Source organism: Pyrus communis, chromosome 1 (assembly GCF_963583255.1).
Source record: "Pyrus communis chromosome 1, drPyrComm1.1, whole genome shotgun sequence".
In the NCBI taxonomy this organism is placed as follows: Eukaryota; Viridiplantae; Streptophyta; class Magnoliopsida; order Rosales; family Rosaceae; genus Pyrus; species Pyrus communis.
In genome coordinates this window covers 17,466,270-17,608,506 of record NC_084803.1, presented here as the reverse complement: position 1 = coordinate 17,608,506, position 142,237 = coordinate 17,466,270, and the positions used below count along the sequence as shown (strand labels likewise).

Here is a 142,237-nt window from a genome sequence, read left to right as displayed (position 1 = left end):
CCTATACATTCTATAAACATCGGACATTTTATGTTGAAGAGATGCATTCAATTTTTCTCCATGCCATATCCAATTATCGTACGTAGGGTCAAATCCATATTCAATTAAATGATTATACACTACTATGGAAAGTTGGAAGCGCATGTTAAGACAATCCTTGCAATGACATATTATTTTTTTTGGATTACCCTCCTTAGTCAGAACATCCTTCAAAAAACTACATAACCCATTTTGATACACTGTTGAATTTCTACAAGGGAAAAGTACAAATTCAATGTGTGTGGAATATAAATAAGAAATCTTAACATTTACACACAGAGTTTAGAATATAACCTTGGAAAGTATGCCCATTCTTTATCCATTGTACACCAATTAAACTCTACATTCTACATTGTTGAGTTCTCTAGTTCTAGTAGTCAACATAGTAGCTACTAAAACATATACAGAAAACAAAATCAAGTTTAAAAACACTGTAATACAAAAACTTAGCATATTCAAAGGCAAGACACAAAATAAGCCATCAATTACAATAATGAAAATAAATGACTGCTCATTTACATAATTTGTTATACATGAATTTTTGGGCATGCATTGACAGTGATGAAACCTTGATAAGCCAAATAAGCAACGATGTAGACATATTATCAAACCTGCAATTCCTACAAAGGTAATTTGAAGTTGATGCATTCAAATTCTTCTTCTTTAGTTTTCCTTGGTTATCACAAATCACAATATCAACATTCAAATGGATTACATAAATAAATCATCAATCATATATGTTATCGGTCGTTTTATACTTTTTTGGAAATAGACACACTTGTAAATGAACAACCCAATAGTAATCAAATACTTTATAATGATCCCACGTAGAAAACAAGTTTGAAAACTAACAAAATTACTAATACTGTTGCATTAAAAATAAAAAAGATTCATAACTTGTAATTGCATGGAATTGTCGTGCCAATAAACTACTTTTCTCCCGAATTCTAATCATCTTCTGGCTGCAACAAAGACAATAAAACAATTTCCTTGCAAAAAAGACAATAAAACAACCAATAAAAAAGTGGTCAAGAGGACCACTAAAGGAAAACAAAATGCATGAGGGAAACAAAACCCTCCTAAAATCTAAAAAATTAGCAGGCCTACAACATTATAGACTCCTCGCCAAGTTATCTCATAACTCCTCAGCCCCTACTCCACCATACCTTCAAAAACCCTTTATTTCTTTTCGTCTAGACCACACAAATTATAGCAAGAACCAAACACCCCCATATAACTCTGGCCTTCTTGCCCCTACTAAAACTCAATAAAAGGCAGCAAGTATAGAAATTTCACCATTTCACCTTATGTTGTGATGCTACATATGACCAATGCTGCATCTGGTATATCTACTGATGTTGCATATGGAGTCTACTACCAAGGTGACCCTTAGGGTAAATCTCTAGGGTAAGGCTTATTGTAATCTTTAGGGTAAGGGTATGTAAATCACCTTTCCCTTCTTGTTGGGTACTGGCAATGTCCTTCTTAAGTTGAAAGACACGTGCATAGTTGTTTTGATTTCCATACATATCCTGCAAGGCTTTCCAAAGCTCACATGAAGAATTGTAGTAGCTAAAAATCTCAGCAACATGTTTCTCCATGGTGTTGAGCACCAAGGACATGACAAGTTGATCCTTGTAAAGCCATGCACCATATGTAGAGGAAAAGATGTCTGGAGCTTCCACACTTCCATTTACAAACCTTAATTTCCCTTCGCCTCCGAGAGTAAGAAACACAGCTCGAGACCAAGGGAGATAATTAAACTCGTTCAAGAGAACTGAACACAAATGTTGATTGGTGATAACCTCGACGTCTAAGAAATTTGAAGGAAAGGTATGCGAGATGTCACCCTCTATGTTTACTGAATCTTCTTCACCCATGGCTTAAGATTGAATGAAAGATGTAGCGGAAAAAAATAGCCAAAGGCAGGTTACAAAACCTACTCAGATACCATGTAGATTTTCTGGTTTTTTAAGTTTCAATGTATATTTCATGTATTTTTGTACAAGACAGAATCAGGGTATATATGAGAAAAGATAGGGAAAAGAGATGGGAAGGATGGCTGCAGCAAGCAACTGACAAGAAAGAGGAAGGCATGTTGCCTACCTAATCTAAACCTTACACAAAGACATTACCCCAATCAGTCTCCTCCTTTAAATCAAGGGAAAGGTGATTTACATACCTTTACCCTAAAGATTACAATGAGTCTTACCCCAGAGATTTACCCTAGGGGTCACCTTGGTAGTAGACTCCATATGCAGCATCACAATACCTTCATTCAAGCCATATTCCTTCAAATACTCACAAATGCATAAATAGCACCAGACAAAAGATTGAAATCTACATCCTTTTTCATAATTACAACTCAACATTTATATCATTGAAAAGGGTAAAACCAAATGGTTAAAAATACAAAAGTTTCAAGAAAAATATTGAAATTGCATTTTCTAAAAAGAATAAACATGTGAAAAAAGAGAGATGTGTTGGATTAGGAAATCACCATGGCCGGGCGGAGAGCTTGATGAGTCGTAGAAGCTGGGGACTCTGGAGAAAGAAAAGAGAATCAAGCCAAAAAAACTCCTTTTTGAGCATTGAGAAACTGAAACAAGTCTAATGGTGTTGGGCACCTCAAAACACATGAATTAGTCTAATAAAAAATAATAAAATATGGGTTGGGAAAATTTCAGCGGGAACTAAAAAAAAAATTTTGGCACCAAATTGTCTATTGATTGACAAGAAAAATTTGGCTTGTTTATAACATAATAATTTTCCAAAGTTAGAGTCATTATTTACGACATGTAATTCCTATCATAAAAGATAGGGACACAAATATATGAAAAATTCACATTACAACATAACGTGAAGCCTTAAAAGAGAAGGAAAGTGTGTCGTATAAATTGTCAAATACGACACACAACACTTAAGCCGTAAATATTTGTGTTTAACGACTTGCACGAAAGTACTGTCGTGAATGTGAGATTATGCACAAGTATTATGACATGAACTTTATGAATGTCGTGAATGATATTATTTATGACATACCAGTACTATATGTCGTATTTGCCAAGTCGTAAAAGAACTAAAATGTTGTAGTGAGGGTAACATATTTGGACATGCATGCATGATATGTATATCCAATACATAACCACACCTATATACATATGCATGCGAAAATATCATTTTTATTATACGATTCCCTCGCTCTATTTCAATAATAAATCGGAGAGCTATTATTCTAACAAAACTTGAGTCTCATAGGACAATATATAGTAAAACCATGGCAACCACGCAAATGACCTAAATACTGTCTTTGAAGAACCTTCGGTTTTTGTACGTATATATAATTCGGCCTACGTAAGTACAATTACCAAAAGTCTCATGCATTTTCTTAGTTCGTGAAAAGCAAGCATATATATGATATGGCAATATTACAGTCACGATCTGATTATGACCATCACTTAAAGCAGTTCCATCGTGGGCAATAGCCCGATGGACTGGCTCTCAAATAGGGCCTGAAAGTCCAAGTAACTTGGTCTAGCATGTGCTGGTGATGGAGCCCGAGCGGGCCCGATGGAGAGGCCCGGTAGGAGTTGCCAGCCCGAGAGCCCAAAGGGCATGTGAAGCAAGGCTGACGTTTGGACGACGTCAGCCACGTGGTGGACGGATCTGGATTTCCCTTTCTCTCTCTTAACCTTCATGGTTCTTGAACGACGTCGTCGTCTCACGTTGGATGGGCGACGACGACGACGACTCTCCCCAATGCCTCCTCCTTCCTTCGTAAAACGATGCCCAGCCGGAGTCCTCCGCATCCGCGACACGTGTCCCACAAACTTGTTGGAGTTTGCTCCGAGGAGGTGACCAAAAACTAGGAAAGGTTTCAGGGAAATTGCAGGGGGTTAAACCTCTGGTTTCGAACTGGAAAAACACCACAAATATTGTCCCAAGCAACATTAAGACATAATGAAACAAGATTTTCATAGAGAACCTCACCTGGGTTCGAGTTTTAGATCTTGAAGCTCTCGGCTTCAATGGTGGTTTACACCGTGATGGTCCGATGACGCATGCAACAGTATAGCTAGGATCCTTTAGTCCTAGAGATTGAGGTTTCATGGTTTTGGAGTCTGATTTGTTTAATTTTCGAAGAGGAAAATGGGTGAGAGCCCTTGGAGCTCTGAGAGAGTGAGAGTGTCGAGAGCTCTGAGAGAGAGAGAGAGAGAGAGAGAGAGAGAGAGAGAAATGAACTTCAGAAAAATGGAGAGAAGTGAGAAAGATGAGTGGAAAGAGAAGGAGTGACGTGAGGGAGTGGAGAGTGCACGGGAAATTCCAAGCAAGTTGCAAAAAATACTATTATTTTATTTACCTATTGCCAGGGCTATTCAAGTGTAGGGGTGGAGATGCAAAAGGTAATTACTGTTCATTAAGGACAATTATTGTTTACTAGATGGATTAAATAGTGGATAGCCCTAATGGACCTTTCCCACGGTAAAACTGCTCTTATGACTAGACCCCATATTTATTCAAACTTTTTGACCCACAATTTGATCGAAACTTAGGAAAGTTCTCACTCAAGAAGTTGGTTTGGACATTAGCCAAATGCCATTATTCCCTTAATTTAAGTCTCTACTGCTCTCCTTCAGGATATCATCAGCAACTGAATCTATAGAGACACCCACCTGCCAAATTTTCAAGACACCGAAAAAATAGATGGCTGGCGCACCAATATTTGTAGCCAGAAAATTGGAAAACTAATGAAAAATAACTTGAAAACTTTGAGTTTTAGAGTAAAAATATGGTTTTTCATTAAAGTGAACAATACCGAGAGTGTTTCGTTAAAGTTCCCGAAAATTCATTAAACAAGACAATTGAAATCTGAAATGATTTGAGTGCGTTGGTACGATGATAGTGTTATGGTGAGTCGCCCATGAATGCATCAATTGTTGTAAATTGCTTAACGTGTGCGACTCACGAGTGTACTTACTGCGTGCAATATTTTAATGATTAATTAAACGTGTAATGCATTTAGGGTGAGGAAAAGTTTAACGCCCCTATGTTCTTATTGAGATATGATTTCTTAAATATAAGTTGGAGTATGATGATCCATCATAATTCATTCGTGATTTATCTACATTACATGATTAATATTGGACCTTTCCGGATGAGATATTATTTTGAATCCCTAAAGCAACCAAGTAATTGAGAACTAGGAAGACTTTTGGTGTAATAAAGTTAGTGGCACCACCATATATCGATATCTTCCGCATGCAGCCACACCAAACAATACGTTGTAGAGGATGGCTTTTCTCCTGATGGCTTTTACCATTGAAAGATGACGAAAACACATAATTAGATGGAAGTCCAATGAATTTTCTTACGTCCGCTATTCGAACATTATTATCGTCTTCCAAATCAGTAGATATAGGGTTTTTAAAAGTTTAGGGGAAGATTGATGACTCTAACTATCAGTACCAGAGTAATACTCATAATCTCGAGCCAGATGAATTTACTCATGGTACTTAACTGTGAGTTGTCACCGTTATGTATTTATGTAGGATTTACAAATTGCGCAACAACGATGACCGCTGGTAGCGAAACTCGAACTTTGATGGGGCGACATACAAGGCTGTGAACTTACCAACTGAGCCAATCCTTGTTGGCTTAAAATTATTAGATGTTTATTGTAAAGGGAAGTTATTTTCACATTTTTTTTACCTTATATTCTTTTGTTTTATAATGTTTCTTGATTCTCTTTTAATTTATTCAATCTAATGACTAAAAATTCACACAAAATATAATAAGAGATCAAAAAATGTACATAAATCACTCCACATAATAAAAATCTAAGTGTAGGCCAGAATCTGAACATATGTGGCCTAATTTAAGTTGAATGCACCAACGCGGAAATTTTGACATCTTTGGCCTATTGTTTCTATACGTGCTTCTCATCACAAGTGTAATTAATTAAGGAGTATGTGGATTGTACACTCCTTTTTACTTCTCACACATCCCTTGTTAATTTATATCATTTGATTTTCTTCAATTCATTCGATCTGATGGCCGAAAATTAGAAAGGTGTGTAAGAAGTAAAAAAAGTGTGTAGATATCACACCCCTTAATTAATAATTATTTTGGCACGACATGTGAAATGTGTTGAGAGTATATATACAACCTCAAATGTATACACTATATAGAATCAAAACATCATATATCCTCAATCTTTTTTTTTTAACAAACGATATTATTATTATCTACAATAAGAATGTAAAAATGTGAACTAAGCCTCACAATAAACTATTAATAATGCGGTTCAAATTTTGTCACATATATCCTCTATTATATTAGATTTATGTAACAAGAGAAGGGGTCCTTCTAAGATAAAGCATGATCATGACGATCAACAGTCCATTTCCTTTCCTATTTGCATTGTTTTATGTAATTAATTAAGTTGTGGAATTTTAAGCTCCAATTATACCAATACGTTCACGACAAATGTTTGATTCATTGAGCTTAAGAAAACCTAGCTAAGGCCTAATTAAATAAATGGTCCACGTGGTAATAAGGTATTCAGAACATAATTCGGATTTAAACCCCTGTAGTGAAATCTGTTAGGATTTATATCCAAAACTCAGACTTCCATTTTTCCCCATTAGTAGCTAGTACATAAGGGTCACATGTGAGGCTAAGATGATCAATTCATCGTTAGTAGTGTGCCCATAACTAAAACCCTCATTCCTGGCGTTCCCAATTCTGAAACACGGAGAAGAATGCATGGCAAGATGGTAGGAATGAGTCGCGGGGATGGAACCAGATGGGGGGACAGTATCACTCCACCAAAGGGTTGGGATAATGGTGTCAATCCTTGGGAAGGAGGCTGTCAGGATGTTGCCTCTATGACAGGTAGTAGATGGGCTGATCAGAAAATTAATTTGGGTCCTGTGAAAATTGGGAGTATGTTCCTAGTCAAAACAGCAGATCTCTAAAAGATAGAGAATGGAAAGATCATGGGGGAGATGAATGGGGTCGAAAACAGTGGTAGAGCCATAACAAATAGGACAATAATTTGGATCTTGCAGCACTAACATTTTCAAAATCCATTTTGATTCCTGAGGGTGATTGCGATTACGATTTCACCGTTTCACACTGATTTCTAATGATGATTGCGATTGCGATTTCGATCTCTAAGTTCGACACTGCAATTTTATCACCCAGCTGCAGAAGGGATGGAGAACAACTATAAAAGGCATGAAATGATCATTTTAACCTCACACGTGACTCTCGCGTGTAGACTATTAGCGGAGGAAAAACGAAAGTTTGAGTTTTGAGCATAAATCCTAACAGAATTTATCATAAAGGCATAAATCCTAACGGAAGGATGAAATGATCAACAGTCCATTTCCTTTCCTATTTGCATTGTTTTATGCACACAAACAAACCTACTTACCAAAACAAACCTTTATTTTAGACATCCCACACGTGCGGAACGAAGAATTCACACGTACCGCCAAGCAAAACCCTGGACGTGTCCTCCAAAACTGCAGTTTTTTCCAACACTATTTATTGGCTTCATGCCGACCGGTCATTTGATTCAGTTTCCAACTTCTACTTGTCCATCCACTTATCCATCCATCCCCAAAAAGACTCAAATTAAAAGACCCCTAAAATTCCCAAACCATAAAAATAAATGTTGGAAGCAAAAATTGTGAATGAATGATTCGATGTGAGCCAGAGCCACCAGACCCACCCGCCACCGCGTGAAGGGCCGTCTCCCGTCGTTTTCTCCGCCCCCTAGAACGACGAGACACGTCACTTCTACCGTCTGATCCGTCCCCAGCCCGGCAAAAAATAATGTCGGGTATCCAGGCCCTCACGTTCTGGCTCTCGGAGCACCCCACCATCGTCGGGTTCCGGTGGTCCCACACCCACTCCTGGGGCTCCACGTGGTCCTTCCTCTTCACCGCCATCGCCGTCTACATAACCCTCTCCCTCCTCCTCCACCTCTTCCTCCTCGCTGTAAACCGGTCGGGTCGACCCGTACCTCTTGGACCTATTCCCGCCGTCCACAGCCTAGCGATGGCCCTAATATCGTTCACAATATTCGCCGGAGTCACCCTATCCTCCGCCGCAGAAATCCGCGAGACACGGTGGTTCTGGCCGCGGTCCAAAACCCCATTCCAGTGGCTCCTCTGCTTCCCGCTGGGGACCCGGCCGTCGGGTCGGGTCTTCTTCTGGTCCTACGTGTACTACCTCTCCAGATTTCCCCACATGCTCCGCACATTCTTCACCATTCTCCGCCGCCGCAAGCTCGTCCCCTTCCAGCTCTTCAACCACTCGATCCTCACCGTCATCTCGTTCCTCTGGCTCGAGTTTTCGCAGTCGATTCAGGTCATGGCGATCCTCTGCACGACGCTCGTCTACTCCGTGGTTTACGGGTACCGGTTCTGGACCGCCGTGGGGCTGCCGGGCGCGTGTTTTCCGGTGGTGGTGAACTGCCAGATTGCGCTGCTGGTCTGCAACGTGGCCTGCCACGTCGGCGTCCTGATGGTGCATTTCATGAAAGGCGGGTGCAACGGGATTGGCGCATGGGTTTTCAATTCCGTCCTCAACGGTGTGATTCTGTTGGCATTTTTGAATTTTTACGTCAGAATTCATCTGGGGTTTTTTAATAAGAAGGGAAAGGGAAGGGGTGTTAGCAGCGGAGTTGGCGGCGCCGACGCGGCGGCCAAGTCTGTTGGACTGAAGGACAAGGAGCTTTGATGGTGTAGGATGTAATTTTAGGGGCGGAAATTTAAGTTTTTGGGGGAGTGTACTTTTTTTTTGAATTTGTACAATGTCTACAAATTAATACAATTACGATCATGAAAATTCTATTATGTTCAGGTGTATCTTTGAAAGAATAGAGTGTGAACGTGCAGCTAAGATCATTCCTAAAAGAAATGTCAAATTATAAGAGTAAAATTACAATTGATGATTGATGTGATAATCTGAAATCTTCTGCCAAATTTCATACTTTTCTAACCGAATGATCAAATGTTATTTTATTATTTAAATAGAATATTAAATGGTTGTAATTATTAGAAAAATATTGAAACAAAATATTTATTGGTTGATATGTTAGTGGAACAAGAAATCCATCATTAAAATGAATTAAAAATAAATTTAATGTTAATATCAAATTTGATTCCAAATCGTAAAATCTTTAAATTCAATCAATAAATAACGTTTTAATAAAAAAGATTTTTAATATTAAATATACATAATGACATTCTACCTAAGATCTTGATATCTCATTTAGAAATATTCTGACAATCCAACAATCAAGAATCCAACTATTACAGATGTTGATATCTAGTATCGGTAGTATCCACTCGTGGTAGCATCAAACCGCATCACATTGTGACAGAATACTCTACTTCACACCATCCCTTTTAACTATTAGATGTGACGGGTTCATCTTATCCCTCTTCAACTCTATATTGATACTTATCACCAAATATGCAATTTATGCTTCTTAAAAAATCCAACTAACACAAACATTAACGTTCGGTAATTGTATTGTTTAGTACATTAGCGAAATGATCTTTAATTTACTGCTCTAACTAACACTATTACAATATTAGCTTTAGATGGCGAATGATGGTGGCAGATATTAGAAAAATTATGTCGGATAAATTATATCTGATACATCATTTAATTAGTGACGGATATTAGAAAAATCATGTCTGTTATATCTGACATAAAGTCCTGACGGATATCTAAAAAGTCATGTCTGTATTTTTGAATCTTTTTTTTTTCTTTTAATATTTTTGAAGATTCTGACAGTTTTTAAGTTAATGACGGTAGTTATAACCGACAGAAATTGACTATTTTATTATTTTACTTTCTACCGGTTATTATTTTAGCATTCTGACAGTTATAACCAACATAAAAGAAAATTTATTATTTTAATATGTTATATTGATTATAAATAAATAAATAAACACATATTTTAACTTTTTTTTTTTATTCACCCATGACCCTAAAGTCTAATGCACCAAATTGCCATGAGCCATAAATTTTCTGAGAGAATAATAACAACATACTACAATTTGAAGCTCTATCATTTTTGTAATAAGCATTACGCTCCCTCACAAGCAAGCAACAAGATACAAAGAAATTCAAACAATTTTTTTCAATGCGCCACAAAAGCACATTGTCTGGCACATAAGCACACATGAACATCTGGTGTACTCTATCATGTCTGATTTTATTATTTTAAAATATTATATTGATTATAAATAAATAAATAAACACATGTTTTAAATATATATATTTTTTCACTCATGGCCCTGTCAGATATAATCGACACGAACAAAGAAAAATTTTGGACAACCGCCAAGATAATCTCTGAATGTTTTTTTTTTTTTTTGCGATTTTTTACACATGTTATCTCGGAGTATATACAAACATATCTGACGGTTGGATCATTGAAACTAGTTTCGTAGAATGCATATCCTATCAAATTGATAGTTTTAACAAACACTTGAGAGAAAATGTTATACGTCTATTAAGTATAAAATAAGATTTATCCACTAGTGTAAATATTTTAAATTGAAGATCGAATTCATTCATTGCATTCTCACAGGGTCGAGGAGTGTAGCTCTAAAAAATAATCAAAATCGGAGCTAAAACAACTGTTAAATTGTGATTTTTCGTTTATAACCGTTGAAAACTTTTGTTCTGTTACCTAATCTTTAAATGTTTGTTTTTTGTGATTTTTTAAGTATGCAATCTCGGAATGTGTACAAACAAGTTTGATGGTTAGATTATTGAAAAACATTTCGTAGAATGTGTATTGCGTCAAAATGGTAGATTAAATAAACACTTAAGAGTTAATGTTCTACTTCCATCAAGTATAAAATAAGATTATGTGGTATCCTCTAGTGTAAATATTTTAAATTGAAGATCAAATTTATTATTGCATTCTTATAGGGTCGAGGAGTATAGCTGTAAAAAATCATTAAAATCAAAGCTAAAATAACCATTAAATTGTGATTTTTCGTTTATAATCATCGAAAACTTTTATTTCGTTACGTAATCTCTGAATGTTTGTTTTTTACAATTTACGTATGCAATCTCAGAGTGTGTACAAATAAGTTTAACGGTTGGATTGTTGAAAAAAGTTTCGTAGAATGCATATCGTGTCAAAACGGTAGATTAAACAAACACTTAGAGTTAATATTATACTTCCATCAAGTATAAAGTAAGACTTGTGGTATCCACTAGTGTAAATATTTTAAATTGAAGATCGAATTCGTTCAATGCATTCTTATAGGGTCGAGGAGTGTAGCTGTAAAAAATCATCAATATCAGAGCTAAAATAACCGTTAAATTGTTATTTTTCGTTTATAATCATCGAAAACTTTTGTTCTGTTACCTAATCTCTGAATGTTTGTTTTTTGTGATTTTTTACGTATGCGATCTCGGAGTGTGTACAAACAAGTTTGATGATTAGATTATTCAAAAATGTTTCGTAGAATGTGTATCGTATCAAAACAGTAAATGAACACTTAAGAGTTAATGTTATACTTCCATTAAGAATAAAATAAGATTTTGTGATATCCATTAGTGTAAATATTTTAAATTGAAGATCAAATTTATTCATTGCATTCTTATAGGGTCGAGATGTGTATCTGTAAAAAATCATTAAAATTGGAGCTAAAATAATTGTTAAATTGTGATTTTTTGTTTCTAACCGTCGAAATTTTTTGTTCCGTTACATAATCTCTGAATGTTTGTTTTTTTACGATTCTTTACGTATGCGATCTTGTAGTATCTACAGACAAGTTTGACGGTTCGATCATTGAAACTAGTTTCGTAAAATGCATATCTCCGTTAAATTTGCCTAAATTTTTAAGTGGGAAAAATAATTTGTGCTAAATTTTTATTTTTGTTTTTCAAGTGTTGATTAGACAGTATTTAGTTTGTGTGATGACATTTTCATTGTACAATTATCTTTTTATTTCTTTATTGCATATTTTACATGGGCTATTATCTATTAAACCAAACAATTAATTATTTATTATTAAAAAATGTAATTTAAATACATATTATTTATTGATTTATTAAAACAAACAATTATTTATTTATTATTAAAAAATGTATTCTATTTAAATACATATTATTTATTGATTTATTAAACCAAACAATTATTATTTTATTTTTTAAAATCGTAACAATTTTTTTTTGGGGGGGGGGGGGGGGGGGTTGGGGGGGGGAATTAAAATTTTGGGAGGGAATGTTGGGGGATTTTTGCCGTCTTTTTTATTGATGTCGATTATAATCGACGGTAATGAAAATGTTTCTGTCACTTTTATATTTTAAAAAATGTTTCTGTCGGTTTTTGTGACATCCCACATCGCCCAGGGGAGTGATCCTTATATGTATATTCCCATTCCTACTTAGCACGAGGCCTTTTGGGAGCTCACTGGCTTCGGGTTCCGTAGGAACTTTGAAGTTAAGCGAGAAGGGGCTAGAGCAATCCCATGATGGGTGACCCACTGGGAAGTTGCTCGTGAGTTCCCAAAAACAAAACCGTGAGGGCGTGATTGGGGCCCAAAGCGGACAATATCGTGCTACGGTGGTGGAGCGGGCCCGGGAAGTGATCCGCCCCGGGCCGGGATGTGACAATTTGGTATCAGAGCCTAACCCTGGCCGTGGTGTGCCGACGAGGACGTCGGGCCCCTAAGGGGGGGTGGATTGTGACATCCCACATCGCCCAGGGGAGTGATCCTTATATGTATATTCGCATCCTTACTTACCACGAGGCCTTTTGGGAGCTTCCGTAGGAACTCCGAAGTTAAGCGAGAAGGGGCTAGAGCAATCCCATGATGGGTGACCCACTGGGAAGTTGTTTGTGAGTTCCCAAAAACAAAACCGTGAGGGAATGGTAAGCCCAAAGCGGACAATATCGTGCTACGGTGGTGGAGTCGGGCCCGGGAAGTGGTTCGCCCCGGGCCGGGATGTGACAATTTGGTATCAGAGATTGTGACATCCCACATCGCCCAGGGGAGTGATCCTTAAATGTTTATTCCCATCCTTACCTAGCACGAGGCATTTTGGGAGCTCACTGGCTTCGGGTTCCGTAGGAACTCCGAAGTTAAGCGAGAAGGGGGCTAGAGCAATCCCATGATGGGTGACCCACTGGGAAGTTGCTCGTGAGTTCCCAAAAAACAAAACCGTGAGGGCGTGGTCGGGGCCCAAAGCGGACAATATCGTGCTACGGTGGTGGAGCGGGCCCGGGAAGTGGTGCGCCCCGGGCCGGGATGTGACAATTTGGTATCATAGCCTATCCCTGGCCGGAAATGTGCCGACGAGGACGTCGGGCCCCTAAGGGGGGTGGATTGTGACATCCCACATCGCCCAGGGGAGTGATCCTTAAATGTTTATTCCCATCCTTACCTAGCACGAGGCCTTTTGGGAGCTCACTGGCTTCGGGTTCCGTAGGAACTCCGAAGTTAAGCGAGAAGGGGGCTAGAGCAATCCTATGATGGGTGACCCACTGGGAAGTTGCTCGTGAGTTCCCAAAAAACAAAACCGTGAGGGAATGGTAAGCCCAAAGCGGACAATATCGTGCTACGGTGGTGGAGCGGGCCCGGGAAGTAATCCGCCCCGGGCCGGGATGTGACAATTTCCGACTTATCTGCTAGCCAGGATTGATGAGATATGGATAAGTCGTACAGGTCACTAGAGGTGACTCCGACTTATAGCCAGGATTGATAAGATATGGATAAGTCGTACAGGTCACTAGAGGTGACTCCGACTTATATGCTAGCCATGATTGATGAGATACGGATAAGTTGTACATGTCATTTTAGATGACTCTGACTGATATATCACTTTATATTGATTTAGTTCATTTGGCCTACTTATTAATGTATGGTGGAGTTAATGGCAAACCGTGGTTTTGGTCATTTCTGAGTATGGTTTGGATATATGTATATATGTTGTACTGTCTTATGGAAAACGATACGGGTTTTACATTAGGGCATTACTTTTAGAGAGGTAATAACTTTGGGAAGCTTGGTTTTATTGCTTACTCACACCTTCTGTTTGGTGCCCTCCAGGTTTTAGCTGCTGAGTTCGTATTGACAACAATCTGTGGTGAATCTTAGTATTAATGAATATTTTTAAGGGTATGATTCTTACCCATACTACTGTACCTTACTTATGCTCTGACATCGCGTGTGAAATGGGTTCGTTCCCACTCGTAGCGCACTCTGGTACTTAGACACTTTTAGATTCAAATTTATTCACTTTTTGTACACTATCACATTTTATGGCTTCGTCACCTTCCAGGTGTCGGCCAGCACAGCTCGATTCAGGGTCCAAGTGGACTTTCTGGGTCGGGGTGTGTCAGTTTGGTATCAGAGCCTAACCCTGGCTGCGAGTGTGCCGACGAGGATGTCGGGCCCCTAAGGGGGGTGGATTGTGACATCCCACATCGCCAAGGGGAGTGATCCTTAAATGTATATTCCAATCCCTACCTAGCACGAGGCCTTTTGGGAGCTCACTGGCTTCGGGTTCCGTAGGAACTTCGAAGTTAAGCGAGAAGGGGGCTAGAGCAATCCTATGATGGGTGACCCACTAAGAAGTTGCTCGTGAGTTCCCAAAAACAAAACCGTGAGGGAATGGTAAGCCCAAAGCGGACAATATCGTGCTACGGTGGTGGAGCGGGCCCGAGAAGTGATCCGCCCCGGGCCGGGATGTGACAAATTGGTATCAGAGCCTAACCCTGGTCGTGGTGTGCCGACGAGGACGTCGGGCCCCTAAGGGGGGTGGATTGTGACATCCCACATCGCCCATGGGAGTGATCCTTAAATGTGTATTCCAATCCCTACTTAGCACGAGGCCTTTTGGGAACTCACTGGCTTCGGGTTCCGTAGGAACTCCGAAGTTAAGCGAGTAGCGCACGAGAGCATTCCCAGGATGGGTGACCCATCGGGAAGTTCTCGTGTGAGTTCCCAGAAACAAAACCGTGAGGGCGTGGTTGGGGCCCAAAACGGACAATATCGTGCTACGGTGGTGGAGCGGGCCCGGGAAGTGGTCCGCCCCGGGCCGGGATGTGACAGTTTTAACCTACAGTAATGAAATTTTTCTTAATAAAACCCCTCAATCTCTTCCTTGCGCCGGTGCCTTCTCCCTTCCCTTCCCCATTTTCTCCTCTCCTAATTTCCTTCTCCTTCTCTTCTCTCCTCATTTACTTCCAGTTTAACACTTGCAACCAAAGTTCAGAAACCCTAGCTTTAGCTATCTCGAATATGGCGAAGCGCTCTGATGACTCCAGTTCTTACCGTTGTCGGACAAGAAGAAGGTAACACTCTCGCTCTCTCTTTCTCTCTCTTTCTCTCTCTCTCTCTATCTCTCTCTCTCTCCCCCCCTCCCTCTATCTCTCTCTCTCTCTCTTTCTATGTCTCTTATATGGGGAACTGTGGTTCCGAATTTAAACTTGCTAAAATTTGTTAGTAGTTAGTAGTTACCCGACCTATAGGTGATACAAAAACTTGAATAATTTTGTGTTGTTTGTTTTAGTGGGTTAGATGTTATTGGTGGTGGTGTTACGAGCGGATGTCGTCGCTTAAAATGGTTAGCACAACATTATGGTGCTAATGCTGCTCGAGACACCTCAAATACGGCTAGGGAGGTCACAAAGTATAGGAGGAAGTGGAGGAAAATTGCTGATCAAGGTATATGCGTGTGCTAGACATGAGTTCAAGCACATTTATTTAAGATAACTGTAAGAAGCAAACAATAATGGATGCTGTTTAAGATAAATAGTCCATACAAATTCTTCCCTTGTCAAACATGTTGTCATCAAAGAGGAAGGATTTGAAACATGTTGAATATGGAAAATGCAGTGAATATGGAAAATGCAGAAAGTGCAGTGAATGCAGTGAATATGGAAGGATTTGAAACATGTTGTCAAACAGGTTGAAGATGCAGAAAGTGGTTTATATCCGACAATGCAAAAACAGGTTGAAAATGTAAAAAGTGCAGTGAATGCAGTGAATATGGAAAGATATGGAAAATGCAGAAAGTGATTTATATTTTTTTTATTATTAATATATTTTCTACCGATTTTACCCGACAATAATGCGCAATACTGATTGAATTGATTTGGCAAATTGGCATCATCGATTGAATATATCCTAGTTCATACTTCATAGTAAGATATGTGCTAAACTTAAGTAGGCTGGAGACAAATTATGGCGCGCATGAAACCCATCACAAACAAATTTTATCCACGCACACATACGTGGATTAGATTTTTTTGGCCAAATTAGTATTATTGTATCTTTATTCTAAGCTTGATATTCTTTTCTTGAAAATTAAAGTAATTTCGAATATCGTTATCACACAAAACAAATATAATTCATAGCCAAGATTAATAGATTAGCAAAAAAAATTAATAAAAAAATAGCGTTTATGTAAAGGGACCTGCACCTCTTCCTTGTTAGACAATCTGGTACAATGGTCTACTACTATTTGAGTGGGGGAAATCCGACTTAAATCACACAATGAACAAACAATAGTAGTGAAGTATTGAATTCATTATTCGTGTGAGTCGAAGTTGAAATCTCTTAACGAAAACAACTAAATCATAATGCTAATTACTAAATTATCAAAGTTTTGAGTACAACGCATTGTACAGATAACTTAGTTTTATTTTGTACTTGGGCTGGTGTGATGTAAGTCGAGTCATATATACTGGTTGTATAACTATATATTTTGATTAGGCCATTTCCAACCGAAGGGTCCAAAGGGCCAGAGGGTCGAAAATAACCTGAAAACCGTCTCCAACCAAGAGCTAGGCCAGAGGGTTGTGGAATCTCAGAGGGCCCCACGGAATCGGAGAAGGCTAGAGGTCTGGCCAGAAAAACTGGAAATCCTGTCAGTTATAACCGACAAGAATTTTTAAAAATAATTTTGCATCCAACGGCTAGCTGGTGCCAGTTACAATTGGATTCAATTTTTTTATTTTTTTTTGGGCCTTTTTTTTTTTTTTTTTTATCCTATAAATACCTAAACCATTCCTCACAAAATTTTCACCATTCCTACCATTTCAATTCTCATATTTTCTTTCCTCTTTCAAAAATCTATCCTTCAATTTTTTTAAAAATTTTGAAATGGTCTCTTCTGCAATGAAAGGTAGGGCTTGAACCCAAAAAGAAGATGAAGCTCTTTGCAAGGCTTATAGATGGGTGTCAGAAGATAGTGTGAGGGGGAATTGTCAAACAAATGAGTAAGGCCTATTTTGATAGGAAAAAAAAAAAGAAATTATGAGCCGACGACAGTTGTTTACCTCTGACTATTCTCCTATGATGGCGGATGATGAAGATGATGTTGATTATGGATATTAAATTTAAGTCGTTTTAGTTTTTAAATTTAAGTCAATGTTGTTTTCGAACTTAATTTGTAGTTTTTAAATTTAATTTGTCGTTTTTAAAATTTAGTTGTAATTTTTAAATATAAGTTGTAGTTTTTAAATTTAAGTTGTTGTTTTTAAATATAAGTTGTTGTAGTTTTTAAATTTGAATAATAAATTATGTTTGACCCTTTGGCCCTCGGTTGGAGACGGTTTTTTGTGGCAGGGCTAAAACAAGCCCTCTGGCCCTCGGTTGGAGACAGAGGCAAATATGGCATTGTACTGTTTATTAAAATATTAATATCTTGGAGAATCTTGGAGGGCCAGAGGGCTAAAACGAGCCCTCTGGCCAGCCCTCGGTTAGAGATGGCCTTAGGCCTACCCAAATTCATGATTGCGAGAGCTCCATTAGTTATGTCTTCGTTATTAGCTAGTAGTCATTTTAGACCATACTGCGTTGGAAAATGCATGTCCATATAATGGGACTTATTTTTCAGTTATGGTTAACGATTTTTAATTGTTCGAAGATTATAATCGGAACCATTTATTCTCTTTATCATCATCTAAAGATTATGTACACAAAAAAAATTTAATTTTGAAAATCGTTTAATCATTCATATGTGTTAAACCAATCAACAATTTTTGTGGCAAATAGTATTCTCATGATGAACCGTCCATTTGTTTTATGCATATAGATGACAAAAAGATCTTCAAATTGAACAATTTTTCGCATATTTGATCTAGATCTCCAAATTGAATAATTTTTTTTGCATATTTGATATTTAGATGATGATGATGAAAAGAATGAATAATTCTGTTATAGTATTCCGACTGTAAATATTTGTTATTCATTAGTGGAGAGACAAGTAAGTCTCCTCATGGAGGAATACGCAAGTATTATCCTAATAGTCAATCTCAAAGGGGGGAGTTTGTATATAGAATAATGAAATTTACGTGTCCCTCCACTCACAATAACGTTTAAATAACTAAAACAATCTCCACTTACAATTAAATCTCTCATTTTTTTTCTGTGCCATCTCCCATCTGAACCAATGATCGATACATGTTTGTCAACAAGGGAATATTCACAACGTAATAGCTCGCTTTCATGAAGGACTCACAAAGTACAGCATATAATATCCTTCACACCCTGATCAAGTCCAAACTCTAATTTAAAGAGACTTTGTACCACATTGATATAAAATTTAATACATGGATAATGCATTTATTCTTTCCATGGTAACCTACTTGTCCATCAACTTATGATTAACGTACTTTTATCCTACAAACATTATAATCGAAACTGTTCATTTTCCTTAACATCCTCCAAAGATCATGAATGCAAAATATTATCCTCATGTGCGTGACACGTAACTCATTTTGACATACATTCTGATGGAGTTGACGAAAATGACCATAGTTGCACGTTTTGATGAGTTAAGAGACCAATGGTCATAGATTTTTAGTTAAAGAACCTTTGCTCAAATTCAATTAAAGTTGAGGGACCATTGCTACAATTTCATCTTATCCATGTGTTAAATTCCAAATCAATTTGGTGCAAGGTCACTTTAAATTGGAGATTGGACTAGATGAGGATGAGGATGAGGATGTGAAGGATATCGTATGCAATACTTCATACTTGGACCACAAGTTTTTGAGTCCATGATAGCGAGCAATTTCGCTGCGAATGTTCCCATTATAGTAAACATGTATCGATCAGAGCTTCAGATGAGAGATGGCACAGAAACTGAGAGAAAAAGTTACATTTACATTTTGATTTGTTTGAGATGCTGAGGTTACCAAGCCCATGGAATTTCATAAATTGGTTAATTAAGAGCAAGCCCAGCGTTGCTGGTTGCTCAGGGGACGAGCGAGAGAAAAGGGGCCCAGGGCCCTGTGGATCAGCTCCAGCGTTGGAGAACCCGAGTGGAGGTGGAGGCTCGAGCTCCAGGCTCATGGAGAATTGTCAGCCCGAGAGCCTGAGGCCCTATGACGCCAGTGCTAAAGTTAGCCTGGCGTCAGGCCTTTTTTAATTTTTTTTCTGTCAGGTGCGTGCACCTCACTTGCGCGTGGGGGCGCGTCGTCGACACAAAATCAGAAGAAAAAAAAATTACTTTTTCAGTTACCGTTGGGAAGCCATGTGGCTTCCCACAGTCCGTTCGATCTCAACGGATCTTTAATTTGGACCATTCGATCTCAACGGTAAAAAAAAAAAGTCTTATTTAATATTCACCATTCGATCTGAGATCAACAGTGGATATTAATATGCTTTATAAATAAATAAAAATAAAGGAAAAAATAGTTTTAAAATTAAGAAAAGTTACCGTTGTGACACGTGGCACAATCTGGAGTGTTGGAATTCAATTTTTTTTATATCCAACGGCAGGGATTAATTAGTTGAATAAAAATTAAAAAAAAATTGTAAACAATTCAAAAAAAAAATCTGAATTTTTTTTAAAAAAAATTGTTTTTACTTTTCTATAAATACCTTCTCATTATCATCTACCTTACACAACAATTTCATATTTTCTCAACTACTTTCAATCACATTCCTTTCTTTGTCTCAAAGTTTCAATCCTTTTTTTTTTTTTCAACAAAATGACCACTGGTGCAGGTACGAATTGGTCGCTTCTTGAAGATGTTGCGTTGTGTACTAGCTGGGTTGAAGTTACTCATAATTCGCTTACGGGTAATGAGATGCAGTTGCGAGAAATGTGGAGTCTTATTCATACCAATTATCTTGAGAAAATTGGTGGGAAAAGAACCAAAGAATCGATGTACAGTCGTTGGAAATTACTTAGCCAATCATTTAGTACGTGGAGAGATGCCTTGGCACAAGCTAGTAGTAATATTCGAAGTGGGGAAAATTACTCGAATCAGGTAACAATATATTATTTATTTGATACCCAAATTTACATTATAATTATTTGTTTGTATTATTTATTTGTTACATACTTACATTATAATTATTTGTTTGTATTATTTATTTGTTACCTACTTACATTATAATTATTTGTTTGTATTATTTATTTGTTACCTACTTACATTATAATTATATTGTTTGTATTATTTATTTGTTAATTATTTTCATTATAATTATTTCTTCTCCCGCATTGTGTAGGAACTTCAAGCACAAGCTTGGTACTCTGCCAAAACCAAAAGCAAAAATAAATCATTCAACCGGTGGGAATGTTGGAATATTGTCAAAGATTGTCCTAAATTTAGAGTTGTGCCAGTCGGTCCAGAAGTGCACATGAACAGCACCCATCTACACTCTACACCCGATCATGTCTCGCATGTTCATGAAGATGATGCAGAAGAAGTACCCGAAACACCCCTCCCTGAACAAGCGTCGGGTTTGACCCGTTATCCAATTAGATCTCAAGGTAAGAATGCTTCAAAGAGAAAAGGGAGTGCTTCCAAGAATGATTATGCAAAGTTCATGGAAGAACTTACTGGCGAAATATGAGGCTGATAAGGCTAGAGAAGACGCAAAAGCTGCAGCTATTGAGAGAGAATTTCAGGCTAATGAGAGAGAAAGAGAGCTACTTAGGCAAGAAAGGGAACATGTTAGAGAAGAAAGACGGGCTCAACGAGATCGTGAGATTATAAACACGCCTTTAGAAGGGAAGTCTCCAAATTCTAAATTTTTTTGGAAGCCAGAGAAAGCGGACGTGGTGCGAAGAAGGCGTGCAAGAGAAGCGAGAGCAAGCCAAGTTGGTCCTAGCACCACAAGAGAAGATCATCCTAGCACCACAAATTGGTTAAGTGATGATGAATAGAGTAGTTTTTGTAATCGGAGCCCATAATTTTCCAATCACTTTGGGTTGTAATTTATTATTTATTGTTTGTATTATTTATGTTGTTTCCAATTTATTGAATATTTATTCAAATTAATTTGGTAAGTTATTTATACTAAGAGAATATTTATTGAAATGACAAAAACACACCAAATAAAAGTACATAAGCATACCGAATAATAAAAAAACTCACTAAAAAAATTACATAACATGCTAAATAATAAAACACACCAAATAAAATTACATAAACATATCAAATAATAAAACACACCAAATAAAATAACATAAACATACCAAATTCAAAAAAAAACACACTAAATGAACTTAATTATCATCAGCTTGTTTCAATGCCCACTGATGCTCTATCAAGTCAATTTGCCGGGTATTGTGCATGTCTGGTATTTGAAATGCAGTATATCGTTGAATGAGCCTTTCATTGTAACGTCCAGCCCTTTCTAATTGCTCATGTTGCACAAGCTCATCGGTGGCATCATGAGCACAATATATACGTGTTCTTGAATTGTTCATCGTGTCTGGCTCATATTCATCAACGGCTTCATAATCGTACTCATCTTCCACAATCATGTTGTGAAGAATGATGCACGTCATCATGATGGATCGAAGCGACTCTACATCAAACAATCTGGCAGCACCCCTGACGATCGCCCAGCGAGCTTGGAGGATACCGAAACAATGCTCCATATCCTTCCTGCACCCCTCTTGACAGCTTGCAAAGTGTTTTTCCTTTGCACTTCGCGGACGTGGCACTGTTTTGACAAATGTTGACCATCGCAGGTAAATGCCGTCAGCTAGGTAAGTATGGCCTGTCATACATACGTCCGTTGACCTCATACGTGACTTTTGGTGCCTTTCCTTGCAGGACATCGTTGAACACTGGGGATTGGGTAAGGACGTTGATGTCATTTTGAGCTCTCGGGACACCGAAAAAGGCCTGCCAAATCCATGTATCAAAAGATGCCACCGCCTCCAAAGTGATACTTTTTGCTCATTTTCTATCCCCATAAGCGCCTTGCCATGCACTTGGACAGTTTTTCCACGTCCAGTGCATACAATCAATGCTTCCAATCATCCCAGGAAAACTACGCATCTCGGCCTTCTTCAACAACCGTTCCAAGTCCATGTTTGTAGGTTTGCAGAGGTACTCAGCGGTGTAGATAGATTCGATTGCTCCGCAAAACCTCATCAGGGACTCAAAAATGGTTGATTTCCCCATCCTCGTTATTTCATCCACTTGGTTTGCAAATGCTCCATATGCAAGCATCCGCAAGGTAGCAGTAATTTTTTGCTCATGCAGGAGACCCATAGCACCAAAAGCATCCTTCTTTTGCACAAAGTAAGAATCATGGTTGCAAACAGCAATCATGATTTTGTTGAACAAATGTCGTTCCATTCTAAAACGACGTCTAAAGTATGTATCAGGGAATGCACTATTAGGGACAAAATAATCATCCAAGAGTTCCATACCTCGTCGTTGCCTGCTTCTATCAAGGTTTCTGGAACGGCTGGGCCTGCAAATCTGAGCCACATCTTGGATGACTCGACGAGAATGTGAGACTCTGCCCATTCTTACTTCCTCATTTCTCCTTCTACGCTCCTCATCATCTTCCCTCTCATTTTTTGCCCCATGGTGATTGAACATTACTTCTGATTGGTTAAACAATTCTTCCTCTTCCTGATCGAGTTCCCACATCATCCTTGAGGAAGAAGAAGACATTGTAAGAAATAAGCAGAAACTATGAATAATGATACAGATTTTTGTGAAGAAGGAAGCAGAAACTATGAATAATGATAAATATCTTGAGAAAATTGGTGTGAGATTTGTGAGGATTGATGGTGGATTATATAGAGGATTCAGAAAGGATTAGGTTGTACATAATGCCACGTGGCATGCCGTCATTCGTTAAAAATCTGATGGAAATCTATCCTCAAAGATTGTAAACAGATTATGACACGTGGCGCGACGTGATTGGTTAATAATCTTATCAGAAATCCATCATCAATAATTGTATTTTCGGATAATGACACGTGGCATAACGAGGACGATTAAAAAATTTATCGGAAATTCATCCCCAATAAGTGTCTTTTCGGATTTTATAACAAGTGGCGCAACGACAACGATTAAAAATCTTATCCGAAATTACAAATAAAATTATTTTATATTATTTAATAATACTTCGGATAATGACACGTGACGCAACGAAAACGATTAAAAATCTTATCCGAAATGACAATTAAAATTATTTTGTATTATTTTATAAATAAATAAAATACTAATATTTTATTGCCTATTGCCAGGGCTATTGAAGTGTAACGGTGGAGATGCAAATGCTATTGCCAAGGCTATTACTGTTCATTAAGGGCAGTTACTGTTCATAAGGTGGATTGAATAGTGCATAGCCTGTGAGGAGGGCTCCAACGCTGGAGTTGCTCTAATTGAGTAGTTATTTCGTTGTATGCCTCTACAGTTTGTCTTGGTATTACTATTACTTAAACTTTCACTCTGAATTGACAAGTGACTTACTCGGTAATGAAAAGGTGTAGTTGAAAAAGTTGGACCAAAAATAAAATAATGACTGAGGCTCCGACCACATGAATGTATGAGAATTTTATGATCGTTCATCATACATTGTGAGGTCAGAAATTATTTTAAATTTTAAATTTTAAATTAAATATAAATAGTATCTAACGAAAAAGGATCCGGCGATGATCATTTTTCATTAAGATTAAACTTTTAAATTGGTCCCTGAATTTTTATAATTTTGGTCTCTAAATTTTATTTAACGTAGAGCATTTGAGTTTGACTTAATATATGAATGCATGCTTTTGCATAGCTGAGGTTACCAAGCCCATGGAATTTCATAAAAATATGAACGCATGCTTTTGCATAGCTGAGGAGAATATGGCATAAAATAAGAAGGCGAAAAGAAAGCTATTTGAATGGAGAAAGTTCATATCTGAATGAACAAATAGGGCTTAACCTTAGGATTGATTTTGGGCGTAAAATGAATGGGTTGGACATCGTATTTGTGTTTTGAATATATTGGGCTTAAATAAAGTCTCTCCAATTTGTATTTCTTGCCAACCTTTATCAAATCCAATCAAACCATATATCTAATTCCACATTATTCTGTATCAAATTTCGCAATTGTACTATAATCTAGTAATAATTCTCTCAATTGTAAGTGAGAAATTTTAAGTATGATTACTGCGACTTTAATACTAAATTATTGCTAACTCATTGTGCAGCTTAGCCCATCCCTCACCTTTATATCGTTGTATGAAAACCAAAAAAAAAAAAAAAAAAAAAAAAAACTTCACCATCTATAGATTTAGTTCCAAATTTTTAGGGCCCCTTTATTTCAATTATTTTTAAAATGGCTGAAAATTCCTCTTGATAATAAATTTAAAAAATGTTTCTAACAACATTCAACAAATTATTTTGAAAGCACTTGTCGAAGCACCTTCTGGTGAAGTACCCCATAATCAAGAAGCAAATTCAAGTGCTTTTCTAGTAAGTCCTTGCATCTTCAACAAAAATTTCAATATGTATATATGAAAAGCAATTTAAAAATAAAAATGCTTCAAAATAGAAGTGTTTTCTATAAAAACAGTCTCATCTGGTACGAGCCCTTAGCCTCCCTCAAGTTCATATAATAATAAATTCATACCATCTCACTAAAACTTGAAGAAAACAGAAATCTTTTGTCTAACGGAAGAATTGGAGCCATAACTTTCTGTTTACTATTTTTATCAATGTGACATGCGGGAGTCGAGTTTGAGAGCTCGTACAATGGAGAAACGACGGTCCAGACTACATGCTTCATTACTTTTGTTATGAACAAGTTCCAATCATTTATCTTACTTTAAATAGGTAAGTCAGTTAAACCCTACTTCTAGCATGGTAAGGGTAGAAAGCAGAGACAGCCGAATAACAAGGAAATTAAACAAAGGTTTCGTGTCTGTTTTAATGGCAGAGATCTCGGCCGGCACAATCCCTCTGATCCCTCTGAACTGCCAAACATGAACATGGTAAAGAAAGACATCAATTGCAAGTGCAGGGAACATTGTCAAATATATGTGGCCATTCCCAACTGATATGGCAAAAAGGTAATAGACCAAAAAATAGCCCGTTTTGACACAAAAATTGTCTCCAACTGAGGGTTAGGCAAAAGGACTCGTGAGCCCCAACCGGCCAAAGGGCCGGCAAAGAGCAGCCATCCAGCTAGCTCTATAGCCCAGCCCAAACACATGTTACCTCACATCGTGCTGATGTCAGGTTACTGTTGGATTTGACTTTTTTTTTTTAATACGAAATTAAAAAAAAAAAATCTAATTTTTTTTTTTTTATAAATACCTAAGCCATTTCTACCCTATTTCTCACATCTTTTTCCCCATTTCATACTATCATACCTCATTTTATTTCAATTCTTCACCAAATTTTCACATCCTTTTCATTATATAAAGATAAGAAATACAGAAGCTTATGAATTTAATGACAAGTGGCACTCAAAATACGTTCGAATACCTTATTTTAATATGATAGTTTAATTCAATTAAAATAATAAATTATTGAGGGGGTAAAAAATAGCCTCCTTCGGTTGGAGATGAGTTTTTTGTTCAAGGGTTATGTTTTGACCTATGGCCCCTTGGCCCACTCAGTTGGAAATGGTATAAAATATAGTTTAACACTGTTCATTAAAAATAATTTGTTGCAAGATTATAGGGCTAAACATGACCCTTTAACCTTCTTTCGATTGGAAACGGCCTGAAGGCCACATAAAGTTGACTAAAATATAAATGACACTTCAACATTAGCTGCATTGCCACAAAACCTTGTTGGCATATATTACCCTTACTATTGCATGTCATAGCACCATCACATAAACAATTTCACACTTCGTTGAACATAAATTTAACGTGTAGAATGTGAAGAAAAAGGAGGAGAAAACAAAGGGCTAAAAATCATGCATAGATTATCTACTAGTTCACCCATTTGTAAATAACGTAGTTTGATGTACAAATATCATAATCGAAATTTTTCGTTCTCTACCGTCATCTGAAAAATCATCTATGAAACGAAAAAACATTCGATTTGAATCTCGTTTAGTCATCTATATTGTCAAATAAATCGAGTTTGATAACAACATCCATTTTCATGATGGGTTCCATTTATTTTGTATGCATAATGAATGACTGAATGAGTTCAAAATTAAAAGTTACTTTATTTTTTAAAAATTATCTTTAAAATAGGATAAAGAGAATGAACAGTTTTGATTATGATGTTTGTATAGAAGAAATATGTTAATCATAAGTTGGGTGGATAGGTAGGGGCATCCATGCGGTGAACATGTACAAGTATTTTTCTTGATGAAAACCAGTTAAGAAGAAAAACACTTGGAAACAGTCATAACTTGTAATACACAATCTGAAAAGTGTGTTAAAACTTTTAATTTTTGTGTTTTCAGAAATTATGTATGTTTAGATCCGATTGTTATATCTAAATAAGGAAGAATGACTTCTTATCGGTAAAGAGGAAAACCATGTTTGTAGAGAAGAACATAAATCATAAAGTAGGGGTTAAAATTGAATTGAAAAAGAAGACCTAACTTACACCCACATGCCTATGTCATGACAACTGTGGATTGGACTATATTTCTCGAGAGCATCTTGGGAGGGAGTATCACATTTGTGAGGATAACCATGGACAGCCATTATGCAAATCCAAACAGAAGAATTGTATATTATTTTGAAGGAATAATTTCATATGGCAAGCAAAAATATTAAGTCGGTGGCAGGCACCATATTTAAATGGCTACAATGCCAAGAACTGGATAGGACTAAGGAGGTCGGTCTGCGGAACTTTGTCACCCACCATACTGGCAGTAAGCATAATAATACGAGTGCCCCAGGTCCTTGGATGTTTCTTGGTGCTCTACCACACTTACTGCATCGGACGCTGCCTAAACTTTTTAGGAAAGGGAAATCAGATTTGGATTCTCCTTGTGGGAAATGTAAATGAGTAATTTGGCTACTAAGTTGTAATTATTTTAATTTTTAATGGGAGGGTTTTGGAGTCTCTGGACCGCCAAGTTTGATGTTTCGTTTCAAACTATGGACTAGTTACGGATAAAAAATAAAAAACCGCGAGTCTGAGAGTAAAATTAATTTGAGAGCTCCAAGAAAAATATTTTTGGGGTGTAAGTTTTGATTCACGTTGGTTTCGTGGGGTGTGTTAAGAAATCAAAGTCTTAAATTTTAGGCCTAAATAGTCATTTTAGTATAATATTTTAATATTCAATATTAAAATTTTAAATGGGGTGTCGACAAAACAACTTTTTATTATTCTTATGTCAAATGGGAATGTTACTTGTCTTCCAATAACTTGCATATAGTCTACTCTACACATATCAATGAAATTTTTTAGTTGAAATTTTTTACATGGTATCAATCGTTTAGATTCTTTTCAAGGTTTAATTTTTCTCTCGGCCCCTTCCCCTTCTCACTACTCCAGGTTACACTTGTGATTGTACACAAACTTGTAGTTTTCAGATGCATAAGTTATTTTATTTTTTTTTTTTTTTTAACAATTATCTACGGGGTGGGGATGTAGGCCAAAACCTCACAATGAGGTAGTGATAATGTAGAACAAGTACATAAGTTTGCATACAAAAATGTTCAAAGTAATTTTTTTTTCTTTTATGTGATTAAGACATGGATTTAATGATGGTATACATTTGGCTTTTTTTTCTTTCTGGTCAAGTTTACAGCCACTAAAATTCTTCCTCGACTTTCTCCATTACTGGTGGTTGCTTGAAAATAATTTCACTTGAATGTCATCATATGTGCATATTTAAAAAAAAATGATATTATTTACACTAATGGGGAGAGTGGTGGGCTTAGCCTCATAATGAGTTAGCAATATATGGTTTAAATTCGCATTTGGCGAGAACTGAACCTAAAACCTGTTACTTACAAGTCAAAAGGAATACCAATACCACTAGACCGTAAGTGGCTATGTGCATATTTTTTTTTTTATCTTTATTTCTCTACTCACATAATTCATTATCATATGAGAGGAGAAATAGATAAAAGTACTATGTAAGATAACTAATAGTTTTTCTCCCCAATAACATAACATGACCCATGAACTTGGGACATTTGTCTTGGCTAGTGTGAATTTGGATCGAGCAATTTACATTATGAACGTTTTTGTCTAATAATATAATGTTATGTAAAAAAAAACTTACACAGTATTATTATTATTTATTATATTATAAAATTAGATCATGAAATAACGAGAACAGTAAACACATAACATATATCATGTATGTCATTATCAAATTTGGGACCCGAACGGTTCATCAGTCAATGCATTCATAGATATATAGTCCAAATGTGACATGATCAAATCCCATATCAAAAAAGCTAAAGACAATGAAGACATGGCCTGTCCAAATAAAACCTCCCCTGGCCAAAGGGCGATTCCCCAGTCACCAGGAAGGCACATATCAAATTGGTCAGAGGGTGATGCATGGCAATCGGTCATTTCAAAACCAACTCACCTTTATTTAACGGCTTGTAGGACGAAGAGTAACGTTTTAGTATAAAATGATTGATTTTGTTAGGGTTGCTGATGCGTGTGATTGATTTTTAATCAACGACGAAAACGTGAATTTCATTTAAATCATTCGTTAGAAGTTGTTCGACTCTGTAAACCTTACAAATTAGGGATTGAAGTTGAGAAAAGATTTTGGTATCTAGATCCTTAGAGGTTGGTCTAGAAATCGTCCCTTAGAATTTCTCTTTGAATTGGGTGTTTTTTCTGGAAAAATCTTAGTTGGCGAGCAGCCTGCAACTGTTGCTAACTGAGACTTTTTTTTGTTTGTTTCCGTTTTCTTTTTCCTTAAAAGCACATGCAGCCGATACATTTGAATGAACTCTCTCCTTTTGGAAATATTTTAGAGTGGAGTGGATGTCTATTCTTTTATTCATATGTTATTCAGTACAAGGATTTAGCCATAATTATACGGAGATGAATCGAACTTAAAATTTCGAACACAAACATAACCATTCAAATTATGAATTAGCTTCTTTAATCAAAATTGTAACTTTTAATAATTATAGGGAATTTAGCCAGTAAGATTGTCAAGGAGGAAATTTGAGATAACTTCAATGCTGTGTTTTTTTTTTTTTTTTTCTCGTACCAAAGTGATTTTTTCCACACATAAAAAAGAGCTTAAATGATCGTAGTAGACATTAAGCCTCATATATTATCGTAAAAGTTGGAAACAATTAATTTCCAACTTCATAGTGACTTAAACAATTAAGTATTTTGATATATATATATATATATATATAACCTCTTTCTAAAGAGGCTTAACTATAATAGCCTTTAGGCAGGCTTACGTAAGCTCACGTATAAAGTGCTTTTAGTTTCCAACTTCATAAAGGAATTATTATTGGCATTCTAAAAATTTCATTCTACACTCCATACTTTCTATATTTGGAAAGAAAAATACATTTGTGAGTAGTGCATAATAAAATTTTTAAAGTGCCAATAACACTTCTCTTTCGTAAACTTTTGCTGATTATGATAGAAATACAAACATTATCAAATTTTTTAATTTCCACTAAAAGTTACTTTTGTAATGAAGGGGTTTACTTGCGGTCAAATATTATCATAATTTTAATAGCTCTTATTTTTAAAGTATTTTGAATTTGTGGCTATTGTTAAAAGCAATTCATAATCGTGAATATCTTTAGTTGTAGGTAAGAAATTTTAGTTTCGATTCTTGTCAAATGCTAATTTGATCGACATTATTATTAGTCAATTGTGAGGTTAAATCTCCCCTTCGTTGTAGATAATATCAATTCTTCAAAATAAAGATTAGGGGGTGTATTCAATTGATAATTTGAGATATTTTAATGGATTTATAAATCCATAAATTTTTACAGAGTTTAACTGATTTGTGAAGATTCTATGTAAAATTTTAATTCAATTCTCTCGAAATCTCATGGGAAGAGGTGTGATATTTGTAAATGCTTAAAATATACTACAAAATCTCTCTAATTTCCTCTAATTCTTCAAACTTTCCAAATTCTTTAAATTCAAATTCTAATTGAATACACCTGAAATTTTATAAACTTCTTTAAAATTCTGATTGAATACATCCGGATTTCTAAGGATTTTAATAAACTATCTTAAAATCATGATTGAATACACATTGAATTTCAAAGAATCACTCAAAATCCCAATTGAATACACCCCCTAAAATTAAAAATTAAAACGCTTCTTTAACACTATCTATGTGTGGAAGTGCTTTTGGTGATTAAGTTTCAAAGTTTAGATACGTGGAGCTTTTCTTTTACTTTCCCATTTTAAATCTACCCAAGAAAAAAAAAAAAGCAAATTAAATAAAAGTATTACAACTTCAATTCACAGTTGTAACTTGTAAATCATGATTTCGGGTAAACTGATCAAGAACTACAGACCTAAACACTCTCCACATCATTGTTTACATAAAGCCGGTCACTAAATTGGTAAAGTTAAATTCTGTGGGGGAAGGGAAGGGGGGTGTTAGAACAAAATTGGGGTTTTCCAATCATTCATATTGTTATTTGTTTGTTCAGTTGCTTATGTATTTTTCATTTAACTATGTACTGAACCAAATTGCATCCTCTTTGGCCCATCAAAAGCAGTTGACAGGGTCATTTCTGATGAAGCCGACGAGTAGGGACAACATGCTTTACGAAGCTCGTCATACCTTCCGACATCGAAGTTCTCAAGCTTCATGAGGCGCTTCTGCTTAGCCTCAAATCGAATCTGGCGAAACCCTTCGAAAGAGGGCTCTTTCCGGGTCCTGAGAAAGAAGGCGTATCCGGCTATGAAGTACATTGAAGTAACGAAGAAGCAAATGGGTTCCATGACGTCCCATGAGAGTTCCCAGAATGTGAGCCTCATGAATCCGGCTGTGGAGACAACCAAATAGCCAAGACCGCACAAAAGCTCCTTTCGAACAAGGGACTCCGCCTTTCGGTCTATCTCAAACTTGTGACTCTCCATGTCTTCCAATTCCCTAATCCTGGGATCATTGGAGTTGGTTGTTGTTCCTGGAATAGGAATTAGTTCCTGGATTGCTTTGGCTATCTGCAGTAACCAAACAGTTTGAAAGAATTGGGTAAAGCATGCTCAGCCTATTACTAATTAATCCTAAACATCTATCATAGTAATAGAATTGGGTAAAGCATGCTCAGCCTATTACTAATTAATCCTAAACATCTATAAGAATTGGGTAAAGCATGCTCAACATAATAGAATTTTCGCTAATCTCCCATAGTAATGACATCCAATGAAAATTCCTAAATTTCTAGGTCCATCAAGAACAACCCACCCAACAAAAATGTAATTTTGTTTGTTTTCTTTTTTGTTAATTTAAATTTTTTTAATTCACTGTAGTCTCCCGAAACAGTGTAGGTATGAAATGGGATTTTAACAGCCCCAAGGGTGAAAAACAAAAATCTGCCACGGTGAAAGACTGACACCCTTTTCACGTTTTAGGTCTCTGCCTGTTGAAGAAAACAAAATAATCATAAAAAACTATATCAGTTTTCGGCATTTCCCATATCACAGTAAAATAAATTCACTTATCGTAAATTTAATTCTACCCTCTCGGCCAACCGACCAAGACCCATCACAACAATTATCTGAAAACACCACAAAATTTTAAACGTAACAACAGCAATAATTCATTTAAATTCGAATAAACTAATTAACGATATTTAATTTGGATTAATGAATTAAGATATTAATTTTACCTGTTCAGGCCTCAAGCAAACGGAATTTCCCAATACGATCACGGAACCGTTTTCGTCCAACGATTTCGCAAACCCAAGACCCATATCCGGATCCGCGCAACCTTCCCGGCAGATCCCAACAAACTCCGGATACGATACCCAGCCTTTCTGGACTTCTCGAAGCTTCGATTTCACGGCTTCCAGCTGGCCCACCCTCAGCAGTTTCTTAGTTTCCTCCGTCGTCAATCCCGATTTCTCCATCGGCGAGCTCTTCGACTCGGGTTCCGGCGGGGCCAAACCGTCCAGTCGGATCCGGTCCCGGCCAATGGCCACGACTTTGAGCTTCTCCATCAGGTTTGCCCCCATCGGCAAAGACCAGATCTCCTGCTTCTGGAAATTCCCCGCCGACGATCTTTTGTGGAGGAACCTCCGGAAAATGGCATTGTCCCCAGGGTCGGGGGCGATTCTAGTCTCGCGGGGCTTGGGAGCGGGTCGGGTGTGGACCGCGGACGACGAAATCCGGCAGTTTCTGAGGGTTTGGGTCGACGCCTTAGAGATGTTGAACAGGCGCTCGGCTAGGGGTTTCTTGAACGCCATTGTAATAATCTAGAGAGAAAATAGCGAGAATTATAGAGAGAGAGCTATTGAAGCTTTGTAATGGTTATTGAGCGCATCAACGATGAAGGCCTCTGGTTCTTTATATAGGTGTCCCAATTAACGGGACGACCACGATTTTTTTAAACCCTCACGAGTTTTTTACGAGTCACGAGATTACAAATCGGGAGAAATTCCGATTTGCACGGTCCCGATGAACTTATGCCTTACGTTCTGGGCATATTCTTTTTATGCGTACTCCCGAGTTTATCTCGCTCGTTCAAGTTTCTCGTATGCGGCGAAATGCAGCCGCGTTCACGGGTGATAAGATCAGGGGTTGGTGGATCAATCACCGTACACGTGGATGGTTCGCTTCCAGCGACGCGACCTTATCGACTTCTGACGGTCGGATTGGATGACATTAGTTAGCTGATGGATGTTGACCAGTGTTTGTGTGGACTCGCGAGGTGGAGTGGCGTAATGAACACGTGGAAGCTAGAGAGGCGTCGTTATCTTCGGAGCCCATGGATCAATACTAGGGTTGGCTGCACTGGATAATAGTTACCATTTTTTTGGGTGCCCCAAAAAGCTGGATGGCACAGCTAGGAATTTAGAAACGTTCACGCAAAACGTGGCGCCACATAGGCTTACGACCGAGGTTTTGTTCATATAAAAATAAATAAATAAATAAAATAAAATAAAATAGAGGAGAGAGCTGGCAAAATGGTAGTTTTATGGTCGAAAATATAAGTTGGGATTTTCCTTTTGACCAAAAAGGATGGTGTGATTATTTGTGATTAATGTGAAGATTTCCTCTTTTTCCTTGTTATTATCTACTAATCAATTTTGGTTGGTTTGTTACTTTGTTTAGTTTAAAAGTGCACAAATAATTTAGATCGTCGGTGATTAGTTGAAATCGCAAGTTGAATTTATTACATACTTATGTTTGTTAGAAGAAGTAGCTATGAAATCTTAGTAACATAAACAAATGCTAGTATATTAGTTGATAAGTCTATTTCATTCGAAATCAACTTGTGTGATGTTTGCCATATACGTGGTGAGATTGCGATCTCAACTAATCACTGACCTCAACTTATTGACTCTTACAAGTGAGTCAATAAGTCTATTACACCGGAAGTAAACTCGAGTGTTGCTTGGATATAGTACCAAGCAGTAAAGTAGTGAGATCCAAACATGAGAAATATCCGTATGCCAATGGTTAGCTGATAAGATTATTTCAACCGAAATCGAGTCTTGTGGTTCTCGGGGACATTACCAGGTAATTGTTGAATCATTCTAAAAACCAAAAAAAAAAAAAAATGTTTAAAGTATGAGGTAAATTGATAGGAGTAATTGGGGGTGGACATTTTCTCCATACAAGATATGTCAAATTCTATGTTTTTACCCGTCCTTCGGATCATTTGTTGTAAACTAGGTTTTGGTCAAATTTTTTATGTCTCCCACACGTCCTAATCTCCATCTTAATTAGTTTTTCGTAAATTTATTAATTAGTTCACGTAATAATTAATATGTGCTTATCCAAACACTTATAATACTACAAAATCACTCATATTGAAATACTTCTAATTTACGTCAACATTGGTGAGCGACATGTCAGATTCATACTCGAACACCTCGTTATTTGATTATGATTATCTAAATTATACTACAAATACATGTGCCTAATACTCCATGTATTAGGCAATTTTCTAGTCAATGCATTGCATATTATTAACCACGAGTTGCAAAATGGTGTTTAATTTACTCAAAACCTTCATTTACGTGTGCGACCAAATAAATCGTCACGTATCAAAACCCTTTATTGTTGCAACGAAAATAATGATTAGCTTAATCAAACTACGTAATCATGTTTGTCCACAAGCCTAACAGCTGTCAAAGAGTCATGAACCACACTATTCAATTTGCTTTTTATATTTTGGTACCTTGATTTCGACCAAATAACGTATATGAGTTCCAGAAGATACACACACATATAAATATGGTTGTACATTTGCAGCTTTTTTAATTCAATAATTTTAGAGTATTTGATTCTCTATGGTTTAGTTTGTTATCCTTTCTCCACTTGGTACACTAGCATCCCTCATTGGCCAAATTTTTTGCCCCGTGCTAAATCTACTTGCGTTTGTAGACTTTATTAGTTCTTCCCTTGATGGAATTGGATTCAAAATATTGGTAGCACCCAATGTTATGGTTTTGTACCAAGTTTAGTCTATGTTTGGTTGGAAAAGTTAAAAGCACTTTCTTACAATCAGAACTCTATGATATTACATTTGATATGAAATTCGAACATGAAAAATCACATACGTTATTAATAAAAATTTAACATTTCTCTAATACAAGCACTTATAATATAATAATTTATGAGTCGAAGTACTTACTATAAAGGCAATCTTAGATGTGCCCTTACTCTTTAATCTTGTTTGGTGTCTAAGACTAAACATAACATGACCAATTCAAAAGGATTAACTATCTTTTCCTGCTGGCGATGAGTTTAACGACGGGGGAACTAGATTGATCAAATTGGACATTGTTCAACATATTGGTTACAAAGTTCCCCTCTCAAAGATGAGCGGACTCAATCTCAATCTTGTTCAATCGCAACCACCAAATGGGACGTGATTAAGCTCATTTTGGTAATGCTACATGCTATCCATGTGTCCGTGTCTTCAACTCCGAAGGGCAATAACGAAGCTCCCTTAATACCAAAAACTCGATTGTTACAACAGAATCTAATTCCTTGTCAAATCCAAATCTCAATGAATATGCTTTGATCTAATAGCAAAATCAAGTATTAACTCACCAAAAATAATGAAATAAATCATGGGAATATATAGATCAGCATGGTTGACATTATTGCTTAATGAAAATGAGAGGCAAGAAAAAATATAACCCCATTATTTGTATAGAATAATATCCAAATTTTGATTGAGTACATGATGCTTTATTCCTTCCCTTATTTGCACTTAAACCATGTAACTTGTACATAAAATAAAAGTGACAGGAACAATACCATATGGAAGGAACCTCAGCCTCCTAACAATATTAGTACAAATAATTGTCTCATTGATAGAGAAACCAATTGGATTTTCTGATATCGGACAACATATATTCCTAAAAATCTACATTCAGGAGAAGATGAGAGGGTTGAAATTTGGAACGCAGTTAGTTGTTTTATTCATCATGGCAAGTGGCAACCAACCGCTTTCCCAGACAAAAATATGTTTATTCTCACAATTTTATTCCCGAAGTTTAAGCAATGCCAGCGAAACCAATGTTGCCGCAATATTGGTTGACCTGTGTTGACCAGGACACACTACCAATCATATTCGGTATACGAAGAACATAGGAGATGATTGAATGACAATAATGACCTTTGAAACATGACATTTTACAGCATGAGAATGTTAAAGCTGAACGTATTGAATTATCTAATCTTTTTAGCTTTTATTTTATGTTATTTTTTTTAACACAAACCATATTACATACCTAATTTTTATATTCAGTTCTATAAATTTCTTAATGTTGTGGTACTTAAAAGTTCTTGAACTTTGCCTTGCACATTTTTTTTAAAATTAAAAATGAACGGTTGAGATTTAGCTATATTTCTATTAGTAGGATTGAGATTTAACTAATCTCACTTGTAAAACAAAAATATGTGTGAGAGAAATAAGAAAATGCACGAAATCCAAATAATCCCTCTCGTTAATGTACATGGATAAAGCAAAATAACAGATAAAAGTATGTTTACAAGGCCTTAAACCTTAACCTACATACAAGTCTAAGTGCCCATCAAGACAACTCAAAAGTGCGTGAACTCTACATCACGTCCAAAAGACGATAAACCCCTGTTGCTTGGCAATCTGAGCTAACCAGCAGAACTTCTGCCTCGATGTAGCAACTGAACACCGAGTCTTGCCCCTCGCAAAAATTTGATTGCTTCCATCGTATAGCTTTCTTTCCATCGACAACTCTTGTAGCTATCATATACACGACCATCATGTTTACAGGAGAACTGCTTCCTTATCTACGACATTTTCTCTCAAGCAGCAAGGCAATTTTTTACATCGCATGATCAGTATGGGAGTCCCAGCATGCCGAATAGGATCAAGAGACAACATCCCCAGCAAACAGAAGGTCACAAATCTTTTGCTCAATGGGGACAGCATCCTGAAACTCACCATCAGCCTGCAGACTCTTCTTTTCCTTCCTATACATTTCAGCTTCACGAACTCTACCACATTTTTGGAGGCCTGCTAACAACACATTGTATGTGCCCAAGAAAGGACGGAATCCTTCCCCTCGCATTGCTTTGAAAATTTGAAGTCCTTTATCAGCACTCCCAGCAGAGAAGTAAGCCCCAATCAAGGCAGTGTAAGTTGCAGTGCACCTGTGATCATCGGGTAGTAATTTAAAGATTTTTGCAGCACAAGGTGTCCTTCTAGCACGCCCGAGCCTATGTATCAGAAGTGTACTAAAGTATATTCCGAGAGAATATCCAGCCCTAATCATCTCCGCAACAATCTCCACCACTTTTGGAAATGACTTTGACCTGATCAAAGCTCCTACCAAAGCAAGATATGCATTCCTCTCAAGGATTATACCCATTTTCACACTATATTCGAAACCCAATAAAGCACCATCAAGTCTGCAATGTCCACAATTTACCTCAATGATGGTTGAGGTGATAGCAGAATCCAATCGTATTTTCTTTTCTCCATTTCCAGCAAGTAAGATGTCTATGGCAACAAGATTTTCCTTTTTCAAAAGAATCAGTACAAGCCCTTCATCAATTGTCACAAGAGCATCAGCAGCAGGTGTTCTAAACTCACTTGCCTCCTGATTGCCATAGTCAATGAAAAAGTGCGGATGAACTTGCCTGAGGAGGGAATCACTCTCGCCAACAATTTTGAAAGTTCCGACTGCCTCTAGAAATACAGGGTAACGAAGGGCAAGGCGATTCTCTTTCATAAACAAAAGGATATGGTTCATTGTCCATGTGTCTCCCGCTTTGCACAATTTCTGAACTAAAATATTGCAAGCCGCTTTATCAGGTTGTACTCCAGCATCTTGCATTTTGCCGAAAATGTCAAGTGCCTCTTTGCATTTGCCTGAAACCCATCACAGATTGAGTAACTTTATCTATATTCCGGCGGGAAACATCACAAAGATGAGTCCGCGTGTATCCCACCAAGTGCATATGTGCATAAATATCATAGCATGATATGTCCATTTCTGAAACTATTAATATGAAAGTTACATAAACATAATATCTTTTCCTAATACGCCTAAGCAACGAAGCATTTACACATCATCTTGTTGTGTGGTTTTTTTTTTTGGGGGGGGGGTGGGTGGGTGGGTGGTGGTGGGGCGGGGCGGCGGGCTTTGGCAGCAACAACCGTAGCATAACTTATTGAAGAACAAAACCAATAACGAAAAATCTTATCTTCCTTTAGCAAACAACACACCATGCGTAAACAACTAGTATAACCATATACACAAAATGGTAACTTTCAGTGTACATCCGCCTTTCCTAGCAAACAAAACATGCCTGACAGCCCAACATCGAACAATCACCCATTCAGACATTATAACAAACATATAGAGCGCACTATGTATGCGACGGCAAAAGCTACTCACCAGTCCCAATCAGGTAGTCCATCAAAACAGTGTAAGTATGACAAGTTGGGGAACATCCAAACTGGATCATTTCCCTGTATACGTCAGTAGCCTCCTTCACTCGGTTATCACCAAACAAAATTTTCATATAAGCAGTGTAAGAAACAACAGTGGGAGCACATCCCTGAGCTCTCATCTCCTCCCAAGTCTGCACAGCCCCATCGACATCTCCGGCATTCGAGAGCCAATGCATCAGAGAAGTGTAAGTAACGGCATCAATCTTGATCCCCTTTTCCTGCATTTGCTTGAAAACATGGGTCATTGACGAAACCCTCCCGGCTTCTCCGAAAATGTCCAGCATTGTCGTGTAAGTGAACTGGTCGTGCTTAAACCCTTTAAACCCAGCAACCCAGTTGAAAAAAAGCCACGATTTTTCCATCGGAGGGTGGGTTTTGAGCACCTGGCTCACAGTGTAAGAGTCCCATCTTATGGGAAGGTTCTGCAGTTGTTCTTTAGCGGAATCCCATGTCGAATATTTGAGGATTTTGTATATGTTTGTGATTATTTCTCGCATGTAAGTCTTCGGTTCTAAAGGTTGTTGCTTTGAAGTGGATTTGGGATGGTTTTTTGTGTTCTTTCTGGGAATTCGATTGTTGGGTTTGTGGGGTTTGAGGAAATGGATGGATTTGGTGGAAAATTTTGGACATTGGTGATCGTGGACGGCGGTGAAAGCTGCAAGGCGCTTGAGAAATCCATGGAGGTTGTAGAAACTGCGCATGGGAGGAGCGATTCATTAACTATAACTGCGTTCGGTCGCCGCGCTCTTTTGCGTCGCTGGTAGCAGATGAGATAGTGCCGTTTTGATACTGGTTTTATATTTGGGCCCAATTTGAATTACGGTGTTTTTTACATTTTCTTTTATCTAGGATATTCTCTGCTAAATTATACATACTGACGAAGAAAAAGAAGTACACTACTCTAACCATCTAATCAACTTGACGAAACCCAATTTTGCTAGTTTGGTTTAGGGTTTAAACTTGCTTGATTAACGCATAATATTGCAAATGTGAGTTATGCCGGGGCAAAATGCACCCATTCTTTGGGCTCGAGTTCAAATCCTTATTCTATTAGAGCAGCCAGCTTAGAATAATGCAATCATCAACAAACAAATAGAAGTTTAATTTCCCTTGTGCACACCGTTGTTTGTTGATGCATCAACATAGAAAACGATCGTGCTTATCAGTAAATTTTTGAGTTTCAAGTTGCCTCTATATTCATAACGTGTTAACAATACCAGTACCATTCGACCACTATTGATCTAATCAGAACATCATATAAACTAAAAGTATTGTTTTCACGATTAACAGATTCATCAAACACTTTGTCAAGACCATACCACTTTTATGTATAGACCATCCATACGATGCTAACTACAATTTTTAAGTGACTAGTTATATCTCATGACCCACTCCGTTGAGAGCAAAGCCTTCGAAGAACCTTCGACAACCTGAAATCATCTACAAACACTTTGATGAATCGAGACATCCAACGTTCTTCATCTTTTACATTCGGCTGGTTAACTCGAATCTTGATCACAGTATCGCTAACTATTTCAAAGAGAATCTAGTGCAATGAACAGAAATGTCAAAGGCAGTTGGTGTAATAAGGATTGGTCCTCACAAACACATATCATCTCAACACGTTTCAAGGATGGCAACTGAAGAAATCCGTTCACTTATAAGTTCTTAAATCCATTAACCATGTAACTGTTCAGAACTATAGAATAATCTGTCCCCAAAATTTCACAGATGAAGTGATGTAATCAAATAAAGCAAAATCATGAAACAATTATCTTCGTTTCAACAGTGCACAATTTCTCAGCTTATTGACTAATAAAATCAAGTGTAACTTCAACTCCTTCATTATGCATCTACTATTCAGCCGTTGGACCCATTAGGCCGTCCAATATATATCAGACTGAAGATGGACGATCTTTATCTCTACCTATGTGATAGAGAATCAAGAAAAATACCTATACTTAAGCTCATCTCATTTTGCGTATCAAATTAAGCAGGTACTGATTTGAATATGGATAGAGTGACGAAAGAGAGCTCCAAATTCCAGATGGTTATAATGCTTGCAGAGGTTCCAGCAATGAAAGAATTTCTTTCACGTGCAAGGCACATGGCATCTTCCTTTCACTGTGGTGGGATCAACTGCACAACAGCGAAGAAAACCACTCTTGTGAGAGGGTGGCGCAGTGTTTGCACGCACAAACTATATGAATGTCTTAAAAGTGATCCCCTAGTAACCATCACATCCAAATGTTCGGCTTTTCACAGCTAAGTAAAGTCTATCAAGTTCTAGTGCATAGTGCAATAACAAAACAGATGAGGTAGTAAGTAATCCTTTTGATTTAATCTTTCTTTGAAATTTTAAACATAAAGTATAACCCTGCTTAACAATGTGACTCCTTCAATCCAAAAGATACAAACAAAAATAAAACTGTGAACTCTACCTTTTGCCTTTAAGAAATGCCATATAGAATTCATTTGACCCAAGGTGGTGCATCTGTTTCACTAATAGACCACCAGGAAGAAAACAGTGATCAGAAACACATACCAAAAGGGAACTTCATTGGTTGGGATGCCTAATTATTCTCTGTAAAATCACTGTCCTTGCCTTCCTTATATTCTGGCTACACTTATCAGCATGTTGGCTTAGATTATCAATGGTTTCCACGAACACATCAAGCTTTTTCTTGATCTCATCTATCACTAGCTTCACAGCTACGCCCTCTTCTCTAATAGCAAAATCAGCATTTTGCAACAGCGATTCAATCCCAATTTCAAATTTGTCAACAAGCACTCGGATGCTGTCCAGGTCCTTCAATGTGACGAACGTTCCAATCTGCATTGAGCTGATCATCTCCCTCTGCCCTTTCAGTCCCCTCTCGTAGTTATTCCAAAGCATATTACACCATTTTCCAACTGAACCTATGGGAACAGCCAACGCTCCTGCCAAGGCCGTTACAAGTGGTGGTGCAGCAATGGCAGCTGCCACTACAGAGAAAACCAATACAGAGATGAATGTGGCAACAAAAATAACATTTGACACCCTCCTCCAAGCTTTCACTGATTTCAACTTCTTATCAAGTTTTCTCTTACGAAGTTGCAGTTTCTCAAACATTGATGCCTGATTCTTATAAACTGCCTGAAACAGTATAAAGAACTCGTCCGTGAAAGGATCCCCAGCCGCCTTAAATGCCCTCAATTCTTTTAAGGTTCTCGCACACCCATTCCCATCTGCCCCAGCCCCTACTTCTTCCTCAAACTGCTTAACTGCAGCTTGAATTATCAGCTGGTTATTGAGCGCACGCTTCAGACACTGCTCAAGGGAAGTACAAAAGTCCAATGTTTGAAGACTGTTCTCAAAGTATTCCTCTACAAGAGAGAACATTTCTTTACTCTTCCATATATCCTTCTTGCATTCTAGAATCAACTTGACCACTTCCTGGTTCATGTCGAGCAAACAATCGGTAACCTCCTTGAGCGAGTCAAGGGATAGGGACCGAACTTCCAGCCCATCTGAAAACGAGTGAATGACACGGCTTGTCCGCTGCTGGAGATTGACATCAAACGATTGCAAGGCCGGATCGAGCTTACAGGCTGCCTCATAGGAGCTCAAATCGGCAGTGTCCTGGGAATTGGTATTGCTTTCACGGGTTTCAGGTGGTTGTGGGGGTGGTGGTGAGGGTGTTCCTGAGGCATCAACACCCTTGTTTTTACTGAATTTTCCTCCCATCATATGGGTGAAATTCCCAAAACCTAACTATGTTTGACTAGTAAATCTAAAATCTAGCAAAAGCATTGAAAATGCAGCAAACCAAGTGCTCGCCAAGCTAACAAAGTGCTCTAAAATGGAATCCAATCCAATCGATGATTCGGTCGAAGAACTGCAAAATTGACTAAAAAATTTGAGCTTTGGCTAGATACTAAGCAACCCCAGAGCTAAATTTTTAACTTGGCAAAGTAAAAGTAAAAACCCAGATGAAATTTCTGCACAAAGTATGAAACTTGATGGATTTTGCTTACCAGATATTCAGCTTAAAACGCAAAGAAAAATACGAACTTGGCAGATTAGATCTCTCACTTCAATCCTCCACACCCTCCAGAAAGTTAAAGATTTCCAAAATCCAACAGAAGGAGCCAAGCCACAGATAGAGGCTTTGCAAGCCCCACAAGTCAATGGTGCAGAATAATGCAAGAGAAAGATGAAATGGGAAAAGGAAGGTGAGATGAAATTGGGAAAGTGGCTTGTCATTCTAGAAGTGACATATTACTAATTTTAACTAGAATTTAATGCTGAATAAGATGACAGAGAGTCGATAGAAAATGAATTTTGACATACTCTCTTTACTCTTTCTCTTTAATGTGTGGATTATGTTTTTGTTTTGTGCTTTATAAAAAGAAAAAAGAACATTATTATTTGATGTCTATCAACCAAGTCGCTTTCCCTCACATATGGTCGCATGTGATGCAATGGGATTTAGCCTTTAGTTGAAAATTGGAACATTTGAGGTGGTCAAATTACCTGCTAACAATCTAATAACGCCATTTCACATAACAACTCTGGCCTTTCCTTCCAATCTGAGTTTAATTCATCGACTTCATTCCTAATGATGCAAAAAGAATTTTTGTGGAACGAATTTACTGTTACTATGACATTTTGTTTAATTTTATGTACAATATTTTGAATTGCTAAACTACTATAATGGTGAACTTATTTTATGTATGTACCTACTATATGAAAATTTTGGGTGTAAATAAATAAAGTCTTTGGTGCAGACGGGACGTAATGACCAAGACACAAAATGTAGGATCGCAAGGAGGGTGCATGAGGTCGTAATGCAAATGTGGTGAGCAAGGCCAACCAACTAACATGTTTCTTAATTTGGCGTCAAGACTCATGTTGGATTTAAGATTATATGAACAAAACCAACGTCATGTTATTTCTGTCATAACGATTATGAAGTGGTTTTTGAATAATTTTTAGAAAATTCATCTCGTGTCAAGAAATGTAAGAAACTCTAACATTAACAAAATCAGCATCATTAACATTATTTGTGAATTGATTCCTTAAGAATTAGTTCCAAATTCAAATGGTTTTGCTGAACATGATTTCAAATAAATTGGAAACATTTTGGAACGGTTGTGTGTATTAATGAGCAATTGTGACTAGAAATGTATATATACATCACCCAATAGGCAAGTTAAATTCCTTATAACCTCTCTAAACCAAAAAATAGTAGATAATCGTGACTTGCTACCGGTTATCCTCTTTTATGAAAAAAAAAATAATAATCACCCAATGGGAGGTTGCAATTAAATTATTAACTAGTGGTCGAACCCTCATTGGCGTTTCTCCATCCAGAAACTCTCGCCTGCAAATCACCCTAGTCGTCAGCCCCTTGCCATGGCTTGGGGCCGGTGGCAACCCATCCCTATCTCCTCCGCCTAGCTTCCCTTTCCATCCTTTCTTCCCTTAGGTTTTCCTTCTCCTCCCTTCTGTTCCACCGCCCTTTTCTTTCTCTTTGTGTTTCTTCACCTTTTTCCTTCCCCCATCCACGTTTTTTTTTTCCCTTTTCTTCAACCATGTGGGCACTACTCTCTCTTCCCTCCCTTGACGTTTTGTGCACTGCTTTCGGGCCACCATCCCAGATCCGTTTTGTGCCCTTATTAAGGCTTTCTCTTTGATTTGGGTCCTATTCGGGGTTTGTGTTGGTTTGGGGTTATTGGAGGGTCAGAGCCACTTCTGTCATTCTTTCCCAATGCTGAGATTTTCAATCAAATTTTTCCATTAACTTTTCTGGGGAACAGTCGCCTTCTGCACCCAGATCTAGTGCTGCGCCACTTGGGTCGTGCAAACTTTGAGGTTGGTCAGCCTTAGGCGTGATAATCTGGCGTTGCACCGTTTGGGTCGACTTGTTTTGGAGACCCTACCACTTGAGGTTTCCAAATCTGGACACTCCAATGTCTTTTCATCTACTGTGGGACTTGTTGATGGTGCTAGTCCTATTGGTGCTTGTCATTGCAGGTTGCCTTGTCTCAGAATCATCCTATTTCTTCATTGGAATATGCCGGCTTGTGGTTCCCTTCTCGGATTTTTTTTTCTTTTTTGTTTAGTTTCATATTAGTTTAGTTTAATTTAGTTTATCATAATTTAATCATGTGTGTCTCTTCTGGTGAACAACGTTGGCTAGATATAGTTTTCGCATTGAGCAATGTGTTATGTGATCTCGTTTACCGATGACTTTACGTGGTCTCGCTTCCGCATTAACTTTATGTGGCCTCACTCTTCAGCGATGACCTTTTGCAGTTGCTGATACAAATCTGTTATATCTATCGTTCCGTGACAATTTTGTATGGTGGCGTGTGAAGTTTTCACACGTGGTAGTCGTTTAGAGGTTTTATTATTGTTGTCTTGCTTAGCAAATTCACCTCCAAATCATTGTTTGGTGACTGGAGTATTGCCTCTAATTGGCATCTATGTACTATTTAAGATGATGAATGAAATACCAATTTATCGTTACTTGTCAAAAAAAAAAAATATATATATATATATATATATTAATTGGTGCATCTTTCTACTCATATAACTGATTGGGTATAGAAATACTGTAGGGTTACAATTGCTCATGAAACATCATCGAGTTATGTAAATACAACGTGAGTTCAACAATCAGATTATCTTTTCTTCTTCTTTGTTTCTTGTCTCTAAAATTCAGATTGTTCTTAAATTGTGCAAATTTTAAGAAATAATATCAAGTGAGTTTTGAGTCCATAATATCCTGGAGACAATTTGTTTTCCAATTCTTTTATGCACTAGGAAAGAGCGACAAATTGGTCTTAAAAGAAAGCGAATGCAATTCGTGCTTTGGCTCAACGATCTCATTTCTCTTCTTCAATTCCTATTGGTTTCACTTCACTGTTGGAAGCTATAAGCATATAGAATTAATTTGAGCTGGGACATTTGTAGGAAGATATCGTAAGGTTTGTTTGTTATGATTTGATTAACTTGTTTAACAACTGTGATTCACAACCTATTAATACCTTGACAATATTTTCATGTTTTACTTTCAAGCAGTGGCAGTGGCACTTCCCTCTCAAACTTTTCCTGGCCCTGGTTTTGCGTGGCGGCTTAATTTTTACGGCAACACGCTTGGATTTGTATACGAGTGTTTTTCGGAAAGATTGTTAACAATAATTTAGGAGAGAAGAAGTTTCGAACCCGGGATGCATGAATGGAAACCTAGCACTTTATTCAATAGAATATTATACCACATGTGCACATGCAATTTATTATTATTTCTTAATATTTGGTAGTGTTGTAATTTTCATCCCAAAATCCCAAACCGACGAAAAATCCAACAATAAATTGGTAGCCCAAAATGAAAAAAAAAAAAAATAATAATAATAATTATGTACCGGATCGGTTCCTCATTTTTTTTATATAGAAAAAGAATATATTAAAGCAAAAAATCCTGTACACAGCCAGTACCAAGTAGTTTAGATTAGAGATTAAAGCTTAAAAATTATGTAAAAAAAATATTTTTATTATATAATTTTCTGGCTTTAATCTCTAATCTAAACTACTTAGTAATAGAACTTTGTTAACCAAAACTCTAGAAAATTACTATTCTAACTTTCATGTCAAAACTAAACAAAAATAAAAAAGTGGACAATTTGATAATTACATGCAACACAAATTTTTCTTTTTTTACACAGACCCTAAACATAACACTAGGGATGGCAATTCTAACTGTTAAACCCAATAACCGTGAATAACCGTCCGAATTGATTGAATTTGGGTATGAAAAGTTGAGTATATTTTGGGTATGGAGAAAAACCATGATTATTATTCGGTTATGGTTTTGGATATGGTTATAGGGGTTCCCAATCCGTATCTATAACCAAATCCGAACTGAATAATATATATTATATATAATATTAAAGTATTAAAATTATATATATATATATATATATTTATTATTCACCGAATCCATTACCTTGAAGATACAAAAATTGCTTATGTAAGTTGCATTTTGTGGAAAAGTTCAAAAGTTTTAATATGAATCAAAATCTATGAGAATTCAAGGGGAAGATACCAAAGATCAAACCAACATTATCAACGATTAGCTTTAATTTTTATGCTTCACAAGATACATTCATTAAATCATTTTATACATCTAATATTTAATGACAAAATTAATATTTACTAAATTATCATGCGTCAATTGAATGAATATATTCTTTTTATTGATGAAGATGGATATAACCGTTAACTGATGGTGAATCCGTTACCCGATGGGTATGATTACAGATAATACCCAATGGTTAATTTGCGGTTATGGATATCGTTAGTTTTCGTGGTTATGGAGATGTATATAACATTTCCGTCCCTAATTTGGTTGTTCCCCGACCCCTTCCCCCCCCCCTTCCCCTTGTCCTTGCAACCCAAATCCAAAACCTCTCCTCCGCCACCTCTTCGACTCAGATCCTCCTCCCTATGTTCCTCTCCTTCCCTCCCTCCTTTCATCTCCTCCCCTCCCTCCGTTCATCTTCGTCCCTCCCTACAAACCCATCACCCCACCCCTTATCCCCATCAAATTTTTTTCCAGCTCGCGTCTTCCCCCACCTTCCCCAGCCACACTCATCCCACTCCCCCAATCTTCTCATCTCTACCCAGAAACAAACAAATTTTTTTTTTTTTTAAAAAAAAAAAAAAAAAAAACCTGCAAAATTCCTCAGCACACCTGCCGCTCTTGATCAAAATCTCGGCATCGGCGACATGCGGTCGAGGCGGGTCAGGAGAGGGAGAGTTTGGGGTTTGCTTTTTAGAGTTTATAGAAGAGAGAAATGAGAGAGAAAGTGTGGGATCGGGTCGGGTTCGAGCCTGTGAGAGGCAAGGAGGAGATGAACAGAGGAAGGGAAGGAGAGGAACGGATGGAGGGGGAGTCGAAGAGGTGGCGGAGGAAAGGTTTTGGATTTGGGTTGTAGGGAGAAAGGAAAGGGGGGAAATGGGGAAGGGGTAGGAAACAACCTGGTTTTTTTTTTAAGGGTAAATTATTATTTTATTAATTTTTTAATAAAAAAGGGCCCCGCCTCAAGCCATGTCAACATTTAACAGAGGAATTAACAGACAACTGACGGAAGGTATGACATTGCAACAAATTTGAAGATAAGGTATGGCATTGAAACTTTTTAAAGATGAGGTATGAAACTGTTAATGATCCAATAGTTAAGGTAGTTTTATGTAATTTACCCTTATTTTTGTGTTTAAAGCATCTACACAATTGACATCCTATATTTTGAACACACGATTCAAACTACTCTAAGTTACAACAGAAAACTAATAACAACTCATTTATGTTTTTTTTTCCTCTATACGTTTTTTTATTTATTTTGTTTGTCATTTTTCGTTTGATTTATTCAAACTAATAGACACCGTATTAATTACAAAATTCATCCTATTTATTACCCCTCTTTTACCAGTGGAATTGTGTATACATTTCCATTTTTCAAAACTAGAATTCTTTATGGACTATCTGCTACGTCACAGTTTAACGTCAGTTTTCATTTCAATATTATAAAAATTGTAGCAAAAACATACGGTAAAAAGTCCAACTTTTGTGAACAAACAATATTATCCACATTAAGGGGGAGAGAGATTAACTTAGCCTCACAATGAGCTAGTAATAATATGGTTCAAATTTGCCTTTGACAAGAATTGAACTTAAGACCTTTCACTTTCAAGTGAAGAGGAATACCAATAAACCGTAATACTAAGTGGCAAAAGTTATTAAAAGGATTCTCTAAGCATTAATCAAAAAAAAAAAAATTTATTTTGAATCTGTACAAAATTAAATGGCAACACCCATGAAACGGTCCATTTGCTGCTGAATAATCTCTTGTATTTGTAATTTTGTTAGAAGGAGGCGTTACATGTTACAGCGAGAAGAGCCGTTACATCCTCTTGGCGTTTTCCCAAATTCTATCCTGCATGCATCTTTTTTTTCTGGTTTGGAAATTGGGAGATTCATAACTTGGCCAAAGATGCCAAACATAACAAGGAGAGCCTACAACGAGGTAAGCAGACAACAAAGCAAAAGAAATACATCGAGTAGTAGAGGGAGTTACAAGAAAGACGCATTAGCCAAGCTAACGCATTGCCCCTTCCACTGCCTCCACAACATTAAGGAGGATAAGGTAAACCATCATTGTGAAGCACATGAACTAACAAAGATAAGGGTCTGTTGACCCTAGACCTGGCATTTTTCACCTGACCCGTTAAAATTAGTATTCGGGTGGGTGATAAACAGGTTAACCCGTTAATCACCCGTTCAATAACGGATCATTTTGGGTGAACCTGTGAAACCCGTTAACCACTCGTTAAGGCCCCGTTATTGAGGACTTTTGTGTAATTTCAACAATCCTAATAGAAAACCCTCAAGGCTCAGCCGCTCAGGCTCATCACGTCTCTCTATCTCACACTGTCGCACGGCTTTGCTCTCTAAGACTAAGAGATCGCTCATCGGCCATCGTTGTGCTCCTTCCTTTCCGACTCCATCACTCTATCTCTCTACTAAGCTCCGATTCCCTTCCACCTCTTCTTTCATGCGTAACAATATACATACTGAAATTTGTTCATGGGTTATGCTCCTTCCCTTCCACCTTTGGTTTTCTTTTTCTTTATTTTATTTTATTTTTTTAATTTTTTGGTTGTGTTTTGGATAATGGGTTTTACTTTTTGTTCATGGGTTTTGTGTAAAATTTGTTCATTTGTATATTCTCCGATTAAAATTTTCATTTTTGGGTAATTTGGAGCTGTCAATTTACCTATTTCTTCGCATCGATTAAAAGTAATGGATGACGAAAGAAGAAATGTTTTGCAATTCGTTAATGCTGAGGTGTGTAATTTGGATGATGAAAGAAGAAATGCTTTGCGATTCGTTAATGCCGAGGTGTGTAATTCGTTAAGGCTCATGTTTTGAGATTTTGAGGCTCATGAAGTTAAAAGTATTGAGTTTGCTTTGTTTTGGTTGGTTTTTGGATTGGAATTGGGTTGTTGTTGTTGTTTGGTTTTATTGAAATTAATACGAACAACATAAGTTACTGCTCAGTAAGTTTCTATATCCTCCCTGTGTAGGCATCCTACTCACTTATATATTTCCTTCTATTTTTCTCTTGGCCTTCGAAATGTTTCCCTTTTAGGTGCTTCTTATATTTATAGGTGCTTACTGCTTAGTAATTAATTTGATTGAGACTTGAGACTCTGTAGTGAATTACCCAGACTTGAGACTCTGGAGTTTGGGTTGGATGCTTATTGTTTTCCTCTATTGCATTGAGCTTTAGTAATTAATTTGAAGTCAATACTTTATATTTTGCATTGTTTCGTGATTGTGGATCGAGAACTGGCAGTGGCAATGGTATTTAAGCCATGAAGTTTTCTGCTCTCTTTGAGTATAGTAGTGTTTTCCTTTTTGCTCTCAAATTGCATCTCAGCTTGTTAGTAGTCATATGCTAATTTGAGAGAAGTAATTTTCATCATTTTTCTGTTGGTATTCACACAGTTTATTCGTTTATGGTTAATGCAGATAGATATTGATGAAGAGAACACTAAGGCTACAATCAATCTAAGTGATACGCAACATACAACAAGTGCACCAAGTCCTTCAAAGAGAAAGGCTAAAGGTCTATGAGTAGGTAAGATACGTCAAAAGAGATCCCGTGTTTGGACTTTGTTTGAAGAATTGCCTGTTGGTCCTGATCATAAACAACATGTGAAGTGTAAAAACTGTGGGATAGTTTACGTATGTGATAGTAATTGTGGGACGAAAAACCTATTGAATCATATGGATTCGTGTAGTAAAAAGCATCACATTGATATGCAGAAATCTCAAGTTGGATTGCGTTCTCCTCAATTTAACCATATTAATTTTTGTGAGCTATTGATTGAGGCTATAGTTAAGCATGATTTGCCTTTTAGGTTTGTTGAATATGAGGGCATTAGAACTTTGATTAAATACATATCTCCTGATATCAAACTGCCCTGAAGAAATACCGTTAAGAAACATGTGTTGAGGATGTTTGAAGATGAAAAGATAAGACTTCGAGATTGGTTAAATACAATTGAGGGAAGAATTTGTTTGACATCTGATCTATGGTCTTCTGCTGCAACTGATGGATATCTCACACTCACAGCTCACTTTGTTGACAAAGAATGGAACAAGTACAAAAGAATCTTAAATTTTTATAATATGCCTCCTCCACATACCGGGGTTGCTTTGTCCGAAAAAATTAACGCCTTATTAGTTGAGTGGGGGATTGAAAAGAAACTGTTTTCCATTACTTTGGATAATGCCTCTGCAAAGGATTGTTCTGTTGAGCTATTGAAGAAACAATTAAATTTTAGAGGTTTGCTATTAATGGATGGAAAGTTCTTCCATGTTCGTTGTTGTACTCACATCCTAAACTTGATAGTCCAAGATGGACTAAAGGAAATTGATGGATCAGTGACGAAAGTTCGTGAGTGCATCAAATATATAAAGTGTTTAGAAGGGAGAAAAAATACGTTTTTAACTTGCGTTGCACAAGTGGGGTTGGCAGGTAGTAAAAGAGGGTTGAGACAAGATGTGCCTACTAGATGGAATTCAACATATACAATGCTTGATAGTGCTATTTTGTATCGTCGTGCTTTTCTCAATTTGGCACTTGTTGATTCTAATTTTAGTTCATGTCCTTCCTTGGAAGAGTGGGATAAAATAGAGAAGATTTCCAATTTCTTGGGGTATTTTTATGAAGTTACTTGCTTATTTTCTGGAACAAATTACCCTACATCAAACTTGTTCTTCCCAAAAGTGTTCAAAGTCCATTATTGTATTCAAAATGCTATGGAAGATTGTGATGATTTCATGAGACAAATGGGGAGTTATATGAATTTGAAGTTTGAAAAGTATTGGTCAGAGTATAGTTTGATCCTTGCCATTGCAGTGATTCTTGATCCTCGCTATAAATTGCAATTTGTAGAGTGGGGTTATGACAAGCTTTATGGTAAGGAGTTGAGAAAGTTGAAGGATGTTAGTGGCACATTGTTTGCACTCTTTGCTCGGTACATGGATGAGTTCTCTCATATTCTTGTATCCAACCCAGTTAATCAAACTCCTACTCAAATAAAAGTTGGAGACAAACTTTTTGAGATAGTATTTATATTTGTTATTCCTCTTTTTATACTTTTTATATGCATCTTTATATTGTACATTGATGCCTTTGTTTCTATTTTATTTTTATATGTAGGAATTTGATAATATTTACCAAGATGGGTCAACTTTAGTTGAAAAAACTGAATTACATCTATATCTTGAAGAAAAGAGACTTGATAGAAAACAAGAGTTGGATATTCTTTCTTGGTGGAAACTGGAGCAATTTCGTTATCCTGTACTTTCTTGTATGACTTCTGATGTCTTAACAATTCCTATCTCAACTGTTGCCTCGGAATCAGTATTTAGTATTAGTGGCAGGGTGCTTGACCAATATCGAAGTTTTTTGTTGCCTGAAACCGTTCAAGCCTTGCTATGTACTAGAGATTGGCTTTTTGGCAAAGAAGGTAAATTTTATATTACTTTGTACTTTTTTCCTTATATAATAGGTTATAATTGTTTTCATTTTTTTCCTTTTATGTTTAGCTTTAGAAAAATAGGGTGCTGACTTGGAAGAACTCACTGAAGAAATTTTGACATGAGCCTTAACGAAAACTTGGGACAATGCTCCAATAGCATTAGTCTTGATTAAGTATGGTATGTATTTTAACTTGTTCTTTTAAAGATATTTTTGTGTGATGTTTAATGATTAGGATGGATTGTGCAAGATTAATGCTTACTTGTATTGTGACAAGCTTCTTACTAATGGAAATTTCATTTGTCAAGGAAATTTCACTTAAGGTGAATGTTGAAGGCAAAAAGGAAGCAGAGGATGCAATGCAAGAAGAAGGTTGGCAAAAAAGTAGCAGAGAATGCAATCATGCAATGCAAGAAGAAATAGAGCCACTGTAGACTCTGTAGTAAGACATTGATTGAGACTTGAGAAAGAAAATTACTATGTTTTACTTAAACAATTTCCCAATCTATTGTTAAGATTTGGAGACGCATGTAATCAACTTGATGTTCAAAATGTGTTTCTACATGGTTCTTTGAATGAGGAAGTTTATATGCGGCAACCCCCTGGTTTATTGATCAGCAACGCTCGTTGCAACCATGGGTCGTGGTTGTAGTTGTTTCATTTAGTTCTTGAGGCAAAGTAGACATGACAGACATAAACATGTTTTGTGACATTCCCAATCTTGTATTCTTGTGCATCGTAATAAAGCTCCAGGTGTTCATCAAATCACTCCATGACTTGCATATGCACACAAACCAAATGAAGGAAGGAGGTGGCTAGTACAAGCACTAGGATGCTAAGAACAAGTGTAATTGATTTGGATGAAAAACGGGTGAAACGGGTTGAAACTGGTGACCCATTAGCTTAACGGGTCGAATTCAACCCGACCCATACCCAATAAACCCGACTCGTTTACAAGTCTAGTTGACCCAGGTAACATCGCACATCTTCGAACTTCTTTGTGACGCCAACGAGTCCGTCGCCATGTTAGTTGATCTTGGAGTCCAATACCAGTGACAGTCTTGGAAAGACTCTGCTAGCCTTTTAACCTTCACTAAGGTAGGGTAGGCCTCCCATCTGTCATTTTCCAGCGAATCCGAAAGAGAGGAAATGGATTCATAGGAATTAGATTCAACGATAACCATTCAGAGCCCCAAAGCCATACCAAATTTGTACAGGGTCTGACCCCATGCCTCCCATGCTATTTTATTTAACAACCTTCGTATTTTTTTTAATATATATTTGATTACTACAATTTAGTGATATTCCTCTTACTTGTAAATGAGAAGTTTTAAGTTCGAATCTCATCAAAAGCAAAGTTAAACCACATTATTATGGCAAGTAAAACTTCCAACTAATTTCGACCTAAAAATTTCAAATATCGCTGTACCCATAACCGAATTTTGCATTCAAAATTCCAAAAATTCTGAAAAATTTTGAAATAGAATTGAAATGCATCCTAAAATTTGGAAATATATTGGTATTTGAAGCTTGAACTACCAGAAAATCATAATAAAAATGAATGGTGAATTTCTAAAACAATTTCGAAAGGGAAGTGTTATTGGCACTCCAAAAATCTCATTCTACACTCCTCATAAGTGTATTTTTCTTTCCTATTATAGAAAGTTTGGAGTGTAAAATGAGATTTTTGAATTGCTAATAACAACCCTTTCGAAATGGAATTAGAATCCCCTAGTTCCAACCGGACCCCCATCCAGAAGTCTGACATATTCCGACCAAAATGTTTCGTCTCATCCACCCTTGAATTTGATATCAAGGATTGAGATTGAAACGTTAAAAGCACATCATTTTAATCTCCACTCTTGATACAAATTCAAAATTGATCACGTGACCATACATTTCTTGGTCACTTTTTGTCGTAACATAGCATTAAAAACAAAGTTCGAAACCTTTTGGCACACAAACATAACACGAAAACTATTGAGCAGAAGAAATGGACCAAACAGAAAAAAAGAAGAAAATCGATGCAACTTTCAATCCAAGTAGAAGCGAATCCACACCAACTACATTGTGGATGCTGGTCCATGTTTTGCACTGGCAAACAAACGACCGTGAAAACAGCGTTTGGGATAACGCCGAGTTGTAGTTACAAGGTCAGTAAAACAGTAAAAACTGAAATTTACTACTGTCAAATGATTCCATACCTACCTTCTATGCAACTATCAGAAGTCCCTCAACAAATGTTAACAGGAAAAACGGAGGATCTGCGCCATGCAAAGTTGTCTCGTGCATTGTATTGGCAGTTTGTTTACTTATGGTACATGAAGACAATGCTGAAGATAAAAAACCCAACCATCTGCAGAATCGAAACCAAACGGTTGGTGCGGACTTATCGAGAAATAAGATCACAAGAGAGGGAGAGAGAAATAGAGAAAGAGAGAGTACTGTGGTAAATGAAGATCCATAATAGGGGAAAGCAGTGGGGATAAATCGTTCATATTCATTATGTCGGAAGGGCCGCACAGGAATCTGCAATTTAACATTTTTGACAAAGGTAATATATAAGAAGTGACTAATCGTGAGCTAACTTTTAGCAGCTTAAAAAATGAATGCACTACTCATAGAATAACAATAACATTCATGGTTTTATCGAAGAAATTTATCATTTTCCCGAAAAAAAAAAAAAAAAAAAAAAAAGAAAAAAAGAGAGAAATCTATCATAGAGACCGCAATATGATTAAACTTTTACTTCCAACTATCAACAAGTTTAAGGTTAAGACAGTGGTGGCACAGCCTTAGAATTTCAGACAACCACTGTTCAAATCTTATGATGTTTCCCTATATTAGCAGTTGAGCACCTTAACAACCCCCCACCGCAGCAAGCAATGACCAGTATCAAACTATCATGTTTGCATTTTCACATTGTATTTATCCTATTAGTTTCAGCTATGACATGGTCACTTAAATGCCTAACTATTTGATAGATTCCTCGTTTCATGGGAACTAAAAAAATTTATTCGTTCGTTCTTTATATAAGCAATCACAAAATGAAAACTACAGCTCTCAAACAATATGATTAAGTCAGTAGTGGAAACACAGATACTTCATAAAACTTATGAAGCCATGATAACAGTCAAAATTCTTTGTCGAGAAGGAAAGGAAAGTAGAAAGGTGTCTAAGCCAAAAGCTGACCTGTTTGGATAGGGATAAGCTAGTGTACCCAAGCCTGTGATAGTCAACCTTGAACTGGAAAACCCCATAAACGTCAGGCACCTTGAATGACGTATGGTACTGACCCTGAAAAACCAAATATACTTGTAAAAGAAAATTCTATATAGTTACAATACCAAGTCCAAACATGGCCTTGTGGCAAGAGTACCTTCTGATCAGTTTCTAGAGTTTTTAGCACAAAAGGGCTCATCATGAAGAACTGCACTTGAACATCATTCGCCACATACGGTTCCCAGCTCTTTCCGGACCACTCATATATCTCAATATAATAGTCCTGCAAATATAAATGACTAAACGATTTCAGATAATTCCGGCTACTTATAAATCATAACATCAGAAAATGTACACGACAGACCATTACACTAGACAGAGTGTAGAGGCATTACCAGGTCATCGTTAATCCTATAGATTGCAGGTTCATTATTTTCTCCAACTTTATTGTGTCTAACATTGACAGCCTGGAAATAAACACCATGAATTAACACAAGACATACCATTGCACAAGGAGATAATATCATAAGTACCTAAACATATCATATAGAAACTGAAAGTAATTGTAGTTGATAACTGGATCACAAACTCAAAGCTTCATTTAACTTTTTGAGCTCAAAAAAGATGGAAAACCATTTAAACCGTAATAATTCATGATTTATTACCTTTAGATGACCTCTTTCATGGAAGATCCATTTGCTAAGTTCAGTCACAAATTGTTCATTACCAGACTTCTCAAATCTGTGATCAAAAGTTTCAAGATAATGTGAATTTGTTGCCTTGACCAAGCCACCATTGAGTTAGTATCCAACCACTTTCAACACAAACAAAAGGGTAGGTGAAATATGAGTCCATGAGAATGAAAATGAGATTACAAAAGTATTCACAGCAAGCCTTCTTTGAATCTTCAGATCACATAAACTCCTTCTTTTCTTTAGAGAAAATCTAAATGAAATTAGGTTTCCCAGCTTTAAAGTGTGTTCAAATATACGTAGGTAATAGGTATGACGAAAGCAACCTATAACCAAAAGCCTAACAAATTAATTGGATCATAGGAAGAAAAAAGGTCGTTAGAAGTTTTTACTCACTTATTTGAGTTCCCAACCTTCTGCACAGCCGATCTGAACAATCTGAATTACATGCAGAAATCACAAGAAAATTTTATCAATAAAAATCAACTAATGCCACAGAAATCTTCAGTGAAAATGTATCCATATAATAATTATAATACATACTCGTTGCTAAACATATCTGTAGAGCCGGAAATCAGAACTCGAGCATTGTTTCTGGCCTGCATTTTAAGATTTCAAATCCACTCCATCAAGTGGAACAAATCGAATATTACTCACATATTCTAACTCGTTCTTGAATAAGTAAATAACCAATGTGGCATGTGACGGTGTGAAAAGGAACAAAAAGAAAATTGTCCAATGCTCATAAGTTCATAACAGACTTCCACATCATGGTTCAAGGGCGGAGGCAAGCATATCATGGATAAATGTTATTTCCAGTACAGAGAAAGAACTTACTTGCAGAACAGACACTAATGAAATAGCAGATCCGGTAAGTGATGGAGGGTGGGACAATCTGGCATTTGGGTTGGCAGAATATGCTGAAGGAGATGCTGAAAGAACTTTCAAAACCTAAAATATACCATTGACCATATAAAACAATAATCCATATTCTCAGAGGCATTAAAACCCATAGAATTGCATAAACTTTAAAGAAAAATTAGGGTTAAGCTGAATTAAGAAAAAAAGTTTAGAACTTAAAATGTATATTGGAGCTTACCAAGCTATTGGAAGCACTTAATGAGTGCGCAATCCCTTTGAAAAGTACAGGGGCCTGTTTCACAGAATATAAAAGAAATTGGTATTAACATTTAATAATAATCTAAAGCACAATGCAAATTGCTGAAATTTGAATGCAACAATTTTACAACTATAAATTTCATTTCCCATGTTAGAATTTAGCAATGTGGGCATATGCAGCTACAAATTATCTAGTAACAAACTACTTTTATGAAAATTTAACCAACCTCTAACTTCTTCTTTCCCAGAATCACATCCGATTGAATAAAATCGCCACTGGCAATCAAAGTATGGTCTCCTTGGGTCTCCAACACCGCGTAATTGGTGTGATCAATAACCACAGCCGACGAATCCTGCACCATATTAAAACAAATTCAGCAATGATTTTGTTTTCCAATTTACCTAAACGGACCAAGTTTCCAAATTTTACACAAACCTCATCGAAATTGACCCCGCATTGCTTGGCAATACTCCGAATCAAATCAGATGCAGAGGCATCAGCCGTCAAGATCAAGTCGTGCCCAGCGTCAACGAAATCGAGCACGGACTGCACATCCAGAGCTCCTCCAAAACCTTAAATCCCAACCAAATCAAATCACATTTCAACGCAAATCAAGAAATTAAGCAGAGTGTGGTGATTCTGATTTCTGAATTTCTGATCGATGAACTTACTGTGGGCGGAGGGGGAGAAGAGAACGAGGCCGTCGTACAAGTACTGGCCATAGCGCTGGAGCGAGAGCTTGGGGTCTTCAGCGAGCTTGAAGTCGAGATCGAAGCCGCGGGAGATGAGGGAGTGGAAGAAGATGGAGTGAGAGGACTGGAGAGAGTGGTCGTCGAGGAGCACCAGGAGGCGGCGGTGGGTTGGGGATTCCGGAGAGAATGAGAGGCAGACGAAGGGGAGAAGTGTGAGGACGGTGAGCAAGACGGAGAGGCTCGGCATTGTTGGTCTTCCTTCTTCTTCTTCTTCGATATCTGTGCGGTTAGGGTTTTGCAGAGATGGTAATTGACCGTTGAAAACCGGTTTTGGCGCAAGGACTTCGCACGTGCTAAACTGTATATTACTTTTTTATTTTTCATGAAATAATCCTAATTACAAAATCCACCAATTAAATATGAAAAAGAATATGTTATCTACGTATTCATTTTTATTTCTCAAAAATTTCTTTTAATTTTTGTCTTTTAATATTCTTTAATTCATTTGATCCAATGGTAAAATTAAAAGGTATGTGAAAAGTTAAAAAAAAAATATGTGAATATCACATTTCATATAAAAATTAGTATTTAATTTCAAATTTTGTAAATTAACGTAGTGAAGCTATCTCTTTTAATTTTGAATTTGTAGTTTCATTGTTCAAACATAAAACGCATTGTAGCAAAGATTTATGAGCATTTTTTCTTTCAGAACTTTTTATATTGTGATTCTACTGATTCATATGTTATAATATTAATAAACAATAAATTTATAATAATAATAATAATAAATAGCACGTGGCGTACTGTTATTTGTCAACCATTCTCAATTTATAACAGTTGGATACAAGAAAAATAAACTAACTATCTATTAATCAATAATGACACATTACATAATTTTCAAAATTAGCACTTGACATACTTTTTATATTAGTTAATTGTTAGTTAATATACTTATTTTATAAAATAATTTACAAATATGATCTGCAAAAATTATTTTACAATAACATTACGATCAAATCACGAGAGGTGGAGCGGTGGACTGGGTTCCAAACACGTTCCTTCTCCAAGAAAAAGAAGGAGCGTGGAAATAAATAAAGCGGGACACGAATAATACTCTGTCGCCTTTAGTAGCGTGGACCCCAGAGAGGCCAATCATCCAAACCTCCCCCCAGAACTGCTAGACGAAGTCGTTCATTTCCATTTCAGCTTCCCCCTCCCTCTCTCTCCTCACTTTCCCGCTGACCCACAAAGTCGTCTTCTCTGCAGGTTCTTCTCTAGCAGGTCAGCATCTACTCATCTCAACAATATACTTAATGTATATTATGTAGATGTATGTATATGTCTGCAAGTTTCTTTCTTTCTGTTACTTTGCTATCTTTTCCAGGAAATCCAATCAGTAGATACTTAAAGTATTGAGGTTTCTTCGTTTTTGGAATCTGATTGGTTGATGATTATGTCTGTAAATTTTTGGGGTTTATTGGGCTTTAGTTCTTGGTTGTTCCTTTTGAGCAAGGTTTTGAATTTTTGTTTACCTTTTACCAATTTATGATGCTTGTTTATTTGATTTTTGTAGAGAAGTGGTGTTAATTTGAAAAGGGTTTCATAGAAAGGAGTAAATTTAATGTTCGTTTGGTTATTTTCGAGGTTTCCACATGAAATTTCAGTGTATCGATCTGCTTGCTTTGGTCGACCAGCATGATTGTTGTTTCAGCACAAATATATAATCGCTTTAGGACTTTTAGGATAATTGTGTTCTTTTTCACTTTTTCAGGAGATATGATTAGGCTATTCAAAGTAAAGGAAAAGCAAAGAGAACTTGCTGAAAATGCCAATGGTGCGTCACCTGTGAAGAAGCAATCTGCTGGGGAATTACGTCTTCATAGAGGTTTGCATTCTCTCTAATGATCACATCCTTTGAGACGTTTGATTTATAATTATAACTTTTACATTTTAATTAATCGTCTAGTTTTCGCATGCCCTTGATTTCGGATTCCAGAAACAATTTGTTGGTTTTTAGACATTATGGATCAAAGCAGTCAGATGGTTGTGATGTTTAATCATTTGGTTGATGAGGAGTTGTATGTTGACTGGAATTAAATTTCTAATCGAGGGTGCTTATGAGTAGTATTGAACGGTGAGATAGGACATCGTTCTTGGTCCTTAGTGATGCTGTAAAATTTGATTAAAGGGTTCTCAGGTCGGCGGAAACAGTTTTTAGCAAATGACTAACCCCTAGAATGCTTAGGTTTGTATCTTTTTTCATGTCAGATAGATGTACGTAGTTGAGATAATTTCATTTTGACTACAAAAGTTTCAAAAAATGAGTCGCAATTGAATTTTCGAGCATTCTTGATTGCTATTTTATAAATTGGTGTTAGAATCAATCATTATTTAAATCTGTAATTTTGTTAAAGGAGAAAGGGTTTTAAACTAGTTCGATGTTGTGTTTACTGGCTTTTTGGAGTTGTGTTGTTTTCCTAAATGTGGCCACCATTTATTAAAAAAAAACACTTTTTGTGGCATCTGATGCAGATATGTCTGAGCTGAATCTAGCAAAAACTTGTAGCATTTCATTTCCTAATGGCAAGGATCAGCTGATGAACCTTTGAGGTTACAATTCGTCTGGATGAAGGATATTACTCGTAAGAAATTCTTCAACTTTTTGTGTGCAAAAGTTTTTTCACATAAAAGCTTTTGCCACGACTCCACATGCTAATTTTAGGCACCTCTACTTTGTCAAAGAAGCTGAGTTCTTTCGTTTTCCACTCACAAACATATGTACATACTTGCTCGCACAAAATTGTTTTCTAAATATAGATGTATTTGTGGATTTTCAACTGTGAGACACTGCATTGACTATGCAGTGAAGTCAACACAAAAACGTTCAATATTGTTGTTGCTCAGGAGAACAGTTATATATTGTTTCAACATTGTGAACGTCCTGCAGCCATTGTTTGCATTGACTATGCAGTGGAGTCAACACGAATACAAGCAGTGGTGTTGAAGGTTTCAATATTTTTTTCACTTTAAGATATATATATATATATATATATATATATTGTTGTTGTTCAGGAAAATAAATACATGCATAGTTTTAGAATAAGCATAACGATCAATTAACTACCTTCTCTTCCATATGTTGTTACAGAGGAGGTACATTTTCGTTTACATTCCAAGTTGCGCCTATATATCCACATGAGGCACCGAAAGTCAAGTGTCAGACCAAGGTAGACCTGCACATCATATATATTTCACCGAGTCTTGTTTAACCATATTCGTTTCATCTCTTCTAGTTGATTGTTTATATGCTACATTGTCTCGTACATGATACAAACCACTCACAGATGTACCATCCTAATATTGACTTGGAAGGAAATGTCTGCCTCAACATCCTACTAGAAGATTGGAAACCTGTCCTCAACATAAACACTGTGATTTATGGATTGTACCATCTTTTCACAGTACTAATGATTGTCTTGATAGTCCTCTGTGATCTGTTGCCATCTGCTATATGAATGCTTATTTTTCTGTTTGGTTTTGTTTCCAGGAACCAAACTATGAAGATCCACTAAATCATGACGCAGCGGCAGTGTTGAGAGACAACCCGAAGATGTTTGAGTCTAATGTAAGACGTGCTATGGCTGGTGGTTATGTGGGGCAAACGTTCTTCCCCCGGTGCATATAGCTTTTGTTTGGTAGCACCAAAGTGCCAATTGACGCAGTACCAGTGCTCGAAATGCAAGTGGGGTTGTAATTGCAGATTGCGCTTTCTTTGTTCATCCTTTAAAAGGAAAGAAAATTTATCAACGGAGCTGTAGCCTGGGGGGCAGTTAAATGTATGTCACTGTAACTGTTGGGATACTTTGTATGTTGACATAGTTAAGTAATTAGGGTCAATGGAATCAAACGAGTGACAACCCTCCCCCAAAGTCCGATCAGACGTCGGCGAAATACACTTTTTACATATTGACAACAGTAGATGAAGCTTCGTATTGACAAGTTTCACAAATTGCAGGATACTCTTGTAATGGAAAATTTTAACTCAGCTCTCTACTACTATATTCAGTTTCTCTTATACACTTGTGACTTTGCCATTCGAAGCCCTTTGGCAAATTGATCTTACAGTGTTATTCTGCAACTTTTTTGGTCAATCTGCCATGGCAATATGCAACCAACCGCCAAATGTGAGGACATTTTTGTATCTCCAAAACATTTGCAATCATCCCAAAATTGTAAGCGCTCTGTATATCCCGCGTACAAGTATCTTATTGTTGATACCAAAACTAAAGAGACAAAAGTTGAAATGGATCAACCTGTAAAATCGACGTTGTTTTCAGTACACAAGGAAAATTGTAGCACAATATATATATACACACACATATATATACATATATATATATATAGTTTCGGTTCCATTCAAAATTCCCAAACTATTAAATAGGTAATACCAAATCTTGTACCGAATGGTTTAGGATTGGTTCGGTATGACGTCCCGAAAATTTCAGAACTTTCGGTTTGGGATTTTTTTTGTTTGGAATCGAGATTTTTTGGGTTTGTTTCGGGATTTTCGGAAATTTATTCAAGTTGTATATGCCATGAATAATGACCCATATCCAAAACAATTCTTTAATTAAACTTTTCCATCCACAACGCAAGCGCATGTCAAACATTTCCTTATCCAGACTCTGTAAAGAGACAGCGTATAAATAAAGCAACACCAAAGCCAACGTATCTGAGTCCATAAATAAGTCAGGCATAAAGCCAGGGAGAGGAGACGATCGATCATCCATAGTTCCCCAAACCCCTAAACGACGGGTCGTTCCCTTCCAAATCTGCCCTTTCCCTCTCCCTCTCCTCACTTCTCACCCATCCTCAACTCTTCTTTTGCAGAGCTTCTCTTCTCAACCAGGTCAGCATATACCCATCGCAATATCTATATGTCTGCAAGTCTCTTTTCTTTCGCTTTGTTAAATTTTGCAGGCAACCCCATCTGGTGCTTAAGTATTCAACTTTTTCCCCCAATTTTTGATATTTTATTATTTGTGCCATTTGGGTTTTGGCATCTGATTGGTTGTTTATGGTTGTAAACTTTCGGGGTTTATTGGGTTTTAGTATTCCAGAAAGATTTGATTTTTGTTTCCCTTTAGGAATTTATGATACTTTTTTATATGAATTTTCTAGAGAACTGGACTTAATTCGAAAAGGGTATTATAAAAAGGAGTAATTTGTTAGTGTTTGATCACTTTTGGGTTATTATTTTCGAGGAGATTGTAATTTTGTTGGAGAATGTTATCATCTTTGATACAGGGTTTTGAGTATTGCCATTTAACCCTGAAGGGTCCAGAAAGAAAAAATAATACAACAAAAACAAAGGCAACAAGGAGGAATTAACGGACCAGTCGCCAGTGAATAACAATTCTTATAGTTTCTTGATTATGTTTTTCTTGCTTGCTGTGTACTCAATTTGATGTTCGTTTGGTTATTTTCGACATTATGTAGTGTATCGATCCGTTTGGCATTTATCTTGTATATTCTGTGCCATTGTTTTCCCCTGTCACAGATTTAGGCCCTTTGGGGGTAATTGTGTTTTTCTGTTTTCATTTTCAGGAGACATGATTAGGCTGTTCAAAGAAAAGGAAAAGCTGAGAGCACAAAATGCCATTGGAGCCTCGCCATTTACAAAGCAGTCTGCTGGGAAATTGCGTCTTAACAAAGGTTTTCCTTCTATTTAATGATTGCATCGGTTGATATGTTTTATTATTGTAATTGAAACTTTCTCATTTTCATTATTCTTTTCGAAAAAGCGTCTGTTGATTGTTAAGCAGTATGTATCAATTCCGTTAGATGGTTTCAGTACTGTTGATGGTTCACTTGTTCATTATTTTGGGTTAAGTTTGAGTGTATCCTGGACTGGACTGGAACTTAAAATTTTAAGCCACGGTGCTTATGAGTGGTCCTTGGTCCTTGGTTCCGCTATAATTAAAATTATTTAGAGGTGTTCAGGTTGGTGGAGTTTTAAGCCAATTTAGAACATAACAGTTTTTAGCAAATGGATTAACGTCTCTTCTTTTCTCACATTCGGTTGATATACGAAGTTGAGATAAATTTTTTTTCGTTCTTTTTTTTTTTTTTTTTTTCCGTCTGATTATAAAGTATCAGCAAATGGAATGGCAACTGAATCTTTTCTAGCATTCTTGATTGAATTTAACATGTAATTCTAAATTTGTTATAATTTGGTTAAGGATGCACGCTTTAAACTTATTTTCATGCTGAATTACTTTTACTGGGTTTTTTTGGACTATGTATGGAGTTGTATTGTTTCTCTAAATTTACCTATCCGTTTAATAAAAACAGAACTTACTTCTTGTGGCTTCTCATGCAGATATGTCTGAGCTGAATTTACCAAAATCTTGTAGCATTCATTATCCTGATGGCAAGGATGAGCTGATGAACTTTGAGGTTACAATTTGTCCGGATGAAGGATATTACAAGTAAGGAATTCTACATATTGTTTGCAAAAGTTTGACGAACGTCTGTTTTTTTAGACACCTTTTAATTGTAAGAGAAGCTGGTTTCTTCTTTTGCTTCCACATACACACTTTCTAACGCAAATATGTCTGTTAATATACGTGTGCGTGAATTTACAATTGTGAGACACTGGACATTGTGAGTGCCTGCAAACCATTGTTTTAGTTAACTTTGCAACGAAGTCAATATGGACACAACATGCAATGGTGTTGGAAGGTTTCATATTATATATGTATTGTTTCTGATGTCTTGTAAAATTAGCATAGTAATCAGTTTTTTACGTTATCTTTCCGTTTGTTATTGCAGAGGTGGTGTGTTTTTGTTTACGTTCCAAGTTGCCCCTATCTATCCACATGAAGCACCAAAAGTCAAGTGTAAGACCAAGGTAAAGCTGCCAATAAAAATTTCACCTAGTTTTGTTTAACTTTATTCGTCCTCTTTCTCCTATTTGATAGCTTATATGAAACATTTTCGTGTACTTGGTACTACAAACCACTCACAGGTCTACCATCCGAATATTGACTTGGAAGGAAATGTTTGCCTCAACATCCTACGAGAAGATTGGAAACCTGTCCTTAATATAAACACTATCATTTATGGACTATATCATCTCTTCACGGTACTAATGAGACTCTCTTTATAGTCCTCCACCCCTATGTGATTTGTTTCCATCTGGTATCTGAATGTTGCTTATTTTTCTCTTTACTATCGTTTGCAGGAACCAAATTATGAAGATCCACTAAATCATGATGCAGCTGCAGTGTTGAGAGACAACCCGAAGTTGTTTGAATCTAATGTAAGAAGGGCCATGGCCGGTGGGTATGTGGGGCAAACCTTGTTCCCCCGGTGCACATAGATTTCGTTTGGTAGCACCAAAGAGCGCCAATTGACATACTATCAACGCCCGAAATGCAGATGTGGTTGTAATATTCGTTGCAGATTGCGTTTTCTTTTTCAATCAATTGAGTTGGGGGCTTAAAATTGTACGTCATAGTAACTTTTCGGAATGCTTTGTAGTATCTTGCCTTGTCTAAATATTACCTTGTTGTCTTGAAGGCATCTCTCACTCACACACAAAACATTTTGACGGTAATTGATCACGTCATGTGACCATACATTGTACGCACATGTATGGTTTGCCGTATACATGCTAGGGTGGTAGCAGTGACTTGAGCATACAATACTGCATTTGGGAAAACGCCTGGGTGACAGGATTTCAATGGCGATATGCTATTTCAGATAGCAGTTTTGGAGCATATAAACAAGTTTTATTACTTGTTAATGAGCCTGTTTAAGATAATGACATGAGATAATCTCGACAAGTTTCGATGCGATGATGTATTACTTAGGCTAGGCATATACCCAAAAGGTTTCGTTATCTCCTAATCAGCATTACAAATGTGTCAATTCGTTGTCTCCTAATCAGCCTTACAAATGTGTCAATCTCAAAAAAAAATTACTTGGCTATCGAAAATCTTTGAGCGTCGGAAGTAAAAGAGTATCAGTTCACAAAGTGGTTTCTCGAGCTGGTCAGGACTGCCGCTGAAGGCTTGGGGAGGCTAATAAATGGTTGTCTCATGGTTGTCTCATGCGCTTGGTTGCTCCTTCAAACTATAGAATGAGTTCTCCCCTCATCTCTTCCTCTTTGACACTGGCGTTCCTGGCATTTTCGCGGTCCTTTCTGAAAAACAGATGCAAAGGCGTGTAAAACAAGCAACACAAACCAAACGGAACTGCCATCATCGAAAGAAGCCCTTGAGACAAGGCAAAGGCCTCCCGCGTAGACCCTTTAATTGGATCCACTGACTTTGCGTCGTAACCAAACATCTTCTCTGAAAGGATTCCGACCAAGGGTGCTGCAAAAGAAGAGAATGATCCTTCGAAAGCTCGATCAAAGGCGTAGATCATGGTTCGGTGTTTGACAGGGACAACCTCGGCAAACATAGGGCCATTTGCAGCTGTAGCGCACCAGCTGATAGTCAGGCCCATCAGCAAGAGGGTGACTGCAAAGGTGTAATAGCTGTCTACTGACTGTGGGATGACTTTGAGTAAGAACCACGAAAAGGGGATGCCCATGAAGGCGCTGAACTGCGCACACATGATACGGCCTGAGTGAGGGTAGATTCGTGACAATCGGTCTGCTATTAGTCCACCGAGAAGAGACCCCATAGCACAACCAACAGCAAAAAGACTAAGGAGTGCTGCTGTACTGTTGTGATCAAAACCTAACAAAACGAATTAGAAGACGTCATATGTCATGAAAGTAGAAGCTAAAAGTTCGTAGTTCAGCAAACAAATGAGAGGTAGAAGGTGAACCAAAACAGTTCCACCGATGTATAGAGTATACATTACGCTACAAAATAAAAAATATATATGCGTAGAAATTTACAATAAGTGAGAAATAGGAAAGAAATTTCAAACTAAAAACCTCATGGATCTAGGCCTTTGATTTCCATGCCAGAAAACTGTTGCACCCGAAATGCTCGAGTTGTTAGGAATGAGAAACAAAACAATGTATAACAAGCTAACTGTGGCATACTAATTCTACTTTTGAAGTATGGTGTGCAAAATCTAAACAGGAAAAGAATTTTCAGTAGCTCATACCGATTAATTCGAACCACATTGTGAAGAACACCATTGCAGTCCAGGGTAGTGAGCCAACAATGCCCTGCAAAACAATTATTTGAAACGTTCGCACTTTAACAACTGCCTTCATGGCTGTCCAAGACTCCAGCCAAACTGATGCTGCACTTGCAGGTCCCTTAATTTTCAAATCTTCCCTGCAACAGAAAGGAACCAAATCATCACACAAGATGGATACGATATAATCAATGAAATTACGTGCAGAAGTGATAAAATGATCATCTCATACCTATCAGAACTCAATTCAGAAACTATCGTCCGCGGGTCAATCACAAAAGCAAATACAAGGAACCCGATTAGAGAACTTAGTGATGCCATGAGAATGAAAGCACATCGCCATCCCGGTATATTCCAGTATTGATCGCCAGCCATAAGTGTGGCCAGAACACCACCTCCAATGCCGCCCAAGGAACCAACGAGGCTTACCATCCCAAACCCAGCCCCCCTCACTCCATCCTTATAACTATCAGCAATAAAAGACTGAAGTGCTGGTATAACAATTGCCAATCCGAAGCCATTCACTGCCCTCCAGAATGCAACTTGTGAGAAAATCCGGCTTGCACCCACTGCAGCAGTTGACAAGGCCCAGCAAAAAGTGCCCATTGCAAGAACCGAAGGGCGGTCATAGTTAATAACAAGTACACCTGCAAGGGGAGATGCCAATCCCTGTATAAAGTTCCTAATGAATGTCAGATAGCCGAGGTCAGATGGTCCGGCATTGAAAGCCTCACTGACTTCTTTGTAAACAGATGGGAGAAGATTTTCGTCAGCACGCTCCATTATAGCAGCCAAATTGATCAGAAAGAGAGACAGAGAAATCCCAAAAATCTTTCTCGTCCTGTGAAAAGAACACGTATTAACGCGATATAGTGTATACAATCAACGACTCAATGCAATGTGAAACTAAGCCCCAGAAATCAGCTGCATCAAGAGCATAATTCTTGAGTACATTTCCATCAAGAACGCATACAAGCATACTAGGACACACATTAGAACAAAGGCCACCGCAATCTTGTGTCATAAATACACAAATTGTATTCACTCCAAAATTCAAGGTGAATCATAAATACAAGGGATGATTTTTCTAAAACGTTCAAATTAGGATCGTTTGATAACCATTTTGTATTTAGTGTTTATTTTTCGTGTTTGTGCTAGATATATGAGGGAAAATACATGGGGAAAAGAGGGATGAAGAAGTGTGGAAGGTATGTGGTTGATGTATGAAACAAAAACTAGAAAGTGAAAGCGACTTAAAATTGCTTTCACGGTTTTAACTTTCGTTTTGTGTACCTTTCTATATATGTTTCTTTCACGCCCCTCTCACCATTATTCATCCACAATTATTCTTCTCTCTTTTCCCCCTATCTCTTCCATCTCTAACCCAAAAAAAAAAAAAAAAAAACTAAAACTAAAAGCGAGATTGTTATCAAAAGAGCTCTCGTCAATCATCTTTGAAAGCTATATATTGTGTTGAATACCACATCAAGGATTTACAATTGGCCAGTAGAACAATGCCAAGTCATGTACTTCAATAAATGTTATCCACAGTGGCTTGCCAGATCTGAAACATCGAACTAAAACCAAGAAACTTTTGACTGAAAACACACACACGCTTTATAACCCATGAATCCCAGAAAAAAGGAAACTACTTTCGAAAAATTCAAAGAACAGCAACAACGTGGGAAGAATTAAACTCACCTCATGGCTTGCAAACTTCTGAAAAAACCAGATTTCGACCGAGACGAAGTATAAGATGATGGGAAACTGATTAATGAGCGTTTAAGTCCCTTAAACATGATTAATTAAGAACCCACGAGGCCAAACTCCAAAGAAACCGGAAGGTCAAGCCCTGAATCTATGGCGGATCTGAGACGCACCCCAACTTGCCTTTAACAATCTGACCTCCCACGGACTCCAAAGAAACCGGATGGACAAGCCCTGAATCTATGGCGGATCTGAGACGCACCCCAACTTGCCCTTAACAATCTGAACTCCCACGGACTCATCACCAATTTTCCAAACGAATATTCAAAGACTATGTCAAACCTGGGAATCTAGCCATTTACGTTTTTGCAATATTTACGATCAGATTTATTGATTTGATTACATTTCTTTACGGTCCTTTTCAAAACGCGCGCATTTCTAATTGTTCGTTGATGAAATCGTTGAATACTGTTGATTAAAAAAAAAAAATTCGTTGCATACTATGTGGAGGAAGAATCTGTCCAAATCGGCTGTGTCTCATATTTTGACTATTAGGCCTTCCACATGTTTAGGTGAGGGTAACCTCTATATATAATAATCATGCATTAAAATTTTAACATGTATTATGAGAGATCTAAGACTCGAATCTCATAAATGATGAATTTGTTACCAAATTAAGTTGTTTGCGTGGCTTAGTTGAACTCCCTCTCCTTTTAGTATAAAAATATATCGATGTACCAAAAAATAAGGGGAACTTTATGAAAAGCTCCTGGTACTGTTCACTTTAATGAAAAACCACATTTTTACACTAAGAAGTCAATCATTATATTATTCACTTTACCCTTTATTTTGTCATTTTTGATAAAACTCAAAGTTTTCAAGCCATTTTCATTAATTTTCCTAAAAATAAAACATATATTATACTTTTGTAACTGTTACATTAGTGTGAGTTTTATATGACTAAGTTTTATATATTAAATGTGGAATTCATCCATTTTTTTTCTCTTGTCATTTATTATATTGGCATCACCTTCATTAGTTCAATATTTTGTATTAAAAAGAAGAATCACTCTCATTGCACTAAGATTTTCAGGCCCAAATGGAGTTTGATTCCTATATTATTGGCATCATACTCAATTTTCTGGTCTATTGTAGAAGGCGTTAGTGAGTAAATTACAAATTTGTCTCTTAATTTTTTGAGAGTTTTCAAGTTTCGTTTTTCAACTTTGTCATATCTCAGTTGGCAAGAGATTCCTCATACAACCAAATTTTAGTTTTAGTTGTGTTAATTTTCAATACATGTTTGTCACGTATTTAGAAAGTACACGACTCATATAATAAACAATTGGCATATGATAAATTTATGACATGAAAAAAGATTGTCACGTGTAATTTGGGTTAACATTAACCTTTATACATCTAGGGATGAAGTCTTTCTTTAATTCTAAGTAGAAAGCCCAGTACATCACCAGGATTGGAGCCCAAAGCAACAAACCCACAGAAAACCTAGCGGCCACCGACATCCTGTTCCGCCGGCAGAGCACCAGCCACCCAGCATGAACCCGCAACACTTGAATTCGCCGGAGATCAAGACACACAATGCCTAGACTCTCAAATATCCACAGTGAACCCAATGGGTACTTAAAACACCCCAATTTCCAATGTAAAATATGGAGTCAGTCAAACAGTTGCATCATTAATAGGTAATAGTTTTAAGTCCTTCAATAGCAGCACTTGCAGTCTTCCAGCAGAGAGAACAATATTGAAAAGCAACCTATGTAGCATGACAATTGACAAGCAGAAAAGAAAAATGAAACTCGGCAGAGTTGCAGTTCCATCAAGGGAACTCCAAAGCGTGTGAAATCAAAGATCGCTGCTTTGCCATCCGATTTAATCAGCATAACGTCCACGCTGATGCAGTTAACTTGGTTTACAAGCGCCTCTGAATACCTAGTCTGGCCCTTGCATTGTGTAGCTTTTTATCTAAGCATTCATTTCAGATTGATGCCTCTTTTAAGTTCCACTGAATTTCAACTGATTACGACCTGGTTTGGTACTGAGGTGATTCTGAAAAAAGCTGGTATCAAAAAAAGTTGGGAGCTGTTTTTGTATTTGGTAAACATTCAGCTTCAGCTTTTTTTCACAGTTTTGGGTGAAAAAAAGCCAAAAACAAGAAGCTGCAAAACCTAGCTTTGAAAAATCGGCTTTTTTTCACATCTGTTTTGCATAAAAGTTTACCAAATACTATAATACTGTTTTTTTTTTTTTTCAAAAGCACTTTTACAAAAAAGTTTACCAAACACTCTGCTACTTTATTTCACAGCCGCTTATTCTCACAGCACAGCAGAATCAGCTTTTTTTCAAAGCACAACAATACCAAACCAGCCCTACATGTTGCCAGTGCTATCACAGACGCTCAAGCCATCGTGTTGACGGGAGAAGGGCATTGTTTTGCAGCACATGATCAAAATGAAGAATAGCATCGAGACCATATCCCCAGGCCAGCAAACAGAAAGTCATTCTGCAGACTCTTCTTTTCCTTCCCGTGCATTTCAGCTTCACGAACTCCTTCCACAGTATTGGAGCAACAGTATGCGCCCAAGAAAGCACAAAAAACCCTTCCCCTTGAATTGTCCCGAAACATTTATCACATTTATTAGCACTTCCAGCACAGAATTAAACCCCACACTGCTAGAAAATTTTATTTTGTCGACAAATTCTAAGCTGACAAAGCCAAATTTTGTCGGCACAAGACTCCTCTCCCGACAAAATTTTTAATTTATCGATTGAACACTCATGCCGAACCAATTAATGGCGTCAGTTTTAGCCGACAAAAATTCTCATGTTACCCTACAATTTGTAGAAGAATTATTTTTGTCGTTAGAGCTTCTAAAATAAGGAGAAATTTTTTATTGTAACTGGAATACGAGTGGTATACTACCTGTTTTGATATAAGTTGTGAGAAATTTTATTTTTTTAATTTATTACCATTTGTATAATGACACGTTATGTATCATCTTGTGTTCCAGTCACTTTGAATAATCTTTCTAAATAAGAGCGGTCTTATTTAATACCAAAATAAAATATTCCAAAGTTCCTCTTATATTTGAACTTTGAAGTATGAGATACCGCGTTGTTCGGGCGATTACAGTCTGATCGTAATCTAAATGACCCTATCCTGTGCTATGATTGAGTAGGGGTAAAATGGTACTTTAACAAGCTCCATTCTCTTCTTAACTTCTTCCTTCGCTGGGTTCCCATCCCCATTTCACATGGAAGCCAAGCCGACTGTACCAATAGATTTGAGAACGACTTAATTCTCATGGTTTGGTAATTCCTATATTAATTGGTAATATCTCTCTTTTTTTTTTTATTAGCGTAATTAATTGGTTTATCACGGTTATTGGTTGTTGGAAACTTGTATATGAGATTGGTGTATTTTTTTTTTCTTTCTAATAATTCTGAGAATTCTGGGTGCTATATAGGTTTTGTTATGAAGAGTTTGGATAGGGAAAGAAATTCAGATTACAGCCTTTTGCGAATTAGTTTGATTACCCTCGTCTAAGTTCAAGCCTTTTTGTTTTCCAGTGCCGGTCTTGATGTTTTGGAGATTGGCATAATCATCACTTTGTTTTCATATATATGTGTGTGTGCAGTGTGTGTGTAAATTTTCTGGAGTTATAAGTGGAGTGAATTACCTGAAATGATTTACTTAGTTACATCTGCAGGATTATTATTTTGAGATATAAGAGTGATCGCGATTGCAAATGATGTTTAAGTGCACTTCTTTATGATGAGCCATCCATTACGAAGATTCATTTAGCAGTACTGCTATTATGGATGGTCGTTTAATAGTGTCTCCATTCTGTCATTTAATGGTTTGATATCATTTTACAATCAACACATCCTTCAGTTTCCAACCAGGATCGAATCAGGGACAGAAGTTATTGGTTTTGTATTCAAGTTTTTAATCCCCTTTCAGTCACTGTAGGTATTTATACACAAATGATCTAACCTAATTTAGTTCATTTCCTCCATTTTTACTCCCTTCCCTTCTCCCTAAATCACCTTTGGTTTCTCTTCCTATGGCGCAACCTGTAATCTATGTGCAACTTTCAGCGGTTGATCCATTTTCTAGGTTCTGATGCTGAGAAGTGGAAGTTGAAGTTTTGTGACAAAAAGCCCATTTGTTGTAGAATTCAACATTGACCCATTGGCGATGATATAAAGGGTATTCAGGGATAATCTTCACCATTCAGACCCAGTTGACCCCGACTGATTTTGGAGGCTAGGCATCTGATTACTGATTTCTTAATCAGAAGGTACTGATTTCTTAATCAGAAGGTACTGATTTCTTAATCAGAAGGCAGCCAAATCCAGTTGGGTCCAGATATCTTATCCGATGTGATGATAAAATCAGGCCGGAAAAAGGGTCAGTCCAATTGAATTCATGCCCTTGGGGACCAAATGAGCCAGCATCAAGCAAGACATGCCAATTGTTCTATTGAGCCAGGGCCAATGCCATCCATTGGTAAGAATAACCAGGCTCTCTTTCTCCCTAAATGTTGGGAGGTTGTGAAAGAGGATTTTATTACTTAGTTCTTCATTGTTTTGCTCATGGAAAGCTACCTCAAAGCATTTGTAACACTATCATGATATCTATTTGTTTTTATATATTATAGTTGTGTAAGTGTTATAAGTGGAGCGAATTGTTTGAAATCATTTGCTCACTTATATTTGCAGGATATAATTTTGAGATACATAAGTGGTCTGGAAAGAGCTGGGAATCATATTTGTTCTGATCGCGAATAATGGTCAAGTGCAGTTCATAATGAGCCATTATGGCCTGAAAACACTATCTTATCCGCCGTAACAGACAGTTTAGCTTTTTGCTTAGACAGCTGGGAACCATATCCGTATATAGACACTATGAAATGCAAGATAGTTGCCAAGACATGGCATCGAATAATCTCTGATGTTTGGTTACTGAGATTTTGGTCGCAGTCTCTTGTATAGGTCTTTACCACCGCACTCTGTGGCCGGCTAATGATGATACGTATCTTCAACTCCATTACATACGTTTGCACCATAATTATAACTACTGCACCAAATTCTAGAATGATGGCATTCTAAAACCCAGTAAAGTAGTTCTAAGTCAGTGTGTTCGTCGTGGGTTACAACTCGAACCCATGTTCACTGATGGGTATAAAAGTTCCAAGGTTTACTGGCATTTTGTATACTTGCGGGCGGCCGCGGGGGGGGGGAGGGGGGGGGGGGGGGGGGGTGGTGGGGAGGAAGGGGAGGGAGGATGGTGGTATATGGCCTTGCTAGTTCACAGAAAGTTTTGTGTATTGACCTCAATACCATTAAAGCTCGAGCCTTTGAACGCCCTCATGTTCTTGGGACGATGATAAGATAGGTGCAACAATGGGATGTCTTGGGGTGTCAAAGGATCTTGTTTGTTATGTAACATGTGATGGTTCAAATACTAATAATCGACGTGAATCTGGTGACCAATGGACTCTCAAATATAGTGTTGTTAGGAATAGTTTGGTATGGGGGGCGGATACAATGTTTATACCTGGTGCAGATATGGTGTTTAAACCCTATGCAATAAGTCTGAAAGCTCACGTCATCTTCTATGGCACTTTAGAATTGATCTTTAGCTGGGACTTTGAAAGCCAGAAATGTAAACTGTTCAACAAGTCAAAGGTGAAGATGGCCCAAAACCTGGTTATGACTTTCCTTTCTTCACCCAACGTGCTTGCTTGATACCTTTTTACAGTTTGGGCGAGAGGAATATTGCCGGCTCTACTCCATTGTAAGTAGATTCTCTCCTATGTTATATAAGTACATACACAGTGATGTTAGTACTTTTCAAGGTTGTTATCATTGTCATTAAGAAAGCGTTTTCGCAACTGAACCCATATACTTGGATACTTGAACATGTTAATACTATCGGTTTGCTTTTATATGAATTAATTTGTGATGCAAATACTTTTTCCGATATTATTATAGATAAGGGAAAATCTCGTTTGAATTCAACAAAAAATACTCCAAATTTAAAGGAAAAGTTGACGGACCTAAGAGGAGAGAAATTACACACATTTTAAGGGATTAGGAATAGGAGGGCTTGAAACTTGATAGAAAGTTCAGCGGACAAATCGAAAACAAATGATAAATACAGGGGGAATTGCTATTTGTGATGCAATTAACCTTGATTTTCTTTGTTGTTTCACATGAAGCTTAATTTGTTGGTACATATGCTCCTCACAAAATTTTATCTCATATTTTTCCTACTGAACAGATCAGGGAACCTTTTGAAGGGAGCAGAGATTTCGAGTGCGGAAGCATTACCATGTGAGTGTGATAATCTAAAAGATAGCTTTCAAGTTGTACGCGGTCGTTCATATTGGAATATGTTGTTCAAGAGGCGGTTTCTTTTTCCGAGTGAAATGCAGTTATGTGCAGGAATGGAGCTGCCGGATTAAAGATGATTTTCAGACTATCCGATCACCATGAATAAGATTTCTACTTTTCAGATTAGGTGGTTTCTTTAAATAAAAATTTGGATTGGATCAAATCAAAGTAATTTCGGAATTTCCAGAACATAATTCATTATTCATATAATTTACAAGTTTTTGAATTTTTTTCAACCTTTTTAAAGTATATAATGACAATTCTGAATTGATAAAATGTTAACAAATCAACAATATTACGGCGAGAATCAACCAGCTCACGAACACCAACCTTCATTATTAGCTGGATCTCCGAGTGTTAATTTAGGTTTAAGAGTCAATTAAAAGCTTACTTTGTTAATTGTTATCCTGATACATTTCGTAACTCCTTAATTTAATAATACATTGTTAAGTTTGTGAATCTCTTATGCTTCCAATTGTTGGGATAACTTGTATAAAAACGGGTTTATTGCTACGTGACTTCTTAATTTAATAATACATTGTTATAAGAAGAAAAAACTTACACTTGACAACGTAGTATTGAAAACATGACAGTTTGATACCGTCCAGTGTTATGGTGCTCAACTGCTAATATAGAATAACATCGTAAGTCGTAAAAGTTGTCTAAAGTTCTAAGAAAGTGCCACCACTTCTTATGTTTCTCCCTCTTGAAAGGTTATTATATGTACCACCTTACGTGGATCTCTCTTTATTTATCGTTAATAAATAATGTATATTTTCTAAAATTACAAGTAGAGTGAATTTGTCTGAAATCATTTGCTTATTTATATTTGCATTATAATTATATTGTGATATACGAGTGGTCTAGAAACTAGAAAGAGGTGAGAACCATATATGTCGCATGCGCAAATGATGTTCAACTGCAGTTGTTCATGACGAGCCCTTATGCCTTAAAAACACTAGAAACTGATCAGAAGGAACGCTTTCTGTTTACAAGTATATTTCCCCTTGGTTTTTTCAGGGTAAGTACCATACGTCATTGAAAGTGCTCGATGTTACTGGGTTTTCCAGTTCAAGGTTGAGTATCACACATCACAGGCTTCGGTATCCCTATCTAAACAGGTCAGCTTTTAGCTTAGGCACCTCTCTTCTTTTTTCCTGCTCAACAAAGAATTTCCACTAGTCGTAATCGATTACTTAGGGTTCTTTGTACATTTTTGTTTGATCGACATAAGTTGGATTATTCTCAGAGGCGGTTCAAAGTCATACAAACAAGTGATTTACTGCTGTCTAAATGTGAATTTTTAATTTGTTATGTAGCATTGCATCGACGTACGTGGATTGAATGCTTCTTTGAAAATGACCATAAGGAAAACCATTTTGTTTTTATATCTATCTTCTGCTTACTTTGTCGAACAAGTTCCTTCGGATAGTAACTAGGGTTCTTCCGCTCGTACGCTCATCATTTTAAGGGACTCATTTAATCTGCGCTTGCTGTGGTTTCCAGTTAAGGGCACTGTTATGTAATTCCAAACTGAATGTAGTCGTGAATTCTTATGTTGCATGTCACAAGGAATTGCCCACAAACGAAGAACAATATGGTATTATTTTGTTATGTTATATTTTCCCAAGTCACCAAAAGTTATTGGGTTTTTATATACGATCAACTTTCACTATACGATTTCCATTTACGGAAATGTTTATTAACTTCAGAACTGATGTTTTATTTTTCTTTTGTTGACAAATGATAGGATAACTTATACTAATCTCGTTTACGTTACCGTAATCAAAATAGGAAAAAATGGATTGAGAATGAATTGAATTGACGAGGAGTTAGAATAAGAAGTGAGAATCGGATTTTTGTTAAAGATGTTTACTTCAATGTTCTGGAATCAAAGTAGGAGTCAAATTGACCTAATTCATCTAAATTGGAATAAGAATCAATATGCGATTTAAGGATAATGTTAAGGAGATTAAATTTTTTAAACCAAATTGATGATTTGATTATTACTTAGGTATTCGTTAACATTCTTATTTTCTATTGGTGACACATCATTTGTTTGAAAGTTTGGTCTCTTTAGCATTATTATTTGTAAAATAAAAAATAAAAAAAATCTTTATTTTATTCATATATTTATTTTTAATTAGTTTTTTTTTTTTCCAAATTTTAATTAGTTGTTTTTGTTTTCCGACAAAAAAAAATAGTTGTTTTTATTAGTTTGGTTGATAACGGACATGGGTCCTCTCCGGATCCATGTATCCTAATTCACCAAATTCATGAATCCAAGCCGTTGAAATTTGATCCAACAGCTAAAGTTATTATAATTTTTAAAGTGGACCTCTGTTTGTAGCCGTTATATCAAATTTCAATGGCCCCAATACATGGCTTTGGTGGATTAGGATACATGGATCCGGAGAGGACCCAAGTCGGTTGATAATTTGATATGAAGAGTTAAAATGTCGTGACTATAAAAAAATTAGTCTTTTTTTTTTTAATTTGTTTGGTTAAAGAATAGTTTAAAAAAAAAAAAGAATTTTAACAAAAAGCTCTATGTACTGTTCACTTTAACGAAAAATCATATTTTTACACTAAAAAGTCATGGCACTATTCACTTTACTCTTCATTTTGTCCTTATCATTAAAACTCAAAGTTTTCAAGCTCTTTGCATTAGTTTTCTTTTAAAAAAAAAACTCGCCAAATTCATCCTCCTCAAAGATCAAACAAGATTATAACCCACCCATTCCACTCTACACCCCAGAAAGCCACTAAGCATGATTATACCCACCAAACACGATTATAGCCAAATTTATTGTGCATAGCACGATTTCGAAAGCAATCGTAGCCGTCAAGGACCAGACGAGGATCAACATTGCCAAAGTCACGAGCAATCTGGCTCTAGACCTCGTGTTTGTGGTCGTGAAAGCGACATCACACGAGGACTAGCCAGTGAGCGAGAAACACGTCCACCGTCTCCTAAGCAAGAATCACAAGGATGAGCAAGCAAGCAAGAGGGCATAAAAGATGGAAAATTGCATTTCGATTCCCTTACCCTCCCGGAACTCAAATACAACATTTATATAGGGAAGTCAATTCATTCAATTTCAACAGTTAGACTCCTTAATTTGTGTGGGCTCCACCTCTCTCTTGATTTCTCAATATTTGGTAAACAGGAGTATTCTGTAATCAAAATTATGTTTTTTTTTTTTTTTTTTAAATTTCGATTACCTTTATATAAACATGCCATACATTTATAATAGCTATTGACAGGATGAGGGTTTGAACAATAAAATTGAGAGGAAGACATTGTCCATCAAAACAATTCATGAGGTGGGATTATAAATTGGTAAATTACAATTTGCACCCTTAAGTTTTGGTGCAATTGCAACCTCATACAATATCTTTAAAACATTTCAATTTCATACAATTACTTATATTTTAATTCAACTTCATACGACCGTTAAATATTCTGTTAGATGTAATGTTAAATAATGACGTGGCAAATAGAAAACCAACATGTTTTGATGAAGTGGCATATAAAAACAATTAAATATTAAAAAATTAATTTTAAAACTAAACTAAATCAAAACAAAGTGGGTCTCACCCACTTTCTTTCTTCAGGGTTTAACGTTGAAAGGCAGCCTGCTTGTGCCCAACATCTTCATGTAGCTTTTCAATTCCGGTGATGCGCAACCTGCTCGTTCCCGGAAACCCAATTCCTTTAGGCCTTACTGGTGGATTCCCGAAAACCCACTTCCTCTGGGCCTCACTCGTGGAGATAGGCTCTCCAGGTAACGCGTCATGGCCTCCGGTACCTTCCTTCACCGCCACCAAATGCTTCACTCTCCAGCGAGTTCTCACCCTACCAGTAGCAGCAAGATGATGACCAAGAGTGGCAGGGGTGATACTGCCTTGGGCAGATCTGGGATTCAAAATTTTTGAATTTTGAATATTAGAAGCGAGGGCAACAATGGAAGGTACCCGATTAGAAGGGCTAAGATCTGAAACCAAAGTTGTAGAAGTTCTAGGAAATAATATTATGGGGGTCAATAAGAATAGCGCGCGCAACGCGCAAAATTTTTATTACAAGAAATATCATGCATGTAAAGGCAACACCCAAGGTATCTATGGACATTCACCGAGTCTTGGTAGGCTTGAAGTCGATTAGAGGGCACGTATGAAGCTAACTCTAATCTTCAAAAAGGCAGCACTCAAGGTATCCATGGACATTCAATGAAGTTCGGAGGGTCAGCACCCAAAGTATTTATGGACGTTCACCGAAGTTCGGGGGAAGGGGGGTTAGCTGACCCCCCTGCCCCTCAAGGATAAAGATCCCAGCTAAATCTCACCCAACCAAATCCTAAAGATCCGGAGATCCAGACCGTTGAAAGATCCAACAGCTACATCCAGGGTGCCCTTCTAAAAGTGATAATAATTGTAGCTGTTGGATCAAATTTCAACGGTCCGAATCTCTAGATCCCTAAGACTTGGTGGGAGAGATCCAGCTGGGATCTTTGTCCGCCCCTCAATGCATCCGCCATTGTTCTAGGGCAATTGGGAATTGAAAGGATTCAGTCCGACATGTTTGTGTGAAATTGAATGCTAAATTTTGCTACTTTTTTGGCTTATTATATCAATTTCATCACTAAACTTTCCAAATTCAAAGGCAAAACTAGTCACTTTTACAATAGCTACCATTACATTACAAAAATACAATCCCAAATCAAATGTCAGAAAACCCTAATTCAGAATTTTCAGGCAAAATTCAATGTCTTCTACCCAGTTGACAGAACCCCCGAAAGAACAAATTCAACAACCAGAACTTCAAAATTGGAGCACAAATCAAATTAAAAAAAAAACCCACCATCTGCAAGCTTCAAGCTTTAAAACCCAGCAACGAGAGGACCATGATTTCAGGCGAAAGTCAAGGAGGGCGATGTGGCCTTGGTAGTTGTCGATGTCGAGTAGAAGGTGGGAGCTAGAAGGATCCGTGGAGAGGATAACATGGTAGAGAGGGAGGGCTCAATAGAGAGGAAATCGTGGCAGAGAGGGAATGGAAAGGGACCTATTGTCGCTGCCGATGTTGCGTCTTCTCTAAAGAGGTAAGGTGGTTTGAAAAATTTGCCCTTGATTTTTTTTCATTTTTAAGTTTTAAATAAAATATTATTTGTTTAGCCATGTGTCAGAAGTTATCAACCACGTTAGCAAGAATATAGAACGCACTATTACCATGTCATCACTTAATGGTTAATTTAACAATTTTTTTAACGATTGTATGAAGTTGAAATGAAATAATAAGTAATGTATGAGATTGAAATGTTTTAAAGATAATGTATGATATTATAATTACACTCAAACTTGAGGTGGTAAAATGTAATTTATCTTTATAAATTTATTTGTTAATTCCAAGGGAATGGTTTGGGACTAATGGGCCCCCACGTGGTTTCTTGGACCAATGGTCAGGACTGAATATAAGATTAGGAGAGGCCCCTTTCTACATTATAGGAAGAAGAAGTCACGGACTTTGGGTCCCCGCATAAACGGCACGCACGGCTCTTTGTCCCCCCACACGTGTGCCAAGTTCTATTGCCTTCATGCCTCAACGACTTGACTCGGCCACTAGCCACAACAGCCAACTCACAAACACCAACCTTAATTAGCTGGATCCGCACGTGCTGATTGTTGATAAATTTAGATTTAAAAGTTAATTAAAGCCTCTTTGTTAATTGTTATTCTAATACATTTCGTGACATCCTCCAGTTGCACGTATTTCCAAATTAGTCAAGCGACGACAATTGGCCTTTGGTGCCCTTGCATTGAGGTACTGTTTGGTACTCAAACGGGACGAAACGGGATGGAATGGGACGAAACAAAGATTTCGTGTCATGTTTGGTACTGGCAAGATGGAATAGAACAAAATGAAATTAAATGACTAACTTACCCTTTTTATTTGTCTCTCTCTCTCTCTCTCTTATTTGCTTTCTCTTATTCCATATGTTTCTTGTTCTTCGCATGCCTAAATTGATCCCAGTAAAAATCAAACTCAGTAAATCAAACCCATACTTTCTCTTCATTTCATTTTCTTTCTCTTCAATTCAAACCCATATTTCTCTTCTTTTAATTTCTTTCTCTTCAAACCAAACACAGAAAAATTGCAAATTGTTTTTTTTTTTTTTTAATTTACAGAGGCTTCATCGGAGCGTTGGAGAAGAAGGCAAAGGGACTGAACCGGCAGCTATGGTCTTCTCTTTGCTATGCGACTGAACCGGGTTTGGGTTAGTCATAGTTGGGTTCCTGGGTTTGTGGTAGAGGAGGCTACATGAGAAATGGAGGGTAACAAAGCTTCTAAGGCCAAGGAGCGAAAAAAGCTCTTCTGAAACCTTGCTTGATTTCAAATGGAGTTGCAGTCACACCTGCTAAGAATTAGAAAATGGGTTGTTTGAATTTGGCTCCAATGGAGTATTTGGGGACGTTCAAATGGAGTGGTTTGATGGCTTTCAATAGAGCGCCGCCCTGAGAGCATCTCATCAAGCTGGGTTTGGGTTTGCTAGGATTGAGTTCGAATAGGGGGGAGGCTACGAGAGAGAGATGGAGGGTAGACAATGGAGTTAATGAAAAAGATGAGGGGTATTGTTGTCCAAAAAAATTATAACTTTGTGTCCCATGGGCTGGAACAAGTTGTTCCAGAGGGTAAGGTGGAACCAAAAAATGATTAAAATTTGTTCCACGGGACGACTTGTTCCAGCCAATTTGGCGCACCAAACGTGGGACGGAACACCTCGTCCCACTGCGTTCCATCCCGTCCCACGTACCAAACGATACCTGAATGCATGCATGCATTGGGACTAAGATTATCTCTAGAACTTTGCTTCCAGAGCTAACATACTCGTTAATTCTAACCATTAAATTTATGGAGCTTTAACGAAACATTTCCGGTACTATTCACTTTTAACAATTTTTACCCTTTTTTGATACTATTTACTACACTTTTATTTGTCATTTATATTAAAACTAAAGTTTTTTTGGAATTTTCGTTAGTTTTCCTTTAAATTTAATCATATGGCCATGAAACCAGAAGGAAAATGGTGCAGACGATGGGGGAGGGAGGAGGAGAGGATGGGGGTAGGATGACGACAATCATGGCAATGGGTGACTTGTGAGTGGTGAAGAAGTGAATCTGAAGGAGAAAATCTATTACATTACAGAGTTTGGTGAGGATAAGGATGAGGAAGAGCCTGCTTAACTCCTTGGCCATCGAAACAGATGCGAAAGAGTATTGTGCTTTAAAAAATAAAGAGAATTTCTTACCGTAATATCTATTTTTAATGATTAAGATTTGTTGATTCCCGAATCTTGATAGAATTGATCTGGAGTGAATCATCTTCCACATGCATGCCTTATTCAAACCTAAGGGCATGTTTATGTGTCGTAATCAGAATCAATTTAAAGAGTTGTATTCCAATTACGGAATACTCCTTCGTTTACTTAACTTTGGGGAATTAAATTGTATGTGGGCTCCACACCAATTTGGGAATCCCACTCCTTATTTTGGAGGACTCCCTACATGAGAAAGGTATTTCAATTCCTGCATACCTGAAGAATCCAGAATGGATTTCTTCTACCAATTATGCCCTCACTTGTTTATGATTATCCCGACATTGCCTTCATTTAACACTCATCCAGCGCTGCTCATTCTCCATCTCTGTCAACACCACACCTTCCGGCGAGCAGGGCCATATCACATACCTAACCTAATCTCCATTCATTTCACTGAATTGCTGGGCTCTTACCTAAATCTAATCGTTGCACTCTTAACTGACATAGTGGACCGGGATCGAGACAACGATGACATCGCTCTGCCCTAGAGCATGAATGGCCTAGCTATGGGGCGGTGGCTATGCATGCGTAAGGGGGTGGAAGATAGAGACAGGGCAAGGAAAGGCAGAAGTGGGTGAAGGGCAGTGCAACTAGACCTTCAGGATGAAAGGGAGGTGTGGGAAAGAGGGAGATGTAAGGGATGGATGAAAATAACCATCTGTTAATAAATAAATAAAACCTATTTATATATTTTTATATAGCTAAATTTTATTATATAAATTTAATTAATTAGTATAAAAATAATTTATTTATGTAAGGGCAATTTAGTAATCAACCTAGTTTTAATTCCGATTGAAGTGAATTAGTAAACAACTTATACAGATTCAACATCATTCCTACTCTGATTCCAGACAGTTTTAGTAAACAACTTCAACATGAATATGATTCTATTTCCACCTCATTTCAATTCCTTCTCAATCCAATTTCCTCAATTCAATTATTCTCAATTTGATTAGGGATTAGTAAACGCGCCCTAAGTGTGTGAATCCCTTATGTTTCCAATTTTTGAGCTATCATGGGAGTAAACCATACATAAAACGGGTTATCGCTATGTGGCTCTCAATTTAATAATACATTATCATATAAAGAAAACAATTATACTTGACAATGTATCATTAGATATGAAACGCAATGTCACATCCCGGTCCGGGTCCCCACCACATCCCCGGCTTGACTCTGCCATAACATGATATTGTCCGCTTTGGGCCTCAGTCACGCTCTCACGATTTTGTTTCTGGGAACTCACGTGAGCAGAACTTCCCAGTGGGTCACCCATCCTGGGAATGCTCTCGCGCGAACTTGCTTAACTTTGGAGTTCCAACGGAACCCGAAGCCAGTGAACTCCCAAAAGGCCTCGTGCTAGGTAGATATAAGAATATACATATAAGGCTTACATGATCCACTCCATTGGGAGATGTGGGATGTTACACGCAACATGACAGCAAAACTTAGTTACATCCAACTTGTCTAACAAGTCCTTTAAAGATGCTATTAAAACAATTGTCAACGTCATGTCACAATGTGGAGCCGACTGACCACTGCATCCCTGAAAAGGAATTCGGATTCTCGTCGGATTCTTTTTATGAAGATTCCCGAGATTCTTAAATCATATTTATTTATCGTATGTCGTGCGGTTAGAAATTATTTTAAATATTTTTATTTAAAATTAAATACAAACAATACATAATAAAAATTAATTGTACGGTGTAATGAATGAACATAACGAATTTTTGGAATCTTTACCGAAAAAATCTGAAGAGGATCATGTTGGCAGAAAAAGTACTGGCGGGTCTAACATGATTCAGAGGCTATTAAGATGGAGGGAGGATGGGCGGGGCCTACAACTTTTTAAAATTTTTGAGCTCATTGTTTGTCCGTATCTATACCGTTCAAACTAAACATCATGTCAGAGCAATCCCCCAAATACTGGAGAGACGAATTATTTTGGCTTTTTAATTAAAATAGTTCTTATGAATGATCTTTAAAATTTAAAATCAACCAAATTGGTCTTTGGATTGTTTACTATAAATTATTTTAGTTATTTTGTGAAGAATTTATGTTAAATTGAAGAAACTATCAATTCACGTGAAGGAGTTAATTTGACAAAAATACTCTCAAATTAACGATAAACTTTTACGAAATGACCAAATAATTAACTGGAGATTATCAAAGACTATTTATAGTATTAATTTTCATCGCAAGAATCTTAACACATTTTCCTTGTTAATCAAACATAATCTTGATTTGGGCAATAACCTGTCATTTCGTAAAGAACGAAAATGCACATCAAGTGCACCGCTTTGCCATAACATATGGGCTTCTTCAGTCTTATTGTATCGTAAAGAACGACAATGCACATCAAGTTCATCTCTTTGCCATAACATATGGGCATCTTCAATCTTATTGTATCATCTTTAGTATTAAATTTATTATATTATCAACTATCAATTAATAAATTTTTGAAATTTTATTATGCTCTAATTAATAAGATATTTCGAAACATACTACAAAATCTATGCATCGAGTTGTTATTATGGTCGAAACTGGAAGTAGAGTGTTATTTTGACATGATGAGATTGCAATATATTTACTCGAGTGAATATAATAGGTCCACATCTAAAACATTAGTTTGAGTGGTCTAGGGTTTGTCCGGCTTTCCTCCTTTAGATCTTAACATGCCTACCTTCAAGTTTGAAAGTCACGTCAAAAAATCGTTGTCAATTACCATGATTTTCCAATTTTCTTTTTGAAGTTGTTAGGCTCTTCTTTCAGGTAACGAAAATTTTACATCTTTTTAGGGCCAAGTTTTAAGATTACTCCCAAGCACTTGTAGTCCCTTACAATTACAAATCACGTGAATTAATTAAGGTCTGTTAGGTACTCTACTTAAATCTAATTTTTTAAATTCAAAAATAATTTTCAAGTTTTAAGCTTTAAAAACTTATTTGGTAGGACTATTTTAAAAAATCGAACTCACGACTAACTCAAAAATATAGTCTATTATCTAACAATATAAAAAGTAAGTTTTTAGAGTTTTCAAACTTAAAACTCTCTTCTTTCTTTTCTCTCCCTTCTCCCCTCTCACTCCAAATCTATCTCTCTCTCTCTCTTTTCTTCTTTTTCTTTCCTTTTTTTTTAATAACATTTTTCGTCTTTCGTTCAATCTGCTATCTTCATTCTCTCGGTTTTTTCTCTCACTCATCTTCCTCTCGATCTCGTCCTATCCTCTCCCTTCTTTCTATTTCCTTCAATCATCTCTTATTTTCTTTTCACCCCTCTCCTCTTTCTCCCTCTCATGCGACCCACTCTTTTTAGATCTATTTGTTTAGTTTAAGTCGTAAGATTTAAAATTTTTAAATTGCAAACTAATCAAGTTTTTGAGTCTTAAAGAAAATTATTTTAAAGAAGTGTTCTTAAGAAATATTTTGAGAAATGATAAAAAATTTCAAATAGAATATCAAACATGCCATTAAATTTTTAAATATTGTCATTCGTAAATGTTCTAACTTAAGATATTTGAGTTTACAATCTAATCGTAACAGACATATTTTGTAATGCTTTTCTAATCGTTTTGGATCACAACTCCGTTCTAAACACAACCTCCTCACCCTTTTCACTCGTGTACATTGCACAAACTAAAATACAAAAGAAACAGTTAATTTCGTTTACATCTTTCCAAGTAAACTTATTTCAACTGAGTTGAAAAAAATTTATTCCACCATCACTTTGCTTATTTTTCAAGCGAACGTATTCCATTAAAAAATTCCCACCTTATTAACATTAAACCCTAATTACCATCTTATTATAAAAATTTGTGCCCTTCGAAATCCAATTTGCATGATATGTGTGAATAGGGAAGAGGATCGAGAGTCGAGACCCCTTGAATAAAGAAAGCACTTTACTCGTGGGACAGCCAGAAAAATAGTGCTCCCTCTCCTCTTCCCTCCCCTTCCCACTGCAACACACCATACCATACCCCTCTCTCTCTGTCTCTCTCCCACGAGAAAACAGATTCTAGAGAGAGAAAGCTCAGAAGGGAAGGAGGTGGCCGACTCGGAAAAGCTAAATGACAGGCGGTGGTTCATCGGGGAGGTTACCAACATGGAAAGAGAGAGAGAACAATAAGAGGAGAGAGAGGAGGAGAAGAGCCATTGCTGCTAAGATATATTCTGGTCTCAGAGCTCAGGGAAGCTACAAGCTTCCCAAGCACTGTGATAACAACGAGGTCTTGAAAGCTCTCTGTGCTGAAGCTGGCTGGGTTGTGGAAGAGGATGGCACCACCTACCGCAAGGTTTGTGGGATTTCATTTTACTGTTGTGCAGATTTGACTGAATCCGCTTTTTCTATAACTGGGTTTCTGCTTTTGCTTTTGGCTTTTGGGTTTCATAGATCTCTGCATGCAAATCATATTGGACTTGATTTTGGCTGATTTAGTGAATCCTTGCTTTCTTGTTGAAATCCCAGTTGGGTTTTGATCTTTGAGGATCATTGGATAAGGAGGTGTGGATTGAAGCTTGGTGATTCCAGCTCAAGGAGCTTGTTTCTTGTTAATCTTAATTAGTGGGAAGCTTTTAGTTCTTTGAATGAATTTGTTTTGTTTTTTTTTTTTTTTTTCACAAATTAATCTATACCACAAAATAACCAAACCCTCTTGTTTTTTGTATATCTGTTTCTCTGTTCTGGTTCTGATATGAGTCAGGATCTGTATTATCATGAATTGGGTCTCTCACTAGATTTAAGAAGAAGATTATGAAATTTTCTTGATTTGTTGAAAGTTATGGATGAAATGGTTGAGATTTAGGCATGCAATTTTGTCTTCAATCTTTTGTGAGATCTCCGATGTTGTTTGTACTCGAAAGTATTTGTTTTTCTTTGCTTTAAGAATTCAGCAGGTCATCGATTTGCTCTGCTCCATGTGTCAATATGTTGGATTTCAATTGATAGTAGGGGAAAACCCAGGAATTTTAAAGCTATATTTGCTGATTTAGCTTTCTGTTAATTGGTTTATTCATTCACCTTTTTTGTTGAGTTTGTGTGCGGAATGCTTGTTTTGGATGCAGGGATGCAAGCCATCTCCAATGGAAATTGCAGGCGCCCCAACAAATATGAGTGCATGTTCCTCTATTCAACAAAGCCCACAATCCTCAGCTTTCCCAAGTCCTGTGCCATCTTACCATGCCAGTCCATCCTCCTCCTCTTTCCCAAGTCCTACTCGTTTTGATGGAAACCCCTCTTACCTTCTTCCGTTCCTCCGTAACATAGCTTCCATTCCCACAAATCTTCCTCCTCTTAGAATATCCAATAGTGCTCCTGTAACTCCACCTCTTTCTTCTCCAACCTCAAGAGGTTCAAAGCGAAAACCTGATTGGGACTCCCTTACTAATGGCTGCATAAACTCCCTGCGCCACCCTCTTTTCGCAGCCTCTGCCCCTTCAAGTCCTACACGTCGACACCATCTTACACCTGCCACAATACCAGAATGTGATGAGTCTGATGCTTCCACTGTGGACTCTGGGCGTTGGGTCAGTTTTCAGACAGGGGCACCCTCAGTTGCTCCGCCTTCGCCCACATTTAATCTTATGAAACCAGTGGCTGAGCAGAATGTTCTGCAGAATGCTGTTGAAGCCCATGTGGGGATGGGATGGGCAAGCACTGCAGAGAGGGGACGAGGCTCGGATTTTGAGTTTGAGAGTGGCACACTGAAAGCTTGGGAGGGTGAGAGAATACATGAGGTAGGAGCAGATGATCTGGATCTCACACTTGGCAATGGGAAGAACCATTAAGCATCACTCGAAGCTTTAGCCTGAGAATGCAAAGAATCAGGAGGGAAGATCTTAGCATCTTGTGTGGATTTCACTGTGCATTTCTCAATGGTAATTGGTTTTATTTGGCAGCTGAGTAGAGCATCGCTCAGTGTCTACTTTGATTCTGCTATAATTGGGGAACTTCAAAAACATATTTGGTGCATCATGTATTTCTTTAAATGTACAGCTTCCTCTCTCGTGGATCCATTACAGGAATCAGTTCCTATTGAATTTGTTGGTTAAAGAGAGAATTTCCAGGCGCTCTTCACAGAAGGCCTGCAATTCTGAGTCTGAAATATTCCATGTGGGGGAAAAAGAAACAAGAACTCGAAATCGGGGGTGTTAGTTTCCTCGATACGTTTGAAGTATCTTCTTCAATTCTTCATTGATAGACCCCTAATCAAGTTGTCATCAATGGGATTATTTCACCAGCTTCAAACACAGAGAATGCATCGCGTCTTCTCACGAGCATATGCATTTGTTTGTAGACTCTATTGGAAACCCCATGCTCAAATTTCTTGAAGGTAGGCAGTATTATTATATCTATGTATCCTTTTAGAAACTTCTCTATTTCTTTCATGAACACAATCATAAATTGGGAAGGACAGTAGGGATGGTGGGATGACCAGGATGCATGAGAGATGCAGTAAGTTTGAATGTGATTTCGCTCAGTACGGCCACGTCCTTCGTGTCGATTAGGGTTTCGATTTCTTATGCATTCATATGCAAAGCAGTAAAATCATGGAGGGAGTGAAGAGTTTCTTTCTTCTCTGTAGTGTTTTGTTGCCTTGTTCTTGTGAGTTGTGTGGGTCAAAAAGCATCTCTGTCAGAAGGGAAGCCTCCGAGAGGGACCCATAGGCATGTGATTGTATGCATACTGTGGAAGCCCATGCGACCTAAGGCACGCTTGATGTCTCAGTGTACCAACCAATTCAATAACTTTGCTGCTTCCCCAATTATTGATTGCCCCCAAGTTCAAACTAGTCGCCCAACATCAACAACCAATCTTATTAATCTTCTTCCTTTTTCAAATAAAACTCAATTACAAGCAAAATTTGACGGTTGAATGTGCGTCAAAGAATTTAAGTGAGAGCAAGTCATTTGTATGGTCGTATGGATAGCGACCGGGTGATGGGTGAGAGCCCTACTAAGCCTACCACCCCCTTCTCCGGTCTCCTTATCGATGCATTTGGGGCTACAGTCAGGGAATTAGAATCATGCATAACAGTATAAATGATATTGGGTCTCTTCATGTTGTTGCCAATGTGTTGAGCTCAGCGACTTACATGCGTCATCCAATGTGTGTTATTCATGTTTTAGGTTGAAATGACGGCATGTGGGATGAGGTGTCAAAACCCTAACCTACGAACTTGAAGAGTGAAAACCAAACCTAAACTGTTTACTCTTCCAGTATGATCAACCCAAAAGAAAGCTTAAGAATAGCAATAGTATCACTAGTGATCTGAGAAACACAATCAGTAGGGCCCTGGATTCGTGAGGTCGAAAGCCCATATTCAGACTTGAGCTAATTAGAATGAGAACTGAGCTAATTAAGGGATGAGGATCCTCTTCCGAGCAAATGATGAGAATCCTCTGATCAAGCCTATCGGGCCGTTGAAATTTTATCCAACGGTTACAATTATTATAACTTTTAAAGGGATCCCCTGTTTGTAACCGTTGGATAAAATTTCAATAGCAAGATGAACGTGATCAGGAGGATCCTCATCCTTTACTCAGGAGAGGATCCTGATCCCTAATTAAGGGGCTATAGCTTAATTAACTTATTGGGCTAATTATTTTATTGGATCACCTCCCCCAAACCACGTGGGAAATCAATGTGGCATGTCATTAAATTCAATTATTCTTCGTTGTAACCTTGCAATTATTAGTCAAGTATCGACAGCGTCCACTTGCTAGGATTTGTGGACTTTTACTTAAATGCACAGAATATTGATCGACTCAATCTTAATTTTGAAAATATTATGTACTTATCTCAACGCGATTTTGTTATTATTGTTGAGAATGATTGGGCGTTAGTCGTCTCAAAGCGAATCGCTAGAATGTAACAACTTTTCCACTCTAACGAGCGAGTGATGCTTATGAGTTGATTCAAGCAATTTGTGATGATTAATCATTCCTATCACGAATACATGACTTCCCTAGATCTTCGATCTTTCTATTTTACAAAATTGAAAATAATTGCTGCAGATTCAAAGTTAGTTTACTTGAATGGATGGATTCTTTTTCTGTCGTTGATGTGATGTTAGCGGAGGGAGGAATCAAACTCAAGTGTAGTAGCGAATTCTCTAAACCAATTGCGTACAAGTCTCTTGTCATAATTAATCAAAGTTGAACAATATATTAAGAGCACCAAAAACATGCATTAACGAGTTTCAATTGGGAAGTCCCTGAAATAAGTTTTTTGAAAGATTCTCGCTATTGTAAGTAACTTAATAATATGAACTATCAATTGTTTAGGTTTCCATGAAAGATAATCAGCCTTGCATGGCCAAAACATCACCCAAATTGAAAATTTTAACAATTTTGTTAAATGATATTCATAATTTGTGTGTCTTGGATGTATGATGTTTGTCTATTTATTAATTAGAATTCCCTACAAATTTTCTATATCATCTAGAGTCTAGACTAAATATTTGTGCCCTTTCAAAATTTGATTAAAGTGCTTTGACCAATCCTCAACATTTTTTGTTAAATTAAATTACATGTCATTATTGTCTTTTTGTAATTAAAATAATTTTTAAATTTATCCATTTAGTTGTTTGATGCGTTTTTCCTTATAAGTGGAAATATATTTTCTCTTCTTTCAAATACGTTTCTTCGATAAATTTTTTTTTTTTAACAAACATTTAATATTATCTCTTTTCCCAAATGGTTTGTTTTTATTAATTTTTTTTCAAATAGTTGTGATCCAACATAACAAGTTCTGTGTAATTTTTTCAATTTTTTTTTTTTGTGAAATATTTTTCTTTGATGGTTATTACGTATAGTTGTTGACGAACTGTTATTAGGTACAATACATTATGCATATATTATCAGTGGGTACGTTTATATTTGTAAAATCGTTGATTGGTACGTTTATTTGTAATTTTGGTACGTTTGATTTGGTACATATTGTTAATATTGGTACATTATTTTTCATTTAGGTACGTTCAATTTCATACACATTGTTTATTGGTACATTTATATTGTTTTCAGTCCTATTTTCTCTTAATTAAAACTTATTTGGGTACGTTTAATTTCGTGGGATTTGAAAATAATATTTTACATCATAGATAATCATTCCTATATTGTAGGGATTATGGTGAAAATAAATTGAATCTAACCACGTTTTTTTTTTTTTTTTTTTTACAATTATCTCGAAAGGGAGAGAGGATAATCAAATGGTTAGATTATAGGAAATTTGTTATGATGTGTTTTTGGAGAAATTTGGAGAATTTTGCAAGAGAGTTGAAATTAGGTTTTTGGGAGAAATGAGAACTTTTTATAGGGGTGTGGCCGACCCCTATTTGGAGAAAAGGGGTCAAGCCACTTATGGTGGTTTTTGGGTGTAATTGCAAGAAATTATGTCAAAATAATATCTTGCAATTAATTAGGAAATTAATTTAGGTAATTAATCCTATGTTGAATGAATAATTAAAGATTACCTTGTGGGAAGGATTTGATGAAGATGGATGAAATAGGTTTTGAATAAATACCTATTTTGATCACTTTTGACCTTGATTGACTTGTGATTGTGCTGCTTGCGCGTAGGAGTTCTGGTGTGCCTCGAGGGTAATTTTGTCTTCTTATCCCAAAAATCCATGTGTCGCCACCATATTTTTCTTGATTATTTTTGGCTCCACAAATGTCCCCACACCTGCTAGGCTGCTCGCAGGAAAGGGCAGTAGGTGTAGAGATCTCCAACTTTGATGCATATTCTCACTTGGACTTGGAATTAGATTATTCTAGGAAAGGGAAATAAATTGCCTCCAAAGCCTATTTAAGCTTACCTTAAGTAGGGGATTAAATCAACTTTGGAGGGTAATTATTTATCTTCACAAGAAAGAGAGAAAACTAGAGGATATTTGTTCCCCTCCCCTAGCACTCTTCTTTGCTTGCCCGTGCAAAGAACTGTGTTCCGTTGATTTCTTTGTCTTATCTACACCGCACCGATGTAAGAAAAACTTAATTCTCCTTGTCTTCTTCTTGGGAGGTGCTGCTACTGGGTAGCCGTAGAGTAGGTGTGACACGTCGGTTGACAGAGGCCAAAAGTCTGCTTGGCATGGGCCAAGGAGGAGGTGTGGCATGGGCCATTTCTTGTGTTGCTCGTCTTGACTGAAGCCAAGGACTAGCTCAACATGGGCCAAGGAAGTGGAGTGGTATGGGCCACAATTTGGGCTGCCACGTCTGGGCTGTTTGCCAAAAATGAGGAAACTGCTTAAGTTTGATCCGTAGATGAAGCAGTCAAGGATGAAGCTGCCAAGATCAAAGCTGCTAAAGATGAAGTGTCAGATGAGCGAACTGTTGAGTGTAAAGTGGTTACTGCCCCCTGACCATTTATTGCTTAGTTGGTCTTCAAGCATTCGATCTTTTGAGCTATGTGGCCTTCTCGCACTGGAGAGCTTACCCAGATGGGTGTCTGAGAATTAGTTTACCTTATCACACTGGAAAGCAATTAGTTTATCCTCTCACACTGAAGAGCATACCCATATGAGTGTCAAGGAATTGGTTTACCCTCTCGTTTTGAAGAGTAATTAGTTTATCCTCTCGCATTGGAGAGCAAACCCATATAGGGGTTTAAGCAGTCGTTGTAGACAGCAATTGAGCCTGGCTTATGAATAACTTCTTGAATCTTCATTGAGAATAAAGAAATGGATCAACTGTGTTGGAAGGTAAAAGTTGTATAACAAACTGGATAATCCTTAGCTTGCAAGGTCTTGTTCGTCGAGCTGCTTGAGACTTCGAACTTATTTGGAAAAGCCCTAACGGGGTTTAGAAGGTGATGGAGATTTCCCTTGCTTGTGTAGGCCGTGTTGTTGACCTGTCAAGAAATTCGTCGCATCGGCCCTCATTTATCAACTTTAGCCGTTGGTAGTATGGACTGATCCTTGATGGAATGCGCAATACTTTATCTGATCCAGCCTGGTAAGATTGCCCTTCATGGGTGGTTGGTAGTTCGAACCAAGGTTCGTTCTTAAGCTTACGAAAAATTTGGCCAATTGGAGTTGTGAACTTGGTGAATGTTTCGGGCGCTAAGTCTTCTCTGGTCGGGGAACGTTCCATGCGCTTATTTTTCGACTCATTTTTGCTAGACTACTTGGCCTCATCCCATAGTGCGTGCTTATTCGCCAAAGTATACGAAGTTGTTAGGGTCAGTTCTTCGCCCATGATCAATTTTCCGAATAAAAGGTGTTTGGTGGGAAGCCAATTTCTGAATGCTGCTGTTCCAAGGCTTGGAAAGTAATGGGCTTGTGAACGGCCCAGCATGTTGAAACCATAGCGTTACTAGGAAGCGGGTTCTTAAAAACTCCCATTTTATCATTGGGGTTCTTAGGAGCTTCCCGTTCATCCACCACGTCGATTTTTCCTTCTTCTATGAAATCTTGGATTTTTTATTTAAAAGTCTAGCTTGCATCCGTCGCATGACCCGGTCCCTTAACATAATCACAAATTGTCTCCCAAGGGCCTTTTATGATGTTGAAGAGATGATCGGATGTCATTTTGATTGAGTAGTTAGACGAATATTCTTTAGTGAAAACTAAGGAAAGTTCGTTGAAACTCCAGATTGACTGTGACGGCAGAGTGTGAAACCAGTCTTGCACCTATCCTTGTAGAGTTGTGGTAAAAATTTTGCACATAAGCGCGTCATTGGTCTTGTAGAGGATCATGGTACTACGGTAGTGCTTAAGATGTCGGTCCGGATCTTCCTCTCCCTTGTACGGAGTGAAGTGAGGCATAATGAACCTGCAAGGTGGATCTGTCTGCTCAATCTCATCTGTGAATGGTGACTTGCTTATATTGGGCATGTCTCATCGAAACGCATCATCAGTAGCCTTGTTGCGCTAGAAATTACGCAATCATTCGGTTATAAGCCTCTCAGCTTTTTCTTGAATTTGCCTCTGTTGAGGCAGTGGAACTTTCGACTGCCTTCAGTCGTGACCTATTGGTCTATTATGCTCTTTCCTATGCTCGACTCGTCTATGTCGTGGCTGTGATGCATGTGGCACGTTCCTGGCAAGCGAACAGGCTGTTTACAGGCTGCGGGTTGAACTTGAGCTAGATTGAGTGACTGCTTCTTTCCATCCATCGTGTTGCCTACTCCGATGTGAGGTGGAAAATGCTCTTTGCGAGCCTAGTTGTGAATGAACATTTCGCCCGAAAGTTGTCTATGTTGATAATCAGAGTGTGGCCTTAACTGTGAATATATGCTCGTTTGTTGGCTTGATCGGGAGTGCACGCTCCTTCGCGAGCTAAGACGAGAGTATACGCTATCCTAAGAACCTAGGCAGGAGCGTAAACTGCTAAAACGCTTGGATCATGGCTAGTTGAGGAGCTGTTTGTCTAGACCTTGCTAGAAAAGTTCATTGTCTGCCCTTGTTATGCTTCCAAACACCTCGTCTAGGGCACGTTGCATCTCGGTTCGCTGCAAGAGCTGATTCACCAAGGTCGCCTGATGTGCAAGGGCGCTTGTTAACTCTTTAACTTGTCGAGACAAGTGTGGTTTGCCATTCGGGTTGGAAAGGTTTGGAAGATATGCGTCTCCTTGAGTAGTTGAAATGTAATGGACTCCAAGCGCGAGATTTGAGTTGGGAAATGTCAAATCTGCAGAGAAATAGGGTGAAAATACCCCAAATTCAGTCGTCGGTCCAAAAATCTGAATCTGGGACAGTTGAACCGATCTTGGATCGGTCAGGATCGCCAAGTGAGCCACGGGAGCATGTTAAGTTGTGCCACGTGCGAGGCGCGTGGGCGTGGTGCTGCGCTGAGAGCTCATTGGATATGGGCCGAGGGAATGGTCAGCGCAGCTCGGGGCTGCAATGTATCTTGGGCAGCAGTTTGGCCCTGCCCGCACTGGGCTTGGCTCAATTACCCTGCGGCTTGGGCTGCAGATTGGGCCGTCTGCTGGGCTACTTGCGTAGCTGCTGCCAGCACTTGGTCCTGGGCGGTCCTACTGTAGTGGTAGCGCATAAAGTCATGGTTTGCTACCATGGAGTTGGTCTACTCCCCACTGCCACGGTGGTCCTCGTGGCTACCATGGTGATGGTGCTTCGTGGTGGCAAAGTTGCCCTTTTGCCACCGCGTTGAGCCTTGTGGATCGTCATGGTGAGGCTACATTGCAATCTCCATCACTTGATCCAAATCTTTGAACATATAAAGCTTCGTTTGTTGTGGTTTTAAAATTTCTTGTCATTGTACTTTTCTTTTACGTTTATTCAAAGAATTTTTTATATGAAAAAATTCTAGGAATAAGAACGTACAAAAAATCTACGAATGAACAAAAAATGAGAAACCTTGAATGCGAGAGTCTTCTTCGAGCATGTGAATCAAACTCTCAATGAAAGCACTAATTTGTGGATGCAAATTTCCGCCGTCTTCTTCTTAGACGAAATTGTACCTGCAAAACAATTAACACCTTAGGTCAAGCCCAAGAGCCTCATGCGCCCACGATGAAAGGGGGGCTTTGGCCGAAGAACCTCCGATGCCAAAGTTAGAATTTGAGGGAAAAGCGTTTAGAGGAATTTGGAGAATTTTGCAGGAGAGTTGGAATTAGGTTTTTGGGATAAATAGGAGCTATTTATAGAGGTATGACCAGCCCCTATTTGGTGAAAAGAAGTCATGCCACTTATGGTGGTTTTTGGGTGTAATTGCAAGATATTATATCAAAATAATATCTTGCAATCAATTAGGAAATTAATTAATTAATTAATTAGAAAATTATTTAATTAATTAATTAGGAAATTAATCAATTAATTTAGGTAATTAATCCTACTTTGAATGAATAATTGAAGGTTAACTTGTGGGGAAAGATTTGATGATGATAGATGAAATAAGTTTTGAATAAATACCTATTTTGATCACTTTTGACCTTGATTAAGTTGTAATTGTCCGCTGCTTGCGCGTAAGAGTTCCAGTGTGCATTGAGGTTAATTTTGTCTTTTTATCCCAAAAATTCACATGTCGCCACCATATTTTTCTTGATTATTTTTTGCTTCACAGATATTATCTACACTAAGGTATGGGAAGTAGGCTAAGCCTCATAATGAGCTAGCAATAATGTGGTCAAATTCGCCTTTGGCGAGAATTGAACTTAAGAAATCTCACTTACAAGTGAAGAGAAATATCACTAGACTGTAGTACTAAGTGGCCAAATTGCAATAAATAATAAGGTGAACTGCCAATTTAATCTCTGAATTATCACTTCGGTGAAAATTAGGTCCCTAAACTATTTTTTTTCAAAAAAATCGGTCATTGAATTATAAAAATCTGTCAATCACTAATATTATATTTGAAGATACTATATTCAATTTTTCGTTAATTTAAGTCACGTTACTTGCATGTGATACACATTGAATGGTAGATTAGCAGTTTTTCATAAAGAAATAGTGTATAGAGTTAACTTTGGAGGGTAATTGGTAGTTTTTCATAAGAAATATTGTAAGTTAACTTTGAATGGTAAATTAGACATTAAATTTGCAACCTATATGAAATGTTAAGGGCTTACAGGCGAAAAAGTGATGCTATTATACTCTAAAATGTGTCAAGTGACTTAAGTAGACGAAAAATTAGATAAAATAGCTTTGAATATAATAGTAGGGATGAAATTAGCAATTTTTAATGAATCTAGGGACTTATTTTACCCATAAATAATTCAGGGACCTAATTTTCACTGAGGTGATAATTCAGGGACTAAATCGACATTTTCTCCTATATAATAAAGGAGTCTTAACGAAATACTCATGATACTGTTCACTTTTTAACGTTAATAACATTTTTACTCTAAAAAGTCATTCTTGGTACTATTCACTTACAACACTTTTTTATCTTAATTAAAACTCAAAGTTTTCAAGCTATTTTTATTAGTTTTCTTATATAATAATGTCACTTTTCTTTTTCTCAATTATACATCATCTGCTTATGTGTTTTAGACTGTTAGATCGAAGAATTTTCAAAAGCAAAAGGTCTCTCAAATATAGCTAGACCCCACTCTTACAATTGGATCGAGTGCGTTAAAGAGGTATAGAAAGTCTCTTGAATATGGGAATCATGCATGTGGTGACTGATTGGCGTAAAAGCTTCGTACACTTTATGGTTATGATCAAAAGATTGGTGGGGATCTGTTTGATTCAAATCATTGATATCATCAATAAGCCTCTAATTAGTGCTGGCTATTCTGGGTTGTGAACAGCCGACTTGGGCGAGGAAAGAGAGTTAAGACAAGGAAAATTTTATTTCAACATTTGTAATTACTTTCTACATTCAATTTAAATTTTAAATGTTAAATGTTTATTTTATCTTATTGCATAATTACTATTAAGTACAAAGTGAAATTAATAATAAAACTTAAATTTATTAATAAACCCACACACTATAATTAAACTCTAGCATCACCCTTTGTTTATACTACGTTCTTTCCGGCTAAAACCCTAATAGCTCTAATAGAGAAAAACAAGTTTTTCTATTGATGGATAGTGATTTTGAAGTTTTGAATCCTCCAACTAAGGTATGACTCGATCGATGGATATTTAGTTCGTTTGCTTCTTCTTTGGATTAAATTTCATACTTTTTATATTATATTGTATTTATTTTTCTATGCATGTGTCTGTCTGTGCCCTAAAACACCTTGCAAGGACTTTTGATTAGTATTGAAAAGACATATAACTTGATTCTTGGTGTAGATAAAGACAAATAATAAAGATGAGAATTCCAAACAACAATTAACTTCTACAACCTGGTAGTGTGATGTACTCCGCACTCACATGACGATAATCAGAGGCCCTGAGGAAACAAGGTTATTTGCATCATATTCATTTAGAAGTAGAACATAAAGATGAATGAAAATGACTTAATGAGAATATTACCCCTCGCCAAACATGCCTCCATCCAAATTCAAAACATCAAGGTCCAATGTTTTCGGCAAAGTGATGGATTGAACTGGAGCTTTCATTGCATTCTGTGGAAAATTCAAGTCTATGGATGGGTTTGGTAGCAGAAAGAAAAAAAAGCAGCCATAGAAATATTAGTCTTATACGTCATATGCAATTATAGAGTGGTAAAGGACGCCTTTTTGAATAAAAACATTCAATTAGAGATGTTATTCTATAAAGGGAATGGGTAGTTTAGGTAATAAATTTGGGTTTAAAGAGATATTAATTCTTTAACAAAAAAAAACAATATGGGTGAAGAGAGTAAGTTGGGTGTAGAAAGGGGTTAGATGAGTTCAAATAAAATTTCTCTTAAGAGAAACAAGATTATGGATTCAAATAATTATAGAATAATATTTGCATTCCTCTATGGAATAATGCACATATCTCACATTTTGTGAATAACTAAATGATTTTCGATTGGAATGATTTTTTTATAAGAATGATCTTCAAATAAAGATTAAAAGTTTAAACACTTCGGATTATGAAACTTATACCATTATTATATGTTATTCAAAACAATGAGATTTATATACAAAAAAAAAAAAATTGGAAAAGAACTTCAATACTCGACGTCTCTTTTATGTCAGGAATTAATGGATTTCTTCATCAAAAGAAGAACTTCAATTGTCACATCCCCGCCTGGGCCCTCACCACATCCCGATCTCGACTCTACCGTAGCATGATATTGTCCTCTTTGGGCCCCGACCACACCACGGTTTTGTTTTTGGGAACTCACACAAGAACTTCTTAGTGGGTCACCCATCCTGGAATTGCTCTCGCATGAACTCACTTAACTTCGGAGTTCCTACGAAACCCGAAGCCAGTGAGCTCCCAAAAGGCCTCGTCCTAGGTAAAAATGGGAATATACATACAAGACTTACATGATTCACTCCCCTGAACGATGTGGGATGTTACAATCCACCTCCCTTAGGGGCCAGACATCCTCGTTGGCACACTTCCGGCCAGGGATTGGCTCTGATACCAAATTGTCACATCCCGGCCCAGGTCCTCACCACATCCTGGGCTCGACTCTACTGTAGCATGATATTGTTTGCTTTGGGCCCCGACCACGTCCTCACGATTTTGTTTCTGGGAGCTCACATGAGAATTTCCTAGTGGGTCACCCATCTTAGGATTGCTCTAGCATGAACTCGCTTAACTTCGGAGTTCCTACGGAACCTGAAGCCAGTGAGCTCCCAAAAGGCCTCGTGCTAAGTAGAGATAAGAATATACATATAAGGCTGATAGGATCCACTCCCCTAAACGATGTGAAATGTTACATCAATACTCGACATCTCTTTTATTTTTATTAATACCTAATACTTGAGGAGAAAGAAAAATGTAGCTCTTATCTTGAAATTCATAGCCAAATACCCTTAAACAAGGAAAAAGAAAATTAAATGTGGCTCTTATCTTGAAATATTTAGTTTGCCAATTGCCTTTAATGGTTCGCAGATAACAATGTCCAGAAAAGTATTGTTACTTTCATCAAATAAAATATAAGAATTGTCAGTTAATATATGAGTAATGTTATTTATACCGTGTTTTTATACCATATTTCTATATCACCTTAGGTGACATCTAATGTGGACAGCCACATCATTTGAAAAATTTGCAAAACCCAAGAAAATGAAGGAGAAAGACTCCTCGTATACCACAATCATCATTTAATTAACTAATTTTTCTTAATTATTAGTTTATTAAATAATGAACTAAATTAAAAAATTCTTATTAATTCAAATGATGTGGCTGTCTACATCAAATGTTATCTAAGATGGTATGAAAATGTGATACAAAAACATGGTATGAATATCATTACTCTTAGAGCGCGTTTACTAATTCGTAATCAAATTGAGAGGAATTGAATTGAGGAATAATTAGATTTAGGAGGAATTGAAATGAGGTGGAATTAGAATCAGATTCCTATTGAAGTTGTTTATTGAAACTGTTTGGAATTGAAGTAGGAATGATGTTGAGTCCATATAAGTTGTTTACTAATTCACTTCAATCAGAATGAAAATTTAGTTGATTACTATATTGCGCTTACATAAATAAATTATTTTCACACTAAATTAATTTAATTTAATTCTTAATTAAATTTTTATAATAAAATTCATCTATATAAAAATATATAAATAGGTTTTATTTATTTATTAAAAGATGACATGAATGATGTTAAATCCATATAAATTGTTTACTAATTCACTTCAATCGGAATGAAAACTAAGTTGATTACTAAATTGCCCTTACATAAATAAATTATCTTCATACTAATTAATTAAATTAAATTTATATAATAAAATTCATCTATATAAAAATATATAAATAGGTTTTATTTATTTCTTAAAAGATGGCATAATGAGTGTCAAATGAAGGGCAATGTTGGGATAATTAGAAACAAGTGAGGGCATAATTGGTAAATAAAATCCATTCCGGATTCCTCAAGTCACAAGGAATTGAAATACCTCCCTTATGTAGGGAGTCCAATTCCTCCAAAATTAGGAGTTGGATTCCTTAATGCGTGTGGACCCCATATGTATTTTGATTATCCAATATTACGTAAACGAAGGTGTATGCCGTAATCAGAATCCAATTCCGTAAATTGATTCCGATTACGGGTATGTAAACGTGTCATTAATATATATCTAACCACCTGTCATCTTTGGGTGAATTAATTACCTGAGGCCAAAAAGTTCAAAAAAGAATTTGGATCTCATCCGGATCCAAATTGTGGAGATTCTAAAGATTTTCAAATCTTAGACATTCATCGCATATCATGCGATTAGAAATCGTTTGACTTTTTATTATTTAAAATTAAACATAAATAATATATGACGAAAACTAACCGCAAGATATACGATTAACGATTAGAATGTGAAGATTCCTAAAATCCCTACAGAGAATCCGTCCAAAAGAAACACAAATACACCCACCAAATAATTAGACGACAGCACGTTTCGTTCAACTAATTCTGTGCCCAACTATTCACATGAAATCTCATCATATCTGAATGGCGCCAACCCATTGACAAAAATATAAATAAATATCACGTAGCTTGTTCATCAATCGATCCTTACTTAAAATTTATGTAATATATACATATATATTTGTCTCACTAATGACTAGATGCAGCACGATAATGACTCAAACCTAATCGTAGAATAATCCGAATGCTTCCACTCGAAATTTCCATACCTAATCGTAGAATAATCCGAATGCTTCCACTCGTAATTTCCAATCACATAAAATAAAATAATAATTAGATCACACGTTTCGATAAAATTTATCAACTCTTTTAAAAAAATACAAACCATCTGTTCCATTCTTCTTTTCTTACTCTTATCCGCAGAAAACTAGTAATGTCACTGGTTGTGGCCACACAATTTTTTATCAACAGTGCTTCTGAGTTGATCTCTAAGATTCCTAGAGAGGGGATCGGTGAGGATTCAAATCCTAAAATATCACTCTCCCTCGAAGAGAAAAGATGGTTTTTTTTTCTTTCACCCCCACCCACACACCAGGTTTCGAACCTGGGACCCCTTACCCACACCCTCACCACTAGGCTATTCATGGTGGCTTAAGATCAAAGATTGTTTTGATTACTTGAAGAATAATGTTTGGAAGATTAAATTTTTTAAATTAAATTTACAAATTAAATGATGTAATTGTAGATAATTGGATTATTAATTAAGTGTCAGTTAACGTGTTTGTTTCTTATTAGTGGCACATTATTTGATTTGTAATTTTGTTTAAAAAGTTTGTTCTCCCTAGCATTACTCTTAGGGCTCGTTTATTATTCCGTAATCAAAATGAGGGGAATTTAATTGAGAAGGAATTGAATTGAGGGGAAATTGAAATGAAATGGAGTTAGAATTAGATTCCTGTTGAAACTATTTACTAAAATTTCTTGGAATCAGGGTAAGAATCATATTTATTTATATAAGTTGTTTACTTAAATATATGAATCGAAATAAAAACTAATGTAATTACTAAATTGCTCATATTCCAAGTATATAATTTTATATTTTTGATATTCTTTTAAAAAAAAACTTTGTGCAAAAACTTTAAAAAGAATTTGTACGGTTTATCAAAATTTTTTTTTGAAATGTCAAAAAGATATTTGTGTAGTTAATTAATATTAAAAAACCAGCTGAGAGCCCAGCTTATTTTTCTTTCTCGTGAAGCCCTAACTGCACCCCATCGCCCAATCTCTTCAGCCATCCCCCAACACTTTTCAGCCTCCCCTTCTTCTTCTTCTTGTTCTCTTCTGATTCTTCTTCCCCATCCGCCAATTGTTTTTTTCTTTCTCGTGAAGACCGCACCGCACCCCATTCCCCAATTCTTTTCAGCTTCTCCATCTCTTTTCTCCCTCTTCTTCTTGTTCCCTTCTGACTTTTCTCCTCCTTTGACATTGGTCACTGCCCGCAGAGACACAGAGAAGTAGAGAAAGAGGTGGAAGGGAGACGAGATAAGGTTTTTTTGGATAGAAAAAAGGGATTCCAGACAGATATAGGCTAAAACCATTGCTACCCGCCTACCATGAGCTCAAAGCCACATGCTGCTATACTTTGCAGCCCAGGTCTTGGCCACCTCATCCCCGTCCTCGAGCTTGCAAAACGACTTGTCACCCACCGGAACTTGACCGTGACGATCTTTGCCATCCCATCTCCTACTTCCAAAGCTGAGTCTGAGCTCCTCAAGGCAGCCACCACCCCCAAATTCTGTGACATTGTTGAACTCCCACCGCCCGACATTTCCGGCTTTGTTGGCCCCGATGCTGCTGTCGTTACACTCCTTGCAGTCATGATGCGTGAAGTACGACCTGCGTTTCGGTCAGCCATACTTGGCATGAAGCCTCCCCTTCGTCCTACCGTGCTTATCGTGGACCTCTTCAGCACCGAATCTCTGTCCATCGGCGATGAGCTAGGGATTCCCAAGTACGTTTTCATTGCTTGCAATGCATGGTTCCTAGCGTTGACACTATACGTGCGAGTTCTTGATAAGGAAGTGGAAGGAGAGTATGTGGACCAGACTGAACCGCTGAGAATTCCAGGTTGCAAGCCGGTTCGGCCCGAAGACGTCGTAGACCCGATGCTGGACCGGACTGACCAACAATATTTGGAATACGTAAGGATAGGTTCTAATTTCCCCAAGAGTGATGGGATTTTGATAAATACATGGGAGGACTTGCAGCACGAAACATTAGATGCTTTCCGGGAGGAGAGACTCTTGGGTGGGGTGGCTAAGGTGCCAGTTTATCCTATTGGACCGTTGACGAGGCCGGTCCAATCAGGTGGTTCAGCTGGTCCAAAAGAGGAGGGCTTGTTTAATTGGCTAGACAAGCAACCCAGTGAGTCCGTGATATTTGTGTCGTTAGGGAGTGGGGGGACCGTGTCTTTTGAGCAGATGACAGAAATGGCTTGGGGGTTGGAGTTGAGTCAACAAAGATTCATTTGGGTTGTACGACCACCATCTGACTCTGCAGATGCTTCTTTTTTCACTTCAGGTAATTCTCAAACTTACCTCTTATATCATCAAATTTTAATTGTTATCTTTAAAGAAAAAGTCTATCTGTGTTATGTACTGATTTGGGGTTTAAGATTATTTATGTTATTTACAATATTTAATACATTATTGATGTGTTATATTTGATACTTTCACTTACATTTAGTACTTTTATTTAAGGAGACGGAGACAATGACGCATCAACCTATTTGCCCAAAGGATTCTTAACCCGGACCCGTGACATTGGACTAGTTGTGCCTCTTTGGGTGCCTCAAGTGGACATTTTAAGTCATCCTTCAATAGGAGGGTTTTGGTCACACTGTGGGTGGAACTCAACCATCGAGAGCATCACCAATGGAGTGCCAATGATAGTTTGGCCACTATATGCGGAGCAGAGATTGAACGCTACACTGTTGACGGAGGAACTTGGTGTTGCTGTCAGATCAAAAGTGCTACCATTGAAGAAAGTGGTTGGGAGAGAAGAGATAGAGGGAATGGTGAGAAAGATCATGGTAGATAGAGATGGTCAGGCAATACGAGGTAGAGTTAAAGAGCTTAAATTGAGTGCTGCCAAAGCATTGAGCGTAGCTGGTTCTTCATATAATGCATTGTCTCAAATATCGGGTGGCAATCAAAGCAAATGCTAGAAGATTTGCTGAACAGGAAGGCTCACAAATATGCTTCTTGTTTTCAACAGGCTTTTTAACTAAAATGGTCTATGAGATTAACCTAATTCGTCAATTTGATCTCTAACAATGAAAACTGATAAATCTTGTTAGAGACCAAACTAAAGAGTTAAGTCAATTTCATAGACTATTTTAGCTAGAAAGCATTTTCAATACTATATGGTGAAGTATAAACATCAATAATATTTATGGTCAAATGGTGTGTATTCTCTTATTTCAGCCCATGTTTGTCATCAGGCCAACAGGATGGCACACCGTCTTGCTAAATTTGCTCTGCATTGTGAGGGTTTTCATTCTTTGTTCGAGGAATCCTCAGACCTGTTGTCTGACCTCTTTGTGCTAGAATGTAATGGTTGGTTGTCTTTGTGAAGGGCGGGCCTATAAATTGTCCATTCTCTGTGTTGAGTTGTAATCAGCCTCTTTTGAATTAATGAAATTTCTATCATTGGGCTTAAAAAAAAACGTGTAGAATGAATTTTGTTCTTTTGTTCTCAATCACATCAATTGATCTACTCACATATCTACGTCCCCTTTTAAGATAAGTATGTATTTTGTTATCATACATGGATGAATATTCATACTACATAGTTTGGTTCATTTAATTTGACTACACAATGTGATACACAAAATTTTGATTCATTTAATTACGTAATATCCTATCAATAAACAAACTAGAAAGGCAGTATACCAAGCTAATAGTTACACCACTAATGGGTACCATTAAGGGTAATGTAACAAAAAAAAAATTCCAACAAAATCTTAAGTGTACGTAAGCTATTAATTTGTTTTTGTTTTGTTGGTTTGAATTTGGTACACCTACTTATGCAATACATACATACATATATATATATATATATATATATATATATATTAAAAACCGGTTTTTGCGGGTTGATAAACTGGTAGGTAAGCCTGACATTTCATTTTATAACTTAAAAACGAGCGGTGTGATGAGCTCATGGGCAAACCATGCGCAAGGCCCTATTGTTGAACCTGAATCCCATATTAATGAGAAAAGTGACATTACATGTACTTATAAGTAGTTGAGTTATTCTCTATATTGTTAATTGATTTTATAGTAGAACCTCAACTTTTTTATGGTATTAAAGCAGAATATACCACATGTGAAGTCCAACAGCCACACGTGCTTGACGTCACCCAAGTTGTATTGTCCACGTGTTAGACTTGAAAATTCGCCACACGTGATGGAGGCTTGTTGAGAATGAATCTCACATTGATGAAAGAAGAGATCTTGCGTGTGCTTATAAGTAGTTGGACTACTCTCCATATTAGTTGGGCTACTCTCAATATTAGGCGTGTTGAGAATGAATTGATGAGATGAGAGATATTGTGTGTGCTTATAAGTAGTTGTGCTACTGTTCATATTAGGCGTGTTAAGAATGCATCCTGCATTGATGAAATGAGAGACCTTACGTGTGCTTCTAAGTAATTTAACTACTCTCCATATTATCAATTGATTTTATGATAAAATCTCAACTTTCATTGCCAAGAAGAGAAAATCTATTTCATACTGTCCCTACTGACAATGGTTTCTGAGGGCTTGGAAATTGAGTGTACTGATACTGAAGCGCCACCATCGGAAACAACTTTAGATATCAAAAGCCCAAACCGTGAAGGATAGTTGACCACGGTTGCAGTGGTTTATAATTCGCTAATAAGGGCTTAATGAGATCATTGGCACTAACAAACTTTAAAGAGTGTCTTTAGAGCATTTTCACTGGTGTAGACAAATGCAAATAATGTTTTATTATAGTAGTGAAAAACAATTATGTTTATGCAATCTGATGCGAGTTTGATCTCTACTGATTCATCTTTCTCCTAACAACTAACTACTTAGCAGTTAGCACACTAACACTATCACTCTACTAAAAGAAAATGGAGTAGGCAAATAAAACAAACAAAACTGTGTTGTAATAACTAATGTGGCAAGTTAACTACTCAATTTCCAATACGATTTGAGCAACATGGCTCATCAAAACGAATTTGATCATTCATTTATCTACGCGGCTCATCAAAACTAATTTGATCGTTATCTTGGAGATGCTCTCATATGTCAATCCACATAGGATTGACATATCGGTTGGAGCTTGCTCCTACTTTTAAATTTGATTACATGACATTCCTCTTAGGATTTGACATTTCCTTTGGAGATGGTCTAAAAAAGCAAATGGGAAAGGTAAAAAGTGTTTCTTTTCATGCTGTTAAGGTGAAAAATTAGAATTTATGATTTTAATGCATTAAAATTGTAGTTTAATTTGTTAGTGGAATACATGATGATAAGCGGGGAAGGTAAATATTATTTCCCTTTTAAGTTTAAGTTTAAATTTAAAAAAAAAATACTGACATAGAAATCTATTAATACTAATATTTGTGGTGTAATTGAAAAGATTTTGATTGAAAACTAATAAGATTTCGATCAAAGAATATAATGGCTAAATATCGCATCTAAATCTCCCATGTATGTGTTGTACGTACTAGACTCAGGACCACATACATGCATGGTGACCTAAAACATATGCGATTACTTTCTCTTCCCTATAAACTCCTACTGTCCCCTTGATTTTTTTTCTTCCAGCAAAAAAACAAACTCTCTATCACGATGTCCATGGAGATCACCAGCTCAAAGCAACATGCAGCACTACTGTGCAGCCCAGAAATGGGGCACCTCATCCCAGTCCTCGAGCTCGGAAAACGACTTGTCACACACCAAAACTTCACTGTCACAATCTTTGTCGTCTCATCTCACACCTCCGAGGCCGAGTCTCAACTCATTAATACAGCTGCAAACCCAAAACTCTGTTGAGTCGTCGAACTCCCACTGCCAGACATTTCCGGCCTTGTCGCTCCTAATGCTGCTGTCGTGACAATCCTTGCAGTCATGATGCGAGAAGCACGACATGCGTTCCGGTCAGCCTTACTTGCCATGGAGTTTTGCCCCACGGTGCTTATCGTAGACTTGTTTGGCACCGAATTATTTTCCATTGCCAATGAGTTGGGGATTCCAAAAGGGATGGGCTATCCACACATCCCATTTTACTTCTCATATATCTCTTGATAATTTCTGTCCGTTGATCTTCTTCAATTCATCCAATCCGACAGCCGAAAATTAAAAAGATGTGTAAGAAGTAAAATGGGATGTGTGGATATCACACCCCTTCCAAAATGTGTTTATATTCCTTGCAGACTTGCAGTGCATGGTTTCTCTCCCTCACGGTTTATGGTCCAACCCTAGATTTTGAAGTTCACCCAACAAAAAGAGCCAATCAAAATCCCCGGCTGTAGGTCCATGCTTCCACAACCAGACGTCGTCAACTCTTTTTTGAACCGGACCGGACAGCAGTACTTTGATTTTGTTGAGATTTGTCGTCAGACTTCAAAAGGTAATGGTGTTCTAGTGAACATTTGGGAGGATCTAGAGCCCAAGACTCTTGCAGCACTTCGGGATGAGAAATTGTTGGGCCGGTACACAAATATGCCCGTGTTCCCAATTGAGCCGTTCATAAGGCCCAATAACCTTCCGACGGGAAAGGTGTTTGATTGGCTAGACATGAAGCCCAACGAGTCTGTGATTTATGTGTCGTTCGAGCAAATGACCGAACTCGCTTGGGGTTTAGAGCTGAATCAACAAGGGTTCATTTGGGTGATACACTCGCCTACCTTAACTGCGGATGGTGCCTTCTTCACAGGTGGAAGCGGTGACGATGGCAATAACCCATCAAAGTACTTACCTAAGGGGTTCTTGGACCGGACCAAGGATCTCGGGCTAGTCATCCCTTTCTGGGCCCCATAAGTGGACATTTTGGCCCATCCAGCAGTTGGAGGGTTTTTATCGCACTGTGGATGGAATTCAACCCTAGAGAGCATCACGAACGGAGTAGCTATGATTGCTTGGCTGCTCTAAGCAGAGCAGAGGATGAACGCCACACTCTTAACAGAGGAGCTTGGTGTGGCGGTTCGGTCTAAGATTCCACTGTGGAAGAAAGTGGTGGAGATGGAGGAGATAGAGGAAATGGTGAGAAAGATCATGGCGGACGAAGAAGGTTTTGCGTTGAGAGATAGAGTGAAGAAGATGAAAGCAAGTGGTGAAAAATCTTTGGAAAAGGGAGGTTCGTCTTATAATGCCCTCTCTCAATTCGCAAAGCACAGTGAATTTAAGTGAGAGTAAGTCATTTGTATGTGCGTCAAAGATCCAGGGAAGTGATGTATTTGCAAAGAATCAATCCAATCCAACCCAATAAATGATCGAGTTGGGTTTGGGTGGGTTTTTCTTTCATTTTAACCCACTTGATCGATTTGAAACCAAATTGAGCATGACGGATTCGGATTGACCCAACTCAAACTGCATCCCTAGTAAATATACATGCCTATAATTATATGACAGTTATGTAAATGTACAAGTGTATCATAATATTTCTCTTTTATTTGTAAGGAATTGTTATTAGCACTTTTTGAAATGCTAATAATAATTCCCTATTTGTATACACACATTAATATTGTTGTCTTGTACATTCAGAGTCCTTTGGACTCGGTGCTTGTAATATAAATCATTTTGGAGATGTACTTTTGAAATTATCATGTGATATAATCTAACTTTTGACCTACTTAGAGTGATATTATTTGTTTAGCCTCTTCTTGACCGTGTGATTCACTGTTGCAAAAAATCAAACCCAGAACGTGCCGTATAGAATAAAGGTCTAGAATTCGTCTTCAACCACTGGTCTATCCTGTGGTGGTTGACCTAAAATTAATAATTAGTTATGCTAGATAAATCACCTTTCCAAACCAAAAGACAAGCCTTTGCCTGGTCTACTGAAGCTTTAAAATGAATTCTCTTTGATTTACCGTGAAAAATAAAAACACCTAAATAAGTAAAAGAAGTCATACCCAAACGAAATTCAAGACGTCTTTCGACATGAGCCTTACGATGATTATCTTTTATCATGTACGCATTACCACTCCTAAGGGGGAATTTGTTTCACGGGACTTTAAAACAATCGTGTAACTCATGAAGGACTTGGACTTGGTAGAAAATTCTTAGGCATTTTGTTGCTCTCTTGGCAAACAATGACCAATTCTAAATCATAAGAAAAAAGTTGTTCTATGCGCAAAATGCATTTTTACATAAGGTCTAGTTGATCAATAGATTTTTCTTAGAGTCTCTTCCAAAGTCTTCCTAGGTCTTCTTTTACCCCTTTGACCTTGAACCTTTATCCCATAATCGCATCTTCTAATTGGAGTGTCAGTAGGCCTTCGTTTCACATGTCCAAACAACCGTAACCGATTTTCTCTTATCTTTCCTTCAATTTCAGCTACTCCTACTTTATTTCGAATATCCTCGTTCCTAATCTTATCTTTTCTTGCATGCCCACACATTCAACGAAGCATTTTCATCTCCGCTACACCTATTTTAGGTACATGTTGATGCTTCACCCCCCCCCCCAACATTCTGTGCCATAAAGCATTGTTGGCCTTATTGTCGTCATATAAAATTTTCTCTTAAGCTTCAGTGGCATACGACGGTCACACAACACGCCAGATGCACTATTCCACTTCATCCATCCAGCATGTATTCTATGGTTGAGGTCTCAATCCAACTCTCCATTCTTTTGCAAGATAGATCCTAGGTAGCGAAATCAGTTGTTCTTTGGTACTTCCTAATCTCCAATCCTCACCCCTAACTTATTTGAGCCTTCGTTTGCACTGAACTTTAGATTCCAACACTTTTCTCCAAAGATTAAGCTTCGCATTTACTCCTTCCTAAGTTTCATCTATCAACACTATATGGGTAGCAAGGAGAAGATCAAGATCCAAGTCAAACGAGGGTTTCGACGTGCAGTGAGAAGAGAGTAACACCGTTATGGTGAGCTACCAAGCAGGAAGAATAACCAAGGTTCTAGAAAATGTTAGGCGCTAATAGGGTGACGAGCAGGAGTCTAGCGTCTAAGCAAAGCCTAGGCGGATTTATGTAAATTTATAATTTACCTTGTAATAAGTGCCTACTTGTATAGATAATAAAAGAATGATAAAGGGTGGTGATTTCTACACACCCGTTGTTAATTTTTATCCTTTGATTTTCTTCAATTCATTCAATCCGAAAGCTGAAAATTAGAAGAATGCGTGAGAAGTAAAAAAGGGTGTATGGATATTACACCCCATATGATAAAATGCAAAAGTAGAAGTAGAAGAATATATAAAGTACATCCATCCAACAAGTTCAATATTTAAAAAACAGTAAGCATATAATCATAATGAGAAGTATTCTTGGATGATAAACTAAATTCTTCTAGTTAATAATCCTTTCATTGGATTGGACATAGATTAAATTATTTAACCTTGTTGTATCTAGTTTATTTCTTTTCTTTGTATGTATCCCCTCAAAAGTGCTCCAATTCATTTCACAATTAGATGAACTTATAGTCAATCCATCCTTTGCAAATTAGGGACACCACTTCCATAAATATACCACCATGAAACTAAAAAACTAAAAAAGCACACAATTAATAAAAAACTGAAAAAAAAAAAAAAAAAAAAAAAAAACCCAAACCGCCTAGGAGCCTCTGAGGTGCTGCCTAGCCCACCACCGCCTAGGCGCCACTTAGCTCCAAACCGATTTTTTGAAACAATATGACCTAAATCATGGCGGGTCATCACCGCCTAGGTCGATTTTCGGAATACTGAGAATAACGTGTTCATAGCAGGAGAAACACATAACAATGCATGATTAACGATATTTCAAGTTAATCACGTTTTTTCATGTCGTAAAATTAGAACACGTGATTGCTGTTAATTCAAAGAATGCGGAGTGATTTGGTCGAGTTCAGTTGTAATTCGAATGTTATTTGGATTGGCGAAGCAGTTCATCCAATGCAGTGTCCGCATTGGCAAGGCTATACGAGATCAACGCCCCATGCCGGAAAGTTGAGACTGCGTGATAATAGGACTTGAGGCACGCACAGATAACTAATCGTCAAGGCTAACAGTCCACAGAATCCAATCATCGGTGTCATAGGTCCGATTTCTCGGTAACATTGGAAAGCAGGAATATGCATTATCGATGTCTAAACAACGATGACTTGTAAAAGAAGGAAGCAAAGTTTCCAAATAAATAATCATAAAAACGGATGGCACAAGAGATACTACTCATCTTGATTATTGAGTCAATATGCACATTCAGAAAGCTCACGTTTCTGATTCTCCTGGAGAGACGAGGGAGGGATGCAGCTCATGCGCTTACGGGTTCAGTGGCTTTTTTCAGCCACGCCTTCTCAGATTCATCCAAGTACGGAGCCAGAATATCCTTACATTTGGAATGGTAGGCGTTGAGCCACTCCAATTCTTCAGGTACTAAAAGACTCAAGTCGATCAACTTTCTCTGGTATGGTGTCTGGAAAGAGAATAGAACGGATAGAAAATTCTACATCAGCTCAACTTTTATTGACCTCTATAAACTGAGTGAGAAAGTGTCGTAATAACGTAAATGCCAGGCCATTGGGTGACTACGTTAACTCGTGTACAAATTAAGTTCATGTCCAATGTTTATGTGCAAGTCGTCCAAACGAAAAGAAAAAGGAAAGAAAAGGCATGCATAGCATGGAAATCGAACTATTTAACAGTAAGGAAAGTAATAAATTGCACAATCACATTGCATAACAGTTTATGAATTAATAGAGACAAAAGCAAGCTTACCCAAGTTATATGCTCAAATTGTAAGTAACCCTTGTCACCGAAGTTGAATTTTGTATCAGCTTCGTTGACAATAAGCACGTTCTCCAATCTTATACCGAAATTGCCGTCCTCGTAGTATCCAGGTTCTGAAAAGTGCAGTTTCAGTGGAGTCAATTACAATTCACACAGTACCATTGAAGAAGCTCATAATTATTCACATTCATGGATACTCAAACCAATTTATAAACCAAGCATGGCCTCAAAGAGTAAGACTAATTAGTATGCATGAACGACAAAAAAAATCAAGAAACATGAATACTAGAGAGCACGGATAATCAACAAAAGAATAAGAGGAAAACCTAAGCAATATCTATAAATCATAATGCATGGCTATCCTCTGGTATGTGGGATTTAATTCCTTCTTTGTTAAGTTTGAGAAAGTTCTTATACAAGCGTAAAATGAAACAAATAATATACTAATGACAACAACAATTGTATATACTGAAACTAACCATCTGTTACAGTCATGGAAGCTTGCAGCGGGACATTTCGAGCATGTGGTCTGAAACTAATCAAATGTGGACCTGCTCAACCAGTGCAAATGGAAGTTAGAAATGAAAATTCATTTATCAGCTCAAAAACAATGCACTGGAGAGTAAAGGATGAGCAGTTGTAGTTAATATTTACCTTCATGAACATTTAGATAAGACCCAATCCCATGACCGGTACCATGTCGATAATCTAGACCGCTCTTCCACAAAGGAACTCGAGCAAGAATGTCAAGGGCATGACCTGTAAAAAGATTGTGAATGTAAATGTATTCAACAATGATATACTTACAAAATTACACTTGAAAAATCTGATTAAAATTTGAAAGAACAAAAAGAAGATAAAAACATGAAATACCATTGGTTCCATTAGGAAATCGAGCATTCCCGAGACCTATATGACCTTTGAGGACCTGCAAAAGTAATGCAGCATATCAAGCTAGTTCATAGAATTCTAACATGAGTATTGACTTGAATGAATTTTGGGATAACGGTCTACACATGCAGACAGAATGGATTCAGCCGTTGTGAATCAAAGATTCAAAATTCATCGAACACATAGAATAAAAAATAATATTGAAATTCCATTTTGAATCTAAATTCATAACTCGTAGGTTATCAGCTGAATCTAAGGGTTCATTTAGATGGAAGGATACAAAATGGGGATTTGGATTTGAGTTTCAAGTGTAAAAAGCTAATATGGATCGTACTGCTTCATTGTGTTTGCGTGGTTATTTTGTGACATGGTAAACTGAAATCTTAACAAAGATAGTAATAAGCTTGGGGAAGGTGCTGAGGGTCAGGGTGGGATACGGTTGTTAAAAACTGTAGGTGGTGAGTCTGGTGACAATGAGTCATTAATAGCAGAATGAATGAACCATTACAGATTTTTGCAATTCACGCCACAGAAAAACAGAGTTGGGACAACAACGTTCAAATTACGATGAGCTCAACTACAAAATAACAATGTCACAAAAGGGAAGAACAAAAAGAACTTACTGCCGTATAGCACGCTTTCTCATGCGCTGAAGGTTTACCAAAATGAACCGTCCGTGTTATATCAGTTGTTCCATCAAGATACTGCAACCATGCCATCAACATTAAAAATTAAAGAAACAGAAGCATCGTGAGTAAATGATACACTAGAACATTAAAAATGAAATTGGTCGGTAATTTTTATCAGCGGAATCTTCCATGACATTTGACAAACCTGTGCCCCAGAGTCAAAAAGATATATGCTGTCCGGATCAAACTCAGCACAAGTTTCTGCTTCTGGTGAATAATGAATGATTGCCGCATTTGGGCCAACAGACGAAATAGTAGGGAAACTTAAACCTCTAAAGTTCTGCAAATATGACAGAAAAAGAAATTCATATCATGTCAAGCAAACAAAACATGCATGGAGGTAGATAAGCATACAAGTAAACATCTAACAATAAATTGAACAGCATATTTCATTTTCTGTATCCGCTTGTTGCAAATATTAGTGAGTGTGGAAGAGAGTTTTTACAGTCAGAACCATGATTGCAAATATACCAAATAGAAAGAACATCACAGGATCCAAGAAATATATATATGAGGGAAAAGCACACTTGTATCAAAGGAATTTCGCTACCTTCATGTTGGATTTTCGTATTAAAAGTTCACACTACCTCTTTTGATGCTCGAAAGCCCTCCAGCTTATCACTTACAGTCACCTCGGTTAGCTTTGCAGTTTTCCTGTCATAGTTCATTCAATTCAATCAACATGCAAATATATAATAGAATTATAAAAATTTGTGCCACTCAGCGTATATTGAGCAACTAAAATATTAAATTAAGCGTAGAACAGTATAAGGCATCAACTGTATGAAAGTCCATAGAATGGATGATCATTAACTGCAATTGGACAAAAGCAGTTCTATGTGTGATTTTCACATCTTGCTGACATCGTAAATCATACCATATCAAGACCATGATGCATCTCATCCACACAATGAGAGGTATGAAATTCAACAAGCAGACTCAAACTTACGAGTGGTTTTTCTTATCTGTTGCCTCCCCCTCCGAAAAGAAACCAGAAGCCCCATATATCTCCTGCGCCTGCATTTTTATTATACAAGCTCAAGCATTATTTCAGGCCTTTCATATTGCTGCAAATCTAGGAAACTAAACGCATCAAAATCTGGAAAACATATAGAATAGAAACTAAGAAAATATTGTTTAGAAATTTAAAGATATTATGATACCATATGTGTCACAATTTACCTGCTTATCAAACCACACAAGATATTGCACAACAGCTGCACCATCCCGGATATGAGCTTTCTTTAACCCTTCCAATTCGACCGGGTTCTAAAATTTTAGAGCAATCAGTTGATAAGAAAAAATGAATAGAATAAAATCACTGGCACAACTATCAGAAACAAATTGCTATCTCCACAGGATAGGAAGTGCAGCATGCTACCTTTAGAGCTTTTGCTAGGGCCAAAGGCGACTGCTGTAAAATAACCTTTTCGGGGTTTAGTCTTGAATACAAAGCATAACAGCATGAACCAGGGTCAGCCCATATGAGGTCATTATCTGTTTCTTCTGCTTTGTTTCCACCATTAGCCTTTTCAGCTTCAGTTCCTTTAACTGTAGATGAAGGTTTGAGCTGATTAGACGCAAGCAAGGCAACATCCGAGCTCACTGCTTTATAGTCCCGGACAGCAATCCCATTTTCTTCCAAATAAGAGTTTACCTGCATATCGAGTGAATTTGTCAGATATGTCTACTAAACCAATTAACTGCTCATGCTCACTCTAGCATTCTAACATGGAAAAAAGGATATACGAAAAAGAAATGGGGGACAGCATAATTTTGTCCAAAGGGTACAATTAATGTTATCAGTTAAAGACACAAAAATTGGTGATGGAAAATAGTAAATGCATCTATTATTACCGGTGGCTTGATAACTTCAAGCCAATATTCACTGCCTTATGAAGGTTGCTTAATAAGATGATATGTGTGTGTATCTATGTGTGTGTGTGTATTATTTATGATAGTATATCAACTGTGTATGGTTTAACTGACCTCAGCGGAAACCTTCCTTTTGTCAACATAAAAGAAAGCCGATTTGGATGTCACGATAGCAAATGCATGAACAACTGGACTGTAGGCAACATCAGTGCCACGAATATTATACAACCAAGCAACCTGTAGAGTAGCAATTAAATTGAGATACCGCATGACAAAATCAAAATAGAGTAAAGTAGGATGCCACATAAAGCAACACACCAAACAGACTAACCTCATCAAGCGCTGAGATGATTATACCGCGAGCGTTCCCTTGTACGATTTTTTGTCTTAAATCCTTCAACTTATCCACAACAGAACGACCAGCATATTCCAAAGGATGTACAATGACCGGATTAATTTCCACAGGGGGGCGATTATTCCAAACTTCATCTACCAAATTTGTGGAAGTCTGAACCAACTTCTGTTGTTTATTGGCAAAGGCACGCTCCCATAGTTGCGCAGTGTTTATTGACGCGCACCAAGGATCAATACCAATGGCTGAACCTTCAGGAAGATTCTACAAAAACAAATCACAAAATTCACTTAATACAGCGGCAAACAAGAATCCGCAAAGTCACAGGTAATTTAACTGGAGTCATCATTTAGAACCAACTTGTAAATTAATGCCAGCGTCGATACAAAAAGGTCAAAAGTACTGAATAAACAACATTGAAAATAACAACAGAAGTTACTCAAAGAAGCAGTGACTCACATCTGCCATCCAGACATCGACAGTCGGGTCTTCCCCCATTCGCATAAGCTGCCACTGGTCACTGAGTTGCTGCGTTGCCTGCAAAAAGTACCGACCATCGGTCCATAGCCGCGCTTCATCCTTCGTTATAAGTGCCAAACCTGAACACAATTTAACACGACAACATTAAAAGCTTCAAAATTCAACTTAAAGCAATCAAATTTAGACAGCGGCATCCTTAAACAACATCACAATACTAACCAGCACTCCCGGTGAAGCCGGAAACGAACTCACGCCTTTTGTCTCGTGCCGAAACATACTCACTCTGCAATTACAACACAAAAATCACTTCTAACATCCTTAAAAGTAAATTAAAAAAAAAAACACAAAATTTACAAATTGCAATCTAAAAGTTCCAATCTTGATAGAGGAACAAATCAAATGAATAAAATCGAAAATGTTCGGATACAAGGTTTCATCGAAACAACGTTAAAGTCGAGTGACAAGGGCATAATTAAAATTGACAGATTGAGACAGACCTGGTGGTAATCTTCAGAAGGGACGACCAAGGCCTCGAGAGGCGGAGAGTGGGACGCCATTAGAGACCTCAGAGCGGCGAGAGTGTCCGCCATATCTGTTTTTCGGCGACGAATTTGGAGTCGTCGAAAAAACGAAGAGAGAGTGAATGCGAGAGTGAATCTGAACAAAGTAGTTTGCTTTCGAGGTCCGACTTTAATACGATGTTGCAATTCGTTGGAGTCTGCGTTCCGAGTTTACGGAAATGTCCTTGTCGCTATTCCTTTTTTTTTTTTTTTTTTTTTTGAAGAACAAGATAATGCATTACTCGGGTAAAGATACCAAAGATTACAAGAGGGCTTACCGCGAAGCAAACAAGCCAGCTACAGCAAAGAAAGAAGAGCAGTACAAGGAGGTGCATACGACACTGCATCAAATGCTAAAGTGTCACTCCTTGCACTACCAACTAAGAGCCTAAGGAAGACAGGGAGGACCATCATTATATAGAACATGTACAAGGCAAGATGGGGGTCGGTTGACCCAAACATAATCACATACCTCCCTACTTTGCCGCGACACCAAACTGTCCTTGTCGCTATTCCTTCGGTCCTCCTAAATTATGATATGTTTTGTCGCTTATGGTAGGGTTCAAAACGTCATTACGAAGAAAGTAGGGGTGCAACTTGGATTGGGCCAATCCGAACCCATTCATGTCCAACCCAACTTTAAACTCCAAATAAATGAGTATTTTTTTAAGTTATAATCCGTCCAAATCCAACCCAATTTCAACCCGTTCATTGATTGGGTTGAGTTGGGTTGATCATTTGTCCGTCCATCCCCAATCAAACCCAACCTGACTAACCAAACCAAATCTAACCAGATTGTAACCCATATCAATTAATGCTCATACCACACCCAAGTGAGCCAAGTCCAAAAACCAACGCCCTTTCTAATATTTTTTTAATAAATTACCCCTTATAATTACTTAAGCTTTTAGAGAATAAGGGGCTTTGATTAGTCAACCCATATTCATAGTCTCTAAATCCTAAAGCTTTATAGTAGATTGATTTATGAAATTAATATTAGCTAGATTTGATGCTACTTGGCTTAATTTTTTTTAGGAATTTTTGGAAATTAAGTTGTTACAAGATTAAACTTAAAAAAGTTGGGCAACTCGAACCCAACCCAACTAAACCCTAACCTAATTAAACCCGAGCCCAAATGAACCCGAATAAAACCCAACCCGAACCCGAGCCCAAATTGTAAAAGTTAGGTTAGAATTGGGTTGACCTTCCAATCCGCCTGAGTTGCACCCTACACAAAATAACAATTTCTGATCTTTTATTCAAGCAATATTTAATTTAATTAAAATTTACAGAGAAAGAGTTTCGAACTTAAATTATTCTGTTCAACTTAAATTCGTTATGTTGAAGCGATAACTATCAATGGATTTACCAATGAGGCCAAGATCAATGTGTTTTGATAGACCTATCGCCTATCGCCCAGCAATGCAATCTGCAGTTGCTGTCATCAACTGCCGATGTCTATCATCTTGCCCGAAAATCGAATAACGAAGTACACCTACCCGACGCAATCGTGGTTAGATTTTCTCTGCACCAAGAAACATGCCCACATTGATGAATGCTAGTAGTTACAGATTTGCACACAAGAAAAGCCAACTGCTCCTCGCAGCAAAGTACTTACTGTTCTCAACCAGTATTCATCAACACCAATCGTAACAAATGTGCGAATTTTATTGATATGTCAAGTGCAAATTGAATTACATGTTTTCAAACCGAAAGTATACAATATGACACACCCCACAAATTCACAAATTATTGGACAACAATCAGGGAAAGAACAAATTAAAAACCTTTACATCTTTCTGAACATATATAAAGACTCGAAGTGAAGCCATAAGAAAGAACTGACATCAATATAGGTAACAAGAGAATGCCAAGAACGATCGTAGAAGGAATACATTTAGATCGACAAACAGAACAGGAAAATGATGGCAAAGAAATATGCTAAAATCCGGAAATCACTATCAAGCGGCAAGTTTCTTGACTACTGATGCCATATACTTCCCCTGATGCTCTGCAAGAGCCAACTCAGTTTCACTTGCGCCTCTTGTGCCGTCACCAGCAAAGACACCAGCGCCATACGGAGAACCCCCTCTTACAGAGTCCATCTTAAACATGCCAGCTCCAAAAGTATACCCAACGGGAACAAACAGCATTCCGTGGTGTGCTAGTTGGGTGATTGCCGTCCATCTGCGACAAAAGAGCAGAACACAAGTCTCAATAAAATTTCTTATCAATTTACACCTTTCAAGGCTGATCAGTAACTTTAACCGAAGGATGGATCCGATACCATAAAACTACGGTAATTAGTAACAAGGTGCTTCTGCTTCAGATTGTTTGCGACAAATAGCCCAAAACTAAAATAACCATACAAAGAAACAAGCTTTATGCATCCTATAGTGTAACATTTTATTCTAAAACAAATTTGAAAGCTTAACCTCACAAATTTATGCACATTAATCCCGAAAAAACATGGAAAAATCATTTCTTCAAATGCATATTGGAACAATGCTACCCAAAAACCCAAACTTTACCAATCTGATTTCGAATTAAACAAGAATTCCACTAACTCAAACACTACCATCCATAAAAATTATTAATTTCATGTCAATTGCGCAGCTAAAACCGATAAACCTTCATTTGGGCAACAATGATCTCCTTTAATCTTCACAAATTATTAATTAACAAAGCATAAAAACCCAATTTTGCAAACCATATGAGAAAACCAACCAAACAATTCAACTCCCAATTCAACTTCTTAGATTTTTTAATTTAATAAAAGAAGTTTAGAATTGAGAAATGAGGCAAAAGCTTACAGAGTGGTTTCTTGGCCGCCGCCTTGAGTCCCGGTGCTGACAAAGAACCCACCAGGCTTCCCAGCCAGGGTCTGCTCCTTCCACAGCTGCCCGGTCGAGTCGAAAAACGCCTTCATCTGCGCCGCCATGCTCCCGAACCTCGTCGGAAACCCAAACAAAACACCGTCCGCCCCCGTCAGCTCCGCCGCCGAAATCTCCGGAATTTCATGGTCCTTGGGCGGCGCCTTCATCTTCTCCAAAACCTCGGCCGGCAGCGTCTCGGGCACCCGGTACAGAACCCCCTCCGCCCCCTCCACGCCGTCAACCCCCTTCTTCATCCGCCTGGCGAGCTCCTCCACGTGCCCGTACATCGAGTAGAACACTATGAATATCCTCAATTTCGTAACCGGGCCCGGATTCGGGTGCGATTCGGCGACGACAGAAACGTTGTTTGGCTTGGGAGCGGAACTGGGAGTGCCGCCGGTGGAAGCCGGCGCCGGGCTTCGCGAGGCATTATTGGCGGTGTCGGGAATTGGTGCGGCATCGGAGAGGACTTTCTTCTTGCTTGGGACACAGCCCCCGCCTTTCCCCATCGAGAATAACGATATTCCTTACTGCGGATAAGAGGTATTTGCACCGGAATCCAAACACCGGTTTTCAAATTTCGAGCTTTCGGGTGTTGTTTATTTGCAGTTGAGCGCAGAGTCGAGAGCTGTCAAAGTAAAACCGGCCGGATAGGAGGACTCTTATATTTGGCTGCAATCCTATGACTGCTTATGTATGTACCTACGTGTGCATCTGAATATTTTGTGTTTATCAGGCGACACGTGTCCACTTAATACAAACATGGCGTCTCGTTCTGGGGTTTTTGTGAATTTTTCTGGACCGAGTCTAACGGGGCCGCCAGCCACCGCTTAATCAAACCATATGACTCAATATCTTATCATCTTTGAAGAAATTTTTTGGTGTTATCATTACGACGCTCGCATGATGTATGATTTACGTGAACCATTGTTCACGTGTTTTGGATTAACAACATGACATTTTACAAATGAATTAGAGATTCTTTGATGACCATTCTTTTTTAATTTTTCGAAAACTTCAAAAATGAATACTCGTTTTAGCTACTTTAGTTTTCAAGAAAAATGAAAACTGAAAACCAAAATGTAAGTGCAAAAATTGAAAACCAAACGACTACTAGACGACTTCTGAATCATGTATAGATGCTAAAGTTATGTCAAAATTTATGTCAAGTCTCAACGTGTTATAACAAAATTAGATAGATAAAACAATATCACGTGATCGCATGATTATTCTATTCTTGAATTTTATCGTTGCTTATTTTATTGCAATGATGAAAACTTTTGAAGGAATGAGGCAAGGGAGTTTGGAATTAGGCACAAAAGCATCTTTCGGAGCTTTGCCCTTTCAAAATCGTGTACGACCTACCTACCGCTGTCCATATAATAAGTCGTTAAACACGATTAATTAAGATCATAATGACGTATGGGCGTTTTGTCGCAGGGAGCAGCCCCATAAAATTTTAACGAATATTAGCGCCGATTTAATTGACGTTGACAATTTATTGTTGGAAGAATCTAAAGGACAAGTGGGGAAATTTGATTTTACATGTACAGAAATAGAGAAAAATATAAAAGGAATACTCAAAATAAAGAAAAATAAATAAAATTAATTTAAAAAATAAATAAAGGAATAGTCACTTGGACACGTTAATTGCCTATCAGCGTGGTCAAGACTCGAGCACAAGGACCTATACCACAACGAAGAAATTTCCAGTCCGGAAACCTAATGCAGACGGATGAGTTCACAACAACGGAAAACAAGTTTGATCGAAGGAGTTGTAGCTGTTCGATCAACGGGTTCACAATTATACTGCGATAAAATCAATATCAATGCAAATTCATATAACGAAACACGCAAAACAGCCGCCGGACATTTTTACCCCTCCGTGAAAAAGGGATCTCGGCTTGCACATGGGCTTGCACATGGTAATTCTATATGTTACTATTATGAAGTCCAAACACCTGTCAATTGAAATTAACAAAGATTCAAACAGAGTTAAGAATTTGATCACGAACTGTAAGACACCGGATGTTACTCTAAAGAGTGCTTTTAGTACCTGTCAATTGAAATTCACAGAGATCGAAACGAAGTTATACAGCACTGGAAAGTTGCTCTAAGAAGTGCAATTCAAACTCCTGACGATACTACTTCTACAATTTTCAGCAGACTACATCTACAAGTCATTAGAATTGTGTGCTACGTTCACACCTCACTTCGGATTCCTAAGAACGATGATAACAGAGTCCCCACGGAGAAACATCTTGCTGATGAACCTGTCTTTGTTAACCGGCTGGGCCTTTTTCTTGCCTTTTCCAGTCTTCGGCACCTACATAGACAAATAAACAATTAAAAAAGAACTAGCGATAAGTAACATAGCGTTGATGATCGATGATCAACAACCACAAGCTGTATCCCAATGAAATCAAAATGCAAAAGAACCAACCGAAAATACCTCAGTCCACATCTCCCTGACATTTTCCAGAACCATGTTGCAATGCCTGTCAAATGCTCTCACACGGCCAAGAAGCTTTCGGTTGTTACGGCAATTGATGAGCACCTGTTTGCACGACAAGAACCAAATTGAATAAGAATACTTGCCCTTGATATGTAAAGCCTTTCCAGACAAAGAACCATAAGATTCTCGGAAAGCATTACCTGAGTATTATTTTTTACACTCATCATAAGGACAGAAAGTGGCCCTGTGTTGAATTCCTCTTCCTCGTTCTTGGCACCCTGCAGCATTCAGGTTCGATAAGCATATTTACACAAAATGATACCACTAAGAATAAATATGTTGACTTAGGGGTTTCAGTAATGAGCAGGACAATGGACACATGAGACCACGTCATTTAGCAAGAGAGGTCACTCTCAAATGTTTAGTCACGATGATTTCATTACAGGAACAAGAAGTCAATAGTTGCTAGAAAGTTTACGCGAAGACCCTAAAGAAATACACAGACCATTTGAACCATAACACAATTAAAAATTACAATTTCATTTTATAATTGCGGGTGTGCCGATGCATTGAACCAAAAAATGACTAATTGATGTGCAAAAAGAGTACGGACTCACACTGTTTCCGTGAAAACTAACAACATTTAATGGTGCAAAGAGAGACATAACAACGATGCACTAAATAAGCTCAAGAGCACTATAACTTACATCTTCCTCCATTGGTCGGCTGTGAAGCGAGGATGATAAACACAAAACAAAAGGAAAAGGAAAATTTGTTAGTACTTCAGAAAATAAAAGCTAAGAAGAATTGCGGATTGACATATCAAACTAATCATTACCTCATCTCGAACGGAGGGTTTTGGGAAGTTCTTAATCCAACAGCTGAACCTGGAAAGGAACAAGATATATTAACCTGAGTATTAAGTAAAAACTGAATGGCAGAAACTACTGATACTACTAAACAAAATGGCAACAGAAGGTAAGAAATCTAAGTAGGCACAGATCAAATATTATAAATCTACAATAGCATTACTAAAGATCTTGTAACTTAAGTAGATGTATCATGCCAAATCCAAAACTAATTCTTGCAACCGTTTGATACAGCATTAAGAAAAGCAAAACTTAAGGGCATGTTTGGTATCTTTTTTGAAATTTTTTATCATTTCTCAAAACATTTCTTAAGAACATTTCTTTAAAACAATTTTCTTTAAGACTCAAAAACTTGATTGGTTTACGATTTAAATTTTTTAAATCTTACGACTTAAACTAGACAAAGAGATCTAAAAAGAGGGGGTCGCAGGAGAGGGAGAAAGAGGAGAGAGGAGGAAAGAAAGTAAGAGATGATTGAAGGAAAGAGAAAGAAAAGAGAGGATTGGACGAGATAGAGAGGAAGAGGAGTGAGAGAAAGAACCGAGAGAATGAAGAGAACGGATTGGATAAGAGACAAAAAAGGTAAAAAAAAAAAAAAAAAAAAAAAAGAGATAGATTTGGAGTGAGAGGGGAGGAGGGAGAGAAAAGAAATGAGTGGGTTTAAGTTTAAAAACTCTAAAAACTCACTTTTTATGTTTTTAGATAATAGACTATATTTTTGAGTTAGTCTTGAGTTCAGTTTTTGAAAATAGTCCTACCAAACAAGCTTTTAAGACCTAAAACTTGAAAATTGTTTTTGAGTTTAAAAAGTTGGATTCAAGTAGAGTACCAAACAAGCCCTAAGGTGCTCTGTGTTTGCTGATTCAGTTCCAACAAAGAAAAGTATACGCCACACCATGGAGAAAGAAATTTTCACAAAAAAAAATCACTAAAATCAAGACAAGGTTTTCGTGGATCAAAGCAGAACAAAAAATTTTAGTATTGACACATTACCATTATAATAAAATGATACAGAACAACAACAACAACAAAGCCTTTTCCCACTATGTGGGTCGGTTGTATGAATCCTGGAACGCCACTGCGCTCGGTTTTGTGTCACATTTTCTGTTAGCAATAAAATGATACAGAAGAAGATTAAAAATCTTGTGAGAATGCTCTAGTCAGGTATCCAGACTATCAACACTAAAAAGCTCGAAAAAACAAAAGTTATTTCTGAAACGCCATCAGAAGCAAGATAAGTTCTTTTGCGCAACTTCAACATCGAAAAACCGATAACAAACTGGAAAATCCACTAATTCAAGTTTTCAAAACATTAAATTTGTTATGTGGGCTGATTTCAATGTTGCTCAGTTAGTTTATTTACAGTCCTAGCTATCAAATTGTTCAAATTAAATTTTAAAAAAAATTAAATTAAATAGAACTAACCACATCAAGCTCTAATTATACGTAAAATGTGAAAGTATATTATAATCCAACGAAGATCGAACATTACGAGAGACTAATTGAATCCTCAAGTAAGGAGAATACGAACAGATATTCATAAAATTAACGACAGATCATCAAAATTATCCACTAAAATTTGGATAAATTAAACAGTTTTACAGGATAAAGATCCTTACCTAGTCGAACACGACGAGAGAGAAGATCTGTGCGATGGGGCTAGGACTGCGTGACAACTCCCGAGTAAAGCACAGTTAGGGTTTTTGGTTTAAGTTTACGAAAGCGCCCGATGAAGGGCGGCATAGGGCGGTTTGGGTTTAAAAATGATTAAGTTTGCAAAAGCCCACACTACAGAACCCAATCAGTTTATTGTAGGAAGGCCCAATTGGGTACCCAAACTTTGAAAATCCAACTAATAAACAACTGCAATGTTACGTGTTATATCATTTGTTTTTTTTGTTTTTTGGTTCGATCAACATGTGTTGTATAAGTTGGTATTAACAAATTTTGGGATTGAATTTCAACGAATTGGTCTAATGGAAAACGTGCAAAAGTTTAAAACTCAATCCAAATTTGAATTCTCGCAGATGTATTCATTGGAGCTACCAGCTTTCTCTTAGTGTACCGTTTGCCTCGGGGCCAAAATTTAGTTGCCGCTCAAAATGTCTCTGAGAAGTCTACTTCGAAGGATTCTTCTGAGAAATCCAGTGCTAATGAGAAGGTAATGCAATTGAATTGTCTTCTAGCTCTGCTCGTAAAGGTCTTTCTCCTGCTACAAAGACTGCAGCTTTTTTTAGCTAATGCCTATGTATGATGGGATACCTCTTATATTAAAAAAATGAAAAAACATATTGGGATAGGTTGCTTGAGCAACACAATTGGGTTGGAAACAATTTGTCTTGGCTAGACCATGAGTTCCAGACTGTATTTTTTATGGTGATGAGTGCAGCACTTTGGAGTATTAAGCTGCACTGCACTTAACATTCTAAAACTCCGAAAGGATTAATCTAACAATTGTATCTGAAGCTCTGATGAAGCTACTCAAATTGTCTTTCCAAGGCATCCGTGAATGGGTGTGTAAGTTTGAAGGAGAAAGATGAATTCTTCATGCTTGTCGTCAGTTGGGTTGGGGGACAACAAAGAGAGAAAGAGTAAATATTGCCGGAAAAAGAGCATAAATAATTTAGAAAAAAAAAAAAGTGAATATATTTAAGAGAAATAGCAATTTCAAACAGAGTCTTAGCCATTAATAGTCGGTTAAAATATATACATAGGTTAAAATATAACGGTTCATATTATTGACAAAAGTTACTGTAAAGTTTTCAAACTCTAGATGATAAAAGTAGAGGAAGTCATTTTATCAGTTCATATGCCCACCTATCTTTAAATTGTTTTAACCATTACATCAAAACAAAGGGAGACTCAACAATTGCAAAAGAAGTTTGGGTGGTTAATGTGGGGATCGAATATGTGGCTAGCATATAGCAAACATTTGTTAACTCAAATGAGCTCTTTTTTGTTCACATTTTTTTTTTTTTAAAGGGGAACAACTAGGTGGCAATTAAGTCACGATAACCACAATTAAGCAGACTCACCAACTCGGAACATCGAACTCAGAACCTCCCACATTTTCTTTGTCTTTTTGGAGAGCGGCAGTCCGCGCCCTTACCACTGAGCCACTTGTTGTGGCTTTTTGGCTAAATAGCCAAAATGGTCCCTGAGATTTGTATAACACATCATTTTGGTCTTTGAGATTGAAAATCAATAGAAATGGTCCCTGAGATTGTCCACCATCCATCATTTTGGTTTTTCCGTTAAAAACTCCGTTAAGTGTCTCGGAGCACTTGGCGGGAAGTTTGTGCAATTTTCAAAGCTTCGTAACTCAATTGTTTCTTAACCAAATTCGACCCATAATATATCAAAATGAAGATAGGAAAGTGTACAACAAGGTTATACCTATTTGGAATCCCAATGGTTGCCGGAAATGGCCAAAAAATAGCTTAAAAGGTGACTGGTCCGCTGGAAAATTGGAAAACTCGTCGGAAATTGGGTAAACTTTAAACGTTCATACCTTCTTCAATACTCAATGAAATCGAGTGATTCAAAAACAAAAATCATACTTCTCAATGAAATGAAGAGAATGGTACCTTTCTTGAAGGCTAAATATCAGTGGTTTGGCCAGAAAATGGCTAGAAATTGGCTGTCTTGGTCTCGAGTTAGCCATTTTCAAGCCGTTTTCCGATCAAGTTTAAAGTTTACCCAGTTTCCGGCAAGTTTACCAATTTTCCCACAAATCAGTCACCTTTCAGGCTATTTTTCAGCCATCTTCAGCAACCATTGAGCTTCCAAATAAGTATAATCTTGTTGTACACTTTCCTATCTTCATTTTGATATATTATGGGTCGAATTTGGTTAAGAAACGATTGAGTTACGAAGTTTTGAAAATTGCCCAAACTTCCGGCCAAGGGTTTCGGAACACTTAATGGAGTTTTTAACGGAATGACCAAAATGATGGATGATTGATAATCTCATGGACCATTTCTATTGATTTTCAATCTCAAAGACCAAAGTGATGTGTTATGCAAATCTCAGGGACCATTTTGACTATTTACCCATGGCTTTTTTTGTTCACGTCCCTTATTACTGAGTTCTTTTTGAGAAGTTATTACTGGTTCTTACTAACCTAAGGTCCTAAGCCCCAACACTTTCAAGGGTTTCTTTCTCAATTGAGCTTACTGGACTCTGCTCTAGTCATTTTATGTGGATGGGAACTTAAATCTGTTGTGGTTTCTTTTTTTTTTCTTTTTTTTGTTATAGTTGAGTGCTTCAAATCTTCGACCTAGTTTATTCTTACACATTATTATACTCAGTAGCCCAAATTGTTTAACTATTAAACACTAAGGGCAGGTATGGTGGAAGGGACATAGTTGAATTTCGTTATTTTGAATTGGTTAGGCTAGGATTAGATAGGATAGGTTGGGTTTTATGTCTGCTAATTGGTATTTTGAACTGCTTATGACGACCCAAAAACCGCGCCCGCGACCTATCCTCATTGTTGTACAACCTAGAAAGAGAGAGAGAGAGAGAGAGAGAGAGAAAGAGAGATGTTGGCGACAAAGAGATGTGAGGAAGATGCTAACCGGAAAGGAGGAGGCGCGATGCATTCTTAACCCATGTTTCCGTCCAATTCTGGACTTGGATCCAAAGTAGGAATCTAATCCATGATGCTCTTTAAACGTATCAAACAACGGTCCTGGACTCAAGTCCTATTTTAAAGGCTCATAATCTGTCTCATCCAGCCCACCAAACGGGCTCTAATAGTCTTCTTTATGTACATGCGTCAAATCAAAATTTAGGTCACGTTTATTTATAAGGAAGAGTATGGTATTCTTACCATCTAGTTGTATCATCTTTCTAATGGAGATATAAATGATAGTACAATTAGGTGGTAAGAGTAGCATTTTTGTATAAGGAATGGAATTTGAAGAAATACGTATCATTCATATTCACGTAACAACCAAATGAATAAAAATATTATATCTTTATTAGAAAGATGGTACAAATGATAGTACAACTAGGTAGTAAGTGTAGCATTTTTGTATAAAGAAGGGAATTTGAAGAAATATGTATCATTCATTTTCATGTAACAACCAAATGAATAAAAAGTAAGTGGGTCTCATAAATTTTGGGTATGACATATCTGAGAAAATAAAAACATATAAATATCCCATTAATATTGGGGATTGTTTTGCTCACACTCAATCATTTTAATTTCTCATTTAATTTGGGTTAAGCATGCCCTTACGTGTAAAAATAAATAAGTCATTACATAGGTTCCAAATATTAAGTGGAAGTAGTGTTGCACCGTTGCTATTCCCACCATCTTAAATTTCCAGCCCCCTACTAAATAATTTTTCTCTTCACGTTCCTTGAATACCCTTGAATTAACAATCTCCCAACCCCAAGATTATATTTCATGCCTCTCTTATCTATATATGGTTTAAAAATTTAGTCTTCTTATCATTTCCATCTATATATTATCTTTTTCTCAAAATCTCTAACTCTTTTCCCTCACCAAGATTAGCATCCTAGTCCTACAAGTTGTATATGATAGTTTAAATTCTTTAAGAAATAAGCGACTACGCACTTTCTTTGTGCATTCCTAATCTCCTAATTTTGGTTGTAACTTTTGATTTTATTTATTCAGTTCAATCCCCACAACTAAAACAGAAGAGCGGAGAAAGAATGCAAGGGAGATCATTTTTTTATTGTTTGTTGAATCACTGCCATACATGACTCTTAGCAGCCCACGTCATAGAAAGTTTGCCAATCAAGCATGTGGATATGATCAGCATAGCCTTTGCAGGCACCTTGACCTTACTCGATATGCCCTACTTTTATTTTGGAAGCAAAATGACGATGTTCTCGGGCAGCATGCAGCCGCTAGCATTTGACACGGTGTCTTATATTGTGTATAAAGAACCTAGCTAGTACAACTGCCTATAGTTTTATATTTCCCTCTCTTCAAACTTTAATAGGTTACCAAAACTATTCTATATATTTAATATAAAATAGATCGTTGAAAGAATGCAGCACTCTCAGCAAAGTAATTGGACCTGAATCCGTTTACCTCTACTTAGGCTTTTAGCAAACCAAGATTTGGTTTCCTGAATTTCAATAAAAACACAAAATGTTCTCCCTCAATTTGAGGAAATCTTCCTACCATTCACACACTTTTGTGTTTTATATAGAAAACTGTAGACGCATTTACCTCTGAAGTCTAAGCTAGCTAGACACTGTTTCTTTTGACATGTACATGCATGCATGATGACACTAATAGACACAAAATCATTTGACGCTTAAATGTCAGATTATTAATACAAATCACTGAGCCCGGTTGATTCTTACTTGAAGATGCGATGTATGTTATAACTTTGTGAAAGCCAGTTGATTTGAGCGATTTCATACCACTGATAAAAGTAAGTTCCACAATAATTTGATATATATAGTTATAATACTGTTGATCCTAAAAACTACCAAACCTAAGTAGCGTACATGTCGAGTAATTAATAAGTTAACTACGTCTTTCGGTTGTGTGCAGGGTGTGCCAACTCGTCAGCCAAGTTCGGCCGGAGAGTAAAATATGTTGATGTGGCGTTGGGCACGCTGCTAACTTCTTGATCTTACGACTACGGCCAAGGAAGGAACATGCAACGGCCTTTGGGTTCTAGAGTCTGAAGACAAGGCTGCTAATTCTGCGAAGTTCAATTTCAAATTCGTCTTTCAATGTGCCGAGTGTAGTATATATGGTAACACCTCACTCCGATGAGAAGGCTGATGAGATGATCTCTACCAACAACGACTTGGAAATCCTTGTCGACTGAGACTTGGATAAATAACCAGTTGGTCTCGAAGCAATGTTGTCTATCCAAACTGAAGGTGCTCATAGGTTGGCTGGTTTCCTTCACAATGCTGTTTATCCAAACTGAAGATGTTTTTGGCGGGAACAACAATGACTCGGAAATCCTTGTCGACCGAGACTTGGATAAATAACCAATTGGTCTCGAAGCAGTGTTGTCTATCCAAACTGAAGGTGCTCTTAGGTCAGTTGGTTTCCTTCACAGTGTTGTTTATCCAAACTGAAGATGTTTTTGGCGGGAACAAAGGGGGAGAGAAAAAAGTTTCAGGGTTGTTGAAAAACTTTACACAGGGCAATTTGTGTGTTGATTTGAAGGGCTTTTCTTTTGCGGAATGCCTTGTATTTATAGAAAACTTGCTTGATATGTCGTACTATCGTAGGATCTGAATCATGGAACACTATCCTGATGCCAGACGTATCAAAGCATTGACCTTCTTCCGCACTTTGCTAATCTGCATGTATTTGAAATTATCCTTGAAATATCCTTGAGATAATTCTCATATGCGGGTGCATTAATCTTCCATGTGGAAGCCATAAAAATGCTCCCTTTTATTGTTTGTCTCATCAGTGCAAACCAATTGCAGCCATTTACCAAAAATGTAATCATTATCCTCCATCACCTTTATATCCGTGCATGCATTAATCTTTCTGCCAATCAATATCCATTTGCCAACCAACACCACCATGTATTAGAACTCTTGACATAATACTCTGATGTTCCAATCCATCCGTCTAAATGCCGAGAATCCCAAAACAAATTGAACTGTATTGCCTGCCTTCAAGTTGGAGCTATGACTTGTATCCCATTTATCTTGTACAAGAAAATCAAGATAATTCATCGAAAGATACTTACTATGATTGAAAATCATAACATTATCTCTTAACAACAAAATTATCTTAACTTTTTCATCCAACGGTCTAGAACTCTACTCATTCAACGGCTTTGATTGCACGGACCGATGATATTATTTTGGGTCCAAACAAATACACACGCACGTGAACGATTGTCGATTGACAACATATAACTCTACAGGTTAACACGTTCTTAAACGTAGATACATCATAGGTAAGACTGAAAAAATTTGAGCAGACAACATACGTGCCCGCTAAATGTTAGGTAACGGAACATCGCCTTTCATGTACACAGCACTGTATTTGGATCGAAGGACACCTGAGGAGGAATCTAGAAAAACTTTAGTTTGATGCTCCGAGTATCCGTACCTACATCGCAACACGTGTTGAACAAGATCGATGTTTTAATCCTTTCAGACTTCAGATTATCCAGGTCGTCATAAAAGCTACAGAAGAAACGTATATATACAAAGTGAAGCAGCATGTGCTAAAGCTAGGGGTTGTTCACTTGTTCTGCAGAGAGAGGAGAGCCAGCTTCGAATCCCTAAAAATAAGTGTAAGAAAATGTGTAAGGAAATGACTAAGGAATGCCACATAACCCTAGATCTTGTCAATCAAACCATCCACACACTTCGTACAGTTTCTCGATGTTTGAACCATAATATAATTAGGGTGTTGTTAGTGACAGTATTAATTAAGTTTAGAATCTTGTGGTGTTATTAAACTAAACCTCTCAAAGATACACACACAGCTGTTGAGAAGATTTTTTGCTTTTTAAGTATGGGGAATAATCCCACTTTATGTTGTTATATGTGTTGGTGTTGGCGTGGGGAACAAATTTAAATTAGGATCTTATACAAATGAAAGTGACAACCCCAGGGGTTTGCCTTCCAATAGCAAAGATTAAAAGATAACTCTCTCTTTAATCTTTATGGATTTCCTTTTCAGTATTTGAATAATTGAAACTTTTCACCAAACGGGTAAAGAGAAAATTTTATAGGTAAATACACACAAGTCACGTAGTGTATCATTTCACGTATTATATAGTATGAGTAAACCATAAGGTTAATATGCCTCACTTATAAGGTGTTAATATAAAAACAAATCAGCATATTATAATTTAAATTGAATAATAATGTCACGTGGTTATTTCAAGTAGACTGAAAAATTGCTCGGTATGCAGGTTAGGTAGATGACTTTGGCCAATTGTCTAACAATTTACGATTGATTGGCCGGTGTCGTTATACATGGATATGGTGTGGGTGTGAGCAAGCAAGTGCTCTTAACTATGATAAAGTTTAATTAGAGCCTATATAATATACACTTGGTCATAATCCACCTAAAAATGGCCTAAATTAAGGCGTAATTCAAGGGTTGTTGAAATCAACGTTTGAAATAAGGTATATTTTAGAGGTTTCTACTAGCGTATTGCCGAGCCATGCGTCAGTTAGAAGTCGGCAGCAGGCAATCAAATTAGCGCACAAAGTTAGAGGGAGAGAGCGTGAGCTAGGCTTTTAGTATGGGAAGAGGGAAACATGCAAGGGTACTGTGTGTGGCATATACAAGACAAACAAACTTGACTGCATTGAGAAGAGACCTTGATCTTGATGACACGCTAATTAATCACACGCATCATATCCAATTAAGCAGCTGCTTTATACTTTATAGTTTTGTTTTCGTCTTTTTTTATTATTTTATTTTATAAAATACTTTAAATATTATGAAAAATGGAATGGTAGACATCAATGGCCAAGGCTTTAGGTAAGTGGGGGCCTAGCTAGCTAGACAGGGCATATGACTTCTAGTACATGTAATGTGGACTGCATTCTAAAGTGTAACTTTCATGTGAAAACGATTGGTGGGCGATGGTCACTGGACACTAAATTTGTGGAAATAATGTCAATATATGTACTGTTAACCCTGGAGTGAACTTTAGTTAGTTGATTACACTTCATGCAATTAAGTTAATTCATTTATAAATATTTATAGTTTTCTAATTTTATTTGTATGTGACGAAGGTAAAATTTTATTATAAATAAGCGCGCGATAAGTAAAGAAACTCTTAATTACACAATTATAGTTTCCTCGTCATAAAATGCACCTAGAATACATTTCAGCAAACATTGAGAATCACACATAATGCAGCTAATACTAAAGATTGTGGTCAAAGTTGAACATTGAAATGAAGATGAGTGAAAGAAAAGGCATAGTTACTAGGGTCATTTGTCCCTTCAGAAACTAATTAAATTGGAATGATACAAACAATAATAATATGGCCTCTGTGAGAAAATGACACGCATAAATCAAGGTTCATTTGAACCTATTCATCACTTTTACAATCTTTGTCACAAAAAGAGAGTTCACTATATAGGCTGAATCCACTCCCTTCAAATAAAATAAAGGGTTGTTTAGATATTGGCCCATGCAACTCATATATCTCGGATAAAAACCCACCTATGAATCAACATCCAATAAAAACCCAAAATTTAAATAACTTGCCACATAAGAAAACAAGTAACCTATTAATATAAGTTATTTACAATTTATGCCACAACTTTCTATAACTGTTCTCATACAACCATTATTAGCCAACCATTATGGCTAACATTTTTAACAATTTCTTTTACCAGTCTAATAATGGATTAATATAATGCATTACAATATCTCTTAACTATATAACTTTAGATAAATTATTTTGCGAACACATAAACATACATATGATAGTAAAACATAAAATAGAAGATACATTTTTTGAAAAGTTAAATTGTAGGTAAATTATATTCATACGAAAACAAAATTGTAGATACACTATTGTTGTTAAAAAAGGTAAATCTTTTATGTAGTATTGTAGATACATTATTGTCACAGTAGGTAAATTAGTTTCATATAAAATAAAAAAGTAGGTAAATTATATTCATACAAAAATAACATTGTGGATACATTATTCTTAAATAAGAACAGGTAAATTTTTGTACTAAAATTTGAACAATAGGTACATTATTTTATTGATAAATATTTTAAAAGATAGACTATTTCACTAAAAAATGTATATATTTAAATTGAAAAATGTTGTTAAGATTAAGAAAACTTGCCAAATTAATTCCTATATCAAATTAGAAGCAAATTTTATGGAGTGAGAGCAACATGAATCAACCAAATTAATTACAAAACGTGGAAATCTTGAATTCTCATATAACATGCAATGCATTTAGAAGTACCTTTTTTATTATTTTTTATTTTTGTAAAATCATTAATCCTCCTTAAAATCTACATATGTTTAATTGTGCACATTAAACATGCAAAAAGGGGTATTTTAGGCATTCGAAAAATTTAAAATGTGTAAAGTCAAACATAATTAATGAATTTGCTTATGTGAAGTCTAGTCATTGGGTTTTATTCAAGTAAAAAATTTATGTCGGGTTTTATATGAAAGAAATTGAGTTTGAGGGGTTAAAGTCATATTTTCAGTAAAATAAATAGTACCTGAAAAATAATGCCATTAGATAAGAGACATACATGTATTTGTACAATTATTACATGTGAAGGTTTTTTATGCTAGTGTATCATGTATAAGATCTGATTAGCCTGTTAATTCAAGCGGGACCAGTGCATATTCCTTTTGAAAGGGAATAAACTTGATAAAAGTGGTGATTAGACAGATGTCAAAGATGATTCCAGATGCAATATAACGTTATGGATTTTCCTAAATCAAAGGGAATATATTTGATTAGGCCTAACTAATAATTACCGAAAGAAATCTAATTAGTACACAACCATTAGCTGTTTAGCATCTAACTCCAGAGTTGGAAGATGGGAAACAATGGTGGGAATTGTCGGGATAAACATGACACCCATTAGTTTAGTCTTTGTAGATTTGTTTAGTCAAAATAATTATAAAAAGTTGATTAGTTAATTAAACCCCAAAAAGAAAACAACTCAAAATGTATACAAAGGCATCCCTTCCATGCCATGCGCATGCCAGCTTAGCAGCATCTCTCTCTCTTACTTGTCACTAGGGTTTCATCCTTATCCTTAATTACCAGATCTTTACTTTAATCCAAACTAACCGTAGTAAACTTAGCAGCCTTATCTTTTCCAAATCTTTCTTTTGATTGTATCTCTTACTTTTATCTTGCTTCAAAGAGCATCAACTGATCGAATAAATTAGCTATTCACACTTCCAAAGCACTCTTCACATTTCATTAACCAAATGAAAAAAATTCGTACATGTCACAACTTTATTAGCCAACAAAAACTAAACCCTATTAACCATATAGCAACAAGAACATGCGTGCACCAACAGTTTTGTTCACAAATATCGAACCCAATCAATGACAACTCTTGACTTTGGCAACCAAACCAACCAAATTTGTAATTACAAGCTTTCCCTATCAACCCTTTTGCATCAAACTTTAAAAAATGGGGTCCAAGTCTTGTATAGAAAACATTACACGTGTCACACAACTGGAGCAGTCTTTATCAGAGTGACACTAGCTAGGTCACAGTTATTTCCTTCATTAATTCGTCCACCACTATAGGAATGACTCGAAATCTTTCAAGTTTCTTTGAAAAAATTTTGACAGAGAGAAAACTCACATTCACTGCATATACATATGTCAGTTGAACTGTAAGTTCCATTCACTGAATGTAGTCCAAGTAGAAAACCTACAAACATGCAAATCAGTCGTGCATGCGTATGGAGATTAATTTCGTTTGTTGATATATTAGCGACACCACATGCATCAACGATTATAATTAGAAATGTGTGTAACTCTAACTAGGACTGCTCTAACTAACCATTACATTTACGTAAGTCAGTTAAAAAATTGCATTCAAAGAAGATAAGCATCATCATGTACAATGAGCATAAGAAGAAACGCATTCATTCCACGATTGTGTTTCTTTATTCAGTCATAGCTTAGCTTTTTTCCACAATTAGGGCTATAGTATATCAAACATAAATCCACAACTAGGACTAATTAAGAAAAATATATGAAAGGGTTTGTTAATCAAGTGTAAGAAGTGCGTGGTACAAATATGGCGGCTAGTGTAGTATTGCTAATTTACTGCTGAATTATATAATAATAACGTGGACATCTGATTCCTGATTGGTAGGCAGGTTTGTGAATTAGGTCTCCTGCGCATGAGAGAGTTACACGTGGGTGGATAGAATACGTGGTCCCTTGATAACCCTAAAGCAAATCCTAGGGGTTTTGACACGTGTAAAAGCCTTTTGTTGCTCCCCATGTGCTCCTTTGGCCACTTAACCAGACTTTGAAAGCTGCCTGCCATAGCCAAAAGTCCATCCGACCTTGCTAGCTATATGGCTCTGAGCCGACTAAAGCTTAAGGGTACTTTGTCCTATTGACCAAGGACAATTGGCCTGGCTGTCACTTCTTGCTCCCTCCTCAGTCCTCCCTCTTTCATTATTAACATTATGTTTGTATGTTTTTACCTGCACCGAGTTTTATATATCAAGTGCTTACAACGTCGGAGTGAGAACTACGCAAGTAAAAGGAATATGCTCTCTTACGAGATGGTTTTGCCAAAACGTATGTGATATGTAATAAGTTTATGTTAGTAAATTGTTACTTCGAACTTTTGATCAAGGTAAATTTATAATAAGCTAGTTATACTCATAACCTAACATTATAAGTGCTTATTTGATGATATAAGTACGGTTAGAAAACATTACTTAATATCGAGCCAAGCAATTAAACGAGTCTTTGACATTATTCTATCTCAAATAGATAATGATAATGTATGATATGGTTGCTTCAAACTTCAAAGTATCTTTGAGTCTACTCAATAGGAAGTACTTTTTAACTAGTCTTAGTAATTGGGTGATATAATTCATTCAAATCGCTCTCACGCGGTGTCTCTACTTACAACATATGGAATTATAGATATGATATAACCAATCCAGCTAAAAGGCTAAAGCGTGGATTCTTTTACTTGTGCTATAAGATTTAAGGTCATGATTCCATCACTAATGAGGATATAATTAATATGGGGATCAGATGTTATTGTCATTTATAATTATAAAAAAAGAAAATACTACAATAGCAACCAAATATCGATATGGATTTTCCTTTGCATTTTCTTGTTTCTTTTGTACATTTATTTTTATTGTAAACATTTTTTCTTCATAATTCCGATATGAACTTTATCTGTACTACCTAATTTTTAGAATGAAAACTCTTACATGAGCTAATTAGTAAGGAGTTGAATCACCCATCATATCACAAATTAATGCTGTACAAAAACAACAATTTTATTCATGATTTCGGAGCTTTCTACTTCCGTTACACTTTTTGACATTTTGCTTTCAGGTCCTTCCTGGATTCAACAAACGCATAACCTTTTCAAGGACAGACATGCATAGTGGCTTTTGGAGTGCAGATTTCTCGTTCATACTTCATACATGAATGTTACCGGAAAATTTGATCAAGCTAAGCCATGCCACATATTTTCCCATGCCCTTGTGAGCTGTGACCACTCAGTCGTTTCATCATCATCCAGTCGGACATTTATGTAATGATGGAAAACCGTGGGAGAAAAAAGGAAAGTAAATGGATGAGAAAGTGACTCTGCTGTGTTGTTTGATTGTGCGGGCGACAGGGAAAATGTTGTTGCTTTCTCTTTGTAATTCAGTATCTTCAAAACAAACACAAGATAAAACAGAGAACCTCAAAAGATAAATAAATTTAAATTTTTGTCTCTTCCTGTGTTTTCTCTCTTTCATTGTTATTTAGGTTATTAATTCTAAAGATTTAATAACATGAAGGGAAAAAAACTCATTTGATGAATTGTTTTAGAGACATATTCACTATTTTGGAGATATAAACCTAATTTTAGATATCCTAAATGTGATCAGTATTCTATGACTGAGGTAGTTACTAGGATTGACTCCTACATGAGTTTTACAAATGAGTAATGTTAGGGAGATCATTTATTTAAATTAAATTTTGTAAATCATATGATATAGTTGTTATAATTAGATTATTAGTTTGTTGTTGATTAACATGCTTATTTTTTATCGGTAACGCATTATGTAATTTATATATTTGGTCTAAAAAGTTGATATTTCTAACATTTTCTATTACGGATATATCATGGGTCATGTTGGGAAAAAGAATTAGTATAAGATTACTTGGGCTCTAATTGAAGCATTTACAATAAAAAAAATTCTATTTTAAATAGGAAAACTAATGAAAATGACTTAAAAACTTTGAGTTTTAACGATAATGATAAAATAAAGGGTAAAGTAAATGGTACCAGAATTAACTTTTTAGTGTAAATATATGATTTTTCATTAAAATAAATAATACTGAAAACTTTCATTAAAGTTTCCATTTTAAATTTTATACATATTCCCATAAATATTAAAACAAATCGTGTGTCAAGTGTTAAAGAAAGTGCGGGTGTTAAAGAAAAAACGTCAACACTGACGACATCTTTAGTGGCCATCAATTTCCTCCAACCTCTCCACAAGTATTTTATTAACCTCCTTGTTACTTTATGATTCTTGATGTAATAAGGTAAAAAACAAGTGGGCTCCAAGCTTTTTCTATGTTATTTACATGCTTGTCAAGCACACACAAAACACTCTAAGATGCTTGCATTTTCACGGTATCACCCATCTCGAGCCACGCATGACCTACTAGTTTACTAACGTATATATAAAGCCTAAGCTAATTAAGCTAAGCTAATTGAGTGTGGCTTGGCTAAAACTGACATAGAAAGCGGAGATTTTACCACCCAATTGGACTACAAAAGTGAATTGCAAGTCCAAATCCATAGGCCAACTACACCACATTGTTTATTGACTTCGAGGTGGTCAGGTTTGGGATCCCAACCTAACCGGATTTACAAAGTTTGTGCGTGGTTAGGGTCTTTAACTTTTTCTTTCATACCATAATTGCCCTATCCGTTTTTGGTTAATCACCAAATTAGGAACCCTAAATCAACCATAGGTCACAGGCGGGTTACACTTCCACCAAAATAAGCATCCTAATTTGGCGTTTTAGTGTATATAATTTTCTGTTTTTGTTCTAGTGATATTTACTTTAACTTACAAGTAAGAAGTTTTAGGTTTGATTCTTGTTAAAGACGAATTTGATCTAAATTACTGCTAAACCATTGTAAAACTAATCTCACTCCCTCCCCATAAGTATAGATAATACCGTTTGTTAAAAAAAAAAAAAATCTACTATTGTATCAAATTCAATCATGGCCATCAAAACCTAGATGCATCTTCACGTTTGTAGGGTGAATATGGAACCAAGTTTTAAAGATTATGTTTTTTCTTCCCTATTTTTTAATCTAATATGCGGTTAGCTTTGCATGTATGTTTTTCCCAATTTTCCCTTTAATGCATAAGTGACGAAGAAAGAAACAACTCCAACAACGTGATGCATGACTAGCACATCCCCATGTTTTTCTACATAGTTAAGGACATTACTGTAAAACTCCTTTTACTGTAAAACAAATTAAAGCTTGAAAGGATGTATGACTCACTCACAGAGAAAACTTTTCCTTATAAATAAGGTCAATGTTGCATCCCAAGTCATTCAACTTCAACACATTTGTTTCTTGAGAGAGTAAGAGGTAGAGAAAAACTAAGAGAGTTGCAGAGAGAGTGACAGAACTAGCTAGCCATAGGAAATCAGGAAGCATGACAACAAACAGCCACCAAATTGTTGAAGACGATCATCAGATGCTACTGATCTCTCACTTGTATTCGGCCTCTGATGTCTACACTCAAATTGTACCCCCCCAAGGTTTGTACTTCAAAAGCATACAAACTTTTTCTAATTTTCGTTCCCTCTTGTTGATGAGAGTTCTTTGATAACGATTGCAGTTCTTAGTCTGAAAACCAATTTCTTAAAGCTACTTTGTTTTTTTAATTTCAAATTTGGCTTGAAATCAGTTTACATTTTTACAAAAAGTAAAAACTGAAAACACAATTACCAAACAAATTTTTGGTTTAAAAAAAATAGTTCAAACAAAACATGTCATTGAAATGGTTATTAAACTGCTCCTTAATTAATATTTTAACTTTTTTTTTTTAATTTTATTATTATGCTTAGGAGCCTCAAAGCCGGCAAGACGACGTCGCAGGAAGAGCAAAGGTGGAGAAGCTGGTGGTGTTGGGCTTAAGAAGAGGAAGCTCACAGCTGAACAAGTAGACCTTCTTGAGCTCAATTTTGGCAACGAACACAAACTGGAGTCTGAGAAGAAAGACAGGCTTGCTTCTGAACTGGGTCTTGATCCTCGTCAAGTTGCTGTTTGGTTCCAAAACCGTAGGGCTCGTTGGAAGAACAAGAAGTTGGAGGAAGAATACTCAACCTTAAAGAAAGAAAATGAAATAACTGTTGCTGAGAAATGTAGACTTGAATCCGAGGTAATTCATCTCTCTCTCTCTCTCTCTTTGTGCATATGCTATTTACTTAAGTGAGTTTTACATCATTGACCTTGTTGGGTTTAGTTTACTTTCTAAAGAAATCGAGGAAAAGTGAACTATAAACTATATAGTAAGTATAATTTACAACTATATATTGTTCAGGATTCAAAGCAAGCATAGCATTTGAATTTTACCATTTTAGTTTTCATTTGGTTTCTTGGTAAGCCAATCAAGGTGGGTTAAAAGTAGATTATATTTTTGTTTTGGGCGTTGATGGGCATTCCATTTTTTATTTAACTATTCAGTATTTCATTCCTCAAATATATATAGTTTAATTTAGTAGTTTGAGATATCACACTACTTTTGTTTTTATACTAGTGACAGGGAGGAGAGAAAAATTATACTCAAAAACTTCCAGTACAAGGGTAAATACTTTGTTAGGAAGGGTTTCCAAGAAATATTACACCAAAGTTGTTGGCTCGTGGTTATGTCTTACTCTTATCCCTTGGAAAGGAAAATTAGAAAACTTAGATAAAAATTAAAAGGACAAGGTGCATGCACCAGGGCCACCACATAGGCACAACACGAACATGCATGATCTGTAGGCTCAAAGAATTGTTGGGTTTGGAGAGTAGGGCTTGTACGAATACACTGTCACATTAATATTTGGTGTCATACAAGTTGCTTGGATTTTGGCATAGAAAACACATAAAGAGTTTTCTTTTTCTGAGGTTGGGGGGTGGGGAGGGGGGATGGACAAACCACATCTTGCTGCCATCTCATTAGACAGCAAAAGACCTCTTCTTCCAGCTCTCATGGGACGTCCGCACAATCTTGTTTAAGGTGGTTGGTGTTGGCCCATTAGGGCTTCGCCATGACTCATTTGGGGAACATCACGTGACCACATTTGGTCCACATTGACATTGAGTACATGTTTTATAAACACACAACTTGAAATATATATATAGTTTCATGCATAACTTTTTAAAGCATTGATATGCAGATGTCGAAGCTCAAGGATCAACTCTCGGAGGCTGAGAAGGAGATCCAACGGCTCTCGCAGCGGGTCGATCATGGCGGCTCCAGCAACAGTCCGAGCTCCTCACTCTCCATGGAAGCCATTGATCCTCCATTTTTAGGAGAATTTGGGGTGGAAGAGTACGATGATGTTTTTTACATGCCCCAGAACAATTACATTCATGGCATGGAATGGATGAACCTGTATATGTGAATCTGGATCCATTTAGAACTTTGTAGATAGTAACAAGCTAATGTAAATCGTTATCTTCCTCTATGTAGTGTTTAGTGTGCTTGACTAGGAATTTGGAAATTGATTAATGTACTAATTATTAATATAATAACTTGCCTATCGACTGGAAGTGAGCTGATTAATTTAGTTAATGACTTCATTAATCTTTTAATATGATATAAGTACAACATGTGCATGCCTTAAATCATTATACGATCATGTGGATTAAGTATTCAGTACACCACCAGAAATTAATATTTTCCCTAAAAAATTTTGCCCGATGAATCAAAATTTGTCAGGTGAAGTGATTTTGCCCGACGAAATTTTTAGTTGATCAGGCAAAACTAGTCAATATTTAGGGTTTTGTCAAAAACTTTACGTGATGGAGAGAGTTGGTTGGGCAAGAAAGCTTTCATTGGGCAAACATTTGACGCCAAGAAAAAAAGGCCGCATAGTGTATGAAATCATTCGACGATTAGAACTGAAAAATCATGATTTAGCAATCATTTTAGCTCCAATTTTGATGATTTTTTACAAATACAATCATCAAACCTAGAAGAATACAATGAAGCACAATTGAAGATCAAGGATATGTTGGAGGAAAAGGCACA

At 37.0% G+C, this 142,237-nt stretch overlaps 13 protein-coding genes, 2 long non-coding RNA genes and 2 pseudogenes across 21 annotated transcripts; 9 read left to right on the top strand and 8 right to left on the bottom strand.

Moving 5' to 3' along the window:
• The first annotated feature begins 7,621 nt into the window (after positions 1-7,621).
• On the top strand, positions 7,622-8,889 carry LOC137719331 (fatty acid elongase 3-like). Its single transcript, XM_068458414.1, has one exon. It carries the CDS (start codon positions 7,882-7,884, stop codon positions 8,788-8,790), a length of 909 nt encoding a protein of 302 aa, XP_068314515.1. The 5' UTR covers positions 7,622-7,881; the 3' UTR covers positions 8,791-8,889.
• A 21,963-nt stretch (positions 8,890-30,852) lies between these two features.
• Positions 30,853-32,764, bottom strand: LOC137714751 (calcium uniporter protein 2, mitochondrial-like). The gene is made up of 2 exons (XM_068453890.1): positions 32,074-32,764; positions 30,853-31,405 (listed from the first exon to the last, which is right to left on the bottom strand). The coding sequence occupies exons 1-2, from the start codon at positions 32,647-32,649 to the stop codon at positions 30,908-30,910; spliced, it is 1,074 nt and encodes a 357-aa protein (XP_068309991.1). The 5' UTR covers positions 32,650-32,764; the 3' UTR covers positions 30,853-30,907.
• Positions 32,765-36,368: 3,604 nt separating this feature from the next.
• Positions 36,369-39,105, bottom strand: LOC137715735 (pentatricopeptide repeat-containing protein At2g01390). The gene is made up of 2 exons (XM_068455081.1): positions 38,305-39,105; positions 36,369-37,775 (listed from the first exon to the last, which is right to left on the bottom strand). The coding sequence occupies exons 1-2, from the start codon at positions 39,059-39,061 to the stop codon at positions 36,772-36,774; spliced, it is 1,761 nt and encodes a 586-aa protein (XP_068311182.1). The 5' UTR covers positions 39,062-39,105; the 3' UTR covers positions 36,369-36,771.
• A 908-nt stretch (positions 39,106-40,013) lies between these two features.
• Positions 40,014-42,672, bottom strand: LOC137740712 (UPF0496 protein At4g34320-like). Of its 3 annotated transcripts, none has more exons than XR_011069173.1 (2): positions 40,802-42,670; positions 40,014-40,499 (listed from the first exon to the last, which is right to left on the bottom strand). XR_011069173.1 is itself a non-coding variant. In XM_068480544.1 (2 exons), exon 1 carries the CDS (start codon positions 42,088-42,090, stop codon positions 40,918-40,920), a length of 1,173 nt encoding a protein of 390 aa, XP_068336645.1. In that variant the 5' UTR covers positions 42,091-42,672; the 3' UTR covers positions 40,014-40,499; positions 40,906-40,917. The 3 variants fall into 3 exon arrangements, 2 of the variants coding, with proteins under 2 accessions (XP_068336645.1, XP_068336638.1); XM_068480544.1 differs by having other exon boundaries at positions 40,906-42,672; XM_068480537.1 differs by lacking the exon at positions 40,014-40,499 and having other exon boundaries at positions 40,680-42,238; positions 42,378-42,670.
• A 6,161-nt stretch (positions 42,673-48,833) lies between these two features.
• Positions 48,834-52,719, top strand: LOC137748477 (uncharacterized). Of its 2 annotated transcripts, XR_011070067.1 has the most exons (4): positions 48,834-48,995; positions 49,940-51,948; positions 52,028-52,138; positions 52,268-52,719. It is a non-coding gene; the product is annotated as an uncharacterized lncRNA (long non-coding RNA). The 2 variants fall into 2 exon arrangements; XR_011070066.1 differs by having other exon boundaries at positions 48,834-51,948.
• A 1,285-nt stretch (positions 52,720-54,004) lies between these two features.
• LOC137739569 (dolichyl-diphosphooligosaccharide--protein glycosyltransferase 48 kDa subunit-like) lies at positions 54,005-57,996 on the bottom strand. Its single transcript, XM_068479192.1, has 13 exons — positions 57,665-57,996; positions 57,429-57,565; positions 57,220-57,345; positions 56,973-57,026; positions 56,711-56,824; positions 56,417-56,472; positions 56,270-56,311; positions 55,847-55,922; positions 55,577-55,648; positions 55,339-55,464; positions 55,152-55,256; positions 54,405-54,488; positions 54,005-54,315 (listed from the first exon to the last, which is right to left on the bottom strand). The coding sequence occupies exons 1-13, from the start codon at positions 57,930-57,932 to the stop codon at positions 54,268-54,270; spliced, it is 1,308 nt and encodes a 435-aa protein (XP_068335293.1). The 5' UTR covers positions 57,933-57,996; the 3' UTR covers positions 54,005-54,267.
• An 889-nt stretch (positions 57,997-58,885) lies between these two features.
• Positions 58,886-61,736, top strand: LOC137746798 (NEDD8-conjugating enzyme Ubc12-like; annotated as a pseudogene).
• A 621-nt stretch (positions 61,737-62,357) lies between these two features.
• LOC137747661 (NEDD8-conjugating enzyme Ubc12-like) lies at positions 62,358-65,328 on the top strand. The gene is made up of 6 exons (XM_068487810.1): positions 62,358-62,594; positions 63,293-63,400; positions 64,068-64,176; positions 64,520-64,598; positions 64,716-64,832; positions 64,932-65,328. The coding sequence occupies exons 2-6, from the start codon at positions 63,298-63,300 to the stop codon at positions 65,067-65,069; spliced, it is 546 nt and encodes a 181-aa protein (XP_068343911.1). The 5' UTR covers positions 62,358-62,594; positions 63,293-63,297; the 3' UTR covers positions 65,070-65,328.
• Positions 65,329-65,526: 198 nt separating this feature from the next.
• LOC137747652 (uncharacterized) lies at positions 65,527-68,923 on the bottom strand. Its single transcript, XM_068487797.1, has 4 exons — positions 68,555-68,923; positions 67,086-67,694; positions 66,818-66,993; positions 65,527-66,438 (listed from the first exon to the last, which is right to left on the bottom strand). Exons 1-4 carry the CDS (start codon positions 68,650-68,652, stop codon positions 65,825-65,827), a joined length of 1,497 nt encoding a protein of 498 aa, XP_068343898.1. The 5' UTR covers positions 68,653-68,923; the 3' UTR covers positions 65,527-65,824.
• Positions 68,924-71,916: 2,993 nt separating this feature from the next.
• On the top strand, positions 71,917-73,730 carry LOC137718872 (uncharacterized). Its single transcript, XR_011065959.1, has 3 exons — positions 71,917-72,882; positions 72,927-73,091; positions 73,304-73,730. It is a non-coding gene; the product is annotated as an uncharacterized lncRNA (long non-coding RNA).
• Positions 73,731-86,219: 12,489 nt separating this feature from the next.
• LOC137733757 (BES1/BZR1 homolog protein 2-like) lies at positions 86,220-88,927 on the top strand. Its single transcript, XM_068472940.1, has 2 exons — positions 86,220-86,645; positions 87,415-88,927. The coding sequence occupies exons 1-2, from the start codon at positions 86,421-86,423 to the stop codon at positions 88,135-88,137; spliced, it is 948 nt and encodes a 315-aa protein (XP_068329041.1). The 5' UTR covers positions 86,220-86,420; the 3' UTR covers positions 88,138-88,927.
• A 13,567-nt stretch (positions 88,928-102,494) lies between these two features.
• On the top strand, positions 102,495-104,939 carry LOC137712383 (anthocyanidin 3-O-glucosyltransferase 5-like). 2 transcript variants are annotated; one of them, XM_068451480.1, is made up of 2 exons: positions 102,495-103,809; positions 103,992-104,939. In XM_068451480.1, exons 1-2 carry the CDS (start codon positions 102,843-102,845, stop codon positions 104,453-104,455), a joined length of 1,431 nt encoding a protein of 476 aa, XP_068307581.1. In that variant the 5' UTR covers positions 102,495-102,842; the 3' UTR covers positions 104,456-104,939. The 2 variants fall into 2 exon arrangements, with proteins under 2 accessions (XP_068307581.1, XP_068307576.1); XM_068451475.1 differs by having other exon boundaries at positions 103,989-104,939.
• Positions 104,940-107,120: 2,181 nt separating this feature from the next.
• Positions 107,121-108,993, top strand: LOC137729052 (anthocyanidin 3-O-glucosyltransferase 5-like; annotated as a pseudogene).
• A 2,508-nt stretch (positions 108,994-111,501) lies between these two features.
• LOC137736224 (aminopeptidase P1-like) lies at positions 111,502-117,248 on the bottom strand. Its single transcript, XM_068475539.1, has 16 exons — positions 116,998-117,248; positions 116,720-116,783; positions 116,480-116,619; positions 116,000-116,284; positions 115,783-115,905; positions 115,175-115,450; positions 114,976-115,062; positions 114,743-114,810; positions 114,381-114,447; positions 113,939-114,073; positions 113,728-113,808; positions 113,087-113,141; positions 112,868-112,972; positions 112,693-112,764; positions 112,202-112,326; positions 111,502-111,899 (listed from the first exon to the last, which is right to left on the bottom strand). Exons 1-16 carry the CDS (start codon positions 117,088-117,090, stop codon positions 111,738-111,740), a joined length of 1,938 nt encoding a protein of 645 aa, XP_068331640.1. The 5' UTR covers positions 117,091-117,248; the 3' UTR covers positions 111,502-111,737.
• A 1,462-nt stretch (positions 117,249-118,710) lies between these two features.
• On the bottom strand, positions 118,711-120,589 carry LOC137737281 (probable NAD(P)H dehydrogenase (quinone) FQR1-like 2). The gene is made up of 2 exons (XM_068476725.1): positions 119,874-120,589; positions 118,711-119,247 (listed from the first exon to the last, which is right to left on the bottom strand). Exons 1-2 carry the CDS (start codon positions 120,443-120,445, stop codon positions 119,022-119,024), a joined length of 798 nt encoding a protein of 265 aa, XP_068332826.1. The 5' UTR covers positions 120,446-120,589; the 3' UTR covers positions 118,711-119,021.
• Positions 120,590-121,973: 1,384 nt separating this feature from the next.
• Positions 121,974-124,983, bottom strand: LOC137737489 (uncharacterized). 3 transcript variants are annotated; one of them, XM_068477003.1, is made up of 7 exons: positions 124,880-124,956; positions 124,295-124,364; positions 123,230-123,278; positions 123,099-123,117; positions 122,592-122,669; positions 122,389-122,493; positions 121,974-122,262 (listed from the first exon to the last, which is right to left on the bottom strand). In XM_068477003.1, the coding sequence occupies exons 3-7, from the start codon at positions 123,232-123,234 to the stop codon at positions 122,146-122,148; spliced, it is 324 nt and encodes a 107-aa protein (XP_068333104.1). In that variant the 5' UTR covers positions 123,235-123,278; positions 124,295-124,364; positions 124,880-124,956; the 3' UTR covers positions 121,974-122,145. The 3 variants fall into 3 exon arrangements, with proteins under 3 accessions (XP_068333104.1, XP_068333088.1, XP_068333096.1); XM_068476987.1 differs by lacking the exon at positions 124,295-124,364 and having other exon boundaries at positions 124,880-124,983; XM_068476995.1 differs by lacking the exon at positions 124,880-124,956 and having other exon boundaries at positions 124,254-124,364.
• A 14,584-nt stretch (positions 124,984-139,567) lies between these two features.
• LOC137726396 (homeobox-leucine zipper protein ATHB-40-like) lies at positions 139,568-141,748 on the top strand. The gene is made up of 3 exons (XM_068465324.1): positions 139,568-139,754; positions 140,064-140,377; positions 141,381-141,748. The coding sequence occupies exons 1-3, from the start codon at positions 139,649-139,651 to the stop codon at positions 141,606-141,608; spliced, it is 648 nt and encodes a 215-aa protein (XP_068321425.1). The 5' UTR covers positions 139,568-139,648; the 3' UTR covers positions 141,609-141,748.
• Positions 141,749-142,237: the final 489 nt, after the last annotated feature.

Excerpts from the sequence above, each read along its gene's own strand:
- LOC137719331 (XM_068458414.1), top strand. The coding sequence starts at position 7,882 with ATGTCGGGTATCCAGGCCCTCACGTTCTGGCTCTCGGAGCACCCCACC.
- LOC137714751 (XM_068453890.1), bottom strand. The coding sequence starts at position 32,649 with ATGGCGTTCAAGAAACCCCTAGCCGAGCGCCTGTTCAACATCTCTAAG. Across the intron at positions 31,406-32,073 it reads TTTGCTTGAGGCCTGAACAG|ATAGCCAAAGCAATCCAGGA; the intron begins GTAAAATTAATA and ends TGGTTACTGCAG.
- LOC137715735 (XM_068455081.1), bottom strand. The coding sequence starts at position 39,061 with ATGCGCAGTTTCTACAACCTCCATGGATTTCTCAAGCGCCTTGCAGCT. Across the intron at positions 37,776-38,304 it reads GGACTACCTGATTGGGACTG|GCAAATGCAAAGAGGCACTT; the intron begins GTGAGTAGCTTT and ends GATGGGTTTCAG.
- LOC137740712 (XM_068480544.1), bottom strand. The coding sequence starts at position 42,090 with ATGATGGGAGGAAAATTCAGTAAAAACAAGGGTGTTGATGCCTCAGGA.
- LOC137739569 (XM_068479192.1), bottom strand. The coding sequence starts at position 57,932 with ATGCCGAGCCTCTCCGTCTTGCTCACCGTCCTCACACTTCTCCCCTTC. Across the intron at positions 56,473-56,710 it reads CATTAGTGTCTGTTCTGCAA|GCCAGAAACAATGCTCGAGT; the intron begins GTAAGTTCTTTC and ends CTTAAAATGCAG. Across the intron at positions 55,257-55,338 it reads CTCTAGAAACTGATCAGAAG|GGTCAGTACCATACGTCATT; the intron begins GTACTCTTGCCA and ends TTGGTTTTTCAG.
- LOC137747661 (XM_068487810.1), top strand. The coding sequence starts at position 63,298 with ATGATTAGGCTGTTCAAAGAAAAGGAAAAGCTGAGAGCACAAAATGCC. Across the intron at positions 63,401-64,067 it reads GAAATTGCGTCTTAACAAAG|ATATGTCTGAGCTGAATTTA; the intron begins GTTTTCCTTCTA and ends CTTCTCATGCAG. Across the intron at positions 64,599-64,715 it reads AAGTCAAGTGTAAGACCAAG|GTCTACCATCCGAATATTGA; the intron begins GTAAAGCTGCCA and ends AACCACTCACAG.
- LOC137747652 (XM_068487797.1), bottom strand. The coding sequence starts at position 68,652 with ATGTTTAAGGGACTTAAACGCTCATTAATCAGTTTCCCATCATCTTAT. Across the intron at positions 67,695-68,554 it reads AGAAGTTTGCAAGCCATGAG|GACGAGAAAGATTTTTGGGA; the intron begins GTGAGTTTAATT and ends TTCTTTTCACAG. Across the intron at positions 66,994-67,085 it reads TCTGAATTGAGTTCTGATAG|GGAAGATTTGAAAATTAAGG; the intron begins GTATGAGATGAT and ends TTTCTGTTGCAG.
- LOC137733757 (XM_068472940.1), top strand. The coding sequence starts at position 86,421 with ATGACAGGCGGTGGTTCATCGGGGAGGTTACCAACATGGAAAGAGAGA. Across the intron at positions 86,646-87,414 it reads ATGGCACCACCTACCGCAAG|GGATGCAAGCCATCTCCAAT; the intron begins GTTTGTGGGATT and ends TTTTGGATGCAG.
- LOC137712383 (XM_068451475.1), top strand. The coding sequence starts at position 102,843 with ATGAGCTCAAAGCCACATGCTGCTATACTTTGCAGCCCAGGTCTTGGC. Across the intron at positions 103,810-103,988 it reads TGCTTCTTTTTTCACTTCAG|GAGACGGAGACAATGACGCA; the intron begins GTAATTCTCAAA and ends CTTTTATTTAAG.
- LOC137736224 (XM_068475539.1), bottom strand. The coding sequence starts at position 117,090 with ATGGCGGACACTCTCGCCGCTCTGAGGTCTCTAATGGCGTCCCACTCT. Across the intron at positions 113,142-113,727 it reads AGAAAGCGTGCTATACGGCA|GTCCTCAAAGGTCATATAGG; the intron begins GTAAGTTCTTTT and ends TTACTTTTGCAG. Across the intron at positions 112,327-112,692 it reads TTCCATGACTGTAACAGATG|AACCTGGATACTACGAGGAC; the intron begins GTTAGTTTCAGT and ends TGCACTTTTCAG.
- LOC137737281 (XM_068476725.1), bottom strand. The coding sequence starts at position 120,445 with ATGGGGAAAGGCGGGGGCTGTGTCCCAAGCAAGAAGAAAGTCCTCTCC. Across the intron at positions 119,248-119,873 it reads GGCGGCCAAGAAACCACTCT|ATGGACGGCAATCACCCAAC; the intron begins GTAAGCTTTTGC and ends CTTTTGTCGCAG.
- LOC137737489 (XM_068476987.1), bottom strand. Across the intron at positions 122,494-122,591 it reads GTGTAAAAAATAATACTCAG|GTGCTCATCAATTGCCGTAA; the intron begins GTAATGCTTTCC and ends TCGTGCAAACAG. Across the intron at positions 122,263-122,388 it reads TCAGGGAGATGTGGACTGAG|GTGCCGAAGACTGGAAAAGG; the intron begins GTATTTTCGGTT and ends TTGTCTATGTAG.
- LOC137726396 (XM_068465324.1), top strand. The coding sequence starts at position 139,649 with ATGACAACAAACAGCCACCAAATTGTTGAAGACGATCATCAGATGCTA. Across the intron at positions 139,755-140,063 it reads TCAAATTGTACCCCCCCAAG|GAGCCTCAAAGCCGGCAAGA; the intron begins GTTTGTACTTCA and ends TATTATGCTTAG. Across the intron at positions 140,378-141,380 it reads AATGTAGACTTGAATCCGAG|ATGTCGAAGCTCAAGGATCA; the intron begins GTAATTCATCTC and ends ATTGATATGCAG.